The 138,223-nt window shown below is 39.6% G+C and overlaps 2 protein-coding genes and 1 long non-coding RNA gene across 6 annotated transcripts; 1 reads left to right on the forward strand and 2 right to left on the reverse strand.

Annotated features, from left to right (window-relative positions):
• Positions 1-6,026: 6,026 nt before the first annotated feature.
• On the reverse strand, positions 6,027-19,584 carry LOC113887745. The gene is made up of 2 exons (XR_003509813.1): positions 17,477-19,584; positions 6,027-6,582 (listed from the first exon to the last, which is right to left on the reverse strand). It is a non-coding gene; the product is annotated as an uncharacterized LOC113887745 (long non-coding RNA).
• A 2,360-nt stretch (positions 19,585-21,944) lies between these two features.
• On the reverse strand, positions 21,945-75,551 carry APOO (apolipoprotein O). The gene is made up of 9 exons (XM_027533997.1): positions 75,362-75,551; positions 51,039-51,146; positions 49,750-49,869; positions 47,195-47,249; positions 44,419-44,514; positions 39,595-39,686; positions 36,069-36,149; positions 25,716-25,781; positions 21,945-22,204 (listed from the first exon to the last, which is right to left on the reverse strand). The coding sequence occupies exons 1-8, from the start codon at positions 75,368-75,370 to the stop codon at positions 25,746-25,748; spliced, it is 597 nt and encodes a 198-aa protein (XP_027389798.1). The 5' UTR covers positions 75,371-75,551; the 3' UTR covers positions 21,945-22,204; positions 25,716-25,745.
• A 120-nt stretch (positions 75,552-75,671) lies between these two features.
• Positions 75,672-98,340, forward strand: CXHXorf58 (chromosome X CXorf58 homolog). 4 transcript variants are annotated; one of them, XM_027533992.1, is made up of 9 exons: positions 75,672-75,889; positions 78,378-78,513; positions 79,709-79,805; positions 81,686-81,780; positions 82,200-82,311; positions 88,724-88,855; positions 94,368-94,597; positions 96,993-97,154; positions 98,125-98,235. In XM_027533992.1, exons 2-9 carry the CDS (start codon positions 78,398-78,400, stop codon positions 98,198-98,200), a joined length of 1,020 nt encoding a protein of 339 aa, XP_027389793.1. In that variant the 5' UTR covers positions 75,672-75,889; positions 78,378-78,397; the 3' UTR covers positions 98,201-98,235. The 4 variants fall into 4 exon arrangements, with proteins under 4 accessions (XP_027389793.1, XP_027389797.1, XP_027389795.1 ...); XM_027533996.1 differs by lacking the exons at positions 94,368-94,597; positions 96,993-97,154 and having other exon boundaries at positions 98,125-98,340; XM_027533994.1 differs by lacking the exons at positions 81,686-81,780; positions 82,200-82,311.
• Positions 98,341-138,223: the final 39,883 nt, after the last annotated feature.

The following is a 138,223-nucleotide window of genomic DNA, read 5'->3' on the forward strand; positions in this document are numbered from 1 at the left end:
GTGAGATGAGTGCAGTTGTGCGGTAGTTTGAGCATTCTTTGGCATTGCCTTTCTTTGGGATTGGAATGAAAGCTGACCTTTTCCAGTCCTCTGGAAAAGTTGAGGACTGTTGAGTTTTCCAAATTTGCTGACATATTGGGTGCAGCCCTTTCACAGCATCATCTTTCAGGATTTGAAATAGCTCAACTGGAATTCCATCACTTCCACTAGCTTTGTTCATAGTGATGCTTTCTAAGGCCCACTTGACTTCACATTCCAGGATGTCTGGCTCTAGGTGAGTGATCACACCATTGTGATTATCTTGGTCGTGAAGATCTTTTTTGTACAGTTCTTCTGTGTATTCTTGCCACCTCTTCTTAATATCTTCTGCTTCTGTTAGGTCCATACCATTTCTGTCCTTTATCGAGCTACTCAGCCATAAAAGAGAAGGAGATAATGCCATTTGCAGCAACATAGATGCAACTAGAGATTATCATATTAATTGAAGTTAGAAAGAGAAAGACAAATACCAAACTACTTATATGTGGAATCTAAAATATGGCACAAATGAATCTATCTCCAAACAGACTCACAGACATAGAGAATAGACTGGTATTTGCCAAGGGGGAAGGTAGAAGGAATGACTGGGAGTTTGGTATTAGCATATGTAAGCTATTATATTTAGGATACATAGACAACAAAATCCTACTGTATACCACAGGGAACTATAGCCAATATTCTGTGATAAACCATAATGGAATATAAGCATATAACTGAGTCACTTTGCTGTACAGCAGAGATTGGCACAACATTGTAAATCAACTATACTCCAATAAAGAAAGAAATTTGGGGGAAAAAAACATGTTTTAGGGAATCCCCTGGGGGTTCAGTAGTTAGGACTGCACATTTTCACTGCCAAGGGCATGGGTTCAATTCCTAGTCAGGGAACTAAGATCCCACAAGACACACAACATGGCCAAATTTAAAAAAAACAAAACAAAAAACCCATCTTTTAATTTTCCCATTCTTTCAAATGTTTGGAAGGAAAAGATGGAAACCTTCCAATGCTGGCATCTGTACCACTTAGGCTGAGTTTAAACCTCCAAAAAGTTCAGTTAGACTGCTTAAGAGATGGGACCCTGCGTGTGCATATGTTTTAACAACAATCAGAGGAATCTAGTGTAAAGGTGCTTGACATCAAACTTACTGATACCTCCACCTGACCAGAAACTTTAGCCATAGAGATATTTATGTAATGACGCACATGTAGGGGCTTTGGTTTCTGTCTACTTTTATTTCACCTGTCTAACAATTAAAGAGAGCCAGGTGGGAAAAAAGTGACCTCTGACTTCTCTGTATCTCGGAGAACTGATTCTACTAAAGGAAAATGGGGTTTAATGAGAGGAAGTAAAAAAAATAATATAAAGAAGTGAATATCAGATTGAAAATGAAGATACGTTTTCAAGTCTGCCCTCAAAATGAAAGGCTCACTGCTGTGACTTCATTATAACTTCACTTTGATCATTTCAATTGATATAAACTCTGCTCCACCCTTTTTTTCTGTATCTGCCAAAAACATTGGTAATTCTTTGGTATACACTTCTGAATTTGCAAAAAGATTAAGATTTACATATCTCTGGGTTACAACTGAAAGAGGAAAAAACAGTAAGGAAGTTCCACAAGAAGTTAGAAATAGAACTATCACATGACCCAGCAATCCCACTTCTGGATATTTATCCAAAAGGGTTGAAAGCTGGGTTTCAAAGAGATACCTATATACCTGCATTCATCACAATATTATGCACGATAGCCCAGAGGCGGAAGCAACACAAATGTCCGTTGATGTATGAAAGGATTCATAAAATGTGGTCTCTACATACAGTGAAATATTATTCAGGCTTAGAAAGGAAGGGAATCCTGTCACATGCTACAACATGGATGAACCTCGAGGATATTATGTTAAGTGAAATAAGCCAGTCACGAAAGACAAATATAATGTGATTTCATTTATGAGATATTTGTCTAGTCAAATTCATAGAAACAAAAAGTAGAATGTGGTTTCCAGGAACTGAAGGGAGGGAAAAATAGGGAACTGTGAGTTGGGGGTTGCTTTTCTGTTTAGATATTTATGTGGCTGTGCCAGGTCTCATTGTGGCACGCAGGATCTTAGATGCAGCACGTGGGATCTAGTTCCCTGGTCAGGGATCGAAACCCAGTCCCCCTGCATTGGGAGCTCGGAGTCTTAGCCACTGGACCACCAGGGAGGTCCTGGGAGTTGTTATTTAATGAGCAAAATTTGCTATCCTAAAACGTGTCTCTTCAATTATTTTGAGCTGAAAACAACCAAGGCCCAAGACTCAGGAAGAACCTCTGACTTGCCTAAAAGAACTTAGATAGAGGGCCTGTTCCCCAAATACAGAGATCACCCGAGAACTTGGCAAAGAACTTGCATGGGATGTGATGAAGGAGACTTAGCAGGGCCTAGAGATACCCATCTACTGTGTATCCCATCGTCTCTGCCTGGCCCAGCAAACACTGTTTATTAAGCATTTGCTGATGGTTCCATCTTCAGTATGAATTGCCTCCCTCCCCTTTGAAATCCCAAACCACTACACCCAACATGCTCTTTTGTCATTAGCTGAAGATGGCATTCAAGGTGAGGGCAGAGACCATTTTGGTGGTGACTTAGTTTCTCTGGGTCTCTCCTATATATCCATGTTATCAAAACTTTGTTTGATTTTCTCCAATTAATCTGTCTCATGTCAATTTTATTCTTAGGCCAGCCAGAAGAACCTACAAAGGCAGAGGAAAATTTCTTGCTCCCTGATGGAATAGAGTTTTAGTTTTCGAAGATGGAAAAGCTCTGGAGATCTGTTTCCCATCAATGTGACTATACCTACTACTCAGTTCAGTTCAGTTCAGTCACTCAGGTGTGTCCGACTCTTTGCGACCCCATGAATAGCAGCACGCCAGGTCTCCCTGTCCATCACCAACTCCCGGAGTTCACTCAAACTCACATCCGTCAAGTCGGTGATGCCATCCAGCCATCTCATCCTCTGTTGTCCCCTTCTCCTCCTGCCCCCAATCCCTCCCAGCATTAGTCTTTTCCAATGAGTCAACTCTTCACATGAGGTGGCCAAAGTATTAGAGTTTCAGCTTTAACATCATTCCTTCCAAAAAACACCCAGGACTGATCTCCTTTAGAATGGACTGGTTGGATCTCCTTGCAGTCCAAGGGACTCTCAAGAGTCTTCTCCAACATCGCAGTTCAAAAGCATCAGTTCTTCGGTGCTCAGCTTTCTTCACAGTCCAACTCTCACATCCATACATGACCACAGGAAAAACCATAGCCTTGACTAGGTGGACCTTTGTTGGCAAAGTAATGTCTCTGCTTTTTAATATGCTCTCTAGGTTGGTCATAACTTTCCTTCCAAGGAGTAAGCGTCTTTTAATTTGTACTACACTGTAAATTTTTAAATGGTTAAGATGGTAAGTTTTATGTCATGTGGTTTTTACAATTTTTTTTTAAACCTTGGTTTCAAACATCAGGACTTGAAGGAAGAAAATTTGGAAGATAATGTGATCATTCATGGATCGAATCTGAGAAGGCTGAAGATCCAAACTTTGCCTGAAAGAACAGGGAAAGACCGGGAAGCAAGAAATTGGGTGTTACCTTGCAGTTGGAGACTTTTGTATGTTCTTCTGACTGGGAGGCATCCAGTAAAAAAAAAAAAAATCGCAGGTTTGTAAATATCATGGGGGAAAAAATACTAAAAGAGGAAGGCTGAGTTAAAGGAAGTCAAATGTTGGAGGCAGCAGGTGCACTGTGTTCTAAATTAGGACAGGAACTGTCGTGGGGACACTGAAACAATAAAAGGCAGAGGACTCAACAGTGCTCTGAAAAGGTATTCCATTGTGACATAAGTATTTTGATCTAAGGCTGAATCTGTTCTCATTGTATTAAAAAAAAGTCTCTTTGGTGGGAACTAAAAACAAAATCTGATTCATATTGAATTTTTTCCTGAAAGTTACACAAAGGGAAATAATAATGCCAACTGTGAGAACTGAAGTGGAAATTAGGTCTCAGCTCAACTAGAACAACCAATCAGGACAATAGACGCTAACTGTGACTCTAATGAAATTCATTTCTCAGATGAAGGCACTTGGCCGACATTGCTCTTCCTCTATTCTTGGTACTAAATCTAACTTTTTCCCATTCAGGGAAAAAGCTCTCTTCAGCTTGAAACAATAGATATTCACACTGCATTCCATATTTTCTGGGTTCTCAGTGTTGCCTAAAATGCCATGACTCTTTTCTTCCCCCACAGTAAGTGTTTCCCCTTCTGCAGTGGTCACAGCCATGTTAGCACTTGAGAGTGGAGAGTCCGTAGGTGGCATGAGTCTACAGAGCAAGAGCAGTGGTGATGAAGTGAGGGGAGGCTCAAAAGCTGGATCTTTCTCATCTTTTCCTCTCCAGCACTACGCTGCCAGTTGCTGGAATTCAGGAAATTTTGTTGAATGAATAGGACAGACACATTTGGTATCTTTCTACACATGAAAAGGAGCTAAAAGTTTTAAAGTAAAAGTAGCTGTCGCATTACGACAGCTCAATGATGCTAAGGGAATGTGTGGCTGAATGAACTGGATTTCCTAGTGACCATGCCCACTGTTGTCTCTTAGGCTGTTGTGGTGCAGGGTCTAGCTGCCTACCAAGTATCTACTCTCCAAATATCTCACAAATTAAGAGAACCCCAGTTGTTCACTTGCCATATTGCTTCTCAGCTAAAAGACATTTGTCAGGAATCTCCCTGGTGGTCCAGTGGTTGGGAATCTGCCTGCCAATGCAGGGGACCTGGGTTCAATCTCTGGTCTGGGAATATCCCACATGCCATGGGGCAGCTAAACCCACGAGCCACAACTATTGAGCCAGCACTCTAGAGTCTGTGAGCTGCAATTACTGAGCCCACACACCACAACTACTGAGCTCGGGCTCCAGAACAAGAGAAGCCACTGCAATAAGAAGCCCGCACACGGCAACTAGAGTAGCCCCACTTGCCACAACTAGAGGAAGACTGCTGGCAGCAACAAAGACCCAGCACAGTCAAAAATAAATAAATAAAAAAATTTTTAAGGTATTTGACAGATTCCATTGTAGCTAGGTTAAGTCAGAGTCAACAAGTAAGCTGAAGTTATAGGTAGATGTTCCGGGAAGTCTTGGAAATGATGTGGCATGTGTACCGTATTCTTTTCTATTCTGCTGCTTGGAACTACAATGTTATGGCTGGACCTCCAGCACCACTTTAGACCATAAGGATGAAGACTCTGATGCTGGGAGGGATTGGGGGCAAGAGGAGAAGGGGATGACAGAGGATGAGATGGCTGGATGGCATCACTGACTCAATGGACGTGAGTCTGAGTGAACTCCGGGAGTTGGTGACGGACAGGGAGGCCTGGCGTGCTGCGATTCATGGGGTCGCAAAGAGTCCGACACGACTGAGCGACTGATCTGATCTGATCTGATGAAGACTCTATCCTAAGAATAGCAGAGCGGAAAGTTGAAGGGAGCTTGAGTCCCTATGACCATGGAGCTGTCACACCAGCCTTGGACTTTCTTTTAAAGTTCTTTTGAGAAATAAACTTCTGTGTTTTTAACCACTTTAGGCTGAACACAATCCAAGGAGATACATCTGTGATCTCAGAAAATAAAGAACTAGAGGAGGGTCTGAGACCTCTTCCCTTTCTCTCCTTAATACATCAAACTCAGTTTAGGGAGGGTAACAGTCCTCTACCTCACAAAAGTACCTCTTTGTTTTCATGATAAATTCCTGTGTTTTTGCAAAGGTAGTTTTTTTTGACCAGTGATCTCCCGGCTCCTGACTCCTCTTTCCTGTTGCTAGAAGCCAGTGCAGTCCTGTGGTACTTATCAAAGACTCCCCTTGGCCTCTTTGCTTCCTTTCCTCCTAGGCCTCTTCTAGGCCTGCCTTCTCCATTTGGCAATGCTGTCCAACACCCACTTACAATCTGATTAAACTGATTCACAGTGAGAATGAATGACTAATAGTCTTTATCTAGGGAGAAGGGTAGGTGAGCACACATTCTATGGGTGTATAATTCAGAATGCATTTATCACTCAGGGAGAGAGAGAGTAGAACATGGTTGTAAAACAACCTGTTAGGTCACCAGGTGGTGTGGCACAGGCCTGGGACACGAATCCAGGCTTTCTAGCTTCTGATTCAGTGTTCTTTCCTTCAAGCCAAGGAATCAGGCGTGTTGGGCACTCCACTTCAGAATTGGTGTAACCAAGACCAGGGGTACCACAAAGCATGTGGAGGGTGACATGTGCACTTTATGAGTTCTGACAAGTTGGAATCTGTTGACGGAGAAGAAGCCACAGGAGTGGGAAGCACACAGGAAGGATCATAGGCTGAACGTTCAACGCAAAGGCTCTGAGCAGCACGTGATGGGAAACGGAAGAGACTCCCACTATGTGCGCGTGACTTCTCTCACGAGGCTCCTTCATAGCAGGCTTGCAAGGAAGAGATGAAACTGTCCAGAAGGCATCTCTACTGCTTCTTCCAGGGCTGAATTTGCAGTATGGGTCTCCTGGGTGATATTCAGAAATAACAGGTTATATAGAACTCTTTCTTTCCATGTTATAAAATATATCATTTTAACCATTTTTAAGCATACAGTTCAGTGTCATTAAATACATTCACATTGTTGCACAACCATCAGAACCGTCCATCCACTGAACTTTTGCATCTTCCCAAACTGAAATTGTGTCCTCATTAAACACTAAGCCCCTGTTCAGCTCTCAACAGTCACCATCCAACTGTCTGCCTCTATGAATTTGACTACTCTAGATGCCTCATACAAGTAGACTCACACAACATTTGTCCTTTTATGTCTGGCTTATTTCACTGAACATAATGTCTTCGAGGTTCATCCATGGGGTAGCATGTGTCAGAATTCTATTCCTTCTAAGGCTGAATTATGTTTCATGGTATGGATAGATATAGAGATTGTTTATATTTTTATTTTTAAATTATTTATTTATTTATTTGGCTGCACTAGGTCTTAGCTGTGACATGCAGGATCTTTGACCTTCATTTTGGCATGCGGGACCTTTTTAGTTGTGGCATGCAAACTCTTAGTTGTAGCACCTGGAATCTAGTTCCCTGACCAGGGATGGAACCCAGGCCCTGCGAAGTCTTACCCACTAGACCACCAGGGAAGTCCCAGGAATTGTTTTTAAAGAAAACACACAGATATATGTACATAAACAAAGCCACTGACGATACCTGACACTGTACCAAAGTGTTGATTTTTGAGTCTATGCTTCATGTGGTGAGTACAGAAGGAGTTGTTGGCCTTGCTACATATTAGGTGCCAGTGGAGAGAGTACAACATGGGTCTGCCCTGTCCTGCAAGACAGCTCAAAGTCAACCTGGGAGGCAGACACAAGTAGCTTTAATACAATATGACAAACATTATGTCAAATACTGGCAAAACTACAGGCAAAAAAAAAAAGTACAAGGAGATGAATTCTCCCTAAGAGGCATCAGAATGATTACAGGTTGATCCTTGACTAGACCTTTGAAAACAATGAAGACAAGAGTATCTGGAATGGTGACCTCAAAGGCAGGGTCGAAACTCTCACCAGTGATATGTGGGTTTCCGGTTGCAATGGTGGCAAAAGAAATTATCCCTCAACTTGGAAGCAGATAAACAACCATTTAATTATATTCATGGATTCTGCAAGTCAGCAATTCCATCACGGCTCAGCAGGGACAGGGGCAGCTGCCCCACTGTGTCTCGCCCAGAAGACCTGAGGCTCACCTGCATGTCTGACAGTCACTGTTGGCTATATGCCAGGATCATAGCTGGAGCTGTCAGTGGAACATCTACATGTGGATTCTCGGTGTGACCTGGGCTTCCTCAGAGCATGGTGTCCAGGTTCTGAGGGTGAGCAACCATATGGAAGCCACACTGCCTTTTCAGACCTAACCTTAAAAGTCATGGAGCTCACTTCTGCAGCATCCAATCTGATATGAGGAAATCATATTTAAAGGGACGAGACTTAGATTCCTCCTCTTGCTGGAAGGCCTGGTCAGGTTCCTCAAGAACATGTGGAAACAGAAATACTGCTGTGGCCATATTTGATCACAGCAGGTTTGAGGGTACATGCCTGAGGCTGTGGCTCTCTTGGCATGGGGACTCCTTGTGGAACAAAGGCCAAGTTCATGAGTACAAATCAGCTGCAGGAATATAAAGAGTGGTAATCTTAGGCCAGTATTTCAGCCCTTGCAATGACTTAATTTCAGTAGTGACCAGGTGGTAATGGCCATCCAAAGGTAGGATGGCCAGATGGTAAAGTCCATCTTACCTTTCATTTAGGATTCACGGATTCAAACCTAGTAAACACCTGGGGTTCTGGAATACAATTTGGTGGGGGGATGGGCCAAAAGCGAGAGCACAATACTGGATTGGCTACTAATTTGGGTATGTGGGTATTTGAGCAATTAACTTGATTACAAGGAAGTGTAATTACAAGGAAGTGCTGGAGAAGGCTCTTGAGAGTCCCTTGGACTGCAAAGAGATCAAACCAGTCAATCCTAAAGGAAATCAACCCTGAATATTCATTGGAAGGACAGATGCTGAAGCTGAAGCTCCAATACTTTGGCCACCTGATGCAAAGGGTCGACTCATTGGAAAAGACTCTGATGCTGGGAAAGACTGAAGGCAGGAGAAGCTGGCAGCAGAGGATGACATGGTTAGATAGCATTACTGACTCAATGGACACGAGTCTGAGCAAGCTCTGGGAAACAGTGAAGGACCAGGAAGCCTGGCATGCTGCAGTCTATGGAGTCACAGAGAGTCAGACACGTCTGACAGACTGAACAACAACAAGGAAGTGACACTTGTAACTCCAAGCTGGTGAAGAGGTCATATCTACAACATTCATATGCTAATTTGTGGGCCTACCTGCCCCCTCTTCCGCAAGATTAGAAGCTCTTTTAAGGACAGGACCCATTTTATCTGGTCTCCCCAAAGGACTGAACCTTTGGGATCACAGAATTCTTGTTTTAAATCTCAATTCTGCCACTTGCTAGTTATGTGGACTTGATTATGCTGAACTTGAGCGCCCTCATCTCAGAATTATTAAAAGGACTGAGTGAGATTATTTTGCCCTGCACCAAAAAGGCACTCAATAAATATTAGTTCCTTTCTTTCCCACCCAAAATGGCAGCCAGGCAGACTCAGATTCCCCCATCCTACCCTTTGCCATTTAGCTTGTCTCCCATGAGTCCTTCTTCTCCCTGATGGTGCATGCTCCAGAGACTTCCCCTGAGCCCTGCAGGTCTGCCTCCCCCAGGAATTTTGCTCCTCCCCAAATCCAACCATGGTAGGAGGAGGAATTGGGGTGGCAAGAAGGGACCAGGGGCTTTAGGATTAAGAAAGAGCAGTTAGCATGCCTTGGGGAGCAAGGAGGAGGCCAAGTGACTAAAGCAAGTTAAATCCATTTCATTCATTGATGAAACAAATATTGATTCCATCTCACTATGTCCCAAAGACTATGCAAGAAGCTGGGGATATAGCAGTGAGGAGGAACCAGGTCTCTAATCTCTGGAGACTTTTGGAATTTATATTATTCAGTATGTTGTATGTGGGGAAGAGATGGTGTAGATAAAAGACAGATAGTGCAGATGGAAAATAAAGCTACCTTACATTGGTTGACTGAAACCCACCAAACCAAAGATTGATTTAGGTCAAGACCTAGATGTCAAGGAGCTAGTCTTGGAAAGGTCCAGGGCAGGGTTGCTCACTGCCAGCACTACTGACATTTGGGGATAGATCATTCTTTGCTGTGAGGCTGTCCTGTGTGTTGCTGGAAGATCAATAGCGTCCCTGGCCTCTGCCCACAATATCTAGCAGCAGCCACTCTAATTTGAGAAATCAGAAATGTCTCCTGAGAACCACTGGGCCTGGCCTGCTTGGCCTCACCAGCTCCAGCCACCACTCCCTTTAGGTCATTCTGTCAACTATGACAACTGGCAATAGATTTTAAAAATGAAAGAGGCAAATCAGGAAGTGGTTCAACCCTTCATTGTGGATTGCTCTTCTTCCCCACTCATAGCCTGAAATTGCAGCTAGACAGTATCAGAAAACCACAGGGTACAGTCAGGTGGCTACCACGGGTCTGGGTTCTGCATCACTTCCCTGAAGAGGACCCTGCAGCAGTCCACCAAACTCAGAGAAGGGCCAAGCAGTCACATTTCTATCATTTAACACCAGATTTTTAGTTGCTTTTTAGCAGTTGTCTCAGTTAACTGGAAAAATAAACAACTCTACGTCAAATTTTATCATGTGAACTCACCATCTCTAAATATCTGAATATCTCTAAATATCTCTAAATATCTGTTACCCATTAAATAAGAACTCATTTCCCCGTCACCCTAGGTCCTGGCAACTATCGTTCTTTCTTTTCTATGATTTGACTATAGTCGTGCCCCCTTAACCTTGGGGGATACATTGTTCCAAGACCCCTAATGGACGCCTGAAACCACAGATAGCATGGAACCTATATACATAAAGGCATATCTCATTCTATTGCACCTTGTAGATGCTGCATTTTTTACAAATTGAAGGTTTCTGGCAACACTGTGTCAGGCAAGTCTTTTGGTGCAATTTTTCTAAACATTTGTTGATTTTGTTTATCTGTGTCACATTTTGGTAATTCTTGCAGTATTTCAAGCTTTTTCATTATCATTTGTTATGGTGACCTGTGATGTTACTATTACAAAAAGATTATGATTTTTTTGAAGGCTGACAGTAGTCAGCATGTTTGTTTCTTTATCTGTTTATGTGGCTGCACCTTATCTTAGTTGTGGCATGCAGGATCTTTGAATTTCATTGTGGCATGCACGATGTGAACTCTTAGTTGCGGCATGTGGGATCTAGTTCTTTGACCAGGGATCAAACCTGGGCCCTCTATACTGGGACTGCAATCGTAGCCACTGGACCACCAGGGAAGTCTCAGTCAGCATTTCTTATTAATCAAGTATTGGAATTATGATATATATATTGCTTTTTTAGACAGAACGCCATTGCATACTTATAGACTACAGTACAGTATAAACACACTTTTGTATGTACTGGGTAATCAAAAAATTCGTGTGACTTGACTTATTGTGATATTCACTTTACTGCAGTAGTCTGGAACTGAATCTGCTATATCTGTGTATGCCTGTACTGTACCTGAATATAAGCACTGCAATCCTGCGACAGTCAATCTGGTAACTGAGACACCCACTAAGGTATTAATGGACAGTTAGTATACACACCATAGATACTTGGGGTAAAGAGATGATTTATGTCCCAGATGGGACCAGATAAGATTTCATCACACTACTCATAAAAGGGATTTAAAACTTATGAATTGTTTATTTCTGGAATTCTGCTTTTAATATATTTGGAACTTGATTGACTGTGGGTAACTGCAACTGCAGAAAGTGAAACTGTGGATAAGGGGGGACTACTGTACTTTAGATACTTCTCAGTGGAATTGCACAGTGTTGTCCTTTGGTGACTTAGCATAATGTCCTCAAGGTTCATCCACATTGTAGCATGTTGACAGGATTTCCTTCCTTTTTAAAAATACTTCTCATTTAGATTTTCTCTCTCTTTTTTTTTTTTAATAAAGAAGGAACGCTATATTTTTTAACATTTATTTTTATCTATCTGGCTGCACCAGGTTTTAGTTGCAGCATACAGGAGCTTCAGTTGTGACATCTGAACTCTTAGTTGCCGCATATGGGATCTAGTTCTCCGACCAGGGATCAAACCTGAGCCTTGGCATTAGGAGTGCAAAGTCTTATCCACTGAACCACTAGGGAAGTCCCTAGATTTTCTTCGTTTTTAAGGCTGAGTAATATTCCATTTATCAGTATCTTAACAGACATTTTACTTATCTGTTGATGGGCATGTGGGTTGCTTCCACCTCCTGGCTATTGTGAATAGTGTTGCTATAAACACAAGTATGCATATACATACACAGTCTTTTTAAAAATATCTTTACTGAAATATAATTCACATACCATACAATTTGCCTATTTAAACTGTACAATTCAAAAGTTTTCTATGTATTTAGAGTTGTGTAACCATCACCACAATTTTAGATTTTCATGATCTCAAAAAAAAACATTTGCAGTCACTTTCCCTCCATGTCCCACATGTTCTAGCCAACAGTGGTCAGGTTTATGTATCAACTTGGCTATCCTTAAGTACCCAAACACTAATCTGGGAACTGCTGTGAAAGTTATTTTATAGGTGTGATTACAGTCCATAATCAGCTGGCTTTAATCTAAGTGGCCTGGTTCAATCAGTCAAAAGGCCTAAGAGAAGAACTGAGGTTTCCCTGAAGAAGCAATTTCACTTATGAACGATAGCTTCAGTTCACACCTGAGAGTTCCAGTCTGCCTTTCCTGATGCTCAGCCCTATTGATTTTAGACTTGTCTAGCTAACCCCACAGTCACCTAAGCCTTGCAGTAAACCTCTCTATATATATCTCCTAGCTGTTCTGTTTCTCTAGTTGAACCCTGATTGATAACAGTCAACTCTACTCCCACCCTCCACAGTCCTAAGCAAGCACTAATTTACTTTCTTTCTATGGATTTGCCAATTCTAGACATTTCAAATAAATGGAATCATACAATATATGGTTTACAATATGTGACTCATTGCTTTCATTTAGCATAAGGTTTCAAAGTGCCATCAATGTAGCCTTCATCAGTACGTTATTCCTTTCCATGGCTGAATAATATTCCACTGTGTGAAAATACATTTAGTTTATCCATTCATCTGCTGATGGACATTCGGTTGTTTCCACTGTTTGGCTGTTATGAATAATGATGCTGTGGACATCTGTATTCAAGTTTTCACAAAGACCATGTTTTCATTTCTCTTGGGTATATAGCTGGAATTTCTGGGTCATATGAAAACTCTAGGCTCAATATTTTGAGGAACTGCTGGACTGTCTTCTCCACATTCTCCCCACTTATTACAGCCATCCTAGTAGATGTGATGTGGTATCTCTCTGTGGTCTTCATTTGTATTCCTCTAATGACTAAAGATGTTGAACATCTTTTTTTTTTTTTGTCTGTGCTGTGCAGCTTGTGGGATCTTAGTTCCCAGATCAGTAAATGAACCTGGGCTCTTGGCAGCAAAAGCAAGGAGTTGTAACCACTGGACCACCAGGGAATTCTCATGAACATCTTTTTCATGTATTTATTGGCCATTTGTAAATCTTCTTTGGAAAAATGTCTGTTCAAATCCCTTAACTAGTTTTAATGAAGTTATTTGTCTTTCTATTGCTGAGTTGTAAATGTTCTTCACATATCTGGACACAGCCCCTTATCAGATATACGTCTTACAAATATTTTCCACACTCAATGGGCTGTCTTCTTTTTTCCAATTTTTATTGGAGTATAGTTGATTTATAATGTTGTGTTAGGTTCAAGTATATAGCAAAATGAATCTGTTATACATACATATATATATATAATGGGTTGTCTTCTAATTTTCTTGAGAGTATTGTTTATAAGCACTAGAGTTTTTCAATTTTGAGGTAGCCCAATTTATCTGTTCTTTCACTTGTGCTTTTGTCATTGTATCAAAGGAACCATTGCCCAATCCAAGGTCAAGATTTACTCCTTTACCAAGAGTCAATCTACTCTTACGTTGTTTTCTGAGAGTTCTGATTCTAGCTCTTACATTTAGGTCTATGATCCCACAGTCTAAAAGTCTTACCTATTTGGTAGTGCTTTTCCAGGGAAATGGTTATGGCACCATCAAAAAACAAACAATTAAACTATTGTGTTTAAAACAAAATGTGCAATGTGTGCTCTTTAGCATTCTGATCTAGGCTGAGAACAATATTTTTGAAATGAGCTAGTGCTCTCTCTGTAGGACAAATAAATGCTTTCAGAAGTACGTCACTTTTGAATGGAGTACAGTTTATGACCTATTTACTTATGAACTAGCCCAAACAGTTTGCCTCCATAGCGTGAGGAAGAAGAAAGACTCTATTGTAAGAATCAGGAAAAAAAAACCCAATCACTAATTTGGTCTAAACAAGGGAGCTTAGAGTTTTCAGTGGCTTCCAAAAACTACTTTCTCTTTGCTTGAAGAAGATGAATAAAAACTGTTTTAATGTCTTCAAGTAGTGCTAGGAAAACTAGTCAACCACCTGTAAAAGAATGAAACTAGAACACTTTCTAACACCATACACAAAAATAAACTCAAAATGGATTAAAGATCTAAATGTAAGACCAGAAACTATAAAACTCTTAGAGGAAAACATAGTTAGAACACTCTCTGATATAAACCACAGCAAGATCCTCTATGACCCACCTCCCAGAGTAATGGAAATAAAACAAAAACAAATGGGACCTAATTAAACTTAAAAACTTTTGCATAACGAAGGAAACTATAAGCAAGGTGAAAAGGCAGCCATCAGAATGGGAGAAAATAATAGCAAACTAAACAACTGACAAAGAATTAATCTCAAAAATATACAAGCAGCTCATGCAGCTCCATTCCAGAAAAATAAACACCAATCAAAAAATGGGCCAAAGAACTAAACAGACATTTCTCCAAAGAAGACATACAGATGGCGAACAAACACATGAAAAGATGCTCAACATCACTCATTATCAGAGAAATGGTAATCCAAGCCACAATGAGGTACTATCTCACGCTGGTCAGAATGGCTGTGATCCAAAAGTCTACAAGCAATAAATGCTGGAGAGGGTGTGGAGAAAGGGGAACCCTCTTACACTGTTGGGGTGAAGTCGCTCAGTCCTGTCCGATTCTTTGTGACCCCATGGACTGTAGCCTACCAGGCTCTTTCATCCATGGGATTTTCCAGGCAAGAGCACTGGAGTGGATTGCCATTTCCTTCTCCAGAGGCTCTTCCTGACCCAGGTATCGAACCCAGGTCTCCTGCATTGTAGGCAGACACTTTACCGTCTGAGCCACCAGGGAAGTCACTGTTGGTGGGAATGCAAACTAGTACAGCCACTATGGAGAACAGTGTGGAGACTCATTAAAAAACTGGAAATAGAACTGCCATACGACCCAGCAATCCCACTGCTGGGCATACACACTGAGGAAACCAGAATTGAAAGAGACACGTGTACCCCAATGTTCATTGCAACACTATTTAAAATAGCTAGGACATGGAAGAAACCTAGATGTCCATTGGCAGATGAATGGATAAGTAAGTTGTGGTACATATACACAATGAGGTATTACTCAGCTATAAAAAGAGAGTGCATTTGAGTCAGTTCTAATGAGGTGGATGAAACTGGAGCCTATTATACAGAGTGAAGTAAGTCAGAAAGAGAAACACCAACACAGTATATTAACGCATATATATGGAATTTAGATGGAGAAGGCAATGGCACCCCACTCCAGTACTCTTGCCTGGAAAATCCCATGGATGGAGGAGCCTAGTAGGCTGCAGTCCATGGGGTCGCTAAGAGTCAGACACGACTGAGTGACTTCACTTTCACTTTTCACTTTCATGCATTGGAGAAGGAAATGGCAACCCACTCCAGTGTTCTTGCTTGGAGAATCCCAGGGACGGGGGAGCCTGGTGGGCTGCCATCTATGGGGTCGCACAGAGTTGGACACGACTGAAGTGACTTAGCAGCATGGAATTTAGAAAGATGGTAACAACGACCCTTTATGCAAGACATCAAAAGACACAGATATAAAAAACAGACTTTTGGACTATGTGGGAGAAGGCAAGGGTGGGATGTGAGATAATAGCATTCAAACATGTATATTACCATATGTAAAATAGATGACCAGTGCAAATTCGATGCATGAAACAGGGCACTCAAAGCTGGTGCTCTGGGATGACACAGAGGGATGGAGAGGAGAGAGAGTTGGGAGGGGGGCTCAGGATGGGGGGACACATGTACACCCGTGGCTGATTCATGTCAATGTATGGCAAAAACCACCACAATATTGTAATTAGCCTCCAATTAAAGAAATTTTTTAAAAAATTTTAAAAACTGCTTTAATGTCTTGTGACCTGGAAATATTTAATGTAAATATAATAGTTTTTATTTATGTTTTTCCTCTAAAGCAGAGGGAGATGGCACAACATAAATAAAACAAATACCATTTTGATATGCTGTTTTGGAGGGTCCCCAAGGTTACGCACACATTCAACAATTCGCTGAGATGACTCACAGGACAGCATACAGTTGTCCTTGTCGTGTAGGTTTATCACAGCAAAGGGTACACAAGGCCAGCAAGGAAAAAAGACAAGGGCAGAATCTGGAGAAATGCATGAACAAGCTTCAGAGGCTTTCGCCCGCCCAGCCTGGGAGGAATACATGAGCATTTTCCTTTCTCCAGTACAAAAACTGCAGCTTAACATGTGCAATGCTTCTGCTGTAGAGAAGCTGATTACAGAGACTTAGCAGCCACGGTTCTTACTGGAGGCTGGTCACAGAGGCAGCCTCTGCCCAGCAACTACCAAAATTCATGATCCCCAGAAGGAAATCAAATGTTTATCATAAATCACAGCATTTGCACAAACAATCTATGTGACCTGACAGAGCAGAATCTGGTGTCCCAGTCTTTATCAGATTGGGGACTTCTGAGAAGCTGTTTCCTAAGGGCCAACCCTGAGGTCTCTCTGGAGACCGCAGTCTCAGAATTGCGAGGTTAATTCTCTTACTGCACAGAAGCCATGACATTCACTCGAGCTCTAATTTGAAATTTACTTAAGAAAACATTCAAACTTAGGGTCTGGTAATAGTCTGATTTTTTCATCAGTTTAGTTAGATGAAGTTTATACTATCAATGAATTTTTAAAGTATATTACAACAGTAGATATTGCATGGTACATGTTTAAGCTAAGAGATTTTTCTTTTTGGGTGTGCAAAAGAATGTTTAATGCAGACTGTATTTAACAATTAAAAAAATCTAAATGTCTACCAATAGGGGGAACAGACAAGTAAAATGTGGAATATTCATACAATGGGATGCTATTAAAAAAAAGCAAAAAGATTTTTAAAGGACAGTGGTATACTTTATTACGCAAATGGGTATTAATTTTAATATTTTTCCTATTTTTTTTGGCCACATGCAGCATGCAGGATCTTCGCTTCCTCACTAGGGATTGAACTCATTCATGCTCCCTGCAGAGGAAGCATGGTGTCTTAATCACTGGACTGTCAGGAAAGTTTTTAATTTCAAATTAAGTATATCTATTCATTAAAGCACAACCTGCAGGATCTCAACTGGTATAACTCTTAGCCAGACATTTCAATTCTTATTCATACTGAAAGTATTAAGACATTAAATCTTGTCTATATGCAATAACAACACATGTGCAGTAACATTAAGGAATAAGCTAGAAGAATACAACAAGGGTGCCCAAAAGCCCAACCCCAGGCTAACTCCTGTTGAACTTACTGTAGAAAGTGTTCCAAGGAGCAACAGCGATCACACAAAGACAGCACAAGTTAGGTCCTAATGCAGTAAAAGTAACATCACTCATTCAGTGTCTTGTTTTACCAGGCTTGTTTCCTCTGATTACTCGACTTCCTTCTCTAAAAAACAAATATCCTTGGGTGCTTCTTTGCATGAGACCAATATGCAGAATCACTGTCTATAAGACAGTTAATCTGTGTGGTATAACGCTGCTTCCCTGTAATTATTCTGATTGTTTTGTATACTTGCTTTGTCTTTGCATCTGAACTGTAAACTGCATTTCTCCTATCAAAACAAAATATCTAGACCACGCACTCAACTGCTTCTTAATAAATCTAAAGAGGAAGTTACAGGGATTGAAGGTCTTTAGAGAGTACTCAGTCCAATCTTCTCTGTTTTGGAAGTCCGAAACATAGGGAAACACAGGGACACACACTCTCAGATAGGTGACAATGAAACAAATCCAATGCCTATGGGTATCCTTAAAGGTTAAGGAAAGGAAACAATGGACTTCCTATTCTGGAAAACCTGCCCCCCAGTGCATCCCAGCCCCTCTTGAGCAATGCTGCAATAGAGGGTTGCATTCCTGATGAAGGACTCAGAAAATGAATCACAGATATCAACCACAAAATGCCATAAAGACAAGGACACACCATAACCTTCTCAAACTTTAAAAAATGGGGAAAAATGTATCACAATGCATTCATTACAGGAGGGGCCCCACTGGACACGTGAAACCAAAATGTACAAAGTAAACATGAGACTTTTAATATTAACTTCCTTCCTTTTCTTAGAATTTAAGTGTTTTCATTTTTTTTCTTTATGTCAATGTCATGTGGGTACAGGGTCTCAAGGGCTGAACAGTTCCACTAAGTCTGCTGTAAAAAACAGAATCGTTATCGTCTGCCTCTCCCTAGCCTTTCCTAGGGCACCAGTGCCATCGTAACAACCCCTTTCTTCTCATCTTCCTGGGGTTTCCAGAGAAAGTAATGCATGTGTTCAGACTCTATCATTACCTGAAAGCTGTTTTCTCATAATTCAGAAGAGTTATGGAAGATAAATGAGATGGTTGATCTTTAAAAGCTGCTATTTTCCCTGTAGTGAACAAAAGCATATAAAATCTTTCCTCCAGCCACACTCAAATTTGGAGTCACTAACAAAATCTCAGTACTGCGCCAGATGAGCATATGACTTTACTTCCGAGTGTCAGAGCAGCCTTTGCATCCTACATTTTTCTCCATCTTTGCCTTTTGCTTTTTCTTCCATCTGTCTTGTACACTCCCAAGACAGGCCAGCACTGAAAGAACCCTTGAGTGTACCTTCAGCGTGTATCTGAGAGGAAAGAGTTTATGGACTGACTCTGCCAATGCTGAGTGTGAAGACTACTTCACAGGTGGGAGGGTTGGCAGGAAACAGAGTCACTTCCTTCGCTTTTCTTTTGCCTTCAAGTGCCATAGCTAAAGACGAACAACGAAGCTCTAGAGCTGATTAAGAAGATAAATGCCCTTAAATGTGAAATACAGGTGACTCAGCACTGAACAAAATGTGAAAATGTGAAACAGTGAAACACTGTTTATGAAAACAAACTTTTCTCCCCCTTAGACATTTGCTTGGCTATCATTTCATAAACTAAATAAGCCTGAACTTCCGTTATATTTGGAGTTTGACCTAACTGTACCCTTAGAACTATGTGCTGGCTATTTATTGACTTGAAATCTGAACCTATCAGAAGGGAAACAAAACATCAGACAGGAGGTGGACAAGGTGAATACCAAAATCTCAAGCGTTTCTTTCAGTAGTAAACAAAACCATGATTGCAAATACTGACTTTTAATTAAAATTAAACCTCAGATGAGGGTTCATTGCACAATATACTGCTGGTCCCTCTGACAGTGGTTTCTCCATTAACTTTAAAATTCCATTAACGAATTAAAAAGTGAAAACTTACACTCACAGTAAATCTCTAAGCTCATATAAATTATCATGAATAATGCTGGTCACAAAGAAAAATGTCCCTCTAAACACCCAGCCTTTTTCAAAATGAAAGTGCAAAGTGTGTTCACAGATAGAAAAATGAGGAAAAATCTTTTTGTTGTTGTTGAACTCAAACCTTCTTTTAATTTTAAATTATTTTTATTTATTTATTTGGCTGCACTGGGTCTTAGTTGTGGCATGTGGGGTCTAGTTCCCTGACCAGGGATCGAACCCAGGCCCCCTGCACTGGGAGTGCAGAGTCTTAGCCACTGGATTACCACGAAAGTCCCAGAATTTTTTTTTCAAACTAATGAAAATAATTACTACTCATTACTTGGCCTAATTTTAACTGTCACTTTTTGTTGTTGTTGTATAGCTACCAAGTCGTGTCTGACTCTTTGCAACCCCATAGACTGCAGCATGCCAGGCTACTCTGTCCTCCACTGTCTCCTAGAGTTTGCTCAAATCCATGTCCATTGAGTAGGTAATGCTATCTAACCATCTCATCCTCTGCCACCCCCTTCTCCTTTTGCCTTCCATCTTGCCAAGTATCAGGGTCTTTTTCAATGAGTCGACTCTTCGCATCAGGTGGCCAAAGTACTGGAGCTTCAGCTTCAGTCCTTCCAGTTAATATTCAGGGTTGATTTCCTTTAGGATTGACTGGTTTGATCTTGCTGTCCAAGGGACTCTCAAGAGTCTTCTCCAGCATCACAATTCAAAAGCAGCAATGTTCAGTGCTCAGCCTTCTTTATGGATCAACTCTCACATCCATACTTGACTACTAGAAACACCATAGCTTTGACTATACAGACCTTTGTTGGCAAAGTGATGTGATGTCACAGATTTGCCATTTAACCACAAGTAAGTTGCATTTTTCTATCTTTATATGTGAACACAAGTATTATACATACATTTTGAATTTTCTTTGGGCCATTTAGATATAATGCCACTGATCCATCTGCATCACATGGGCCACCACTGGGCTGGAATCCAGCCCTGCATTTAGCACAAAAGCTGCTGACCCAGCGGCCCCGGCACCTGCTACTCCACAGCCTCGGTGGGTGGTCTCTCAGCTGGCCTCGATTCTTCTACTACTATTACTGTAACTTTGTCCCAAGGTGTGACACAGGTGATAAGATTGTGAAGGCATTCTCTAGTATCACTGGTCTTTTTTCCCCCCACTGAAACAACTGCTTTAAATCTTGATTTTGACACAGCAATTTTTCTTAGGAGATATGATCACAGAATAGAGCATGCCACATTTGTCTCTTCAGAGAAGCTTAGATCACACTGTACGGTAGAGAAGCTTCCTCCAAAGCATTAAAGTTATCCAAACAGAACTACTCTGATTAAGTAACAGATAAATTGCATTGAGAGTCAGCCTTGTTTTGTTGTTTTTTGGCCATGCTGTGCAGCATGTGGGATCTTGGTACCTTGATTAGGGATGGAACCTGTGCCCGTTACAGTAGAGGCATGGAATCTTAACCACTGGTCTGCCAGGGAAGTCCCCAAGAGTCAGTCTTATTATAAGAAAAAAAAAAGGTTATAAGAAACAGAATAAAAAGTGTAACTGTAAATAGAGAATATTAACTCAGGATTAAAAAAAAACAGAGTACAAATGCACTGAGGTAAGGAAACAAGCCAAAAAGGAAAGATACAAAATTGTACTCTGAAAAGTATAAAGTGAAGTTAAAGTGTTAGTCGCTCAGTCATGTCCAACTCTTTGTGACCCCATGGACTTTAGCCTACCAGGCTCCTCTGTCCATGGGATTTTCCAGGCGAGAATACTGGAGTGGGTTGCTCCACATGCTGTGGAGCAACTTTCCATGCCTCCCACTGGCAGTCAAGAACTGGAAGATCTATACAAGCTGGGAGGCAATGGCATAAAACAAGGAGTCATGGTCATTGTTTTCTTTTGTATGTCTTCTCATTATGGTCAGGCAACTATTACTTACAAGTTTTGTTCCTTGGGCTGGCGATGGAAGCATGATCTCTCAGCTCCAGAGCCACTCTTCTTTTTTTATTTAAAAAAAATGTTATTTACCTATTTTTGACTGCATTGGGTATTAGCTGTGGCGTGCAGGCTCTTCATGGTGCTCAGGCTTCTCTCTAGTTGTGTTGGGCAGGCTCCAGAGCACATGGACTCTATAGCTGTGGCTCACAGGCTTAGTTGCTCCACAGCATGTGGGATCTTAGTTCCCTGAACAGGGATCGAACCTATGTCCCCTAGAGTCATTCTTCTTAATGAAACCTTTGGAGACTGCCAGCTGATGCTAAGACGAGTGGGTGGTTTTCCTACACACACACACACACACACACACACACACACACACACACACACACACACACACACACACACACACACCATGCACATACATACATGTACACTCAGACACATACCACATATACACACAGGGAAAGGACATCAGGTACACTTAAACTGTCACTCAAACAATATCAGGGGAAAAAAGGACAATTTTTTTTAACTTAGATCTTTAATTATGTACATAAATAGCAACATGAGAACGAGGAGTTCTAAGGCCTATACATTCTCTCTAGGTGGAAGCATTTCAGATTAGTCCACTTGGAGTATGGCATCACCCAAGATAACGGAGAGGCCTAGGACAGTTTTGCCAGAAGAAGAATGCCAATTTACTACATTCAGTACTGACTTCTCTGCCATTTTTCTGTAGAAATACTGGTTTACCATATGGAGTTTCCAATGTTTACCTATAACTAAAAGAAAAAGAAAAACATAAATGTAGTGTCCTCCCAGAAAAACAGCTCTAAGAGTTTGCATTTTTAAAATTTCTTAGGTTTAAATAGAGAAAGTCACATCAAATACATATATTACCATTATATGACATCACAATGAGCTGGTGAAAACTGTAATTATTCCCATTTTATAAATGAGTACACTAAAACCAGAAAGGATTTTGGTTTATCTTTTATTTCCAACACTATATGCAGATTCTCAACTGGCTGTATATCTGAGATAAATTAACCAGATGGATGGGTGAATAAATGAAAAGTAACTGCTTAAATGGCACAGCACACACTACATTCCTCCCCTTCTGAAAATCAAACAACTATATTTCCATCCATCTGCTGGGGGAGACCATGATGATATCACAGCAAGTCCAACACATACCTTTCCTCACATCACCACCCCATCATTCTTTTCTGGAATGAAACACACATCAAATCCAAAGATACATCAAATCCAAAGATACAGCAAAGACAAGCCACCTCTTCTTCAGATTGCCTTTCTCCTAATATGTAATGAATCTACTTATAAAAATTTTAGAGGCCAGTGACTATTTCCTTGATCTTTTAAAATAAAACAAAACATTTTTAAACATGTAAACTACTAGCTTACCTTTTCTATCTCAGTTTATTAATCTGTTTTGAACTTCTCTAAGAATTCAATAGATTTACTGCATTGTTAAAAAAAAAAACTTCAAACTGCCAACAATCTATATTAATAATGTTTTAATAGATTATGGCAGTCCATACTAGGAAATTATTAAGCAGCTAAAGGAGGAATAAGTGCCAACAGGGAAAGATGTACACAATATATTAAGTGACCAAAAAAAGGCAAGTTAATGTATAAAATAGATAACTAATGAGAACCTACTGTATAGCACAGAGAACTCTACTCAATGCTCTGTGGTGACCTCCAGGCAAGAATACTGGAGTGGGTTGCCATTCCCTTCTCCAGATCTTCCTGACCCAGGGATCAAACCTGGGTCTCCTGCACTGCAGGCAGATTTTTACCATCTGAGCTACCAGGGAAGTCCTGTCCTGATTCACTATGTTGTATAGCAGAAACTAAGGCAACACTGTAGAGCAACTATATTCCAATAAAAATTAATTTCAAAAAAGCATGTTAATTCATTCAGCATAGCTAAACATAGCAGTGTCTGCAAAGTATTCTTATCAAAAAATTGGACCTAAATCTGATTAAGCCTTCAAATCCAACAGCCAGTTTATGAGAAATGCAGAGAGGAGAGGAACCAAGAGATAAAACAGAATGACACTAAATGGATACACTCAGCCACAGGCAGAACATGGGAAATTTCTAAAAGACAAATACGCCTAGTTTTTCAACAAATAAATGGTAATAGAAAAATGAGGGAGAAGGAACTATTACAGCTTAAGAGGGACTTAAAATATCTGAAAACATAGTTTATATCTTTGTAAAAAAAAAAATGAAAGACACTTAAGAGACTCATCAGTCAAATGCAATGGGCAGATCTTGTTATGATCCTGACTCAACCAAAACAACTGTAAAAAGTTATTAATGAGACAATCAGGGAAATCTGCATACTCTGAATATTAAATGGTATTAAGGAATTAGTGTTAATTTCTCTAGATGTGATAATAAAATTGCAGTATGTGCCTGCATGGAACTTTTGGTGTACTTGCAAAACAGTACAAGGAATATGATCTCATTCTATCAAAAACCCAAAAGCATATTTGGATGTGTGTGTGTGAGAAAAAAGTTTGGAATGATATACAAACTATTAACAGAAATTACCTCTGGGAAAGGATTGGAAGACAAAACAAGCTTTCAAAACATTTATCTAAAAACAATTCTTTACAGCAAATATGCATCATTTTATAATTAAAAACTACATTTCCAATAAACAACTTAAAAAAACGAAATCAAGGTTGTATATACAATAAGCTGAACTCTGGCATGGAACATTTTTGAAAAAATGAAATGAATATGTACACAGTTTCCCTATATTCTGTGACTCATTGTCCCTAGAGAGAAATATAATACTATCCAGTGTCAAATCTCTGACGAACATGTGCGACTTCCTGGCAGCTTACCCCCTAGTCACCCAGATGCACATCTGGCCCCACTCCCCAGAGATGCCAATTGTGGGGTGGGGCTTAAGCCTCTGCTTTTCAACAATCTCCCAGGTAATCTGTATCACAAAATGTGAGAAATGCTGATTTAGGGTTTCTATGTGAAGGGCTGGGATGTGAAAGAGGATCTGAATTTATTTTCTGTGACCGCTAAAGCAAGATCAGACCACTGTGTAGGAGTTATAAGGAGACATATTTTTGCTTAGTATAAGAAACAGCTTCCTAAAAATTAGAACTGTCCAAAGATGGTTGCCCCATAGGGTGCTTTTCCTATCAGTGGAGGTAAAAACTAGGAACACACAGGGCTACAGAGAATTTCTCTTGAGGCTGGGGGTTATACCAAATACTTCTTTAAAATTCTAAGATTATATGACTCTCTGGGTCTCCAAAAATACTGGGACAACGTGAGAAAGAAAAACCTCAAACCCAGAGCTTTCATGAATTTTAAAACAGTAGCCATGACTTGCGATAAATGTAACACTGACTTTTTTAAAATAAATTTCTATTATAAAAGAAAATTCATATTCATTGCAAAAATTTAAAAATACATAGTTATATAGAAGAAAAAGTATAAAAATCATCATAATCTTACTATCTTAAGATACATACTTAAATTTTTTTTATTTTCTGGTAATTATCCTCTCTAAAAATGTATTAGACTAGCTTCTTTTTTTCATTTGATAATTGTGCATATGTGTGTGTGCTAAGTCAATTCAGTCATGTTCAGCTCTTTGCAACCCTATGGACTGTAGCCCCATAGGCTCCTCTGTCCATGGGATTTCCAGGGAAGAATACTGGAGTGGGTTGCCATTTCCTCCTCCAGGGGATCTTCCCAACCCAGGGTCTGAACCCACGTCTCCTGCATCTTCTGCATTGGCAGGTGTATTCTTTACCACCGAGCCACCTGGGAAGCCCAGCCTCAAGTTACTCAATCTTTAAGGAAAGAAAATTACACCTGTGAATTCCCTATGTCACTTATTCTATATAATCTCGAGCGTCTCTACCAAAGTCATGCATTCAGCAAATGTTTATTGAATGATTATTAGGTGAATACAAGTGTGCTGACTATAGTGAAATGCTGTCTGAAAAAAATAAGCTTAAGAAATGATTGTCTGAAATAGGTTTGTAGACAAATCACAACTGTCGAGTTCTAGCTTGTCTAAAAAACCCAGGTACTTCTCAGAACAAACACAATTAAAGAAGTCATAGCACTTAGGCCCAAAAATTAAAGATGAAATAAAATATCATCCTGGCCCTTACGCTTCCGCCACACAAAGTTTAAATGCCTATAATTAATTAATTAAAGACAAGTCATTTCAATTGGTGCTAATAATGCTAAAAATAACCATAAAGTTTTTTTGTTCTTTACCTGTTTAAAATGGGAAGAGCATGGAGTATTCTACTTATTTCCAGGTGAGTTCTTCACATTTCCTGACTTGTAAGACAGAAAGTAAGAATATTAATGCGGTTTGAAAAGAAATAGTAAAACTTCTAAAGAAATAGTGCACTGTTTCAAAGTGCACATCTTCCTAATTGAATATTATCTGATGCAAAGTGACCCATGTCTCCATAAGCTACAGGTATTACTAGGGCTCCCTGAGGGCCCTGTTGTAGAAACTGACTCGGGCCCAGAGGACAGGAGGAAATAAAACTCCATTAATCCTCACTACACAGACTTGGCCAACAGCTGATTCAATAAAACATCCAATCAACAGTGAAAAGATTTCTTCACTACTTTATGTTATCGTCCTTGTTAAGGAAGGTTACTGAATCACTTTGCTATATACCTGAAACTAAAACAATATTGTAAATCAACTAAACTGCGGTAAAATTTAGAGGAAAAAAAAGAATAGTCACTATGATTGGAACATTAAAAAAAAAAAAAAGGTTTTACACATATGGTAATACTTCCTGTAGGTCCTCTACTCTGTATATCATTCACTGTAGGGGTCAAATCACAAAACATGTTTATTCTGAAAGAGGTTATAATCAGACCACACCCATCCTGCCTAGCTGTCATCTGAGAACATATAATTAGGTCATGTCATCCATGAGAAGTGATGAAGGAAAGGTTCTAGAGGGAAAAATTCATGGGCTACATGTTTAAGACCTTACTTTCTTTCTCGTATGTTCTTAAGACTGTAATTCTGAAAACACATTAATAAGACCTGATGTACGTCAAGGAACTGAGCTCCCATGAGTGGCAATCTGAAAAACACTAGGCTGCATTTGGGTGAAAATGGGGCTGTGATTCTGTGGGCGACTTGGTGCAGGTTCTCCTAGGGGCCTTCTCTCAGAGTTACCCATGAGTGAAGGAGGGGGAAAGTGAAAAAGCAGGAACAAACGCCTAACCCTATAATTTCAGAGCATAGTTTCTAGGCAACGTCAGGCTTACTGTAGGGGCTAAGAACCTGTCTCTAAGCACAGTGATCATACATTCCGGTTTGCTCAAGTTATCCATACTGGTTTATACCCGCTGTTTCAGTATAATTAATAAGTGTCCCCTTTCACTCTCAAGGGTATCCTGTCTTGGATGACAAATTATATGACCACTGTATCTACAGACCACAACCACTTGATGATGGAGTTCTGGGGAATAAAGCAAGATGTATTGCTTGGTGGATCATCATACAATATCCAGGTCCACTTGCTGCTCTGAATCTACAGGACTCAGTACCTCTGTGTCTTACTCTATTCCTCCAGAGCCTCTTTCTCACACAGTCACGCACACACCAGAGGCCTTCTTGCTGTTGCTCTTCCAACTTGCCAAGCTCCTTCCTGGGATAAGACCTTTACAAAACAAATCCTTTGACCTAGACTGGTCACTCCCAATTTTTACCTGGCTAAATGCTATTGGTCCTTCAGATCAAGGCTTTCTTCTGCCCTCTGCCCTTCTATTCAGATGAGAATCTTTATTCACATTCATAGCACCCATGCACTTCCTGATTTGTGGAATTCTTTCATTCATGTTTGAATCCTTCACTAATGTATGTTTCACAAGTGCACAATATCCCTTGGACCTCTTAGCACAGAGCATTCAAACATTTGTTGAATAAACAAATGGAATGAGGTAGAACCTAGAAATCTGATGAGTGTTTAAAAAAAGTTGGGGCATGTAATTAATGAAGAGATAAAAACAAGCTTCTGAAGATAAGTGAGATAAGCATGTCCAACAATTGGGTGTGTCATAAAAATCATGTGGTTCTCTACCTAGTTAAATGTATTTCAGGTCTGAATTATCTTAACATAATGCTTGCCAAGTACTTTCAGTGACATCTTATATATTCTACTATGGGTATTTGCCAGCAACTCGATCTCAAAAATATAAACTGCTAAGTTCATAAGCTTTTTAATCTTTTGGACATTAAGAAAATGAGCACATAAAAACATTATTCTGGTTGAAGAAAACTACTCTGTTGCTAAGAAATTTTTCTTGTTTGATTACATACTACTTATAGTATAATAAAACATGACAGTCAAATATCTCACTAATGAAATAGTGAGCCCATCCACGCTATTACAAATCAGATCTCTCTTGGCAGAAATCATCATGATTTCAGCAAAAACAATATTCTGACTTCAAAAGACAGTTTGTGACTTAGCACAAGCCAGAAATCAATTTTTTTGCATCTCCAGACAGTTTTATTTAAAATATTTTACAATGTAACCATTTTCCTTATAATCTAATTTTAATACATATTGGGTTTCACTGTTCTTTTTAAGTGATTAATGCATTTTAACCCAACACATCTAAAAAATATTATACTATTATTGCAACATGTAATCAATATAACATCAATCAATATTAAAATCCTGAGATAGTTTACAATCTTTTTAATTTGGACCATGTCTTCTAAATTTGGTGTGAATTTGCCCTTATAGCACACCTCAGTGCGGATCAGCTACACTTCATGTAGTCCATAGCTGGTGTCTGCCATATTAACTGCTATGGGCTACAGGAATTAATCAAAATATTTATTTCTAATTAATATGTACTGCCATATGAAGGGGTATTTGTAGCTAAACCTTTAAGGTATAGTAACCCACTGAAATGTCTGAGCCCTTCACTAGCTGAATCATTTTGATCAATTACTTCTCCAAAATGCAGTTTCCTCAGTTATAACATGGGGATAATAATAGCTGGCTTAAAATTCAATGTTCAAAAAACTAAGATCATGGCATCTGGTCACATCACTTCATGGCGAATAGATGGAGGAAAAATGGAAACAGTGGCAGACTTTATTTTCTTGGGCTCCAAAATCACTGCAGAGAGTGACTGCAGCCATAAAATTAAAAGATGCTTGCTTCTTGGAAGAAAAGCTATGACAAACCTAGAGAGCATATTAAAAGCAGAGACATGACTTTGCTAACAAAGGTCCATAGAATCAAAGTTATGGTTTTTCCAGAAATAATGTATGGATATGAGAGTTGGACCATTAAGAATGCTGAGTGCCAAAGAATTGATGGTTTTGAACTGTGGTGTTGGAGAAGACTCTTGAGAGTCCCTTGGCCAGCAAGGTGATCAAACCAGTCAATCCTAAGGGAAATCAATCCTGAATACTCATTGCAAGGATGGATGCTGAAGCCGAAGCTCCAATACGTTGGCCACCTGATGCAGAGCTGACTCAATGGAAAAGACCCTGATGCTGGGAAAGATTGAAGGCAAAAGGAGGAGGAGATGACACAGGATGAGATGGTTGGATGGCATCACCATTTCATTGGACATGAGTTTGAGGAAACTCTGGAAGATGGTGAAGGACAGGGAAGCCTGGCGTGCTGCAGTCCATGGGGTCACAAAGAGTCGAACATGACTGAGTGACTGAACAAATAATAGAACCTGCTTCACAGACTCTTCCTGAGCAAAGAGTTTAGCACCCAGGGCCAAGCTCCCAGCAAGTACTCCATAAATGTCCCATATCCTATGTGGTAGGTCACTTAACTTTTTCAATGAGGAAATAAAAGGTAAGGAAAAATGACCTGTCAAAACCCCAATGAAATTCCAGTTCACTGGGTGTGGTAGGCAGAATAATGGCCCCCCAGAGGTGTTTGCATCCTAATGCTGGAACCTGTGACTGTGCTACTGTACATGGCAAAGGAGAATTACAGTGGCACTGGAGTTAAGGTTGCAAACCAGCTGACCTTACGATAGGGAGATTATCTTGGATTATCTAGGTTGGCCCAATTGAATCACATGGGTTCCTACAGCGTAAGAGAACAGAAGACAGGGTCAAAGAAATAGGACATGAACAGGGCTCAACTGCAGAGGCTGGCTTTGAAGACGGAGGATGAGGGCTGGGAGACGAGGAATGCTGCAGCCTCTAGAGGCTGAGAACTGCCCTTAGCTGACAGCCAGCAAAGCAGACCTTGACCCTATAACCGCCAAGAAACTGAATTCTGTCAACAACCTGAATGAGCAGGAAGTGGATTCTCCCCTGGAACCTCCAGAAAGGACTCAAGGACAACTTAATTTAGCACCGGACGTCTAACCTACAGAGTCTAAGAAAATAGATTTGCATTCATCTCAGTCAGTAACGTTGTGGTCATTTGTTACGGCAGCAAATAGCAAACTAAAACAGATACAAGGACTTTTGACTAATGAGTATAAGCTCTATGGCTCCATTTTCCATCAGGAGATGTTGCCTTCTCCCGTGCAGATGTCACATGACATCTATCATGGCTACCATGTCTAAAGTTGGTCCATTTTCTCTGCTTCTGACATGGATAAACCCACTGAATCATCGAAACAACCCCCATTTACCAGAGCACCAGAACAATTTCCCAAGGTTCCCTGGTGGCTCAGCTGGTAAAGAGTCCACCTGCAATGCAGGAGACCTGGGTTTGATGCCTCAGTTGGGACAATCCCCTGGAGAAGGGAAAGGCTACCCACTCTGGTCTTCTGGCCTGGAGAATTCCATGGACTGTATAGTCCACAGGGTCGCAAAGAGTCGGACTCAACTGAGCCACTTTCACTCACTCAAGGATTCTAAGAGGTGGGGGTGCGGGGGGAACTGGAGAAGAGCCTGGCGTGTCCACTATGGAGTCTACTCTCTTGGCTACCAGGTCACGCGGCATCGTGCCTTGTCTACGTTTTCTGATACCAAAAGTGTATGTCTTTCAAAAAAAGGAGAGACCTTTTCTTTCAGGATTTCTTATTTTTTATTTTGCTAAGTAATATTGTTTTTAAAGAACAAAAGAAAACTCATTACCTAGTACCTTTATTTCTTAGCATTTTAATAACAAAAACTAGAATGGGCAGAAATTCAGAATAAATTTAGCTTTACGGAAAACCCACTATATTGTCCTTATTTTTATTTTATTGTGGTAAGAACACTTAATATGAGATCTGCTCTCCTGACAAATTTTAAAGTGTACAATATTGTAATGCTAACTATAGGCACTATGCTGTACAGCAGATCTCTAGAATTATCCATCTTGTATAACTGAAATTTTATACCCATTAAATAGCAACTCCCCATTTTCCCCTCACCCCCTGCTTCTATAAATCTGACTGTTTTAGATACTTCATGTAAGTGAACTCAAACAGTATTTCTCCTGTGACTGCCTTATTTCAGAGATGATCATTTTAAAATCATATCACTTACAGCTAAACTTGAGTGTGTTTAGAAAGCTGAGGAATTTTGAATGGAGGAAGAGAAAACAGGATTTACTCAGGATGGTGGCCACTGTTTCCCTTTTATTTTCCTGCTGAGCTAGCAAAGGCTTGAATACAACTATTAAAAGCTCAGCATTAGAAATTCTGCTCAGTTTTCACATTAGTAACAGGTTTATATTTCTTTATATTTTCCTGCCCTTCAAAGAAGTATTAAGTTCTTGGCTTTTAGTTATTGTTGGTCTTTAGCAGTCATTTTAAAATTCTTTGATAGTAAATTGTCACAAGTTTTTAAAACCTACTGAAAATTAAACATGACTTTTACTGAAACACATTGCTGTGTTTGGTTAATTTAGAAGACAATTCCAAAAGGGCCATCTGTGACCCTGGGGCCTGCCACCCACCACGGGCCTCCATCTCTGAAACTCAGACTTTGGGCTGGGACTATTCTGAAGGGGTTTCAGATTAGCAATGAACAATCAATGAATAGTTTCCTGCTTTTATTAAGTGCCTAGAGTCAAAGAGTGAAAACTGTAATGGAAACGATCTATGAATCAACTATATTAAGAACTCCTGATCATTATCAAAAGGCATCAAAACTGAAAAGACTAGCCTCAAACCGGGAGAAGACATCTGCAAACACGTGACCACAATATTAATATCTAGGATAAAACGAAGCCTTTTACATCAATCATTAAGAAAGGAACTAATGACCCACATAAAAAATGCCAAAAGACATGAACAGGCATTTCAAGAAGAAACCAATAAACATGTGAAAAGATGTTCAACCTCATTCGTAATCAAAGGAATGTACACCAAAACAACAAAGAGAAATTCTGAGACCACTGTGACATGGCAGCCAGAAAACTATTGCAGAGTTCTTGCATCACATCAGAAGGACACAGAGCCAGCTTCTACCAGCCAAAATGAGCAACCTGAACTCCAACAAGGATAAGAATTACAAAGCATTCAAACCCAAATATGTTTAAATTGACAAATTCAAAATGATTGTTAAAAAAAAAAAAAAAAAACTAGTTGGAGACATTCTGAGGATGTGAGGGAACAAATTTATTATTCTGAAAGCCAGACAAATCCAAGAGAAAAAGCTCAGCATTTATCTTGTCTTTCCTATAACTAACTAACTAGTTTATGAGCGGAAAGAGTTCTTTATTCACGTGCTCTAGCTATCACGTGAAAATGAAATGACAGAAATAGAATATCACCATTTTCCAACTCCCAGTAAATCAGTGAGTCTAGGCATTGATCCTCAACAGCCACTAACACCAAACTGGTAAAGTGAAGCAAAAACATAGGTGCCTGCACAGACCTATGGCCTTGCCAACTGGACCAGCACAAACTTGATTAGGCAGCCTGTGGACCCAGCAGCCAATCTTCAGGAAATGTAGAGAAGAGAGGAACACTTTCAACTGCACCTAGGTGTGTAATCAGTAAAACCCAAACTGTTGGAAACTACAGGTCCAACGTGCCAGGTTCTTTTAACAGATACAGTGTAAGGAAAATAAGAGGATGGAAGGAGAAACTGTAGATTAAAAGTGACTTAGAAGGGGAAAAAAGCCTTAAAAGAAATATCAAGTCAGAAATAATAGTGGGCAAGACTAAAGAGACAGGGATAGATACTTAGGTGACAAAGCTATTAATAGTTGAAAGAAAGTACATTATTGGGGCAACTAAGGAAATCTGACTGTGGACTGCATATTAGATAATGTCTATGTAAACAAAGAAATGTCAACTTTCCTGAGCATGATAATGGTATTGTGATTCTATCAGTAAATGACCATATTCTTTGGAAATACACACTGAATTAGATATGGGTAGAAAGCGCCATATCTATAAGTTTCAAATGGTTCAGAAAAATAAAATACACATGTGTGAGTGCCCAAGCATGTGTAAAACAACAGACAAAGCAAATGTAGCAAAATGGTAACTGGTGAATCTAAGTGAAGGGTATATTCATTATACTATTCCTGCAACTGTTTTGCAGTTCTGAATTTTTTTTTTTCAAAACAAAAACTGGGGAACAAAACAAAGCCACACATACACACACACCACAGTGAAAAACTACTTCAAAAGCACCAGACTGGCAAAAATAGAAAACTTGTCATCTAGTAAAATTGATGTGCAGACCCTATGAACTAGGAATCTCAGCCTAGAAAGACTCTTAATTAAAAAAAAAAAAAAAAGACTCTTAATAAACCATGACACATGTACAAAAATATGCTCACAGCTGTGTGTGCAACAATATACTGAAAACCATCCAACTAGCCATCATCATGGGATTTCCCCATAAAGAAATATTCTATAGCAGTATAAATTAATAAACTACGGCCATACACAGCCCATAAACATAATGCTTAGGGAACAAAACAACTTGCAAAATAATACACAGAGTAAGACTCCATCTAGACAAACTATATATTTATTTACAAGTATATCTGATATAGTTACGTTAAAAGGCAAAAAACAGGCAAGCTGAACCACAGTGTTTAGGTTAAACTACAAGAAAAGTTTAAAGAAGAACAAAGGAATAAAAACTTCAAAATTCTGGATAGTGGTTCTCTCTGGGTAGACAGAGGGGCACAGGAAGAAGTTGAAAGACACTGGTAATTTCCTATTTTTAAAGATGGATGGTTGGTTGGTATATGAATGGTCATTGTATTGTTGGATTTTAAACTGTAAATAAACATATACACAGTTATTGTACATATATTTTATATATTCTTTTATCTCAAAAAAGGAAAAAACCCTGACCCACTATGATGACAATATTTCTGGACACACCCATCTTTGCTTCACAGTTCTGCCAAAGCAAAGAATTCATTTTAGCTGAAGCAGATTAATTCCTCTTCACCAACCAATCACAGAACTGAAAGATCACCTCATTCAAATTTCAGTGGTAGAAGACTCACTGCAAATATTTAGAATTAACTCCTAAAAGGGAAAAGGGATGTGGTGGACCAAAAAATGCCACAGACTTCCTTAGGGTTTTTGAGAGCAATACAGCTCCATGGGAAATAATTAAGAACTGAACCACCATTCATACCACTTAAAATTTCAGGGCTCCGTTTTAAACACAATGGCCACAAATTTCTTTTGACTATTTACAACCAAAAGTATGTATATCTGTTACATGATTGTAGTACAAACAATTATGAATCAGACTGCACTGAATTTGAGACTGGTAATTAAAGCCTGACTTGAAAACCAATTTCTAAACATGCTAAGAAACAAACAAAAATCTCCTCCACAAAGTGTTCCCCAATTCCTTTCAAAGAGTTCCTGAGCTCCAAAAGATTCCTGTTTCAGGGTAGCTTAAATCTTTACTCTCAGTAGTAAAGAAAAAACAAACAAAAAATACTGAAACCCACAAAGTCCAACAAGGCAGGGGGCAGGGAAATCAATAAAAAACAAAAGCATTTCACTATCAAAAATAATTCCCCAAATCTAAGTACATCAAATCTTGAATTAATAGGGCCTTCTGATATTTTTCACTTAGAACTTGTGCTAAATGTTTAAGTTGTCAATATCCATTTTATTAGCTTCTAGTCACGACAGATAGCTGTCAGGAGAACTGTGCTTGAGAGTAAATGAGTGGAACTCTCAGTGATGCTCAAGAGGGCAAGGGCACAGACAGGAGACCAGAGAAGATATATAGACCAACCTCAGACTAATTAGGCATCTTTACTACCTCACTCCCCATATCCAGCGTTTTCAAACAGCCATAAAGTGCTGGCCTGTTCAGCTTGCATTCCAACCACAGTCCAGTTGGTGAGCACGTGTCTGCCTGACACCACAGTGAACGCTCAGACTCCCAGGGGACAACCCCCCCTCACCATGGCTTTTGTGTGCATTAGTTCTGTACTGACACCACAGCGAGCACGCAGAACTGAGGTGGAGTTTCATTTTCCACATTTCTTTCTAAGGCTGTGTGTGTATAGCTTTCCTGACAGTCTACTTCCTTTCTCATATTAAACTCAGTGTGGACTTAAGGAATTTTTTTAACAGGAAAGAGAGCTTCCAAAGAAAATGTCAGAGAAATGAAAATAAAACTATGAGTGTTTAGTCTTTAAGATGGATTGCCAAAGGGCACTTGATATTAATATACAACTTCCTACTCAAGAGCTAGCTGGTTTTAAACAGGCTCAATAGAGGTTAATTCCTTTAGAAATCACCAGTACAAAACCTAGTCTTAAGATTTCACTGGAAGAGTATTTATGTAACTAATGAGAAGGGCTTATAATTTATTCTACAATGTTACTTTCAAGTTCCAGTTCAAATTCCTGGACTTTGAGAAAGGTATTTATATTTTTTTAAAAGAGTACTTTGATTTGAGATGACCAGAATCAAGTGTTCTATGATAAGGTATGTTAATAATAAGAACCCTAATTCTTCCTCATTGAGCTGTGCCTCTGAGTGCTCAGAGAAGACATGATGCCTTGTTCTACACTTACTCTTCCTTATCAGAGCAGAGAGAACGTTCCAGCAAACATGGGCAACATTTATCAGCTAAGTGGCTGTGAGAAGAGACAAAAAAATAGCATGTCCTTATAATTCCACAACCTCTTCCCCTCTGATGCTCGCCTACGACTCAGTAGAGTGGCCTGTAACTGGTGGCTGGGCCCCCATATGCCCCTAACTGGGCCCAGAGGCTAGGGGATGAACAGATACAGTACTGATAAAGCAAAGAATGGAGCCTATGATGAGTGAAACAGCAAGAGGAGAAGTCTCGGCTATTCATCTTCTGCTGGGAACATACCCTGTTTCCATCTATTCTAGTTTTGATAAAACTTTCAGATAATATGCAACACTCTGAACAAATTGTAAATCCACAGAGCGGAAATTATGGTCTAAGACTGAAGTGGAATGCATTCTATGATCCCTTCTTATATTCAGCCCGGCTAAAAACAATCAAATGCATAGAAGTTCTATTGCTCCTCCAATAAAGGCCACCCGAGAAGAATCTGAGCCACAGGCATAAGGAAATACAAACACAAAAAGCAGGAGCAAGCAACAGGGTTATTAAGAATTTTATAAAACCTGAGAGAAACCACACATTTAAACTGAAAGGAAGATAATGAAAAAGATCTTTCTCACCTTTTGAAAGTTCTCCTTCCACAAATCTTCTACGACAATGTATCCTCGTAAACCCCAGTCATACAATTTCTCTCCACTGACCTTGAAATAAAATATAAAAGATCCATTGCTATTTCATATCTGAAGTGGTAAGGAAGAGAATTTATTGCTTTCTTTTGTCCCATTTCCAAAACAAGTGTATTTAAGCAGACAACTACCACAGGAATCTTGATTGAACATACCCATTAAAACTATATAATGTAAGCAAATAAAAGATAGCAAGAATGATGGGGTAAGAAGAAAAAATAGTTTGCCCATGTATAGCTACTGTTTAAAATAATGTGCCATAAATTATAGGTGTATATTTCAACCTTTCACAATTTCAAGGGAAAAAATGCTGATATGAGAAATTCCTAAAAAATCAGATAAGAAAGAAGGCTTCTACCTATCACATCTAGCATGTAACAGCCAACCAAGTCTGAAACTCAAGATGAAAATCATTCATTCATTTTAGGGGCTAGGTAAAAAAACAAGTGAGCCCAGTAAAGACGGTCAGTCTTCCTAGATCCCTCAAAACATAAAAGTCTTTGAGTTTCTATAGGACTTTTGCTGTCTGCTCCAAAATCCTTTCTACAACATGCAGAAAGGTAGGGTCCAGGGTCAGAGAACATTTTGGGGTAAGTGAGCTCCCTACCTTAAAAGGTGCTGATCCACCTTTGGCCTGCTGACTTCAATTACTGGAAACTTTTTAAAAAAATATTGAGCTTTCTTAAAAAGAAACTTCCAATAATTTGCATTCATTGGTCCTATTTATGACAATATTGATTAGTCTTCTACATGAAACTACTTTGATTTTTTGAAAGCAGTTATTATTCTCTTCCGAATTTTTATAATCTCTATATACCATTTGTCTCTATATACCATTTTACTTTACCAAGCACATTCACATGATTTATCTCTATTCTATATAACAATCCTATATGGTAAGTAGGCAAAGATTATTAGGATATATTCAGAGGCCAAATGACTCATCCAAGGTCACAATGCTAGTAAATCCAGCCTTTGGCTGCAACATACTGGTTTCTTACAAGTTATATTCTTCCAGTTGTGCCAACTGTTCTTAAAATATGATATGATGTGATTCTCAGACTCATTGGTAGATGTAACAAGCATTTACTATCAGTATGGCACTGTTCTCAGTGTTTTAAATTTCTGAGAGAAAAATAATATTCACCCATCACTTTCAGAGTTTTCTGACAATATTTCAAACACTACTGAACAGAAAACAAAACTTTAAAAGTGATTATTCACCCATCACTTTCAGAGTTTTCTGACAATATTTCAAACACTACTGAACAGAAAACAAAACTTTAAAAGTGATTAAGTGGCTTGTCCAAGGTCATGGCATTCATTAGGAGGGAAAAAAAGAGGAAGTAGAAAAGAAACTGTGAAATAGGAACTAATTCTCTTTTGATCACTGATGTTTGTTTTGTTTTATTGTGCAAAATACACATAATATAAAATTTACCATTTTAACCACTTCTAGGTGTACAATTCGGTGGTAATTACATTCACAATGTTATGTGACCATCACCACCACTATTTTCAGAACTTTTTCATCATTCCAAACAGATCACTAATGTTTTATATCTAGTGAAAACAGTTAATTGCTTTGTTCTGGCTTACTCTAGGTACAAAAAAAAAGACAAAACTCTTTCCCACTGACTTTAAAAATAAATTAGAATACAACTCAGATTTGTAGGCTACTATCTTGGTTGTGAATACAAAAAATTCTTTTGCAATGCATGCTGTGGCATGGAAGATTAAAAAAAAGACCTCTACTCAGAGGGCTACTACATATGCTTCTCAACCACCAGCCAATTTACTATTTAAACCATAACAGACTGAGATGATGTTTGATTATTTTTGTGATCTAGGGCAGGCAGACATGATTCACTGTTCCAGAGCTGGGACTGAAGCAGACAGAGGATCAGTAACTGCCTCCAGGACTGCTATAAACAACGCCAAACCCATGTTATAAAGATTGTACTGGTATTTGCCACCAAAGCCAACAATTTCCCACAGCTGGATCCACTGGGCTCCCACCTACAACTGGAGCACCATCCAGGAATCTAGACTTGATGATATTGTAAGGACTCCAGGGGGCACAGTGTCTGGATGGACTGGCTCAGAGCTTCAGGAACTAGTTCTGGTGATGGCACTGCTCTTCTTCCTAGAAACCAGTCTCAGTGTGATATGGCAGTTCTAGCAAATGAATCCCCATCTCCAAAAGCTACCTAGGATCTCAAAACTTTAAGTCGGCCTCGTTCTTGCCAGTTTTCCAAGGGATTTCATGTGTACAGTCCCTCCGAGTCCAGACACCACTGCCCTGAGGGAGTCTAGTCTTTATCAGTGGTTCTCAAATATTATGGGCTTGCAAAAACCCTACAGAGGGCCTGCTAAAACACAGACTGCTGGCCCTAACTCTCAGTGTCTAAGTCAACAGGTCTGGGTTGGGGCCTGAAAACCTGCATTTCTAATAAGTTCCCAGGTGATCCTGATCCCACTGATCCAGGGACTACAGTCTGAGAACTGCTGGTCTAGCTGTTATGGACTGAACTGTGTCCCCCAAAACTCATGTGTTGAAGCCCTAACCCACAATGTGACTGTTTGGAGAAAGGGCCTTTAAAGAGGTAATTAAGGTCAAGTGAAGTCATAAGGGTGGAGCTCTAATCCACTGGTGTCATTATAAGACAAGGATGACACATCAGGAAAGTGTGTATACAGTGACAAGGCTACACGAGGACACGGAGAAGGTGGCCATCTGCAAGTCAAGGAGAGAGGCCTCAGGAGAAACCAACCCTGCTCACACCTTGCTCTTGGGCTTCCAGCCTTCAGAACTGTGAGAAAATAAATTTCCATTATTTAAGCCTCACAGGCTTGGTATTTTGTCATGGCAGCTTGAGCTGATGAAGGCATCAGCTGTACTCGTGTCTCGGCCACTATGTTCTACCTGCCAGGATGCCATCAAGCTGAGGCCTCAAGGGTAAGAAAGGATCAGCCAACTGACAGCCCTAAAAAGGGCATTCCCAACAGAGCGAACTGCACTCCCTGAAGTCCCCAGCAAGGAAAGTGAGGCTGGCACCAGACGAGGGGGAAGGCGCAGAGGGCCAGAGCACAAGGCCCATGCCTACAATGCCAGGGAAGGCAGGCTATGACCAGGTACGCCCAACCTGAGAATGATCTGTAAACACCATCTCTGGAATTTGAGTCTCTAGGCTTCCATGTAATTATGCAAAAAAGGTATATTAAATTTTCTTTGATTAATACTCAAATTAGCTTGTCTTCTCTGAATACTGACATTGAAAGGAGGGCCAGAACTGAGGAGAAAACCATTTAAATTTGCTGCAAAACCATTTAAATCTATATGTGCAAAGAAATTTTACTCTGGTATTATAAAGTCTGCAAAATAAAATTAAATGAAGCAGTAAACCCATACATACACGAGCAAGAACAAGGGACATGCAAGCTTACTGATATAACTTACCTGGACAAATACAATGGCTTGTTGTGGATAATAAAGAGAGGCAGCAAATCCCATGAAACCAGGTGGATATACCAGCTTCTTTATCTTTGAACCTATTAAATAAAAGGTTGTGGACACCATCAGAAGATTTATTATCTCTATCATCACAGTTTGCCTTATACATCTAACACTGTGTAAGACTCCTTCACACCATGCCAGTGCCAAATTGCTGTGGTTAGGGCATCTCTCCAGACAAAATCTTAAAAGGGGCACAAGGTACCTCTACAGAAATGCCATGGATTTGCTGCTGAGAGCCAAGACAGCTGGTGTAACAGCATGTGTGTGTTAGTGGAGAGAGTCCAGCCTCGCTCAGGTGGGCATTGTCACCACTCTCCTTTAAGGTCAGTTCCCTTTCAGCTCACCCAGAGAGAGAACCTGCTTCTCAACAAGTCCCATCTATATGTAAAAAGTTCTTATTAGAGTTTCAATCGCCTTGCTCTTAAATATGACTGTACAACAGAGGAAAGGTGAAGAAAGCTCACAACATAAAAGAGGACATCAAGACAAGAAAGACAGAAAAATGACCAAAGGAAAAATAAAACCAAATCAAACTTGTTGTTAGGTATCATCAATAAATTTAAGGAGCTACTGCATTAAAAGAAAAATGAGCTTTGTGAAACACAGCAGAAAAGAGCTCTTGGAAATGACCAAAGTAAAATAATTCAAAAGAAGAAAATAATCAAGAATACATAAGAGGAATCTGATAGGGGCTCCCCAGAGGGCTGAGTGGTAAAGAATCTGCCTGCCAGTGCAGGAGACGCAAGTTCGATCCCTGGGTTGGGAAGATCCCCTGGAGAAGGAAATGGCAATCCACTCCAATATTCTTTCCTGGGAAATCCCATGGACAGAGGAGCCTGGTGGGATACAGTCCATGGGATTGCGAAGAGTTGGACACAGCTGAGCAACTGAGCGCTGTGCACAGAGAAAGCTGATAGGCAGCTGCTCTTGAGTTTCTAGCTCCAACTGGTGCACACAATGACCTGGGGGTCCTAGAAGTTCTGGAAGGAAGTACAATCCCCTGCTTCCCTGCCTGTTTCCACCCCCACACTTCCCAAGAAGCCAGTGATGTAGACTGCAACTGTCAGCATGGCCAGAGGGAGCCTCCAGAAGGCAACAACAAAGGGCAACAACCACCTGCCCTCCTTGAGTGGCCTGGCTGGGCCTACTTCCTCTGAATAATCATCCATTCATCTCTCTTCCAGAGAGATACCTCTTGTCCTCACCACAGTCCTGGCCACCCTCATCACCATTATCTGCCAAATGCCCAAGAAACCTATCCGTATGATCCAGCAATCCCTCTTCCGGGTGTATATCCAAAGGAAACAAAGTCAGTAACCTGAAATACCTCATGTTCATTGCAGCATTATTCACAATAGTGAATGAAAACAAACTAAATGTCTGGAGTGGAGGAATGGATAAAGAAACTATGGTATACATTTGCAATGGAATATTATTAAGCCTTTAAAAATAAGGACATTCTACCATGTGCAAAAATATGGATGAACCTAGAGGACATTATGCTAAGTGAAATAATTCAGACAGAGAAAGAAAAAAACAGCACATGATTTCACTGATATGTAGAAGCTAAAAAAGTCAAATATACAGAAGCAAAGAGTAGAAGGGTGGCTATCAAGAGTAGGGAGGTGGGAGAAATGTGGAGATATTGATCAAAGGATACAAAGATGCAGTTATGTAGGATGAGTAAGTCTAGAGATCTAATGTGCAGTATGAGAACTACAGTTAATAATACTGAACCCTGGACATTTACTGAGAGGAGATTTCAGATGCTCTCATCACAAAAAAGGTAACTATGTGAGAAGATATATTAATTAGCTCCACTTCAGTAATCATTTCACTATTTATACACATATGTTGTTGCTGCTGCTGTTCAGTCGCCCAGCTGTGTCAGACTCTTTGCTACCCCATGGACTGCAACACACCAGGCCACTCTGTCCCTCACCATCTTCTGAAATTTGCCCAAGTTCATGTCCATTGCATTGGTGATGCCATGCAGCCATCTCATCCTCTGACACCCTCTTCTCCTTCTGCCCTCAATCTTTTCCAGCATCAGGTACTTTTCCAATGAGTCAGCTGTTCTCATCAGATGACCAAAATACTGGAGTTTCAACTTTAGCATCAGTCCTTCCAGCAAGTATTCAGGGTTGATTTCCCTTAAGATTGACTGGTTTGATCTCCTTGCTGTCCAAGGGACTCTCAGGAATCTTCTCCAGCATCACAGTTCGAAGGTGTCAATTCTTCAGTGCTCTGTCTTCTTTACAGTCCAGCTCTCACAACCGTACATGACCACTGGGAAGACCATAGCCTCCACTATACGGACTTTGTCAGTAATGTCTCTGCTTTTCAGCACACTGTCTAGGTATGTCATAGCTTTCCTGCCAAGAAGCAACCGTCTTCTGATTTCATGGCTGCAGTCACCATCCATAGTGATTTTGGAGCCCAGGAGGAAATCTGTCACTACTTCCACCTTTCCCCCCTCTATCTGCCATGAAGTAATGGGGCCAGATGCCATGATCTTAGTTTTTTTAAATACTTAGTTTTAAGCTGGCTCTTTCACTCTCCTCCTTCACCCTTATCAAGAGGTTCTTTAGTTCCTCTTTGCTTTCTGCCATTAGAGTGGGATCATCCACATATCTGAGGCTGTTGATGTTTCTCCCACCTATCTTGATTCCAGGCTGTAACTCATCCAGCCTGGCATTTCTCATAATGTGCTCAGTGTATAAACAAATAGGGTGACAGCAGACAGCCCTGTCATATACATATACACATATCAAAACATCACTTTGTATACCTTAAATACATATATATTTTTATTATAATTTTTCTACTTTAAGTACAACATACTCTATAATAATTAATATTACTTTACAAAATGGGGAGGGGGGAAATTATGCTTGAAAGGATAAACAATTGCCTAGCATTTTAGAGATATTTACTATCAAAATAAAAGTCCTAATTATAAATGAAACCTGTCTATTGAGTTGTCAAGCCTTGGTTAATTTGTATACAAGCAATTCATACAACTGTGTGTACTTAAGAAAAAAAACTGAATTTCTTTATTAAAAAATAAAATAAAATTATATTAAGATAAATACAATGTTTGAAAAAAGAAAGAAAAGAAATCCTACCAGGACAGACTTAGCCCATCATACTGCTGCCAGCATCTACCTAAAGGGGCCTGCAAATCACTCTGACCACCCTCCCACTCATTTTGCTTAGGAACCCCCACCCAGGCTCCTATATCCCAGCACCCATGGGAAAAGATCTATTGTACAGTATGTGTGTATGTGTACTTTTCTGGAAAAGAATTAAGGTTTTAAAGTATTTTAATACAACTAGAGCTCTCTCAGGAAAAGGGAGAGGGGAACATCTAAACAAACAAGCAAATAAAGACAAAGGCAAAGGCCCCACAGCAGCAGATGTCCTTCTGTTGCTGATCTGCTCAGGGGAGCACAGTTCCTGGTCATCCTCAGGACGGTCAGCCCAGTGGATGTGCAGAGGAAGAACACAGTGCAGAGCGCATGCATGGCACAGGGAGCTGTAAAACTGTTCCATGTGCTCTCCCCACGGAGAGGGAAGGAGGAAGCTAATCTCACTTGATTCCACATTCCTGGCTCCCTAACAGCCAGTCAACATTCCAACACCCTGGCCTTGGGATCTCCATAAATTCTAAACACTATCTAAATAAGATAGGAATGCTTTTTTGGACAGCTTTACAGAAGGAGGGGAAAGAAGTTTGGGACAAAAAGCTGATTCAACTATTGCCCAAGTCGATTAGCAAAAATAAACTCTGCTTTTAATTCTTATATATTCTGCACCAAATGGGAGGAGGACACAGGAACTACAACAGGACCGCACTCTTCTGTATTGTAAAACAACAGTTAAGGCAGGTATAGAAAGGTTCTTAATACTGAGAAACAGTTATCAAACTAGTCTCTATAGTCATCTCTTATTGGAACCTGATTACAGGCTTCATAATCTTTCTAATTTAGAAAATTTTGTAATCTGAATTTTATAACCAGTGAAACTTCCAAGTAGTTCATAACAAATTCATCTCATTACGGTAAAGTATTTTATCATCCTGTATTTCCTATAAATACTTTGTAATCCAGTAGTAAGATGTAGTAATATCTCTAAGTTGATATTTGTTAGCTTCTAACTTTAAGTATTTTAAAAGATTTTTTTTATCATCACTGACTGAAGCTATAAGACATCAAGAAATTATAAGCTCTCTATGAAATCACTGTACTGTGATTAATAGCCTGATGTGTTTTACTTTCTAATCTTTTATATTACAAAAAAATACTACAGTGCACAACCTTGAACATATGCCATTCTACATGTGTACAATAACATTTAAGAGGTAAACTGCCAGAATTCCAACCAATTAGCCTGATCTTAATAGTGAAATATTTAGAAACAGTTTCTCAGGTGTGACAGGTCTTAGTTAACAAAAGTTCACTTTCTGTACTGAAGAGCAACAGGAATTTGACCAAGTAAATGAAGTAAATGTGCCTATGAAGGATAACTAACTTATTTAAATCAAAAGTACATAATTTTTTTCATTTTTTTTTTTACAATTTCTATATATGTTTAAAATCAAATATACTGGAGAAAATAATGATATCAATTATACACCAAGAAGGCTATATGCAGAAGCCAATTCATTATTCCAAAAACTGATAAATGAAAACAAAGAACCAAACATATATCTTATCTCTGATTTATAAATTTTTTTCTTAAAAAAAACTACAAAATTGTACCTACCTCTAGCCAAAACGAGTCCAACAACTCCAGCAAAACCAATAACACCAAGTCTTGGAAAAAATCCAGGAGGTGCATTTTGGAGATATTCATAGCTGTCTACAATAGAATCAGACCAGAAAATAGTACCATAAATTGCTCATTAATAAATAAAACACACACACCAAGTGTATTTCAATTAAAAATAAATAAAAATAAACAAAAAGAACAAAACAGTAAGTCATATATAAAAGTATATGTAGTATCAAATACTTTTCAAATAATGTAGTCTGCTGTTAATATGCTTCAACAAGTTCTTTTTATGTGAGAGATAAACATGATTTACTAGTCACATAGTAAGTATCCAATTCTCAAACACTTTTTAGTCTGATGATAATCTGGCAGTAACATTAGATTATCTTCATAATTCTTGAAGGCAACAGATCTGAATCAATTATTTGTAAAGGGAGAAATACAACTACAGGAATCTCTCGCTATTCAAACACAGGATCAGAATAAACTTGGATAAATCTTTGGACAGATGTGTCACTGTCTGAAGCTTTGTTGATTGCTCTCTAAAACTCAGAAGCCAAATATATCAGACTCAGGGGGAAAAAAAACATATCTTTTGCCATCTGAATTCATTATTCAGACTCAAGAAATGAAAAATCTAAACACTGAAGGAAACTTGTAGCGCAAGTACATGCGGGAAATAGTCACTGTTGATAGATAAATACAAACAAATGCAACATGTGAGCCTACTTGCCACGCCTGAACATGCCTGATGACCTCATTTGCACGATGCCTCCTCAGAACTCCTTCCCTGACTGCTTCCATCTCCCCAATCTCTGTTAAACTAGTCTCCTTCCTCTGTACCTTCGATGGTGGTCTACGAATGCCTCTGTATTTGAGATAGTATTGGACACTTTATTATATGCACCTCAGTGGTTGTGACCACTGTCTTCCTCAGCCTCTCTCTTCAATGCCTGCCATGGTGGTGACTTAACAAATGAAAGTGGAACCAAACTAACTGGAATACTCTGTAATTCTCTCCTCCAGATAAGACTAGACACATGCCAGTTTTCCTTTCCTTGGGTTCTTTGGGAACTGTGGTGATCATTTTAAATACTGCTATAGGGTTTGTGCTGCTGCTAAGTCACTTCAGTCGTGTCTGACTCTGTGTGACCCCATAGACGGCAGCCCACCAGGCTCCCCTGTCCCTGGGATTCTCCAGGCAAGAACACTGGAGTGGGTTGCCGTTTCCTTCTCCAATGCATGAAAATGCAAAGTAAAAGTGAAGTCGCTCAGTCATGTCTGACTCTTCGTGACCCCATGGACTGTAGCCTACCAGGCTCCTCCGTCCATGGAATTTTCCAGGCAAGAGTACTGGAGTGGGGTGCCACTGCCTTCTCCAATAGGGTTTGTGCTGTTTGCACCAATTCCTGTCTTGCCTTTAACCTGATTTTAACTTGCCTGGGTCATTTGAGGCAATTTTCTACTTCTCTTTATTTTTGCCTACCAGCATGTTATTTTCAACTGTAGCCATGAACACAGAGCAGGTGATAGGACACCGAGATCCCTTGGTGAGCTGAGCCAAAGCGGGAAAATCACAAAGAAATGGGACTCTAAGACTGCACTGAAGCTGAAGTCCAGCTTCTAGTTAGCACATCTTGGCTGTGACTGCTGGGAAATGGAGTGGTTGCCTTGGCAGACAACAACGCAACTCATAATGGAATGTTTCTTCTTAAGAGCCTTTGCGGTAACTGAGTCCAAGAGAAGAAAAAAAAGACTCATATTGCAAATACTGCTTACTTCTATGGGAAATGACAGGTGACAACAAAGAGATCACCTCAGTCACACAGAGATAAAAGATCAGGACATCTTTAGCTTCCTGAGGGAAAAAAAGAAGGTAACAAAGTACCTAATTGCCAGAGTTGTTATGAGGATTCTATATCAATTAATACTTGCAAGTCACATAGATTAGCCCCTGATACTTAACAAGCACTGAATAACTGTTTTTAAAATTAAGATATTAATCCACATGAATAATTTAAAGAACTGGTAAGCCACTAATATGTCTATCTTCAAAGGAAGACTTTATTTATATGGTAGGTAGTCTCAGGGGTATTAGCACATCAATGCTCTGATGATCTTCACAGAGAAATAAATTGTACTCATGTTTATTCTGTCATGGAAACAAACACTTGTAAAAGAAGAGGATGATTGGTTTAGATGCCCAATAAAGGGAATGAAATATGATCAATGTCTATTAATTTCCTAATATTAGTTGAACACAAGACTGTGAAATCAGTTTATGGGTGTACGTGTTAAGTGAATGTGAAAAACAATTAAAGATGATAAAAAACAAATGAAAACATGTAAGAACACATGAATCATGCAATAAAGCCTTTCCTAGGCACACTAGCCTAGTTCCTTCCTGCATCTAGACTTCTATAACATGTGTTAATAGCCATGCCAATGAGCGATCCTGATTCCGAAAACCTATAGATGAGCTAGGACACTGCATCTAGAAACAGATTAAAAAAGAAAATCCAGTGTATCTGCACCTGCTAGGTCAACAATCCTAATGATCCTGAAGAGACTTACCTGAATGAGAACACTAGTTTCCTGAAATCTGATGGAAAAAAACAGATCCTCTTTCCAGAAATTTCCAAATAGCTCTAAAATTCTACATATAATTTTAAGGAATTCACAGATCCCCTGAAGTCCATCCACGGAATACCAGTTAAAACATCCAATGTCAAACAAACTGACTGTGCCTAATTAAAAATCAACTTACCTAAGCCCCACTGAACCAAACTTTGAATCTTGGGCTTATTTTGGGAGTACTTTTCCTAAAAAGATAAAAAAAAGAATGAATAGACTTTTTTGATTAGAAAGTAACAATAAATATGTATTTGTCTTTACTGAATAAATTATCATGTTATTAGCACTTCTTGAACAAAGGGATTTACTGTCTATCTGAGGGGTTTTGTGTTGTTTTTTTTGTTTTGTAATTTCCCGTTCACCACAAATTGCTTAGCAGAATGGCTTATTATTGCCACAGGAAGCAAAGATTTCAAATAGAGTGGTTTCAACAACCCAGCCTTTTTATTCTTCTACTGAAACTGAAGAGGATGAAAAACACTCAATCCCCTCGATAATTAAAGTGGAAATCCTTTCCCTGTGAGATTAAATCTTTAATATTAAGTCTATTTCCTGATTTGCCATGATTTTAGAGCCTGTATCTGAAAACTGCCCATTTGAAGCAGAAATGACCCAATTTAATGTGACAAAGGAGTCTATATCCAGATTTGGAGACACGTACCCCAATCTTGAGCAAATGAAGTATTAACATTCTCTTAATAATAAAAAGACTTTTTACATGAACATCAGATGATCCTAAAGAAAACTAGGAACTAGGCTAGAAAGTATCCACCTTCAAGAAGTCTACAGTAAAAAATGGAAAAAGAGATATGTGGGTATTAGAAGACACCAGAACCAGCTGCCACTTGGAAAATGATTTGTTTATTTTAATTCAATTCAAGTCAGAGCAAGTTATACTAATACTGTTAAATGGCCTTAAATAATAAATGCTGAATTTAGGGAGGACATAAAGGACATTTTAAAAAAAAATCGAGTACTGCTTCATTAAAATCCATTATTAGTTTTTTCTGCACATAAAAAAAGAAAAGCTACAGATCAATGTTTAGACTGACTGCCCACTTCTTCTGCTGCATAATCTGTTAACTATGAGGAAAAACTAAATCAGTTCTTAAGAATGAGAATCAGTTCTAATTTAAGAAAATTAAATTAGTTCTTAAAGAAAGGGACTAGAACTTGTAGGTCTGAAAATGGAATCAGGAATGAAAAGTACTTTCATTCACGAAGAGTTCAATCTACAGGAAAATAAAAACTAGTATAATCACAAAAAAGCTTTTTTACTTATAAGCAGTACAAATAAACATGTTGATTACTATTCTGTCAGGTTCAGAGGCATTTTGCTGCACTAAGCATCAAGCACAGACAAGAAAGTAAAAAACAAAAAGCAACCTTAGGTTGAAAGGTAAAGAGACAAAGTACTTTTAACCACAAAAAAAAAAAAAAAAGAGCAAGAGAGAAATAATAGTAGTCATGCAGTCATGCCTACATGGTACAAAAATATTTGCAAATGTGCTGACCTTATCTTAACCACCAGCAGATGGTTTAAAAATCTTCTAGAACAAGAGAATAAAGTCTAAATGTGTTACAGCACATTATGTGTAAAATCTTTAGGTATTTCATAACTCTATAATATGGTTATGATACTCTAGTATAATGACCTAATTTATGTTGCTGACAGGGTCTATGTTTACCATTTTCTTTCTAAATTGGTGAACAAAAGTTCAGCACTGGCACAGACAGTGGAATTTTAAAATTTTAAAAGATCTGGATGAAAACTGAGTTTATAAATCTCAATCAAAGTAAATCTAGACCACAGCATACACATCTACATTCTGTTACTTTGTCATCAATTTTCAAAATCAAGTATGGCAAATATATAGATCAAAGTCCACAAAAACATTCTGTAGACTGTAAGCTTCAGTTTCCAATGTTAAAAGCTGCAGATGTGCTTTCATGAACATAATGACATATGTCTGATCTAAAACCTGAGCAGCACAAGTCAATCTGTAGATGCAGATCTTTGATCACTAGAGGAATCATTTCAGTACTCAAACATGTAATTCCACCCTCTTTTAGTTACCTACTCTCTTATTATTGCATTTGAAATGCTCTGTACCCATCATGCTTAAAGTGGTACTGACTTATAGAATCTGTGAGGAGAGAAACTTCCTAACTTTAATATATATAAATGTTTGCAGTGTACCCTTTTCCTCCTACTAAAGTTCCAGTCCCAGTATCCTCCCTGGTGGACGATAATGTTTTCATAGCCATGACCAACAAGATAGGTACCATGGGGGAATTCCCTGCTGGTCCAGTGGTTAGGACTCAGACCTTTCACGGCTGTGGCTGGGGTTTAAGCTCTGGTTGGGGAACTAAAACATCCCGTAAGCCAAGCAGGCCTGGCCAAAAAAAAAAAAGATAAGTACCATGGGCCTCTGCTCTCTAGGCAATGTGACACTCTCTGCCCAGTGGGAAGGAAATTCTCTCCGCAGCTATGGCAACAGCTGCCACCAGGAAGTTAGGGCTCTCTGCTCTCTTCCAGAGATGGCACTGATGAACATTTTTAAGGTGGGCACTCTTTAATGTGGGGCCCTTTGTTGTGCCTTTTTCTGAAAACTTAGAGCCAATATAGACTTTTCACTACTGACTCTAAACAGAAATGCATTCATTCTATTTTCAGAATAGCTGTACCTGACACCAACTTGTATATGGTTCGCAATAATGTCGGAGATGAGAGATGCTTTCTTCAAGTTGGGTCCTTGGTTCTTCCACATATTTAGACTGATGCTCAGGAACAGAGTAGAGTGAAAGCTGTAAAGATTGAAAAACAAAACAAAAAAATGAAGAAGGGTAGACAGCAATGAAATAATAATCGTCAAATTTATAAGCACCGTATTTCTAGTAATTCATGAACGACAGTGACTAAGCATTACATGCACCCTGAACCTTGCTTTAGACCATCTTTGTACCATACTTACTCTTAATAAGGCCTAGGCCAAGAGAGCAGGGCTCTTCTGAGGTGTCGCAGCCTCCTCCGACCCTGCTTGTAGCAGACAAAGCAGCCCTCTTCACCCATTTTATATACTGGTATTTGTTATTTCACCTTAGATTTAGTTTGAAAAAAGGATTCTATTACTCTAAAGGGTGGGTGGTGGGGTAGGAAAAAAAGCTTGAGAGTAACTGAAGAGTCAGTCTAGACTTAGTTCTAGTCTAGTCTATTCTAGTCATCTTCTAACGATCAGTCTAACGCTAACGAAAGCAGGAGAGCAGGTTTGTTCCCCAGGCAGAGAGGAAATGTTTCAGAGCCACCACGGGCTGCCTGCTTCACCCTCAAAGATGCCACTGCCCCAAGGCCTGAAAAGAAGAGAGGAAAGGGCAAAAAAATAAGCTATTTAGCTTTATGTAAACACCATTCAAGTAACCCTGATCATGACTGAAGGTAGATCTTTATGATACTCTACTCAGAGTATTTTACTTTCAAAAGAAACCAAATAGCCAAAATAATCAGTGGGAAGTAGAGACAAAAAGGAATGTAAACAATGGAGAGATGATTTCCTATTTTATATATTCATATTTATTAAGCATCTACTTATAAGCCTCTAATCCAGCCAAGAAGCAGGATGAGCCCTGGTCTTTAATTGCTTAGGAGAGGAAAAAATGTGAATGTTTTCCTGGCTTAATAAGCAGTCTAGAAGCAGGAAGATCACTTAGAAGTGACTTGTGCTTACAATCTACTGGGATAGAGCAGTTTCCCCAGTAAAAATCTAAGAAATATTCCTTAATTATGCCCTTAGCTAAGTACCATTAATTAAAGTTGAAAAAGCCATAGTGTAGCAGCATCCCACATATAATAACAACTATAAGGAAATATATTTCCTCCTTTTAAATATCTTCCGAATTGTTATATCTTCCTGATAGTCAATTTGTATCCTTCCCAAAGTAACTCTATCAGATATTCAAAATAGATTACAACATATTACCTCATTAACCTTCACAGTATCTTTGTGAGGTGAGTCCTTTTTTGATGATGCATAGACCTTGAAGGTGAGCAGGCTCAGGCTGGCCGGCCCCACGTACCTGTGAATTACCTGAAACACAGAAGCAATTTAAGCTTTCTCCCAATTCTCCAAACTGAAGGTGTGTAAGGTGGGCACACTTGCAACCTCAGCCACTTCTGCTCCAAAGGGCTTATTGTGCATTATGGGAAATAAATGTATTCTTGAAGTTTTATGGAAGTCAGAACCTAAAAAACATGTTCTCATGGACTCAAAATTCCAAGTCACCTTTACCTTCATTTCCAAAAGACAGTAGTTCCTGAGTTTTCTACTTAGCCTTTTAAGTAAAATAAAAGATACACTACACACACACACACACACCAATAACAGGGGAAGGAGTTTTTAATGATCTCACCAATTGATTCATTGAACAGAGTGAAGATCCTTTCTGTAATTCTAAGAATGAAATGTTCAGCAGCCCTTGCTTTCCATTCCTACCCAGAGCTGCTCTCCCCTAATCTCAGTTTCTGAACTCACACTCTTTCTGTGCCTTGCTCTCCCTGACCGGGTCACTCATGCCCATGGCTTCAACACAAAGCCAGTGACTCCCAGATATGCAACTCCAGGCCAGAGCTTTCTTCTGAGCTCCCAACTCACTTATCCTATTACTTCTGGACATTTCCACTTGCATGGGACACAAGCTCCCAACACCAAACACACCCAAAACCAGCTCATCAGGATCTTGACTGTGCCTCCAAGTCTATACGAGGCCTGATAGGTGAATGTGTGCTGTAGAATCAAGAAAAGTTTTTAAAAATAATACATTAAAAAAATTAATACAAAGCACTTGACCATCTTGAATTTTTCCACCAGAAATGCCCACTCTTCATCTACTTTTTCTCTCAGGAATGGTGCCACCCTCCAACTAGACAACACAATCAGAAACTCTAAGGTCATCTCCACACCCCCCATTCTATTGGTTATTAAGTCCTGTTAATTCTACCTGTTAAAAAGAACTTAATTTACTCTCTCCTCTTTTCTTCTCCCCTTGGGCCCTTGTTTCTTTTCTGGATTGTTTCAACAGCTTAATTCTAACTGTTCACCTGGCCCTCTGATGACTCAAACCACCGCACTGCAAAAGAATTATCTTTCTAAACTGCAAACCTGAGTTATCTTCTACCTGTATTTGAGATCCTTTGGTATTTATTACCTAGGACTTCTATGTGAGCCTAAGAGGCCTAAGAGGCCCTATGATCTGACCCCAACCACCTTCTTAACTTCATCAGTCACTCTGCCTTTTCCCATAAAACTTGGACTCCTGCATTCTTCCCATGCTGTTTTCCAGCTTTATGGGTTCATTCATGCTGGTTCCTCCACCTAGAATGTTCTACACTTGCTTTGCTTTCTGTACAATTGCCCAGGAGCACAGAGGTTTATTGCTTTTCTTGTCTTATTTATCCATTTATTTATGTCTATGAAGTTTTGCCTCCCAAACTAGAAGCCCTTTCAGGATGGGGCTGTGTCTCACCCTGTATTCCTCATGCCTACAACCGTGCTTAACACATTAAAAATGCTCAAGAATAGTTTCTGCCTGCATGAAGGGACAGAACACAGGCAAAAAGTAAATGAGTGGTTGACCTGTTCTAACTACTCAGGCATGATTTTGCATCATGGAAATCCTATTCCTGAGACCTGCAATGCCTGTAATATGAAAGACTAGGCTACTCAGAAATACTCACAAAGCATATAGTGCTAGTTAAAACCTCAAAAGGTCTGTTGAAATTTACTTCTGGAGTCACACACACACACAAAAGGAAATTCCCATATTTCAGAAGCAAACAAAGAGCTGGAAGCTATTTTTTAAAAAAAGAAATGGTTATTACTTAAACTGGTTTAAAAATAATGACCACACCCCGAATCATCAAGTGGAATACTTGAAAGGTATTAATTTCCAGGCAATACTGCCACTAATTTCTTTTGCTTTCAGGATAAAGGTTAGTGAGCCACTGCTGACAGTATGCCCCTCCCCACTCCCCAGGAGATGGCCTATCAGGCTGCTGGTATCTAGAGGTGCCAACTCAGCACTCTCTGCCCTCTGGGTCTGTTCAGACTACTGACAACCCTGCTGATACTGGGGACTTTCCACTGAGCCAGCTGGCCGGCCCCACCCCGACTTTGTTCAATTCCCCTTCTTACCAGCCACAGTTGGTGCCTCATCCCTTTCCCACTTCCCCATCCAAGCATTCTGGGTTCATGCTGACCCCTATTTCCTCCTCATTTGATACAATGCCTTGTGTTGACCTTTTAAATTCTTGATTCCTGCTTTCAATCTTTAATCCACCCTACTTTTCACATATTTCTTCTCATGGCCTTCTACTGTTTTAATTCAGATTTCTACTTTTATGTTCTTAATGATTAATCTCACTCACTTTCATCTTTTATTTTCAATCTCAACTCATTTACTTTTTAAATTTAACATTTTGCTGGAATTTATATGCATTTTTCCAGTTCTACTGAGAAGTAACTGGCACACATCGCTGCCTAAGTTTGTGTACAGCATGGTTAATTTACATATATTGCAAAACAATTACAAGTTCAGCTAATGTCTATCTTCTAATAAATGACAAAAAGAAAAAAATTTTCTCCTTGTGGTGAGAACTCTTAGGATTAACACTCTTAACAACTCTCGTATATATTGTACACCACTATAATCCCTAGCCACTATGTTGTGCCTCACATGCCTAGTACTTATTTACCTTATAGCCAAAGGTTTGTACCTTTTGACCACCTTCCTTCGATTCCCCCTCCTCCCATCCTCCACCTATCATAACCAGAATTCTGATCTCTTCTTCTATGAGTTAGGGTTTTTTAGATTCCATTTATAAGTGAGATCACATGATATTTGTCTTTCTGTCTTATATCACTTAGGATAACACCTTTAAGGTCCATCCGTGTTGTCACAAATGGTAGGATTTCATTTTTATGGCTGAACAATATTTCATTATATATATGTATGTGTGTGTGTACAATATACATACATTTCTTTATTTACTCATCTATCAATAGACGCCAGGACAAGGAAACAATCTTAAGTGTCTATTGACAGATGAGTAAATAAAGAAATGTATATATACTGTGTACACACACACATACATATATATAATGAAACCTTGTCCTGGCTATTATAAATAACTCTATGAACATGGGGGTGCAGATGCCTTTTTGAGTTTGTGTTTTTGTGTCTCTTGGATGTAGTCCTAGAAGTGGAATTGCTGGAGCACAATAGTTCTGCTGCTAGTCTTTTTTGAAGACTCTCTACACTGTTTTCCATAGTAGCCCTATCAATTTACAGTCCCACCAACAGTGCACAAGGGCTCCCTTTTCTCCACATCTATGCCAGCATTCATCTCGTCTTTTTCATGATGGCCATTGTAACAGGAGTGAGGTGATAGCTCATTGTGGTTTTAATTTGCATTTTCCTAATGACATGTGATGTTGAACATCCTTTTATGTATCTTCTGGCCTTTTGCATATCATATTTGGAGAAATGTCTATTCAGGTCTTTTGCCCATTTTTTAACTGGGTTATTTGGTTTTTTGTTACGAGTTGTATGTGTTCTTTCTATGTATTAGATATCAATCCTTTATCAGATGCATGGTATGCAAACATTTTTTTCCATTCCATAGGCTGTCTTTTCACTTTGTTGATGGTGTTTTTTTTTTTTTTTTTTGCTGTGCAGCAGTTTTTGAGTTTGATGTAGTCTCACTTGTTTATTTTTTATTCTGCTTCGTGTACTTTAGGTGTCATTAACTTTTTTTTAAGTTTACTTATTTATTTTGGCTGTGCTGGGTCTTCATTGCTTTGTGTGGGGTTTCTCTAGCTGCAGTGAAGCAGGAACGTCTCATTGCAGTGGCTTTTCTTGTTGTGGAGCACAGGCACTAAGTGAGCAGGCTTCAGAAGTTGCAGCACACAGGCTCAGAAGTTGCAGTTCCAGGGCTCTAAAGCATAGGCTTAGCTGCTCCGCAGTATGTGGGATTTTCCCAGACGAGGGATTGAACCTGAGTCTCCTGCACTGGCAGGCAGATTCTTATCTGCTGTGCCTAGGAGTCATTAATCTCTACTTTTCCCCACTCTTGCCCATTTTTCTAGTTTTAATATTATGCTAAGCCTGCCCTTTTATTGCCCAAGTTGTTTTCTTCATCTCCTTCTTCTCCTGTCAGCCTCTCCTGACCCAAGCCTCCCTTCCCTCCCATTCCACAGCAGGAACTGTGGCTCCAAGGGTGGTAGCACTTAAGAAAGCTCTCTCCTGCAGTTGCCCTTTCAGTTTACTGCAGGCTCTCAACAAATTAAAACAACAACAAAACCTCATCCCCAGAGACCTGGGCCATCCAGAAATTAACACCCCCCGGGGCCACAATTCTCTCTGCAGAGGTTTACTTCCGGGTTTCTCAGGCTCAGCAATGCTAACATTTTGAGTTGGATCATTCTCTGTCGGGAGGCTGTCCTGTGCACTGCAGGGGGCACAGCAGCATCCTGGCCGGTACCCACTAGATACTAGTGCAACCTCTCCCAGCTATAAGTCAAAAATGTGTCCAGATACTCACAAAAGTCTCCTTGGAGGCCTCCTCCCGCCTTGAGAAGTGCCAATTTACTTGATTAAATATTATTTCCTGATATCTCTCACCATTTAGATTTTAAGGAAATCTTTATGCTTTAAAATCTGTGGTCTTAGTCCTAATATGCAGTGATAGAAATTAGCATAGTCAATAATTGTCTCCTGAGAAACCTGTATGCAGGTCAAGAAGCAACGGTTAGAACCAGACATGGAACAACAGACTGACTCAAATTTGAGAAAGGAGTACTACAAGGCTTTACACCGTCACCCTGTTTGCTTAACTTCTATGCAGAGTATATCATGTGAAATTCCAGGCTAGATGAATCCCAGGCTAGAATCAAGATTGCTGGAAGAAATATCAACAACCGCAGATATGTAGATGATAACACTCTAATGGCAGAAAGTGAAGAGGAACTAAAGAGCCTCTTGATGAGGGTGAAAGAGGAGAGTGAAAGAGCTGGGTTACAACTCAACATTCAAAAAACTAAGATGATGGCATCTGGTCCCATCGCTTCATGGAAAATAGAAGGGAAAAAGTAGAAACATTGACAGATTTTATTTTCCTGGGCTCCAAAATCACTGTGGACGGTGACAGCAGCCACAAAATTAAAAGACACTTGCTCCTTGGAAGAAAAGCTGTGACAAACTTAGACAGCATATTAAAATACAGAGACATCACTTTGCCGACAAAGGTCCTTATAGTCAGAGCTATGGTTTTTCCAGTTGTCATGTACAGATGTGAGAGTTGGACCATAAAGAAGGCTGAGCGCCAAAGAACTGATGCTTCTGAACTGAAGTGCTGGAGAAGACTCTTGAGAATCCCTTGGACTGCAAGGAAATGAAACCACTCAATCCTAAAGAAAACCAACCCTGAATATTCACTGGAAGGACTGATGCTGAAGCTGAAGTTTCAATACTTTGGCCATGTGATGTGAAGAGCTGACTCTTTGGAAAAGACCCTGATGCTGGGTAAGACTGAGGGCAGTAGGAGGAGGAGACAGTGGATGAGATGGTTGGATGGCATCATCAATTCAATGGAATGAGTTTGAGCAGACTCCGGGAGATAGTGGAGGACAGAGGAGCTTGGCGTCCCACAGTCCATGGAGTCACAAAGAGTCAGACACGACTTAAGAACTGAACAACAACAATGCTTGGGAGGTGAAGTGTGTGTGGGGTAGACTTGTGGAGAAGGGGCACAATGGGACTTTCTGCAGTGACAGAAATGATCAATATCTCGATTGGGTGAGAGTTACAGAAGGTGTGTACATTTGTCAAAGCTCTCATTACAATCCGTATAACTTACAACCTGTGCATCTCAGTGTGTATAAATTGTCAAAAAAAATTCATACACACATAAATCATGTCGTTTATGCCAAAATATGGGTGGAAACTGCAGGTCAAGGGTCATTCTCAGGAATGAGTCAGCCATACACCTGACCATGGTAAGGATCTGGTGGTATTGACCTGTGCAGTGGAAACTCACAGAAGAGCCTGGGTAAAGGATCAACAGGCAGAGAAGTCTGATGCTGATTCACTACCCAGCATCTTGGGTGGTTTATTTTCTTTTTTGGTATCAAAGAGGGCTCCTCTTGGTGAGAGACTACTCCATCTGGCTTGACCAGACGTTATCAAAATGGAGATTCTCAATGGTGGGCCCCTACTGGGTGGCTATCATAATTTATCAGAGCTCATATTGACTGTTTGGGTTAAGCTACTCAATATCAGAATTTAAGAAGGAAAGTCTGTTAAAATGGGCAGAGATCACCCCAGGAAAGTGTGAGGGCAATAAAAGCAGCACAGAAGAATCTTCTTCAATCTTTTATCTCCCCAATGAAGAAAAAGAATATGAATCTGCAAGTTTGATGTCCTCAAGAAAGATTTAACCAATGGGTCATAATCACTAAAGTGCTGGCTTTCTGACCTTTTCTTCATGGGCACTCCTGTTATGCTGCCCTGTGAGACATGAACACAAAGGTGTTCTCTCTCCATGAGGGATCCTAACCCATCATGGTACAACCAGACTGAAAATACCTCCTGAGAAGTGAGATCGCCCCTGGACCTCTTCTGGTGAGGGGCTAGGATCTCTAGACTATGTGTACCCATGGCCTGAGCACTCACTGTCCCAAGTGACAGTCTTTGAGGATCTTTCCTTGTTGCCAGGCTCACTCTCCACCTAGGTAGATGGTTTGGCTCAGAAACTGGGTATATATGCACCTTCTAAGAGCCGATTAAACATTCTCTACCTTGAATTAGAAGAGTCTGGTTTGCTAGATCAAAGTCAAGTCCACTCTGTATCTTCAGTGAGTGCTAAGCTACAGCCACGGGACTAACTAGATCCAAAGGCTGCACTGCTTTTGGTCCAGCCTATCCTCTGTAGTGTGCCCTTCAGTCACTAGACGCCCCTCCTGGAACTCAGCTAGTTGAAGGTCTCAAATTAAGGAGACCAATGTATTGGCTTCCTTGAGATTTTAAAGGGGTAGCTGTAAGAGACCCATAGTCATAGGGGAAACAGGTCAGCTGGTGACCCTGAGTTTGCAAACTTCAGAGGGAGTGTCATGGAGTTCTCTGGCTCATGTGGTTAAACCCTCTTTCTTTCTGTCTGACTATATTCCCTAAGAATACATCTTATATGTTGTGCTTATCAAGGTATATTCTCCATCTTAGACCTGTGGACTCTGTCTCTCAACTTTTGTTTTACATAGTCCACAGAGCGCTTGATTGTCAATGCAAACTGAGCACCAGGATGGGCAGTTGGTTGGATGGAGCCCTAACAGGAAATATTGTAAAAGAGCAGGCCACCACTGTTCAAAAGGCTTCCACTTCTTGCTCTCTCCACTGGAGCTCATCAAGGACTGACAAGAACAAAAACAAATCTGGCTAGGGAAGTAGTGTTATATAAGATATAACAATTGGAAGAGGTCAACTAGAATTTCATTTTAAAACAAATATTTTTTACATATCTTTTCCACATCAGGTAACATGGGTTTCCCAGGTAGCACCAGTGGTAAGGAACCCACCTGCTAGTGCAGGAGACGTAAGAGACACAGGTTGTATCCCTGGGTCAAGAAGATCTCCTGGGGGAGGGCACAGCAACCTACTCCAGTATTCCTGCCTGTAGAATCACATGGACAGAAGAGCCTGGCACGCTATGGTCCACAGAGTCGCAAAGAGTCAGACAACTGAAGTGAACACACGCATGCACACCATGATACGACACTTAAGCAGACATGGTCCCTGAGAGTTTACAGGAAGCTTATGAGTTAACTCAAAAAAACTCAGGTTATAACTTAAAAAAAATTTTTTTTAAGATTCAGACATAAGATTGAGTTTAGCCTTCAGCACTAGCAGCAAGGGCAGATTCCTGTACATATTTAACTAAGATATGAATCAGGTGAGTTCACACTCAGATCACAATGGGTACCCAGAGGCTAAACTGTCCTTGTTTTGCAAATAAAAGTGTACTGTCCAGAACTCTAGCTCCAGGACAACTTTCTGATTGTGTCCCAGGAAAACTGCTATGCTGTTGCTGTTCAGTCGCTAAGTTGTGTCCGGCTCCTTGCGACCCCATGGACTGCAGCACCCCAGGCTTCCCTGTCCTTCACTATCTCCCAGAATTTGCTCAGATTCATGTCCATTGAATGGGTGATGCTATCTAACCATCTCATCCTCTGCCACCCCCTTCTCCTTTTGCCATCAATCTTTCCCAGCATCGGGGTCTTTTCTAATGAGTCGGCTCTTTGCATCAGGTGGCCAAAGTATTGGAGCTTAAGGTTCAGCAACAGTCCTTCCAATGAATATTCAGGGTTGATTTTCTTTAGTATTGACTGGTTTCATCTCCTTGCAGTCCAAGGGACTCTCAAGAGTCCCTCAGCTGTGGTCCTTCAGCACCACAGTTCGAAAGCATCAATTCTTTGGCGCTCAGCCTTCTTTATGATCCAACTCTCACATTTGTACACGACTACTGGAAAAACCATAGCTCTGACTAACAGACTGCTTTAGGGACACATAAAAATCTCAAACTGAATCAGTCATCCTCAGAATTATTCAAGGATGCTCAGGAACGGTGGGGCTCAAAACCCTGATAATTTGCTTTATCAATTTTATGGAAAACATAGCATATAGTCTCTCTTATTATTAAGAAGAGTATACTTTTATTCTCCCACCATTACAGATATATTATTTTACTAGAATTTCCACTAAAAATATATGCCAATTTCCTAACATGACACTGTAAATCAACTATAGGTCAATAAAATAAATTTAAATATCTATACATATATATAAATTTAAATATATATAGACATATATGAGTGTACATTTCTGTATGTATACATACACACACCAGTTTCCTTTTCAATAAAATGTACTGTGTACCAGGACTGTGTAATGTAAAAGGTTTCAGAATCACCTGGAAATTTTTTTTAGACTCACAGATTCCAATGCCTTCCCCCAGAGTGTCTGATTCAGTAAACCTAAGAGAGTCCCAAGAATCTATTCCCATGATCAGCCAAGTTTAGAAAACCACTATTCCAAAAGCAGATGCTTGAGGAACAATTATTCAACTTAAGTTTGTAAAAACACTGAATTGTACTTACTTTTAAAAACACTTGAAAGGATGAAATGAAAATTGTCCTAAACATAAAAAGAAACAGTGACTGGCCAACTACTAGAGAAGTTATGGGATTTATTTACATTCAAGAAAATCTTTCCCATCTTAAACACAACACAATTCCCTCTACCCCTAGTCCCCTAACTACTGTCCTATCCTTCTATCTCCTTCCACTGACATTAAAAAAAAAAAAAGACTGGTTAGAAGACAGAACAGTGGATATCCTTAGTGAGCTGGGGAGTAAGCAGAAGGGCCCTGAAGGTTTCTCGAGTACAAGATATACCAGTACAGTCTGTTTGCAAAAATTTCTTGTGATCTGTGCACTTTCCTGTATGTATAGGTCAACACAAAGTTAGAAAGACAGATTCTGCCTCCTTTCTCTATTTCATTCCCTCCTCCCCTCACTACTCAAGATATCTGAAAGTGGCCTTTCCCAGGCCACCAATGACCGTCCAGTAAGTAAACTGCAAAGGACATCTGGCATCTCAGTTGTGCCCTGAAACTGGTGACCCCTCCACCAAACTCTCTCTTCCTTTAGTTTCTAAGATTCTGCTCTAGCTCCATTCTCTAAGCTTTGTAGGGCACTCCACCGATCTCTATATGGGCCTTCTCTTTCTCTGTCTGCCCATCTCTTCAAGGTTGATGAGTCAGAGTAGTACTTAATCCTCTCTTCTTCTCACTCCAGCACAACTTCATTAAATCTAAGTCTTCAACTCCCATTCTCTGCTACTGATACCCAAATCAGTAGGCCAATTCCGAGGCCTGGTCACTCCCTAAGCCTCAGCTTGGTTGTCTAGTTCCCCATGGACATCCCCATCAGGTTTTTCAATTGCTACTTCATAATGAGTTCTCTTTTTCCAAAAAGCTCTTTTTCTCTGAGTTTCCCTACGTCCTTTAATAGCCTTACCAAGCCACACACAAGACAACATCAAAGCAATTCTTTAATGAAACAGTGAAAACAGACTTCAAAGACAATAAGATGCGGTCACTGCTCCCACAATCTAATAAAGTTTGGATAAACAAATAATTACGCCACTTGTGATAAGTGCATTACCAGACAAAGGACAGGAGTAACACAGAAAAAGGAATCATGTACCACAACTGGAAATTCTGGGGAACAACTGTAGAGAGAAAGGAAATCAACAATCAGAAAGTTTCTGCCTGCCTTCCTGTCTTCCTTTTTTTTAAAGCAAAGTCACCCAACTGATGTTAAGACTCAATGTCACTAGGAACAGTCTCTGTAAAGAGTAACAAAAGAAACAAAGGTTTGGATCATAAGGATGATTTCTCATACCACACTACAATCTTTTCGGTTATACTCATAATTAGCTACAATCTATGGGCTTCCCAGGTGGCTCAGTGGTAAAGAATCGGCCTGCCAAGCAGGAGGCCTGGGTTGGATCCCTGGGTCAGGAAGATCCCCTGGAGAAGGAAATGGCCACCCAGTCCAGTGCTCTTGCCTGGGAAATCCCATAGACAGAGGAATCTACAATCCATGGGGTCACAGAGTCAGACAAAACTGAGTGTCTAAACAACAACAGCTACAATCTCTAGATGGAACCAATACAAGCAACCATAAATCATGACTTTTACATATCAACATTCTCAATCCAGAAGCTCTCTTTTAATTTCAAGATCAGATGGGGTTTCAACGATAATCTATTCAAAATAAATAACTTGGTATCAAAACTGTATAAATAAATCTAATGCTTTAATTGCTGCCCATTTTAGCTATTATATAACTAGCTGTCATATAACCTGTACACTAAAATGTGTAGCTATCTCCAAGGTTATTGGATAACATCACTTTTGTATCTATCACTATGGGTAGAAAATAAATGGCATTTGGGAACATTTTAAAAGTAAATGCCATTTAAAATTAGATATTCCTATATTTACAGGAAATGAGGCACAATTATGCATTTTCTCCCTAAATGTTACACTACTTCTTTGATCCTCAATCAACCTTTTCTGCAAAAATTTCCATTTGAAAGCATTTTTCACTTAAAAACAAAATGCTTTTAATCTGATTTTTTCCAGTTGCTTAAGAGGGAAAAATCTGATAGGGATTTTTTTTTTACGTCTATGAAAACTGACAATACTTTTGAGGTTATTCATGTTCTAAAAAAAAGAACATAAAACAAAAAATAGATTATGTAAAAGAATTTAGGGTAAAACAAAATGATGAAAACAATAAACAATTTTGCCCAAATCAGGCTGCATTGCTGTCCTTAGTAATGTGCCATAAACTGAATAAAAAATAAAGAGAAACTAAATGAGTCTGCATTCTCCAAACATTAAAAGAATATGCCTCCCCCCATAATAAGCATTCAGTACAGTACTTACATTTGATACAGCAATCCTTTCTAATCTGGAGGGTCACACACCAAACTGGTAACAGAGGCTTTCTCTTAGAAGAGGATTAGAGGGACGCAGATGATGGAAAACAGATAATTATCATAACTGTACTATTTGACTTTTTACAAGGAAAAGTTATTTTAGCATGATTTACACTATTTTTCAAATAGGTATTTTCTCATCTCATACCCCTCAGGGTGACTACTATGAAAAAAAAAAACAGAAAATAAAAGTGCTGGAGAAGATAAGAGAGAAACTAGAGCCCTTGTGCATTCACTATTGGTGAGATTATAAAATGGTACAATCACTAAGGAAAACAACATGGAAACTCTTCAAAAAATTAAAAGCAGAATTACTGTGTGATCCATCAATTCCCCTCCCGGATATAAATGCAAAAGAATTGAAATCAGGGCCTCAAAGATGTATTTGCACACCCACGTTCATTATTTACAACAAATAAAAGGTGAAAAGTCACCCAACTGTCCATGGACAGATAAATGGCTAAGCAAATGCCATATATATATACAATGGAATGTTAGAACCTTAAGTGAAATAAGTCAGTCACAAAGACAAATACTGTATGATTTCATCTATATGAAGCATCTAAAGAGTCAAATTCATAGAAACAGAAAGCAAAATGGTGGTTACCAGGGGCTGTAGGGAAGGAGAAAATGTGGAGTTGTTGTTAAATGGGTATAGAGCTTTGGTTTGGTAACATGAAAATCTTTTCTACAACAATGTGAGTATATGTAACACACTTGAACAATACACTTAAAAATGGTTAAAATGGTAAATTTTATGTTATATGAGTTTTATCACCATAATTAAAAAGTATGGAACTTAAGAACAATGGTTAAGGTGGTAAACATAAAAAAAAGCAACCAGAAAAAAATACAGTATACCTTTTCCTCCTCAAAAATAAGTTTTTTTCTCTCCAAAGTAGTAACCTTGATAGATCATATCAGAACTTACTGTAACTATTTATATAACAAATAAAGGAAATTCACTTTCATTATGTGATCATACAGCTTTCATTTCTAAATGCCTTCACATGAAATTTTAAGACTGTAAGAAAATGTCTCAATATATCTGAAATAAAAGCAAATTAGAAAATGAAATAAATTAGATTTTTTTAAAGGGGTGGGGGATTTGTGAGGTTTTTGAAAATATCAAACTAAGGATGTCTATATAAGTATGCCCAGAAATGAGTCTGAAAAAGATATGACAATGGTTATATACAGGTGGTGGGATTAAGGATGATTCTTTAGAATTAACTGAATATCCTGAAGTTTTTGCAATGAATATTAATTTTATAACATGCAAGAAACAAAAATGGCTGGCTCCTGAGGATATTCTAAACAACCTGCCAGAGAATGTGATGGTAATTCCAAATGAAAAAGGATAAAATGTTTTGATCAGATGACATTTCTGGAATAAATATACTGATCAGTGACAGCATGTTTGGAAGAAATGTATTGACAAGGTAATTAAATCTGTCCTCTTAATAATGACTATATTGACAGGCCCTCATCTGCATGTAGAAATCTGGAAGCCCTTACACTTCAACAAGACAAACCACAATCATTTCGATCTGTTTCACAGTGAAGGGACTATAAAGTTAGTATTTTAAGAGTTCAGACTTTAACCAACGAAAAGAAAAACTGTCTTCCAAGTATGACAAACAGAACTTATCTTACGAGAAACTCTGAATTCTGTTAATTCGGTGATGGGGTAACTGATATTTCCTAGTTCCTCCTCATCCACTATAAACACACTGTGATCTAAAGAGATAAGGGAAGAAAAAAACCAAGGCTATTTTCAAGATTAACATTTTTTTTTCCAGAAAACCACCTTCTGTTTTATCATTGGAGGGCAGAATTCACCACAAAATTAGGTCAGCAAAGCAAAGCAAATATGTTTCATCTGCAATTGTTTCATCTTTTAAAATAGTTACAGAATTTTGTTGAATTCACACACAAAAAATAAATAAATAAACTTGTCTGATAAACAGGAAGGAAACCTCAGAGCCAAAGAGTGAGATAATTGTTCATTCGGGCCGGTTTTGAGTCATCTGGTTGGGCTGTACTGGTTTCACAGACTTGGAACAAAGATGACATATAATTTACCATGTAGCAAATTTATTCTGAACTTCCTCATTCAGACAGAAATTTAACAGTGCTTACCTAAACCCAAATGGCATCCCAAGATCCATTCAATCTTTTCTAAGTTAAGGAAATATAGGTAGCAAAAAAAAAACACACAAGGGAATATTTACTTCAAGACTTCCCTTTCAAATGCTTCTACATTTTCTAACAACTAAAACGATTTCCATCTTCTAAGAGGAAGAGGTATTCTGTCAAAGTAAAGTCTATCTAGACCCAGACTTCTTTTTGTAACAGACCACCATGTGCACAGAGAACGGTGAACTCACTGACAACTGCCCTCAACCTCATCTCAGTTATTCACAGGCTTCTTATCCTTCAAAGAAAAGGAAACTGCAAAATTCTTTTGTAAAAAAAAAAAATCGTGTGCAAGGCTCAAATCAGCTGATGGCAGTCTAGACTCATAATGAAAATCTCTGCGAAAATAAGGAACAAAAACAGGAAAAGTCAATATTTGGACTAAACACAGCAACTTTTAACAGTACTCCCGAACCATGTGACTCTACCAACAGGCTCAGTGTCAATATTTGCCAAGTGAGGTAAGCCATTAGCAAACGATTTAGGAAACTTGTTGGAGTCCCATCACTTGGTGTTCACCTACTCACTCACCAGTTTAACCCATGTCATCAAATGACACATGAAGCAGCACCTTTAATGGGAAAGGAGATTCATTTCAGCAAGCACAAGAAAAGCAAGCTGTTACTTCACAAGACTGACATCTACAGAGTGGGAGGGAAAGAAAAATGAAACTTTACTGTTTTCATATATCCTATTTTAAAAGACTGTTCAAAGGAATGAATAGGAACATCTGGAAAAAAGAAACCACTGTGTCTGTGTCCCAGCTAAAGCAGTGAACATGCACTTGTAAACCTGTCTCTAGCTCCCACAGAGGGTTCCTCATCCTCACCCAACCAAACAAAGACGTCCTTAAGTTGGAGCCAGTGAGGGCTTGGAATAAAACAAACTGCTTGCTTCAAAGAGTGAGAAAGAAGGAGGAAGACAAAGGGTGGCTGTATTCAAAGTGCCTTTAAAACAATATTCATTCAAAATACAACTTACTGTCTATAGTGCTATTATCATGAAAACACAGCTTAATATTCAAAGTTATAGGCTGTCAGCATAATGAAAACTAGACAACCCTTGCTCTAAATTTCTCCTTCTACAAGTTTTAGTGTACAATGAACCAAGTTTTGAAATCCACCACACTAAGTAATTGGCAGTTCAAGGTTTCTAATAAAACTGGCATGAGGCCATGCAGCAAGAGTGAAAAACAAGTAGTTTCCAAATTCTAAAATATATCTCGAGACTGAGTTTTTTTCCTCCCTGAAAATAGCCATATGAAGTTTCATGTTGTATGCACTAACCATAAATTTCCACTTTAGCATTACTGGGGAAAATCAACTGATACAAACTCTTCTAATTCCTTCATTAAAAAAAATCTTTTGGTACTTTCCTGTCATATTATAAGTCAATTCTCAAGTTTTTGAAATAGGTATGTATCAATGCTACAGAGATTTCTTGTGCATCTAACTACTTGCAGTAATTTTAAATGTACTGTACAAACAAGTATCAAAGTTCATTTCTCAGGCTCTAAGAAGTCCCAGCTAGCCTAGAAAGGACATGGGTGTGGAGTACATATACATGTAATTAAAACATTAAACCTTTAAATCATAAAAAGTCAGTAAATATGCATAGGTCTCATGGGGCAATAAATTTACCATAAATGTCAAGTGCATTATCTACTGTTCCCCATTTTGTCTCTGCTCCCCGTTCTTTTACGGTAGAATTCATCTACTTCCTCCTTCTCTTCTTCCATTGTTAGCTGCACGTGAGAAGCTATTTGTATTTTCAAAGTCGTTGGGAAGAGTGGTACAGTGTCCTGAGCAGAATTCAGTTCCAAATGAGAAGTGAATTTACTCAAGTTTGAGTTACTTTTTATAGCCCTAGGTCGATAGTGCTAACCTGAAACTCTAGATCATTTTGGTGGACAGGTATGATGCAAAAGGGGTCAAAAGTACCTTACATCGGTTTAGTGCTTGGCGGTTTACCACTCTTCCTACATGTTATTCCATCTAAACCTTCCAACAACCCTGTGCCATGTGTGGGGCCACAGCACCCTGATAAGGGGACTTGGGGAGATAAAGAAACCTCATTAAAGTTGCTCAGCCAGAAAGCAGAAACACAACCAGAACCTGAGCCTGTGCTTTCTGACTGCAGCCTGAGGTACAGAGCAGTTTTTCCTTCTCCTTTGTGACGTACCACCCAACATCTTTGAAGGGTAAGAAAAGAAGAACATTCAGTTAGTTCTGCATGTAAATATGTTTTTATGTGAGCAAAATGTATTCACTATAATTCCTCAAGGAGAATTCCCTCAGAGATACTTAAACTGTAAGGGCAAAAAAATCTTTATTTCAAAATATGTGACATGTAATATTCAAGTCAAATAAAGTTACAGTACTTCTTTTCCAATTTACAGATGATTTTCCTTTTCCATTTATCAGTGTAATTCTCCCCTCAGTTTATACTAGTAACATACTATTCATAATAAGAAAATGTATTTCAGAAAGACAAGCAATAAAGGCACTACATCAAGACCAAACAGTCACAAAGCACATGCGAGGTAATAACACCTTATAGCCAAGGATACGGCCACCTCAGGCCCTTCTGAGGAGTGAGCTCTGAGTACAGGTCACATCTCTGTTCTACAGGAAGGAAGTAACATAGACCAGCTCTCACTAGGCTATCTTCTGGCCCTTGAGGCATTTGATGATTCCTTTACCTTCAGCCCACACCTCCTCAGGAAAACTCCACCCTCCTGGGTTCCATGTTAACTGATTACTTCCCTGTTAACTGATTACCACCTCTAATGTCCACAGAAACTTCTACAAGTCCAACCTATTCAAAAGCAAGTTATCATCTCTTTCAAGCCAAACTCAGCCTTCTTCCACTTTCCCATCTCATTCAATAGTTCTAACAGCCACTCAATTTTCCAAGCCAAAAGCCTGGGCAGCATCCTGAAATTCTCCTTCTCCCAACTCTGCCACATCCAATCAAATACCAAGTTTTGACATTAAAAAATAATTTTGGAAAGTCCCAAGACTGTGCACCACCATAACACTACCATAGCAGCCTCCTATACAAGACACCAACTAAAAGATATTAACAGCTCATGTCTACAGAGCACTTACTTTGTACCAAACGCTGTGCTAAACTCTGGGTCTGAGTTAATATAAATCCACACAACAATTTAAGGTTGGTACTAGTCTTTTGCAGGGGGTGGAGGGGGGGCGAGGGTGCGGCACCAACTGGCGTGTGGAATCTTAGTTCCCTGACCAGGGATTGAACTTGAGCCCCCTGCAATTGGAAGCACAGAGTCTTAACCACTGGACTACCAGGGAAGTCCCAGGTTGCAACTAGTCCCATCCTTCTTTTACAGATGAGGACAAAGCTACAGATCACTTTAGTATCTCACCCCAGGTTACACAGTGAAGCCCAGGTTTTATCCTAGCACTGAACTCTCACCTGTGTCCTTGCATGAGCTTTTTCTCTCTGCTTAAGAAGGCTCTTTCAACCTTGTGTGCACCATTTCAAAGACCAGGACCAGAGCATGTTCTCTACCAAGTCTCCTGATGCCCCCTGCTGGTGCTTGTTCCTCTAAGTCAGTACTTCTCAAGTTTGGCTACATGCCCTACAAACTAGATGCCTAGAGCTCAACCCAAGATTCTGATGGCACTGGTCTGGTGCAGTCTGGGCACAGGGACTTATAGAAAACTACCCAGTGAGGGCTTCCCTGGTTGTCCAATGGTTAAGAATCCGCCTGCCAATGCCGGGGACACAGATCCAATCCCTGGTCTGGGAAGATCCCACATGCTTGGGGCAACTAAGCCCATGAGCCACAAATACCGAAGCCTGCACTACCGAAACCTGTGCTCCACAAGGAGCCTCGGATCTCCGCAAATGGAGAAAGCCCTTGCACAGCAGCAAAGACCCAAGGCAGCCAAAAATAAAAATAGACAACATTTTTATAAAACTACCCAGGTGAGTCTAACATGCAATCAAGGTTGAGAACTACTGCTCTACATTTCCCTGACTCTTACATCAGAGCACTTGTCCCAGTGCATCCAAATGAACTATCCCTATCTGTGCCCCTGATCGCATCATGAGCTCCTAAAACCTAGGTTTCACAGTCACCTGAGGGGCTTTTTCAAAACTAGAGGTTCCTAGACCTCACTTAAAAACTCAATCAGATCCATGAGCAGCACCTTGGAGACTGTCTCACAAATAATTCTGCTATGTGGCCAAATTTGGGGATTCTCTCCCAGGTTAAAAAAAAAAATGGGTCGTTTCATTTACACCTGGCAAGGTACAGTAGAGCGCCCAACTCATAGATGAACTAACTGTGATAGACATATGTGCAATGAATGAAATCTAGTAACATGAATCTGGAGACTGGGTGTATGAAGTCAATATTCAAGCTTCTGGCAGCAGCACTTGGAAAATCTGCTTCCTGCAACAGAATGTAAATACTGGAAAAAAGTGAAAGTGTTAGTCACTTAAGTCGTGTCTGATTCTTTGCAACCCCATGGACTGTAGCCCACCAGGCCCCTCTGTCCATGGGATTTCCTAGGCAAAAATACTGGAGTGGGTTGCCATTTTCTTCTCCAGGGGATTTTCCTGACCCAGGGATCCAACCTGTGTCTCCGGCATTGCAGGCAGATTCTTTACCATCTGAGCTACCAGGGAAGCCAAAGCACTAAACCCTGGGCAGCTTTTCAAACGTGTTTTGTAATCCACCAGCGCCCCCTACTGACTTGAAGATGGATAGCTAAACCAAAATAGTGGTTAAGAGTTTCAATATTTTAATTGTATATGCATATAACATACAGCATCACCGATTCGAAGGACGTGAGTCTGAGCAAACTCCGGGAGTTGGTGGACAGGGAAGCCTGGTGTGCTGCAGTCCCTGGGGTTGCAAAGAGTCGGACACGACTGAGAGACTGAACTGAACTGATACACATAACCAGTCACGCAAACTTTACTTTTTCCATCAACACCTATATCATCAACTCTTCTGTCCTCCAGTCCTAGCTGACACAAGCTGATAAACCCGATCAGTCCCTACCATTTGCTCACCCCCACTCCCAGGCTGCAATCATAAGACAGGGATAGTAGCAAGCTCTCAGAAGAGCCCTCAAAGCCTCTCACTTATCTTTTTTGCTCTTTGGTCAATGCCTCTTCCAAATCTCACCATGCTCATAAAATCACTCACCTGGAAAACAACAACAACAACAAAAACCCATTCACTTCCCAATTTGCCTCAGTTCTTGCTATTCAAATTATGAAAGGAGACAAGCAGTATCTAAACCACCCAGGAGCCTGTCAAAAAAAAATGGAGACTCTGAGGCCCCCACCCAGACCTCCTGGATCAGAATCTGCATTTTAACAAGAGTCACATGCACATTAAAGTTTGAGGAGCACTGGTCCTCACCTACTAGATTTGACACCTCCATTTTAAAAAATATTTGTTTATATATTTATTAGTCTACATGAGGTCTTAGTTGCAGCACTCAGGATCTTTGTTTTGGCCCACAGACTCTCTAGTTGCAGTGTGCGGGCTTAATTCCTCTGAGGCATGTGGGATCTTAGTTCTCCAACCAGAGATTGAACCCACGTCCTCTGCATTGCAAGGCAGATTCTTAGCCACTGGACCACCAGGGAAGTCCCAACACTGACATTTATGACAAATAATTTTCTAAGTAACTTCTGCTATTGAGTTGGCCAAAAAGTTCATTCAGGGTTTTCCCATATCAGCTTGCAGAAAAACTCAAACTTGTTGGCCAACCCAGTATCTTGAAGTAAAATTCATCACCTAGCTACACATATGTGTTTTCTGTATTAAGTTGCTTCAGTATGTCCAACTCTTTGCAATCCTGTGGACTGTAGCCCATCAGGCTCCTCTGTCCATGGGATTCTCCAGGCAAGAATACTGGAGTGGGTTGCCATTTCCTCCTTCAGGGAATCTTCCGGACCCAGGGATCGAACCCACATCTCTTATGTCTCCTGCATTGACAGGTGAGTTCTTTACCACTAAAGCAATGGCACCCCACTCCAGTACTCTTGCCTGGAAACTTCCATGGATGGAGGAGCCTGGCGCGCTGCAGTCCATGGGGTCGCTAAGAGTCGGACACAACTGAGCGACTTCACTTTCACTTTTCACTTTCCTGCACTGGAGAAGGAAATGGCAACCCACTCCAGTGTTCTTGCCTGGAGAATCCCAGGGACGGGGGAGCCTGGTGGGCTGCCGTCTATGGGGTCACACAGAGTCGGACACGACTGAAGTGTCTTAGCAGTAGCAGTAGCAGCAGTGCCACCTGGGAAGCCCTACACATATAAGTCCAAAAAAAGAGACCAATATATTGATTTGATGGTAACACAATGGAGAATGAAAAGGAAAGATTTATAAGCATTATATTTCAGCATGTTCAACACAACTAAAAGATGTGAAGAACAGGGACTTCCCTGGCAGTCCAGTGGTTAGGACTCTATGCTTCCACTGCAGGGGGCACAGGTTCAATCCCTATTTGGGGAACTAAGATCCCGCATGTCACATGGCATGCCCCCCCAAAATTTTTTAATAAAAAAGATGTGACAAACCAACCAAGTTTCTAAAACATACCCAAGGCAGGTGATACCATCTAGTTGAGAAGCAGTGGTCTATCATCACTGCCATCCTTCTTTCCCTACCATCTCACAAGTGGAAGGGACTATCTCTCCTCCTTTGCAAAGCTGAGGGATTCTCTCTTGTAAAAGTTTCTCCCCTACGTTCTTCCCAGGGCCATGGGGTGTGTGTGTTTGCGTGCATGCACACTCAGCCGTGTCCAACTCTCTGCGACATCATGGACTGTAGCCCGCCAGGTTTCTCTGTCTATGGAATTTTCCCGAGGCCATAAACATTGCCAAATCTTGAATACTGCAACAACCACAAACAACTCTAAAATCTTGACCAAACACGTCCCTCTAATTACTATATTCTCCCTACTTCCCTTGACAGTCAATCTTCTAAATTGCATTAACTCATCTTTCAGTCACCAACCCATACTAATCTAGTTTTCACTTCCACCAGTAAACCTACATGTATAAAGATCATGAAAGTCTTCCAACCAAATCGCCCAAATCAGTGAACACTTCTCCAAACCCATCTAACTCATCTTTCTGTAACAGACATTGCTGTTGCACATCCAGTTTCCAGTGTCCCATTGTGTTCATGGATTCACTTCTCTCCCAAGTGATTAAGGTAGAGTGACCCCATCCTGAGCTGATTCTGTTTTGTCTAAGCCCATCAGGTCATGCCATTCCCTAGGCACTGGCTATTGGGTAAGGTGCAGACACCTGACATAAGCTGATCCAATCAGATTGAAGGAAGAGTGTAATCCAAGCCTGAAGTTTTGTCCTCTCTTGCTCTAGTGGAGTCATCTTGCAAACTTAAGGGGAACCAATCTTACTGCGGAAAGCCAAGAAAAGAGATGGGGACCTTGAAGACATTGTTGACCCACTGGAATCCACCCTTCCCCTGGATTTCGTGAGATAATTTTCCTTACTGTTTATGCCATTGGGTTTTCCCAAATTGAAAGCATCTACTCCTTGGAAGGAAAGTTATGACCAACCTAGACAGCATATTAAAAAGCAGAGACATTACTTTGTCAACAAAGGTCTGTCTAGTCAACGCTATGGTTTTTCCAGTGGTCACGTGTGGATGTGAGAGTTGGACTATAAAGAAGGCTGAGTGCCGAAGAATCGATGCTTTTGAACTGTGGTGTTGGAGAAGACTCTTGAGAGTTCCTTGGACTGCAAGGAGATCCAACCAGTCCATCCTAAAGGAAATCAGTCCTGGGTGTTCATTGGAAGGACTGATGTTGAAGCTGAAACTCCAATACTTTGGCCACCTGATACAAAGAGCTGACTCATTTGAAAAGACCCTGATGCTGGAAAGATTGAGGGCAGGAGAAGGGGACGACAGAGGATGAGATGGTTGGACGGCAGCACCGACTCAATGGACATGGGTTTGGGTGGACTCTGGGAGTTGATGATGGACAGGGAGGCCTGGCGTGCTGCAGTTCATGGGGTGGCAAAGAGTCAGACACGACTGAGCGACTGAACTGAACTGAACTAACAAACCTGAACTTCCCTCCTCATTTTCTAAATATCACTCTTATGCCCCTACTTCTACTTATCAAAAGTTGCTTTTCAAAAATTTCTGGCCTCCCCTCTTCCTCCTCCTTACATTTTGGTATCCACCAAGGTTTGTTGTGAGCTTTTCTACTCAAAAAAAAAGTTTCAACAATTTCAGCTCCCTTTATCCTTCCCTTGATACAGCAGAACTAAGTCAGTGGCACTTTCCCAATGGAGTACCACTGCTGCTGTTCTTCAACTCAATCAGTTGAGGAACTCCTGTCTCTCAAAACTTGCCTCGTCTGAAGTCCCCAGGGCTTCCTTGCTTTTTTGCGCCATACACCTCTTCAGCAGTCTGATGAGCACTTTGGACCCCTTCTCCAAAAAATGCTTCTAATTGTATAAAATCCCAATTACAGTGCAGTATAATTGTTTTTAAGACCAAAAATCTGATACAGTAATGTGTTTATTAGCTCATTAAATAAAATAGTGAGTCTTATAACTACTATACTTTTGATGTAATGATGAATATAAATGATATTTGGAGATCTGCAACAACTATAATGTGATATGACAATGTTTGTGACATGCACTGGTCCTACTGACTTCAACTGGTAACAGGTACTGCTAATACTACTGTAGCTTGTTGCTGTAGTAGCTATTAAATGAATTGCTCCCAATGAACCCTATTGTCCTCACATCTATGCTCTGTGTAGTCCCCCACCATACTGACTCTGGGCTTGGCCATGTCACTTATCTTGACATCAGCAAATGTGATGCAAGCAGGTGTTCATGCCTCAGGACAAGCCTTCTTGGAAACCAGTAACCATGTGAGGAAGCCCAAGATAGCCATACTGACGGGCCCCAGGCCCACTGATATGGGAGAAAGGCCACCTTGTAGTCTAGCCACCAGCCGAATTTAGAACTGCCCAGCCAACCTATAGATGGTGAGAAATAACAAATCATTGTGGTTTTATCCAAAAATGGATAACTGAAACAGTTACCTACATTCATAACTGAAAGAAATGATAAACTTCACCAGAAGATTAGTGAAAAAGATTATATTTTCCCATCAAAGTTCAGGGACCCCCGAATTCTACCCACAGACCCTCTGAGGGAATGAGATCCACAGGTTGAGAACTCCTAGTAAGACAGACAGATCCTACTCTCCTTTTTACTACCACAGTACATTAATGACAATATAAACTGATCATAGCATATCCTTAGCTGTTGCAACCCTAAAACTGAGCCAAACTCCCTAGCACGTAAGTGTTTCAACACAAATTTATGAAATGAACACAAGATACTTTTGTGATCTGTTGTTCTAACTAAACTGTGAGCTGCCTGAAAACAAAATAAAAGCAAATATTTAGATGTCGCTCCTATGTGCCAGGGCCTCTTGCAAGTGCTTCACACCTAATGTATTTATTCCTTATATAACCCTAGGAGGTAGAAGCTAGTTCCCCAATTTCACCAATAGGAAATCAGGCCCAGAAAGGCCAAGTGACTTGCCCAAGGTCACACAGCTGCAAAGTGGCAACGCCACAAGTGGAAGGCCAAATCCATGGTCTGATTTTATACTGTCCTAATGCCCTCAAAGCACATCGCAGCTCATTAAAACATTTAAATAGTACAATTCTGACATTTCATTAGCACTATTTTACAGGTGCACTGCTTCAAGACTCGATTTTGTAGACTCCTTTCTAATAGCCTGTGATTTGTTTTTCGTGATATACAAATACCATTTACTCTTTTTAAAGGAGAACAATGCCTTCGTATTAAAATGCAGATTTTCGAGACAGTCTTCACTGTAAAAGTCAACTTCTTTCAAAAGGACACGAGTTCATAAAATGGAAAGAAATAAATCAATCGGTTCATACTATATAACGTTTGCTGGGAGGGGGAGAGAAGTTCCAGTTGCTCCTTCTCACCCAGCCCTTCCCAGGCCAGCCTCTCCAACTTCCTGCTGCACCTTCTCCAAAGGTGACCCTCCCCCATTCATACAGCAGGTTCTGAAACCTGACCTTGCCAGGCAACCAAAGCCAAACCCCGCAGTGCCCTGATGTGGCCTAACGTTCCTAACGAACCCAAGAGGGGACCAGCCAGAGGGTGGATACTTTTAGGGGTACTTTAAATGTTTAAGTGTTTTATTCACAAGAGCACAACCCAAAAGGCCTCACCCAGCCACCCCAGGTCTCACGCCTCCGCCCGGCAGCCGCTAGCTCCACGCGGATCTCTGAATGAACAGCGAGGCCGGGACGCAGCCGGCCCGGAGGCGGGAAAAACCTCGGGACGAGCCGGGCCTGGTCCCCGGAGAGGCCCACGAGAGCGCGGGGAGGGCTCCGGGCGGCCGGGAGGGGGCGGTGACAGCTGTGACCCGGCTCCACTCTCTCACCTTGAACATGTCGCTGGCAGCGGCAACTCCGGCGGGGTCACCCCAGCCTTGGCCCCGCCCACTATAGAGAGAGGCGGCTACGGCGGCCGGCTAAGGCCCGATTCTTCCGACCGCAAATGGGCCGCGGTGCGGGTGACGGCCGTACAGCCAATTAGGTGCGGCCAAGGCTTAGCTCGGAAGCCTAGGTCTGAAAACCGCGTTGTTGAACTGCAGAGCGTGGCGCCTCAGGCGGCGAGCGAACGCAAGCCCCGCCTTCCGGAGGCTCCGCCCCTGCGCCGGCGGTTGCTAGGCGGCGGGAAAGCGCCAGCTCTGCGTGGGCCGCGCGCGGGGGCGCGAGGAGGGAGGCGCCGCAGCCCGCGCCGCGCTGGGAATCGGCCTTCGCCGCGGTGATTGGACGCCCAGCGGCGTAGGCTGAGAACCCTGTGTGCGGAGGCCGCCAGGTGGGGGCGCTCGTCAGGCCTCGGGCGGCATCGAAAGCCTCGCAGACGCAAACCGCCGACCTCTGGGCCTGGATTTACCTCACAAAAGGTTTTTACTTGTGTGGTGTTTGTTGTTTTTTTTTTTCCACTCTGGGCGGGACAGTTTTAAGATTTTAAATTTAAACTGATTTGCTACATCCTTTCATCTCGAAAGACCCTGACATTTTTTTTCTTCTTTAAAATACTTAAGCTTCTGTCTCTTACTGGGGATCAACTGTTGTTCCCTTAATACTAATAGAAATAAGTAATAATGGTAATAATTATCTTATTGACAAGAATAGCAACAAGCAACAGCGTTTACCCTATGCCTGGCTCTTACCTAACCTCCATACACATATTGTCTTCTCTTTCCAACAACCCAAGTAGGTGGACACGGTTACTATTCCACATCTAGTAGATGAGGAACCTGAAGCACAGAATAGGTGCAAGGCCACAGAGAAGGAAAGTGGGAAGTCAGGATCCAAATCTACCTAGTCGAGCTTTAAAGCCTGTGGTCTCACCTCAACAACTGTCACAGTGGCTCATAATGGGGTTGTGTTTCCTGTAATATTTCGTTCTGTATTTCACATCTAACCCCATAGCAAGTGTAAGCCCATCCAGGCAGGCATCTAGAAGATTTGGGGGATTTGTGTGGTGCTGTGTCCCTGCCCTCCAGCCAAAGACCACTAGGAACACATCTGTAGTTGAACAAGTTGGGTTTGTTTCTTGCAGCTGCTAGGAAAACGCACACCTTGGGAAACAGTGGGGCATCTCAGTGAGAGAGTGTTAGAAAGATTTATTCTAGGGTTTGGGCTTTGGTTGGGTGATTTGGGGGCGGGTTCAAGGAAGCAGGGCTTTGCTCTGGGTTGGGTGGTGGTAGGAAGCCAGGGTTAACACCTAAGCCCAGCTGTGAATGCCAGGCCAGCTCCTGGATGTTAAGGACTGCTTTTCTCTTTCTCAAGAGATCAGTGTATTCCAAGCCATCCCCATCCCCATTTCTAAAGAGAAATATTGAGACTCTGAAGGCTCTGCCTCAGTAATGGAATGTCATATGTATATAAAAGTGTGACTTATAAGTGATCAGTTAGGGCAGGAAGTCTTAATTCAGGGAGTATGTGAACTTGGGAAAAAATTGCAACTTTATTTTCCCAAACCTCTACCTGAACTTTAGCATTTCTTTCAATTATATGTAGGTAACAAACCACAGTAGTATCAGCAGTACCTGTGACTTTGTCATCAATAGAAAACACAGTATTTTCATATCACATTACAGTAACAGCAAATTTCTTGAAATACTGTTTCTACTTATTACCACTTCACAAGTACAGAGCTCTCATATTATTTAATGCATAAAGAAGACCCATTTCTAGAATTTTGTCTTTGAAAATATTTTGACAATAATTTCAAGATAATTGGAGTCTTTTCATAATCCCATATATTTTATATTATGTATTTAATATAAATACATAATATAAAAACATAGTTCTTAGAAGGAGTTTGTCCATAGGGGTCCATGGCACCAAAAGAAAAGATTAACAGACCCTGGTTTAGTACAAGACACTCAGCAGTGACTAAGAATTTGGGAGCTGCTTCCAAATTGGAGTAATGTGTAAGGGATAGAAAATCAGAGGTGGAATCAAATCACTTATTACACATCCTCTCACTTTACCAGAAAGGGAACTGAGTTACTGAGAGGTTAAAGGACTTGCCCAAAGTCTCACAGTTATTCCATGATAAAACCAGGATGAAAAGTTTTTAGAAAGCATGTAAAAACCATCCACTCTGATGTGCATTGGGGATTCCATGGATAGCAAGATGCCTCCTGCCTTCAACCAACTTGTTGGAATGACAGCCAAGAAATCAAATTATGGTGCATATGAGAAGTACTATGAAAGAAAAACATATACAGTATTATGGAACCTTGAAGACAGTAGTGAGTAGTTCTGTAAAAAGGAGACGATGGAAAACTTACGAGAAGAGGCATCACTTAGGTGGGATCTTGAAGGGTGAATTGATGTTTGCTGGCGGTAGGAAAGTTGTTTCAGGTAGAGGAAATGGCATGATCATCAGCACAGAGTTGTAAAACACTGACTTTGGCAAGAAATTCTTATTCTCTTAGAGTATAGAGAGGAATGCTAATGGAAAGTTGGTATTTTGAGATTAGAGAGAGAATGGAGCTAGATTGTGAAAAGACTTGCACATGATTCTAAGGAGTCTGCACTTTAGCTTGGAGGAAATGAGGTGTCCCTGAAAGATTTTAAGTTGAAGAGTGATACAGGTGGATTATTACTCTCAGAAGTCAACTCCAGCTGCAGTGTGGAGGATGAAGAGACTGGAGACCAGGAGACCAATTAAAAGGCTATGGGTAGATACAGTCTTTCCTATATACCTCATAATTCTTGTAGCACACAAAGGAGGTAAGTGACATTGAGATCTATGAAACCTTCCTTTTTCAGGGGCTCTGAAATTAGCCTAACAATTATATGGAACTTGAGTCTCATCCAAACAGTGTAATAACATAGATTATGACCTCAAATGTTTAATTTATATACTTTCAGAGTATTTCATTGGGAGGAAAATGAGTCATTCCCTGAAGGTACCAGTCACTGGTGTCCCAAAATCAGATAATCCACACTTGGGAAAAGGTCACAAAGTACACTTGTCAAATACTGTAAAGACAAAGGAAAAACAACAGTAAGTAGCCATCTTTTGCCTTGTATCATCTTCTACAACTGGACAGTTTCCATATCGTGTTTACCCAGCTAACATCCAACATTTCTTGTTTCATAAATTAGAGGGTTTTTTTGTGTGTTTTAAAATTACTTTTGAATTGAATAATAATTATAATTATACTATTTCATAATTGACAAAGCATGTTAACACACATCTCTTTGATCTTAACACAACCTTGTGATGCAGTCTTGTTACCACATTTTGTAAGTGAGGAAGTAGCAACTGGAAGAAGGTAAGCAATTTGCAGAAAGTTAATAGATGGCATCAGCTACTATTCAAGAGTTTGTTTCCATACTTGAGGACTTTTCTGCTCTACATCTTGTAGTCTGCACTTTGCCAGCCGGCAGTGACACTATACAGGAGTACCTCTCTTTGCATGTAACCCTGTGAGGGGTAATGATAGGGTTGTAGGGGACAGTTCTTGGAGAGTGAGATTCCTACAATCTGCCAGTGCTGGGACATGATCAAAGTAGAATGATGCTCTGACCTCCTGACTGGGATGAGACTGGCTCAGACAAAGATCAGAGAAGGGAATTTCTTTTTCTAGGGCATGGTCATCCGCTCCCAGAAGAACACTGGGCCTCCTGTAACTTCACATATTCTATACACTATTTTCTTAGCATTTGAACTAGTTGGACAGTGTTTTTAAGAACTAACTCTAATGGAATAATTTTAGGTCATAGATGTTTTTAGACAGCACATTTTTTTTATTTTTTTTAATTAATTAATTAATTTTTTTTTTTTACTTTACAATATTGTATTGGTTTTGCCATACATCAACATGCATCCGCCATGGGTGTACATGTGTTCCCCATCCTGAACCCCCCTCCCACCTCCCTCCCCATACCATCCCTCTGGGTCATCCCAGTGCACCAGCCCCAAGCTTCCTGTATCCAACATTTTTTTGATGATAAAGTTTTACCAGGATTTTTTTTTAATCTCAAGGGAAATATTCTCAAGTATTTCATATCCTCATTCTGACTAGATTCTACAGATGACCAGTTCTAATTACCACATCCAAATGTTCCTCATTAAGTCAGACTTAGGGTGGGAGATGGGGAGGTGCAAGAGGAGGAAGCGTAAATTCAGAGTTCCCCAAGATTTTAGGAAAATGAAAACTACTTCACAAATCTTAAGCTCTTTTGTTTCCTCTCAGAAATAAAGATGTTTCGGCTCACATCATACAGAAAGCTTGGTTATCTCATCTCGACAAAACTGTGTTTCAACTCCTTAAGCATACAATTTGTGCAGCGGTATGTATTTTGCTTTTTGTTTGCTCTGACAGATATAATTACTTATCAAGGTAAAAGGTGTGTTAAATAAAGATAGAATATATAGCCTTTTAAAATCTCTTCTCTTTGAATCTAATCATATTGCAGGGGGTTGTGGGATTTCTTCTTTGGTTAACCCTGAATGGATATTTCTGGATTTACTTTTTAAAATTAATTATTTTAATTGGAGGATAATTACTTTATAATATTGTGATGGTTTTTGCCATACATCAGCATGAACCACCCATGGGTATACATGGATTTACTTTTAACCTGAGTAACTATTGTTTCTTTTCTGAAACCGATGTGATTTTTTAAAATTCCATTCCTTATTTGAAGATGTGAGACAGTGATCTTACAATGCTAAAAATCTCTGAATTAAAAGTGCCTTTACTGTCCACCCAGCAGTTTTACTTCTAGGAATCCATTCTACAATATATATATAATTTCATTGCAGTATTGTTATAACAGCAAAGAAAATAAACCCTATAATGTCCATCGATAGGATACTGGTTAAATAAATGTTGATAACTTTCATACTGTTAAGCCTTGCAGCCTTGCATATGATTCTGCAATAGAAGGTAGCTAAAATATCTCATTAGTAAACAAGGCAAGTGCAGCACATTATGAATAATATAGTCCTATTTGAATAAAAACAAACCAACAAACAAAAAGGTGCACATCCCCCCACTCCCCAAAGAAACAACTCTGGCAACCCTGGCAGAATATTAAGCCTTCTTTCATATAGTACCTAATATTGTCCTAATAAAATCACCTGTGATTACAGTAGTCTATAATTAGTAATAGTCACATTAAGGGAATTTTAGCAGTTCTGAAAAAAATGATAAACGCTGAGAAATGTGTACACTTTCTCACCATCTGACCTACAGACCCATTTCTGATGTCAGCAAAAGCAGAATACCTCAGAGAAAACCCACTCAGGTGAACCTGTGACATTTCAGGTCCATTGTCTATTGTCTTCACATGTGGAACGTGTATTTAATTATTGTAATGCTGGTTTGTCATAATTTTAGATTCTTTTAGTAACAGAAAAAAAGAAAGAAACTCTTTTTTTAATCTGTTAACCTAACACTTCAAGTTACTGCAATACCTTACATTAATAATGCTTTGTCATTTGAAAAGCCCTGTAGTGCACATTTTTATGTGATTGTCATAGGCATAAAGGTTGGGCAGGATCATAGCGGGGGAAAATGGGAGCTTTAGAATTAAACAGATCTTAAGTTTGAGTCCTGGTTTCTCTGCTTACTACTTTTATGCCTTTGAATGGGTTACAGACACTCCCAGAGCCTCAGCATGCTCATCTGTAAAATGGGAATGATAATATTCAAATATTTATGTGTATAAGGTACCTAATATAGTGTGGTATATAAAAGGTGCTTAAAATCTAGTACCATTTCTATTATTATCCTCATTTTACAGTGATTCACTCAGCATCAGATACTTATTTAGTACCTGCTGTGTTCCAGGCACTGTACTAGATACTAGGAATACAATGGTAAAAAAGAAATACATGGCCCCTGCCTTCATGAAGCTTACAATCTAGTAGGAAACACAGACACATTTATAGTTAGTTATAGCACATTGTGAAAAGTGCTGTCTTAGGGAAAGAACAGTGCCTGGAATCTCAAGGAGGGATACATACCCAAACTTGGAGGCCAAAGGAATAAAGTAGTGACTCAAGGTGACACAGATGATAAGTGAGGGAGCCAAGACTAGAACTCAGATCTTTAGAATACCAAGTCTGGTGTACTTTCACTTTACCATGCCTCCTGTGTTGTTTTCAATAAATTGTGCCTGGGCAGGGTACTGTGTTCCATTGATAGCACCATCATCTATTTCAGGAACATCACGTGACACATGAAATTTTGAAGAAAGTGAGCCCCTTAGAGGCTGAGCTTGCTAAAGATCCTTGCATGAAGTGTAAAGTTAGATTCAGGTAATGTTTTTATGCAGATTCGTTTCAAGAAGTACTTAGTATGAAGAAACCTTAGAAATTTATTAAGTCCTCATAACTTCTCATGTTATAATTACAAATTAAGTATCTTGTTCTTATTTACATTTATCATGTGAAGAAGCCAAGGCATGACTCTCTCAGACCACAAGTTGCCTTGAGAGTAGCTCTCATCTCCTATGATGTGTTCAGTCTGACACACGTATGAGAATAGTTGTGAGCACACATGCCAAAGTGGGGCTCTTTCATCCTTTGTGATCCGTGTCATTGCTAGTTCTTTTCATGCCCTGGTATAGCCTTTAACCTGCATGTAAGAAACTATGTGAATGAGCCTAAGTACAAGAGGGAGAAATAACCGAGTCCCAAGTCTGATACCAAATGACTAATTTTGGTCTTTATTTCAGATTTAGTGGCGAAATATTTCCACCTTTCATCGTATTTAAAATTTTTCTTCACACTGAAGGCCATGGTTATAAGTATTTCAGCGGAAAAAAATTTTTAAAGCCGTCAAGTGAGGTGATGTTTCATGATGTAGAGTTTGTGTTAATTTAGCTTCTTAACATTTCTGTGATATCTAAATTGCATTCAAAATATACAGATTACATTATTTCACCATTAAACAGCCCAGCAGGCAGGTAGTATTTTTTAAGCATCATGTTTCAAAGTGTCTTTACTTATTAGCTAAAAAGAAAATATTTGGAATGAAGTACTTGTATAAGGACCTAGAAAATACCCATCAGTTTTCTTTGTACAAAAATTTTGATTTGTTAATAATGAATTACAGTGACTTATTGGTCAGGAGTTTTATTATTAATTATATTAATATTTATTGTGATAATTATATTGTTAAATATTTTTATTTTTAATTATGTAGAACATTTGGTGCAATTTTGTTTTAATGGTATTTTATCACTGTCTCTTTGATTCTGGTAGCCTGTTTAGAAAAAGTATGCTAGAGTATTGAAAAGGAACTTTTAAAATATTTATCCTTTTTTACATGAGTTCTTATACTTCTTACTTTCATGAATATTCATCACAATTGTGTCTATGCATAGGACTCACCTGATCTTGTTAAAATACAGTTTCTGATTCAGTCAATCTGGGATGAAGCCTGAGATTCTGAATTTCTACCCAGTTCCCAGGTGCTGCAACTGCTGCTGATCCATGGACCACATTTTTAAAAAAATATTTATTTCTTTGGCTGCACTGGGTCTTAGTTACAGCACTCGGGATCTTGTTGCACCACGGAATCTCTAGTTGTGGCACTCAGGCTTAGTTGCTCCAAGGCATGTGGGATTTTAGTTCTACCCGGGATCAAACCTGTGTCCCCAGCATTGCAAGGTGGATTCTTAACCGCTGGACCACCAGGGAAGTCTCTAGACCATATTTTTAATAGCAAGGATCTACAACAAAAGTTTTATTCCTTTGACCCTTTTACATGAGTATAATTGATTTTTTTTTAAAAAGGTACATTCTCATTTTATAAACCATATATCAAAGGTTATTTTCTTGTAGACTTCTGGAAATATTTTACATGAAAGTTATGACCCACCTGAAATTATCAGTACTGGCATGTATTCAGAATAAAAGACCACACACCCTGGCAGTTTCTGACCACATCCAGCATGTGCAACATTTATTCTCTACAGATTATCAGAAAAGGAAAAGAGACTGCTTTTCTATGCCTTCTCAGGCAATATCAGAGAAAATTTAGCTTGGCTTCAGAAATATAGCATAAGGACTAGTGGTTTCATGTGGAATATGGTGTTTCAGAAACATTAATATTTGTTCATTTATATATCAATAGAATGATTTCAATTGCAAAAGTATATATTTATTCTCCATTCCAGAGATAAATTCATATCATATATATCTACAGAATAAGCTTATAGTTGTCCCTATAAAATGTCATCAGTTGTTGCTTTTCTGAGGTTATATAATGGGGCTTTTTTAGGAACTTACGTTTTCCCAAGACAGTTCCTAGCAGACCCTGCTATGCCCAGGCTGCTGCAAATGAGAAGCTTGGAGTCCATGACTGGAAAGCACTGTGCATATATTACAAGGCATTAAAAATGCTGTATAGTAACTTAAATTTATCTTAATTACAAAGTAACTGTTGAAAAAAAGGAAATAGCACAGAGATTTCTTTAAAAAGGAAAGTATACCTTTCTTCTTTGTGCTGTAGCTTTAATTTACCTGAGATGATCACTGTTAATTGTTGTATATCCTTCATTTTTTCCATAAAAATATGAATATATTGCTAAAAATTTTGTTATTTTTTAAATGAGATTATACTATTCAGCTTTTTTCACTAAATATTGTAAAGGCTTGTAAATGGTCAGAACATACCTAACTTGAACAGTTTAGGGTTCCTTTTACCCTTTAGTTCAGCTTCAAAAGAAACTCTGGCACTATTTGGATTCATAGTTAGTAGAAAACCTGTAGAAATGGACATTTCAGTGACTCTAAGGTCACTAAATTATTTTGCTCTTTGAATGTATAATAGACACTATGTCTTGAGCAAATTGCTGCAACTTTATTAAGTTTATTTCTTAATGTAAAAGAAGTAAGTCAGTTTTAGTCCATTCAGATGTTTAATCTAAGTTCATTTATGAAGGAAGGGAGTTTCACCAATTCTTTTTTGTTGTTCCATCTTTCCCCTCGTTCTTATATCCATTTCCAGTTTCATTTCCTTATAATTTTCCAACAGCCTTTCTCATGTATTTACAAACACACTGTCACACACAAAAGCAAAAACGAGTGAAAGGATATAGAATTTCCAGTAGTCATGTATGGATGTGAGAGTTGGACTGTGAAGAAGGCTGAGTGCCGAAGAATTGATGCTTCTGAACTGTGGTGCTGGAGAAGACTCTTGAGAGTCCCTTGGACTGCAAGGAGATCCAACCAGTCCATTCTAAAGGAGATCAGTCCTGGATGTTCTTTGGAAGGAATGATGCTAAAGCTGAAACTCCAGTACTTTGGCCACCTTATGAGAAGAGTTGACTCATTGGAAAAGACTCTGATGTTGGGAGGGATTGGGGGCAGGAGGAGAAGGGGACGACAGAGGATGAGATGGCTGGATGGCATCACTGACTTGATGGACATGAGTTTGGGTAAACTCTGGGAGTTGGTGATGGACAGGGAGGCCTGGCGTGCTGCAATTCATGGGGTCGCAAAGAGTTGGACATGACTGAGCGACTGAACTGAACTGAACTGAAACTACTCTAGAGAAGAAAAACAAAATTAAACAATTTACCCTGCCTGATTCCAAGACTTAAAACACTACAGTAATCCTGACGCTATAATGATGGCAAAAAGACAGACATGTAGATCAATGAAACAGAAAAGATAATTCAAAAATAGACCCATACATATATAATCAGTTGATTTTTATCAAAGGTTTGAAGGCAGTTTAAATGGTGCCAGAACAATTGAATAGTCATGTGTATAAAAAAGATCTAATTTCATTTACCTACTTCAGTTATCTATTTCCAGAGCAATGCTTATCTACACAGGGTTGTCATATAGTAGTCCACCAACTATATTTAGAATATTCTAAAGCCTTGCTACTCAAAATGTGGTCTGTGAACAAAGGAAACTATACAAGAACCAAAAACAGTTTTTAAAACTAAATATAAAATTAAGTGTGATCTGCAGACCTGCAGCAATGGCATTCCCTGGAGTTTATTAGAAACGCAGGCTCTTAGGCCCCACCTCACACCCACTGAATCAACAGGTGCATTTTAACAGGACCCCCAGGTGATTCTAGGCACAGTATAGTTTGACAAGCACTGTCATAAAGGTGCCTAGACGTCTTTATGAGTGTCATGACCTAGACACCTCTGGGTAGTTGACAATTTCTTAACATCCAGCAATTGTTAAATTGAAAATCCCTGTTCTTTTTGAGGATTGAATGTTTATGTAAAAGGAAAAAACATGGTTAATAATAGCTGCCCTTAGTGAACACCATTAAATATGATGTTAAACATTTTAAACACATTATTATCATTTAATTCTCATATATTCTAGAATGTAGATTCTGTTACTGTCTTCATGTTTTAAAAGATTAAGTAACTTGCCTAAGGTCTCACAACTACAAAGTGAAGGAACTGACATCAAGACCAAGTGAGCCTGACTCCAGAACCGTGTTCTTAACCACTTCTGAGTCAGGAACCCTACTAAATAAGTTTTCTTATGTGGCCCCCTGATAACTCTGATGAGGTACGTGTCATTCCCATTTTTCCTGTGTGGAAGCTGGAACTTGGAGAGGCTTGTCAGAGCCAGAACTGAGACTTGAACACTTCATATTTCCACCATACTGTGCACACTTCAGGGTGGAAACAATGTTCCACCATACTGTGCACACTTCAGGGTTGAACAATGTTAGTAGTGATGGTGGTTTTATTAATTCTGAGCTTATATATAATTGAACTTTCCTAAACCAAGATACCCTGTTCCTGAGCATTTATTACTACCTTCATGAGTGAGAATTTCCAGCCAGGGAGGGAAGTGACTTGAGATATGAGAATAACTTAACAAGCCCAACTGTAGATCTTGGCCAGCAAGTAGCCACAAGGCTGTGGGGGCTTCTGGGCCACAGCTATGCTATTCCAGGAGAGGTATCAAATTTAGAGATGCCCCCCTCTGACCTGGGCTTCCCTGGTGGCTTAGTGGTAAAGAATCTGCCTGCCAATGCAGGAGACTCGAGTTCAATTCCTGGGTCGGAAAGATCCCCTGGAGAAGGAAATGGCAACCCACTGTAGTATTCTTGCCTGGAAAATCCCTTGGACAAAGAAGCCTGGCAGGGTACAGTCCATGGGGTCGCAAAAGAGTCAGACACAACTTAGGGACTAAAAAACAACAAAAACAACAGCCCTCTGACCCTTTGAGTCACCCACTAAGAATGGAACCTGCCTCTAGAATTCTAGTCTTGATTGGCTGCTCTCATGGAATCCTTGCCTAATTTTACCCCTTTCTTTTCTCCTTTCTTCCTTTTTTCTTCATTCCCATCCCTTCCTACCCAGAAGGACTTTCTGAACCTGGCCATAGACAGCCAATGTCTGAGAAAGAACATCTTGGCCACTGGAGGGCAAACTTTTTTCAAACCCCTGACACAGTTGGGCAACAAGTCTGCCCTGTGCTGCCAGGCGCCGGGGTTTTTTGGCTGAGAGACTGGAATGGGCTTGATACACCTGAGCCACACAGCTGAGCTGCTGTACGAATAAGGAAACTAGGGCTTGGAGAGATTGGTAGTGGTGGCTGAGTGGAGTAGAGTAGGGAGGAACTGACAAGAAATACTTTTTCTCTCTTTTTAAAATATGTGTTTACATATTTGGCTGCACTGGGTCTTAGTTGCGACACGTGGGATCTAGTTCCCTGACCAGGGATCAAACCTGAGCCCCCTGCCTTGGGAGCACAGAATCTTAGCCAGGGAAGTCCCAGAAATACCTTTTCTAAGTAACCTGAACTAAAGTAAAATACATTTATATCTACTAAAGAAATTCTCAAGGCAGAAATTATCTGGTTTTCAGACCTTTTCAGTGTACAACTATTTGCTTTTAGCTTTAGTGTCATTGTGGGAATGAGAATTAGAACCCACAGGAAACTGCAAGAAAGCATAATGGAGACACGTGCCAATATACTGCCTTTTCTTTAGATGCATAGTGTTTAAGGAAACTAATGAAAGGGAAAACAAAAATGATCTGCCTAAAGGAAGGTTCCATCACATTTTTAGAAAACTGTTTCTATGCCTTTGATTTAGTGCATTTGGAATCAAACTACAACCATTTGAATATTTTCTTTCATTTTCCCCATGTGTCTGTGTTCTTCACTTTGCAATTTAAATAAAGAAATACATAGGAAATATTCTGGATAACAAAAATGAGAATGGAAATAAATACATTAAGACTTCCTGTTATTTTGTGTAAGTAAAAAGAACAGAGATTCTGAGTTTCAGTCCTGTCTCTATTCTATAGCCGAATATCAGCATGAAAACAGAGTTCCCACACTTTCACAGTATCACATTCTGAAATACAAAGGAAAAAAGAAACTGATCTGGAATCTAACGATGCTTGAATTTTCATCTATGCCACTCTCCCTTCACATAAGCATAATCTCTGTGGCCAGAAGCATGGATATGTAATATAAATATGTATTAGAAGAGTCAGCACATACTTATGGCGGAGGAGGGAGGAGGGTGGAGAGCGCTGAAGTCTTTATTCACAGTCTATGTATAGCTCTTAGCATAGGGACAGGTATACATGAAAAGGTATGAAGCAAATATGGCTAGACAGGATTTGAGCCTCCATGTTTTCTGTGATTCTTCTGTCTCTGCACTCTCAGGTCTTTCCTTGAGTACAAAATGTTGACATTTGGGAGAGGAAAAAACCCTTTGTTTGCTGCTCTTTTGCTACAGAGAAGAGTCTGAAGGAGAGGGAGGTCTGAGCACTCTGAAACGTACATGTTTCCATTTGGGGGCGACGTATTAACTACCACATAAAAGAGAGCTGGCCCCGGTACCTTTCATTGCGGTTCCTAGGGCAACCTGTTTAATAACCAGATAGGCTTTCTCTGCATTGACAGCATGAATGACGTTAGAGGTTTGTTTTGCTTTTTAAAGGAAAATAATGTTTTTTTAAGGGGGAAAAACAGATTAAAAAAAAAATGACTGGTCCTCTGGGGATTGTAGACTCTGCTACTCTTCTCGCTGCATTTGAAAACTATGTAGATATGGTTATGGAAACAGATTTTAAGTGGTTTAAAAATCTACATAATCTTTTCTTTGTAAATATAGTCTTTTTATTGAACAGCAAGTTACTAGAAAAAAGGAACAATATTTGATGGATTTGTCTCAAAAATATGTAAAATGTGTGCTGATAGTTATTGCTATTATATTAGTATTTTAAAAGTAAATTTTTTCTCTTTATAGGCTGAGGCTGATGCTTACAAAATAATGGGGAGAAAGAAATTTTATCATCAAATTAAGGAAGATGAACGTCTTTTCCAGAAGTTCAAAATAACTGATGACATAGATGTTGTCACCCTGAAAGATTATATGCAAGTAAGAAATTTAGATTTGGATATTGAAAACAAACAACAGCAAAATAAGCCTTGTGACCCTATCTTTCAGGAAGTAAGAATCATACATTAGTTTATTGTGGTAAAATACACACAATATAAAATGTGCTATTTTATTTTTTTCAGATTTGTTATTATTTTATTTTTATATAAGAAAGGATAATAACAAAAAAGAAATAGTTGCATAATCTCACCAGGCAGATAACCCAATAGATACTTTTTTAAAAATAGTAATGTCATGTGTAGAAGTTACAGCTTCACTTACCACCCTAGACTTTTCTCCAAATGCAAAATGTGCTATTTTAAAGTGTACTATTCAATGGCATTAAGTACAATCATCAGTTCAGTTCAGTCGTTCAGTCGTCTCCGACTCTTTGCGACCCCATGGACTGCAGCACGCCAGGCCTCCCTGTCCATCACCAACTCCCGGAGTTCACTCAAACTCACGTCCATCGAGTCAGTGATGCCATCTGGCCATCTCATCCTCTGTCGTCCCCTTCTCCTCCTGCCCCCAATCCCTCCCAGCATCAGAGTCTTTTCCAATGAGTCAACTCTTCTCATAAGGTGGCCAAAGTACTGGAGTTGCAGCTTTAGCATCATTCCTTCCAAAGAACACCCAGGACTGATCTCCTTTAGAATGGACTGGTTGGACCTCCTTGCAGTCCAAGGGACTCTCAAGAATCTTCTCCAGCACCACAGTTCAAAAGCATCAATTCTTCGGTGCTCAGCTTTCTGCACAGTCCAACTCTCACATCCATACATGACCACAGGAAAAACCATAGCCTTGACTAGACGGACCTTTGTTGGCAAAGTAATGTCTCTGCTTTTCAATATGCCATCTAGGTTGGTCATAACTTTCCTTCCAAGGAGTAAGCGTCTTTTAATTTCATGGCTGCAATCACCATCTACAGTGATTTTGGAGCCCAAAAAAATAAAGTCTGATGCTGTTTCCACTGTTTCCCCATCTATTTCCCATGAAGTGATGGGACCAGATGCCATGATCTTCATTTTCTGAATGTTGAGCTTTAAGCCAACTTTTTCACTCTCCTCTTTTACTTTCATCAAGAGGCTTTTTAGTTCCTCTTCACTTTCTGCCATAAGGGTGGTGTCATCTGCATATCTGAGGTTATTGATATTTCTCCCGCCAATCTTGATTCCAGCAAACATCACTACCATCTAGTTTAAGAACCTTTTTGTCACCCCAAAGGAAACCTGACATGCATTAAGTGGATTCCCCCATTCCCCCTTCACTCCAGCCCCTACCAACCACTAATCTGCTTTCCATCTCTCTGAATTTGCCTATTCTGAATGTTTCATATTAATGGAATCATATAATATGTGGCTTATTGTGTCTGGGGAGTAATAGCTTAGGAATGTGGGGTTTCTTTTGGGAGTGATGAAAATATTTTGGAATTAGTAGTGATATATATCATAAATTTACTTCACACTCTGAATTTTACACTTTAAAATGGTAAATTTCATGTAAATTTTTATCTCAATACAAAAAATTGAAAAATAAAAAGTAAATGCATGGTGCTATAAAGAGTACATGATGGAGATTTGACCTAGTAAGGAAGGGATCTATTATTGTTTGGGTGCTTTCTGCTACAAGTAACAGAATATCTGCAACCACAAGAGGGTTAAACAATGAAGGACATTTATTTTCCCACATTAGAATGTCCCTGGACAGGAGCATCATGGAATAGCTAGTGCCACAACTCCAGGGTAACAGGGTTCTTAGCCAGCTTTTCTACAGTCCTTTCAGCTTCCTTCACACAGTGACAAGATGACTAGCACATTCTCAACTATACTCAAAGGCAGGAAGAAGACTCAGCATCTTTTCCTCTTTATCTCAAGAAGAAAAATCTTTCCCAGAATCCCCCAGCAGACTTCTTCTCAGATCTTCTTAGAACTGGATCACATGCTCCCCCTAAACCAATCACTGTAAAGGGAAATGGGATCATTTTCCCATAATTGATGTAGGACAATCACGGTTCATATGCTGGGGCCTTCCTTCCCAGAGCTTATGTCTGTTCTGTACGTGAAGAATAAATAAAACCAGGGCTCCATAAGCAAGGGAGTTGGAGAATGGTTGATAGGCAGGCAATCAACAATGTGTCACAGCCTCAAGGTGGTGCACCCCAGGCAAGGCTCTATGGTAGGATGAACTGGAGGGCCTGAAAAAGAGTTTGTGGGCCTGGAGAAGGGAGTGCGCAGAAGGTGTGGAGGGCTGTCAGCCTGGAGGGCTGGCAAAAGATCATCATACAGGGCTTTTGACCATAGTAAGGTGTTTATTTTTTTTCCTTGATTCTGTATGCAGTGAGAAGCTGGTACAGTATCTTAGGAAATGAGGTGATCTAAGATAATACTTTGGAGAAGGCAATGGCACCCCACTCCAGTACTCTTGCCTGGAAAATCCCATGGACGGAGGAGCCTGGAAGGCTGTAGTCCATGGGGTCGCTGAGGGTTGGACGCGACAGCGACTTCACTTTCACTTTTCACTTTCATGCATTGGAGAAGGAAATGGCAACCCACTCCAGTGTTCTTGCCTGGAGAATCCCAGGGACGGGGGAGCCTGGTGGGCTGCTGTCTATGGGGTCACACAGTCAGACACGGCTGAAGCGACTTGGCAGCAGCAGCAGCAAGCTAATACTTGAAGAGATCTGTCTGGCTGCAATGTAGATAAGGGATTAGAGGACAGCAAGAACTGTCTCCTTGTTTGGAGGTTCCTGCAGTATTTTTGGAGAGATGGTGGTATCTTGGTTTAGGGCAGTGAAGCTGGAGATGCAGAAGATAATTAGCGAATAAAAGCAGTGGGCCTTGGGAACAGAGAAGTAAGATAAAAGAAGGTGTCCAACATGGCTCCTAGGTTTGGGTTTGCATAACTGGTCTGACAGCAGTACTGAATCAGGGAACTTAAACTGGAAACCTGAGTAGTAATGATAGCAAATGCTGATGTAATACTAACTCCTATTCTCATAAGAACCCTAAGAAGTAGACACTATTATAACCCGTGTTTTATAGTTCTAAAGAAACAAGGGATCCCAAATTCTAGCTAGTAATAATAATAGTAGTAATATATGGCCTTAACTATTCACTCAGTTGCTTCCATGTGAAACATGAAATTAATGCAGTGCTTTAGAGATTCCCAGTTGTGTTTTCTTTCTTTTAAAGCCCTAACCTAGAAGATTAGAGAACTGAACCAGGGAAGAAGTAGAGCTTGGGGATGTCAACCATCTTTGTGAATGATGTGGGTCACATCCTTGCAGATTGTGACTATGCCAAGGACTGGTGTCACAGAAAGAAGTTCCCAGATAAACATTGAAAGAGATATGATGATTGCTGGCACTTATTGAGCCCTTTATGGACACAGCCTTATTTCTAGCTCTTTAAATACATACTATCTCCTTTAACCTTCAAGTTTGTAAAGTTTGTGACCCTTTAAAAGATGAGAAAAATGGAGCTTAAAGAGATTTTCTAAAACTTGCCCAAGGTCGTATAGTTAATAAGTGCAGAGCAAATCATTGACAGGTCTGAGATGTTTACCCGTTTTGCCATTCTACTCTCAGGAAATAAAATGCACAGGCAGTCCTCACTTTGCATGGTAGTACAGGGTCATAGAAATGACCATGAAAGCTGAAACCATGCAGACCAAACTTAATCATCAATGGGAAAAATCGTGATTGTTCTGTGCCTTTAAAAAACCTTATCAAAACATTAAAAACTCCCTTACTCTATGTTATATAGGAAAATGAAAAAAGCAAAACATTTATTTAGTACACTGTAATTTAAAACATTCAGAATTTAAAATGTTTTACTTCTTTGTAAAAAGCTTATCATTTAAAATATACTAAAAACCATTGAATTACACACTTTAAACTGGTGAATTATAAGAGATGTGACTCTCAAAAAAACCTGTAAAAAAGCTAGTTTATCAAGAGTTATTTAAACAGTGCTTGCCGCTTTAGTCTCATATAATTTACAATAAGGAGTGAGTATCTTCTCTATGCCCTGGAAAATTTTCATACTCCTGAGTTTGCATCACCCGCCAATATTTTACCCCTTGTACTTTTTTTCTCCACCTGGCTTGCAGGGTCTTAGTTCCCTGACGAGGGATCAAAACTGGATTCCTGGTAGTGAGAGCACTGTCTTAACTAGTGGACCACCAGGGAATTCCCTACACTATGTACTTGAAGTGTTCTGAACACTTTGTACTTGAAGTGTTCTGAAGTTTCTTTTTTGCCAACATTACTTCCTCTAAGAAAACTTTACCCTTTCCATCATTGCCATTTTCCCCATCTATGTTGATAAGTTCACTTTCACTAACTCCCTCTAGCAGCCTAGCTGCAATCTCCTGCATGATGAAAGTATCAACATCTCCATGGTCACCTGTTTCTTCTAGAACTCTGTTTATATTTAATTTGAATTTCACTTCCAGCTTTACCACTTTTTGTTTCTTTGTTGGACTTTTCCCTCTTTTGATTATCTTTATTGGTAAAATGTCACATGGGTTTATCACTGCGAGACAAAGAGACAACACAGTTACATACTTTGCTGTCTGTGTGTGAACTAAAAAGCAGATCTACAGTGTCCAATCACTGTCATACTTTGAAAGAAGTGACATGATTTGTCGTCCACCACCACGCACACCTGTTATTTCTGTAGTAATCTATGCATTGAAGAGCTAGCAACAGAGTTTGTACTTTATGCATTTAATTCAGCTATACTGTGGTAGGTGAAATTTGAACTGTGTTGTTGAAGGACTAAGCTTATTTTGCTGAATAGTGGTAATTGGAATTTGTACAAGCCTAAATGATGCAAAGGGAGGACTGCTTGTATGTGTGTGAGTTAGAGAATGCAAGAGAGAGAGGGGATGTGTGTGTGTATGAGAGAGATACCCTAAATGCCTAGCATAGTAGTTTCTCCTGCTCTATTCCTGTCTCTTAAATGAACATTTATAAGGATGAATCGATTATATATACATTTTAAATTCCTAATTGGATATTTTAAATGTAGAAAAAGAAAAGTGGGATTTCTACAAATACTCCACATGAAAATGGTGAAATTCACCACTTAGCACCAGAGGTGAACTAATTATTTCTCAAAAGGTTTGTGCTTTCAGTGCAAGCATGTCGTGAACAAGCATTGCCAGGTATGTAGATCATACCAGTATTTTCAATTTTATCTGAGTTATATTTATCTTAAAGATTTAGTGTTTATGCATTAAATAAATATTCAGTGAGTGTGGTACTGTGTACACAATACCATGTGACAGGGATCCTGCCTTGTCACAGCAGGAGAGCTAAAACATACACAGGTAGCTAGAACATCAAGTAGTCAGTAATAAGAGCATAGAAGAGTGATCTCAATACAGTCCAGAGATGGGGTCAGGGAATGCTTTTTGGATGAAGTAGCATTTGACTGGATTCTTGGGAAATGTGCCTAAAAACTTCTGGAGTACCACAGCCAATCATGCTTGGTTGTTTTTCATATAGTATTCCAGTCATCTGGATGAGATCCCTGCATCTTCTGGTGGCAGAAATAACTGTTGGCGAAGATTAAGCCTCGAAAACATTCCCAGGACAATGATAATGTATGACATAGTTGATTATGCCGAGTCTGGAATAATCTCAAAACGCCTAAAAAAAGAAATGAAGTATCTATTACAAAGACCAAAAACAGAAGAGATGCGTCAGCACCAGCTACGGATTGTTTCTGAAGTTAGGTAAAAGTGGTACTTCACTGTACTTACAATACTAGGGGCATTTCTGGAAATGTTCACATTCTGCTAAATAGCTCAGGAAAGATAATAACAGAGCATGTGAGAAAAAAATGGGTTGGAGCAGATTGCTCAAATTTTATGCAACTTTGTAAACAGAGCACTAGCAGAAAGAACATTTGGTACCTGGGGAGATAACTTGTATCACCAGACAGGCCACCAGAGCAAATATGAAAAATGTAGAGTGAAAATACTGGTGACCCTTTAATTAGAGGAAGTAGTGGGCACTGAGACAGTACAGATGGAAGTGAAGCGCTGGACCAGTGTGGTGACCTTTTAAGTAGAGATGAGAAGCAGTGCGAACTGCCACAAACCAGGAACCACGCAAGGCAGAAAGTAGGGTGGAGGGCAGTAAGGGTAGATTGTGTGTGTTTGGAGGGCTCTATGGGGAGAGAGCGCTAGGTGCCAGTGTTATTTTCATAAATGCAACCAAAAGGGCTCTCATTGCCCATGCTGCACAGAGGAAAACATTTTCCTTTTCTGCTGAAGGTTATAATTCTAGTCTTGCTATTCTGGCTCCCTTTGCAGAGGATAAATTGCATATAAATTGCAGTGACATTATTCCCTTCTTTACCAATAACATGTGAGCCAGTTCACATTATAGAAAAACATGTCATAGCAAAATAGACTGTATTATGATCTGAAACAACATGGACAGACTATGGCTATACCAATTCTTTTTTTCTTTCCATTACCAAACCTCACCTAACCCATCTTGTTTACAAATTAAGCTTTTTTCCTAAGAAAAAGAAAATAATAAGATTGAAGAGGACCTGTTGGTAGTCCTTTTCACACAGCTATATTTGAAATGAAAAAATACTGCTTTAGTACATGAAAAGACACTGGTGACCCACTGACAGGCAAACACATTGGGTTTTTTCCCAGGAGTAGAGATGAGTGGTTGCTGACCCAATAACATGATTTATCCCATTTATTTTATGATCAAGGCTGTACATTTGCCAGACAGATGGCCTAGTGTAGGGCGCAGTCTGTCATCATGAAATAGATTTCTCTAACTTATCCATATAAGCATTGAATAGAGAACTTAACCCTATTACCACCAAGGTCAAATAAATGATGCAGTTTTCTCTGCCACCATATATAACTGTAGGCTCCCTGCTATTTAGACTCATGCTACTGATGATCCAAGAATGAGTCACTTAAAAAGCCAAGTAAGTAACCATATTCTAAATCAACTGAAGAGGGGAAAGTACTTTCATAAAGACTCCTTTGAATGCAGTCTTAGTTTGGGATCTCCCAGAAGCAAACCCTGAGGTAAGGATTTGAGTATGAGTAGTTTATTTCAGGGGTGGATCCCAGGAACCATTGATGAGAGCGGGTGTTGTGCTCAGTCATTTCAAGGGATAGAAAAGTGAAACAGGGAAGGCCCAGCAGCCAAAACAGTGTGTGTTAGCAAGCAAGTTGTTACTGTGGGTAATGAGTTTAATCCTTCCTGGGAATGACCTAGCCAGTGTAGAACATGCAACTCAAGTTATCCCACTGAGGGAAAGGGAGTTGGGATATTTATACACCAACACCCATCATTCAGTGGTGAAGGGTAACTTAGGAGGGGAGGTATTAATTCTGGGACACTTCCCTGCACGTGGGCTCTTGTTTCCATAAGAAAGCTCTCAGAGTAAATGAAGCCAATGCTGACAGTTGGAAGTTGGGTATATGTGCCCTATGGCCAAGGGAACTAAGAGCGTGGCACCAACCATGTCTGGTTCCAACACTGATATAAACAACTTGTTTGAGCCATTATGAAATTTAATATTTGTTGGTATTCATATATAGTATATATTTCTGAAAGAGTCAAATGGCTATTACATGGTGTTTTCCAGGAAAACTGATTTTAAATTGATACCACATTTTGTAATTTTCATTATCATCATCATAAACATCGTCTATACACCTTCATGGGCTTCTCTGGTGGCTCAGCAGTAAAGAATCTGCCTGTAATGCAGGAGACTCGGATTTGCTCCCTGGGTCGGGAAGATCCCCTGGAGGGGGGCATGTCAACCCATTCTAGAACTCTTGCCTAGAGAATCCCATAGACAGAGGAGCCTGGCAGGCTGCTATCCATAGGGTTGCACAGAGTCAGACATGACTGAAGCAACTAAGCAGGAACATAAGCATACACCTTCATAAGTGGGAAAGAACTATGCTGTGTAACTCAAGCAAAAATGATAACTTTGGCCTAAATACTTACATGCAATATTGCTCCAAGCACTGAGGTTTACAATATAGTTGCTAAAGGGTGCTTTAATAAAAGTTGGAACTTGTTTTACATGTAAATTTTATTTTGTGCAATTTTTCTGTCTATACTACAAATATTTTCTAGGTCCCCTTTATCCTTATCAAGTCTTCAACCTTTATATCGGCCCTACCAACAGCAAAGTCAAATTAGACATCTGGGTCGTCGATCTAAACAAGCTCTAATGAAAGTTGAAAAAATGAAAAGAGCTTATAAGATGGCTAAAGAAAAAATGCTTCTGTGGGGTCTGTAAGTTTAACTTGTATTGAATTCATTGTTTTGGACAATATTCAAACTGTAGGTAATTCTACTTCCTTAGGTAGAATTTTCCTAATCTACAAATTCACAAATGAAACATACATTTGGTATATACTTTAGGCTTAGGGCTTCCCTGGTGGCTCAGAGGTTAAAGCATCTGCCTGCAATGCGGGAGACCAGGGTTTGATCCCTGGGTCAGGAAGATTCCCCTGGAGAAGGAAATGGCAACCCACTCCAGTATTGTTGCCTGGAGAATCCCATGGACGGAGGAGCCTGGTGGGCTACAGTCCACGGGGTCGCAAAGAGTCGGACATGACTGAGTGACTTCACTTTCACTTTCACTTTAGGCTCAGAGGGTAAAGCGTCTGCCTACAATGCAGGAGACCCAGGTTCGATCCCTGGGTCAGGAAGATCCCCTGGAGAAGGAAATGGCAACCCACTCCAGTACTCTTGCCTGGAAAATCCCATGGACTGAGAAGCCTGGTAGGCTATACAGTCCATAGGATCACAAAGAGTCAGACACGACTGAACGACTTCATTTCACTTTAGATGGTATAAAGCTACATTCCTCTTGGTAACACATGTTTTAAAAATTCTTAAATAGCTATTCTGATAAATACCAGCCATCTTGGCTCCACATCAGCGTGAGTTGGCAAAAAGCCCAATTGTTTCTGTATATTGATACTGTTGATTCAGCACATCTCTAATGGTGCGTTTCTCAAAATGGAAGTCATTTCTATCTACACTTATTAAGAGCTATAGTGTGGAAAGTCAGCTTCAGTATACTACGTTGCAAGAATATTTTCAATGAACATGTATTCATGTTTCCTTTGTAGTTTTTTAAAAATCTGCTATAAATTTTTTTCAGATGAGGTTAAGTATGAACAGTAAAATATGAAAACATAAAATAGTAGAAACCAACTATAAAACACTTTCCATTTTTATTTATAATTCTACCTAGGAACCAAAAATGGACATACCAGGTGCAAAGCAGAAAGAGACAGTTGTCTTCTCCGCCCCATCTTTTGACATTGTGAAAGTTAAAGAACTGTCAGATGACGAATTGGAAAAAGAGGAAAAGGAATTATTTGCCTGGTGTCAAGACTTGTTTATTAATAACTCTCCATAATTTTAATGCACAGCTAATTGACAGAAAATAAACTTATTCAACAATCTGCTTGTCTGTCTATAAATGAGTATGTGCATTAAAGGAAAACAAAATATATACAAGTGCTCAGTATGCTCTCTTAAGCAAACGTGTGACAGATTTTAAAGCCCTTTCTGTATTACCATAGGTACAGGTATTTTTTACTGACAGAATTTTAATCTAAATTATTTCAAATAGGTGCCCTCAAACTAGCTGTATAAGATTTTCTTCAAGAAATGGTGAGTATTTCATCTCTGGAACTTTAATTCAATTTTTATTTTCCTTCATTTAAAAAAATCTAAACAGGACATGCTTAGCATAAATATTAGAATTCACAGAATAAAAGGCTGCTCTTGAGTCAGCCTCCAGTGTCTTTTTTTTCTTATTAATAGCATGTTGTTTTTACAGAACAGCTTGTGATTGACCCATTCTGAATTATAATAAAATAATAATGAATTTGTTGCTATAGAAGGCATGACATAGCATACATAATTATTATTGAGCATTGAAAACACCTGGGGCAGAATGCTGCATGTGCTTCACTGTTGTACTTTGTATTTGTTTTTAAGTATAAAGACTATTTTGAGTAATATCTATCAATTTCCTTTTGAATTGATAAATTCTCATTCCTGATATAGTGCCAATTAATGAATTTTTGTGGTGGTCCAATCTATTAGATTACATCAAACCTTACCTAAGTCTATGACATTAAACAAAGTGCATTATTTATTGTACTTTAAAAATATAATTTTTGATTTTGCTTAATATTTAAAATGTGAAGGTTGATTTCCTGATTTAACTCAGGCAAAGCAGCCTATAAATGGATCTTATTCTCTATTAAAACATTCTCTTAAATGATAAAGAATATTGGAGTAAATGTATATAATTCCCACTAGAATATATTTAACATGTGTATACACTTCAATATTAATATATCCTCATTTGATTTCTAAAAATAGGATGGATAATCTTGTTGTTTTCAGAGCTTGTACTGGACACTGGTTGAATAGAAGACATAATTTGTCCTCATGAGTCACACATATTCTCATTCATTAAGTTGGGAAGCAGTCTCTCATCTAATCAAATGCATATCAGATCCAGTCCACCCACACAGTATGTGCAGTAGCAAAACCAGCAACATTTCAGATAACAAGATGAAGGAAAAAGTCAAAGGACAGATTCTTTATGTTTAACAGCACCCATTTCTCATATTTAATTAGCTGTGATATGACTTTGTCCCATCATAATGCCTAGCTACAAGGGAGGCTGTGTGGAGCAGTTATGTACCCACCTAAGATTCTATTGTTATAAAAGAAAGGGATAATGGATATTAAGGCATAACTAGCATCAGCTGCCAGACTGAGATGTGTCTTCTGTCGATTCTTTTAACTTACATTAAAGAATGTAATCAGGCTTCCCTGGTGGCTTAGATGGTAAAGCATCTGCCTGCAAGGCAGGAGACCTGGGTTCTATCCCTGCGTTGGGAAGATCCACTGGAGAAGGGAATGGCAACCCACTCCAGTATTCTTGCCTGGAGAATTCCATGTACAGAGAAGAGCCTGGCTGGCTACGGTGCATGGTGTTGCAAAGATTCGCACATGACTGAGCGACTAACACACAATGTAATCACATCACAAAAAATTATTTTAAAAGTAGAATTACAGGGCTTCCCTGGTGGCTTAGTGGGAAAGAATCCACCTGCCAATGCAGGGGACACAAGTTCAATCCCTGGTCCGGGAAGATTCCACATGCCACGGAGCAACTAAGCCCTTGTGCCCTAACTACTGAGGCTGTACTCTAGAGCCCAGAAGCCCCAACTGCTGAGCTTACGTGCTCTAGAGCCTGTGCTCGGTAACAGGAGAAGCCACCACAATGAGAAACACATGCACCACAACTAGAGAGTAGCCGCTACTCACAGGAACCAGAGAAAAGCCCAGGCAGCAAGAGACTCAACACAGCCAAAAATAAAATTATTTTTAAGAAGCAGAATTACATAAAATCTCATCTCTATAATATAGTGACTGTTTTCATTTACTCATACCTTCCTGATCTATCTAAATACACACGTATTTTCACATAGTTGTAATCATGAGTAACATATAAAGTGAAAATTTAGAACCTATTTTAAGTGTGCTGCTGCTGCTGCTGCTTCGTCACTTCAGTCGTGCCCGACTCTGTGCGACCCCATAGATGGCAGCCCACCAGGCTCCTCCGTCCATGGGATTCTCCAGGCAAGAGTACTGGAGTGGGATGCCAAAATGTGGTCTATTTTAAAATAAATTAGGAGTTTTGGATGAACATATACACACTACTATATATAAAATAGGTAAACAACAAGGACCTACTGTATAACACAAGGAACTATATTCAGTATCTTATAACAACCTATAATGGATAATGTGAAAGTCAGTCATGTCCGACCCCTTGCCACCCCATGGACTGTAGCCTGCCAGACAACTCCATCCATGGGATTTTCCAAGCAAGAATACTGGAATGGGTTGCCATTTCCTTCTCCATAATGGATAACTAAATCACTTTATTGTACACTTGAAACTAACACACACACACTCGAAAAAAAGAAACTAACACAAAAAATAAAAGATAAAAAAAATTTGGAAATTCCCTTGTAGTCCAGTGGTTAGGACTCAGCACTTTCACTGCCAAAGGCCTGGGGTTCAATACGTGGTCGGGGAACTAAAATCTCACAAGTTGCACAGCCAATAATAAAAATAATAATAAAATAATTTTTAAAGTAACATTACATATAATCTCATCACTATAACAACTGTTTTCACTTGCTCATATCGTTCCAATCTGTCTAAATGCACACATTTTCACATGGTTGTAATCATAAGCAACATACAGATTCTAAAATATTCACTTAATATTGTATCTTAAGCATGGTCTATTTTTAAAAATAATTTTTAATGGCCCATGATACCCCATTGGATTGATAAGGCATAATTTACTTAATCGTACTCATATCACTGCATATTTCAGTGATTCTAATTTTCACTATTGTAGGCAATTTACACTAGAGTGAACATCTTCATACATGGTATTCTTCCATTTGGTTATCTTTCTGCTATTTTTAACTCAATTGCACTGTAATCAGAAAACATGATTTGTATGATACTGATTCTGGTAAACCTGTTGAGACTGCCTTTATAACCGAGTATATGGTCAGTTTTTATAGGTCTTATTTGTATTCTGAAGAAAAATGTACACTCTCTATAGATAGGTAAAACATTCTATACATGTCCTTTTGATCAAGCTTGTTAATTTACTTATATTCTCTATACTATGCTACTAATTTCTGTTCTGTATGACGTCAGTTACTGAGAAACAAGGGTTATAGCCTATGATGGTGGTAGACTTGCTGGTTTTTCCTCATAAGTCTCTGAACTTTATTTGCATGTGTGCATGCTCAGTTGCTCTGTTGTGTCCGACTCTTTGTGACCCCATGGACTGTAGCCCTCCAGGCTCCTTTGTCCACAGAATTTTCCCTGACAAGAATACTGAACTGGGTTGCAATTTCCTTCTCCAGGGATCTTCCTGACCCAGGGATCAAACCTGCATCTCCTGTGTCTCCTGCATTGGCAGCTGGATTCTTTACCAGCAAGCCACCTAGGACTCTCCAGAAGATATCATTAGGTATATATATAATTTCAGAAACTGTGTCACTTCCTGATGAATTGAATCTATTATCATCATGTAGTTACTATCTTTATTCCTAATAATACATTTTTCTTTGAAGACTTGTCCATTATGAACAGAGCTACTCTAGTGTTCTTCTGGTTAGTGTCTGCCTGGCATATCCTTTTGCATCTGTTCTTATTTTCAACATTTTTATGTGTCAGAGACTGGCTGGATGTTTACTGATTCCACTTCCTCTTCCTGTGAACACAAGATACATTTCCCAAATCTTTTTACAGTTATTTTGGGACCACCAGAGGAATGTGAGCAGAAGTGATGTATACCCCTTCTAGGACTGGTCCCCAAAATGTTATGCATGGTCTTTGATGCTCTCTTTCCCCTGCTCATATGGCTCAGTTCAGTTTGGTTCAGTCGCTCAGTCATGTCCGACTTTTTGCAACCCCATGGACTGCAGCACGCCAGGCCTCCCTGTCCATCGCCAACTCCCGGAGTTTACTCAAACTCATGTCCATTGAGTTGGTGATGCCATCCAACCGTCTCATCCTCTTGTGTCCCCTTCTCCTCCTGCCTTCAATCTTTCCCAGCATCAGGGTCTTTTCAAATGAGTCAGTTATTTGCATCAGGTGGCCAAAGTATTGGAGTTTCAGCTTCAACATCAGTCCTTCCAATGAATATTCAGGACTGATTTCCTCCAGTATGCTGGCCTGGAGAGTTCCATGGACTAAGTCCATGGAGTCCCAAAGAGTCAGACACAACTGAGCTCATATGGCTCAGAGCAAAAAATAAACTCCAAAATGGTAGAACTAGGATTGAAAGATCTTAGATTCCTATGTCACTGATTGAAGAAGCAACAAAGCAGCACCCTGACCTGATGAACTGTGATGTGAGCAAGAAATAAACTTTGTTGCATTAAGCCCCAGGGATCCTAGGAGTGATTTGTTACAGCAGCTAGCATTAATTATTCTGATATACCAGGTCTTTGTGTTTTAGATTTACTCTTGTGGTTTAGTTGTACAGTCGGGTCTGACTCTTTTGTGACCCTTAGGACTGCAGCTTGCCAGGGTCCTCTGTCCAGGGTATTTCCCCGGCAAGAATCCTGGAGTAGGTTACCATTTCCTTCTTCAGGGGATCCTCCCAAGGGTTTGCACTCACATTTCCTGCGTTGGAAGGGGGATTCTTTACCACTGAAACCCAGGTTTACTCTAGGATAACAGCAAATATATGGATTGTTTTGTTTTAATCCAATCTAAAGATTTTAACTGGTGGTTTTAAACAAGTTAAACAGTTTAAGGCTTTTAACTGGTGGTTTTAAAGTTATACTTTATTGGTATTTTAATTGTTGATATGTGGAATTATGTTTACCATTTTATTTTGTGCTATCTGGCCTGATTTTTCTGTCTTTTCTCCCTTTTCCTGTTTTCTTTCAGATTGTTCTTTTGATTCCACATTTCCCCCCTCTATTATTTTGGAATTTGTAACTTATTTTTATTCTTAGTGATTACTCTTAAAGTTTATCATGTGTGCTTGAAACCTAAATCTCCACTCCCTTTACCAAAGTATCCAAAGGTCTTAGAATGCTAATCAGCATCCCCTTGTCTTAAAAGTTATTGTTCTCCAATATTGTAGCACCACCTTGTTTTTAACCTCCAAATTAGACATCATTGTTGTTTTATAAATCTGACTTTTTTCTGAGATCATATTTCTTTGTCCCGATGAATACTCTTGAAAGTTCCTTTAATGCACATCTTTTATTGATAACTCAGTTTTTTGTTTTCTGAAAATGTCCTCATTTCACTCTTATTCTTAAATATTATTAAATGCTTAATTTCTGTAGTTATCAAAGGCTACAGTGACAATGGTTTTCTCTCAGCAGTCTGAAGTTGTTGTTCCCCTGTTGCTGCCAATCTAGTAGTTGTGACTTTTAGACGCTCTCTCTTTTCTCTCTTGAAACTTGAAAGATTTTCTCTTTGTATTTTGTGCTCTTCAATTATACTGAAGAAGATGGTCCCACATTCTGTCTTTTCTCTCCCCATTTTATTTCACCTCATTGTCCTTTGAGAGGCTGGCTTTATGCGAAGGTCTCAGTCCCAACCTGTCTGAGCCCAGGATCTTGTCTCCCACATACATGAGGTCATTAATACATGAGACTTTAGGTTCCTGAGAGTGACAGACGTGCTCAGGGCCATCAGTCACTTACCATGCTAGTTTGTAGCTCCCTCTTTATTTTTCACTCCTGAGGATTTTCCTCACAAGTTCAACTATCCTTTAAAAGATTTTTTATTTTATTTTATTAGGGTTTCTGTGGTTTTTGCAGTGGGATGGTTTTTCAGAATGTTTAGAAGGCAATGGCACCCCACTCCAGTACTCTTGCCTGGAAAATCCCATGGATGGAGGAGCCTAGTAGGCTGCAGTCCATGGGGTCGCTAAGAGTTGGACACGACTGAGAGACTTCACTTTCATTTTTCACTTTCATGCATTGGAGAAGGAAATGGCAACCCACTCCAGTGTTCTTGCCTGGAGAATCCCAGGGACGGGGGAGCCTGGTGGGCTGCCGTCTATGGGGTCGCACAGAGTCGGACACGACTGAAGTGACTTAGCAGTGTATCATTTTCTCATAAGTAAAAGTCCACACATTGTCATTTAATTCTGTTGAATTATCTCCTTAGGATAAAATGCCGAGAATAGCACTACCTACTGCATCAGAAGTTTTAAACGTTTTTATAGCTATTCATATGCATTGTCAGATTGCTTTCCAGCCATTCTCTTTTTGAGTGGTGAGTACTATATTTATTCTTGTTTATCCACTTTATGGAGGCTGAGTGGTATCATAGAGTATGAGTTTAAATCAGCCAAATCTGGTTCTCACTCTCTACCCCATCTCTCTCTATCCTGCCAGTATTCACATATATAGAGGTTAGAGAAACTCTTTCCCTAAAAAGCTTTGTTGTGGTTTGAGATGTGAAAGAATTAAGAAAGAAGGCACCCTTTGAGGAGAGAATTAAGATACACATAGAAGGACTTCTGACTAAAAATTCTGGCTTGAATATCTATCTTAGTTTCTTCTCCCCCCACAAACCCCACTAAAATAACAGTAAAAAGATTTTTTAAAGCATAAACTTTCAGTGATAAAGAGAAAGCAGTGAAAAAATTTTGTTAGTTATGAAACATGAGTTTTTGACATAGTTGACATGACATATCTAAGAAAACTGTATCTTAAACAGACTAAGGAAAGCTAAGAAGCAAACTTGTTTACACCATGCAACCCCTAAAAGACTTGGTAAATGGCAACAGCTAACAGGTTATTTTTGGAAGTGGGGGTGAAGTGAAGGAGAAAGAATTGGGTGAAAATCTGTTCAAGACACAATTAAAACATCAAATCCCTTTCCCACTGTTACAGGTTGAATTGTGTCCCATCTTCCTCCCCAGAATATATATGCTGAAGTCCCAGTACCTCAGAATGTGACCTTATTTGGAAACAGAGTTGTTGCAGATGTAATTACCTAAGATGAGGTCATCCTAGTATAGGGTGGGCCCCTAAAGCAATAGGACTGGCGTCTGTATAAGAAGACAGCCATGTGAAGACAGAATCCAATAAAGGAATTGACATGGTTGCCTCTATGAATCAGAAAATGGAAAAAAGAGAAGTGGTCTAGTGGATTTTACAGCAATCATTGTAGAACTCTTTGACTTCTAAAACTCTGTGCAAGTATACATTTGATTTTAAAAACTAAAGTTGTTTTTTTTTTTTTTTAAATACAAGAAAGCAAGAGAATTGTTTGGATGCAGACAGAAGTATAATTTCCAGGAAGTTCATAAACCAGTTGTTAAATATAGCCATTATTAAAAATTAAATGTATAGGCTTACAATTAAGTAAACTATGATATTAAAACACAGTTAATTACTCAAAACTCATCACTTCCTCTTTATTTTACTGTGATCTGTGACCTTGCTGTTATTTATATCTATTTTATCTGTCTAATGGAAATACTATACAATGTTGTGCTACTGGACGTATCTTCTCAACTCTGTGTTATGAAATCAGGTTGGAAATTAACTTGAAAATATATGTCTTTCTTGTTTATTTCTTAAACTTTTTTATTGTTAAATATAACACATCAATAGAAAGCTATATGACTGATAGACAGTTTAATGAATTATTGGAAGCCAAGACACTTTTGTAACCATAATCCATGTCAGAAAAAGAACCATGGCTAACCACTTCAGAGGCTCTCTAACTGCTCCCCTTCTCCTGAGAGTAACCATACCTCTGACTTTTATGGTAACCATTTCATCACTTTATAGTTTCACCACCTAAGCATGCATCCATAAACACTATGGTTTAGTTTTGCTTATTATTTTTATATACCTATTACCTCTTTTTAATCTGTAGGTTCCCCATTCACCTTTTTTTCCTCCTTCTTAAAATTTGTTGTCAAAACTGGATCATTTATCTCTAGCATATCCCATGATCTGGATTTTGCTGATTGAATTCCCATGGCATAGCTTAACATGTTCTTCTACCCTGTGTATTCCCTGTAAATTGGTAGGAAGCTCTAGAGACTCATTCTTTATTATCAACAACAATGACAATAACGAAAATACTAATTCAGCAGATATATATATTGAATATTTATTATATGCCTAAATCAGTTCAGTTCAGTTGCTCACTCATGTCCGACTCTTTGCTGCCCCATGGACTTCAGCACGCCAGGCCTCCCTGTTCATCACCAACTCCCAGAGTTTATTCAAACTCATGTCCAGTAAGTCAGTGATGCCATCCAAACATCTCACCCTCTGTCATCCCTTTCTCCTCCCGCCTTCAATCTTTCCCAGCATCAGGGTCTTTTCAAATGAGTCAGTTCTTCCCATCAGGTGGCCAAAGTATTAAAGTTTCAGCTTCAACATCAGTCCTTCCAATGAACACTCAGGACTGATCTCCTTTAGGATGGACTGGTTGGATCTCCTTGCAGTCCAAGGGACTCTCAAGAGTCTTCTCCAATACCACAGTTCAAAAGCATCAATTCTTTGGCGCTCAGCTTTCTTTATAGTCCAACTCTCACATCCATACATGACTACTGGAAAAACCATAGCCTTGACTAGATGGACCCCTTGGCAAAATCATGTCTCTGCTTTTTAATATGCTGTCTAGGTTGGTCATAACTTTGCTTCCAAGGAGTAAGCGTCTTTTAATTTCATGGCTGCAGTCACCATCTGCAGTGATTTTGGAGCCCAAGAAAATAAAGTCTGTCACTGTTTCCACTGTTTACCCATCTATTTGCCATGAAGTGATGGGACCGGATGCCATGATCTTAGTTGTCTGAATGTTGAGTTTTAAGCCAACTTTTTCATTCTCCTCTTTCACTTTCATCAAGAGGCTCTTTAGTTCCTCTTCACTTTCTGCCATAAGGGTGGTGTCATCTGCATATCTGAGGTTATTGATATTTCTCCCAGCAATCTTCATTCCAGCTTGTGCTTCATCCAGCCCAGCGTTTCTCATATAAGTTAAATAAGCAGGGTGACAGTATACAGCCTTGACATACTCCTTTCCCGGTTTGAAACCAGTCTCTTGTTCCATGTCCAGTTCTAACTGTTGCTTCCTGACCTGCATACAGATTTCTCAAGAGGCAGGTCAGGTGGTCTGGTATTCCCATTTCTTTCAGAATTTTCCATAGTTTTTTGTGATCCACACAGTCAAAGACTTTGGCATAGTCAATAAAGCAGAAATAGATGTTTTTCTGGAACTCTCTTGCTTTTTTGATGATCCAATGGATGTTGGCAATTTGATCTCTGGTTCCTCTGCCTTTTCTAAAACCATCTTGAACATCTGGAAGTTCATGGTTCACATATTGTTGAAGCCTGGCTTGGAGAATTTTGAGGATTACTTTACTAGTGTATGAGATGAGTGCAATTGTGCGGTAGTTTGAGCATTCTTTGGCATTGCTTTTCTTTGGGATTGGAATGAAAACTGACCTTTTCCAGTCCTGTGGCCACTGCTGAGTTTTCCAAATTTGCTGACATATTGTGTGCAGCACTTTCACAGCATCATCTTTCAGGATCTGAAATAGCTCAACTGGAATTCCATCACCTCCACTAGCTTTGTTCATAGTGATGCTTCCTAAGCCCCACTTGACTTCAGATTCCAGAATGTCTGGCTCTAGGCTGGTGATCACATGATCGTGATTATCTAGGTCGTGAAGATCTTTTTTGTATAGTTCTTCTGTGTATTCTTGCCACCTCTTCTTAATATCTTCTGCTTCTGTTAGGTCCATACCATTTCTATCCTTTATTGTGCCCATCTTTGCCTGAAAAGTTCCCTTGGTATCTCTAATTTTCTTGAAGAGATCTCTGGACTTTCCCATTCTATTGTTTTCCTCTGTTTCTTGCACTGATCGCTGAGGAAGACTGCCTCATCTCTCCTTGCTATTCTTTGGAACTCTGCATTCAAATGGTATATCTTTCCTTTTCTCTTTGCCTTTCACTTCCCTGTGGCTCAGACGGTAAAGTGTATATCTACAATGTGGGAGACCCGAGTTCAAGCCCTGGGTCAGGAAGATCTCCTGGAGAAGGAAATGACAACCCATTCCAGTATTCTTGCCTGGAAAATCCCACGGACGGAAGAGCCTGAGCCTGGTATGCTCCTCCGTCCATGGGGTCGCAAAGAGTTGGACACAACTGAGTGACTTCACTTTTTCTCTTCTATTCACAGCTATTTGTAAGGCCTCCTCAGACAATCATTTTGCCTTTTTGCATTTATTTTTCTTGGGGATGGTCTTGATCCTTTCCTCCTGTACAGTGTCACGAACCTCTGTCCATATTTCTTCAGGCACTCTGTCTATCAGATCTAATCCCTTGAATCTATTTGTCACTTCACTATATAATCATAAGGGATTTGACTTAGGTCATACCTGAATGGTCTAGTGGTTTTCTTCAATTTAAGGTTCAAGTTAATGTTCTTTTATTTTTGCTTATGGATGTCCAATTGTTCAAGCACAATTTGTTGAGAAGACTGTTCTTCCTTCATTGAATTGCTTTTGCATATTTCTAAAAACAAATCAGTTTGGTGTATTTGTTTTGATTTATTTCTGGGTTCTATCTTGTTCTGTCGATCTGTATGTCTATTCCTCCACCAATATCACACTGTCTTTATTACTGTGGCTATATAGTATGTTAACATCAGGTAGAGGTATAATTCCCACTTTATTCCTGTTTTTCAAAATGTAGCTATTCTAGTTCCTTTGCCTTTCCATATAACTTTTAGAATAAACTTGTTCATATCTACACAAAAATCTTTCTGGGATTTTGATGGGAATTGTGTTAAGCCTGTATATCAACTTAGAAATAATTGATACTTTTACTATATTGTCTGCCCATTCATGAACACAGCATGTCTCTCCATTTATTTAAATCCTTGATTTATTTCATCCATATTAAAAAAAATTTTTAGCATATAGATTATTTACATGATTTTTTTTAGATTTGTACCTGGGTGGGGCTATTTTTGGTATTGATTTTAGGTGGTATTCTTTTTCAGTTTCCATATGCTTATTGCTAGTATACAGAAATAGATTGATTTCGGGGTATTCATCTTGTACTCTGCAAACTTGTTGAACTCAAAAAGTTCTTTTTTTTTTGGTAGATTCCTTGGGATTTTCTATGTAGACAATGATTCCATCTGCAAATAGGAATGGTTTCCATTCTTTCTGATATATAAACATCTTACTTCTTTTTATCATTTTTGTTGCACTGGCTAGGACTCACAGTGCTATGTTGAATAAGAGTGGTGAAAGTGGTGAAATCCTTGCCTCGTTCCTGACCCTAGGGAAAAAGCATTCAGTTTTTTACTCTTAAGTATGATGTTAGCTGGGGGCTTCCCTAGTGTCTCAGACAGTAAAGAATTTGCCTGCAATGTAGGAGACCCAGGTTCAGTCCCTGGGTGGGGAAGATTCCCTGGAGAAGGGAATGGCTACCCACTCCAGTATTATTGCCTGGAGAACTTCATGGACAGAGGAGCCTAGTGGACTACAGTCCATGGGCTTGCAAAGAGTCAGACACGACTGAGCAACTAACACTTTTCACTTATAATGTTAGCTATAGGGGTTTTTTAAATCATTTTTTTCAATGCTCTTTATCAAGGTAAGGAAGTTCCCCTACATTGCTAGTTTGCTGAGAGTGTTTATTATGAATGAGTGTTTAATTTTGTTAAATGCTTTTTCCGCATCCATTATATTATCAGGTGATTATTCTACTTTAGCCTGTTGATATGATTTTAAATATTTTACCTTTACATCCTGGAATATACCCCACTTGGTTATGATGTATATACTTCTTTTTATAAATTGCAGGATTTGATTTGCTAAAATTTTTTGAAGATTTTTGTGTCTAAGTTTATGAGTGATGCTATTCTATAGTTTTCTTTTTACACTGCTTTTGTCTGGTTTGGGTATTATTATATTGTCCTCAAAATGAGTTAGAAAGTATTTCGTCCTCTTTAACTTTCTGGAAGAGTTTCTGTACATTAGTGCTAAAACTCAAAGAATTTTTTTTTAATTTTATTTTATTTTTAAACTTTACATAATTGTATTAGTTTTGCCAAATATCAAAATTAATCCATCACAGGTATACATGTGCTCCCCATCCTGAACCCTCCTCCCTCCTCCCTCCCCATACCATCCCTCTGGGTCGTCCCAGTGCACTAGCCCCAAGCATCCAGTATTGTGCATTGAACCTGGACTGGCATCTCGTTTCATACATGATATTTTACATGTTTCAATGCCATTCTCCCAAATCTTCCCACCCTCTCCCTCTCCCACAGAGTCCATAAGTTCCATACATCAGTGTCTCTTTTGCTGTCTCGTACACAGGGTTATTGTTATCATCTTTAAAGCTGGAAGGCACCGTTGAAATCACTGATTACTGACTGGGACCTTGATTTGACCACAGGGACACCAGTGTGTGTGTGTGTGTGTGTGTGTGTTAGTTGCTTAGTCGTGTCCAAATCTTTGCAACCCCATAGACTGTAGCCCACCAGCCCCTCTGTCCATGGGATTCTCCAGGCAAGAATACTGGAGTGGGCTGCCGTTTTCTTCTCCAAAAGGAACTATAGAAAGAAAGAAAGTGAAGTCACTCAGTCGTGTCTGACTCTTTGCGACCCCATGGACTGTAGCCTACCAGGCTCTTCCATCCATGGAATTTTCCAGGCAAGAGTACTGGAATGGGTTGCCGTTTCCCTCTCCAACAGGGACACCAGAGACCTCATTTTTTTCTCTCCAGGTAACCAAATTCAATTGCAGATTTCTATACCTTGGAGGATTACAAAGGAATTAAAGTGACTATTCTTGACACAGAATAGAAAGAAGATAGTATGTTCAGAAGGAGCTGAACAATCATTTCTTAACTAAGTTGCTATTTGTTCTCTTTATTGTACTATAAAACTAGGAAATTACAAATAAATTCAAATGTTGAGTAAAGAACTAACCAAAGCAGTAAGAGCTGGTCCTTGGTTGGTTTTCCCCAGAAGCTGACTCTGAGGCAAGGACTTAAGTGCAAGTAGCTTATTTAGAAGATATAAAAATAAACAAATCCCTCAGTAGGAGAATGAGGAAGTTATTGGGAAGGTAAGACATGGAAGGCAGGGCAGCCAACAGAGTGAATTATTAAGTCTGTTGCCACTATGGGTGACTGGAACTTAATCATGCTGTAGAAAATGTGAGAACCAGTTTAAGGCATACACACCTCAGTGACCCCACCAAAGACAGAAGGAGCTGGGATATTTATATACCAAGTTCCTTCAGGCATTGAATTAGTCTCACTCTTGAGACTCTCAGGCATTAATTGCCTGGCACTTCTCCCCTGCTATGTAAAAATCAGCAGCAGAATGCCCTAAACAAAGGTCAGCCTGCTTACCAAACAAAAACCAAACACATAAACACACAAAACAAAAACAACAGTTTTACCTGTTGGTCCCAATATTTATATTTTTTTAATCCACTCTTTTCTTCTTTTTCTGGTTCTTCATCTCTCTATAATGACAATTCTCAAAATTATATTCTCTCCGGTTTACATTTAAAAAGTTGTTTACCATTAGTACCCTGCAGTGGTCTTCCTAATGATGCTCTTAAATATTAATACACAATTTGATGAATAAGAAGAAAAAAGGTGGTTAGGGCTTGGTAAATTGGAAGTTAGGCTGTGTTCATGAAAGTGGTAAAGGCAAGGGGATACATGGAGGACATCTACAGCATTTGCCATAGCTGGGAAGGGGGAATCACATTTTGGAGACAGTGAAATTACCTTACAGAGAAAGATTTATGTGATTTTATTAGGAAAATATGAATATCATGGGACTTCCCTGGTGGTCCAGTGGTTAAGACTCCATGCTTCCAATGCAGGAGGTGTGGGTTCCATCCCTGGTTGGGGAATTAAGATCTTGATGTGGCCAAAAGAAAGAAAATGAATATCATGATTTAATTTATTCCAAAATTACTCAAACTACAGAAACATATTTCTGGGAGTGACCTGTAAAATTTTTGTCAAAAGTAATATCCCTTTGATGCTATGCCTTCAGAAATAATCTGTGAAGGCAATAAGGGACTGGCAATGCATAGTCTTTGCACAGAGAATTTTTATTCACTTTAAATTAATACAAACCTGAATACCATCATCTGATCCTATGTAGCATGTTAAAAGAATCACATCAATTTACATGCACCCCACGAGAAAGTACTCTGAATAAGGAAAAAGCAATGGATTGTATGCTGAGAATAACCTATGGATTAATATTTAAAGTTTCTCAAGATGATATCATAATAAAACTCCCTGAGATAGACAGTATAATGGCATTAGTCATAGATTTCCGGAAATGCTGATCCAACATCTTTTAACACCAGAGGATTTTTTTTTATTTATAGAAAGTTGTAGTAATTATTGATCTAATATATGCTCAGGCTGTGTTTGGTTCTTTCTTAATACTCCGTGACAGAATGGTATAATTTTTGATATTTATTTTTTTAGTCTGGTCCCTAACCATCATTGATATTTTCACGTTTAGAAGTTTCTCATATCTCTGCAAATGTTGGAGAATATAATTTGACAGGTTAATTTTAATGCCAAAGATTGTCAAAATTTAATATTACCAGGGAGAAATGAATATTCACTTTTCCAAAAATACAGAAGGAAATGACTTACTCTTGGAGAACTTTAAAAAATGATACATATGAATATTTTAAACTTAATGTCATTCCTATGAATCATAGCTGAATATAATACCGTAAATTTATAGAGAAGGGTTGAAACTTTTTGGTATTTGGGCAATCTTCATTCTTTCTTATCTTTCTGGTCCACAAATCTGAGCATCTTACCTTACTTCCAAACAAAGATTGAATAGTGGAGGTGAAGTAAATTCTTGTTACTAGAACCTCATTAATTTTATAAACATAATATATATATGTAAAACAATCACTATACACTATGAAAATAAGCCACAAAACTATTCTAAATTAAATCACACTTTAAATAATTTAGCCTAGTACTATTTATGAATGGGAAGCCTTGATGTTTGATTTAAAGCAAATCAACAGTTCTTTGAGTTGTTAGTATTATTCTGGAAATAATTAGTATTGGTGGTTCAGATGGTAAAGAATCCACCCGCAATTTAGGAGACATGGGTTTGATTCCAGGGTCAGGAAGAGCCCCTGGAGAAGGGAGCAGCTACCCATTCCAGTATTCTTGCCTGGAAAATTCCATGGACAGAGGAGCCTGGCAGGCTACAGACCATGGGATCACAAAGAGTCGGACATGACTGAGAGACTAACACTTTCAAGGAGACTGTATTATTGCTTCATCATGGGAAAAAGTTACATAGAGCATCAAGTACTAAAATCTTATTATTCTGTGTCCTTTTTTAAACTTAAGATTTTAATTTTTTTTTTTTTTTGGCCATACCACCTGGTTGGCAGGACCTTAGTTCCTCAACCAGTGATCAAACCCCAGCCTCAGCAATGAAAGCACTGAGTTCTAACCACTGAACTGCCAGGGAATTCCCAGATTTTGAACATTTAGAATCATGTAATCAATTTCCTTCCTTTTCTTTCTAAAAAATCCTTTACTGTTGAGTTCCTATAAACTGTTCCTATAAAATTTGCAATCACTGTCAGTGGTGTTTGTTAATGTATTAGCTTTGAAAAGCAAACAGAGTTTCTACATGAGTGGTTATGCAGTTAATAATTTCTTCAGGAAGGCATTGCTGCACTACTTCTATGCTATTATAAAGAGTCTGTCTGTCAGTTAATATATATTTCACATATAAGACCTAACACTTTTGCAGATGCCTCCTGAGTTGGTGGCCAAGCTAATGCTATAGAGGGAAGTATAACAATTTGTCCCTCAAGAAGTTTCCATCAGTTACCTGAAAATAATGTAAGTCCTTAAAAATTACTTCATATTTTTATAACATCCTATTCAGGAGCTGACTGTGGCTCAGATCATGAACTCCTTATTGCCAAATTCAGACTTAAATTGAAGAAAGTAGGGAAAACCACTAGACCATTCAGGTATGACCTAAATCAAATCCCTTACGATTATACAGTAGAAGTGACAAATAGATTTAAGGGACTAGATCTGATAGACAGATTGCCTGATGAACTATGGATGGAAGTTTGTGACACTGCACAGGAGACAGGGATCAAGACCATCCCCAAGAAAAAGAAATGCAAAAAAGCAAAATGGCTGTCTGAGGAGGCCTTACAAGTAGCTGTGAAAAGAAGAGAAGTGAAAAGCAAAGGAGAAAAGGAAAGATATAAGCATCTGAATGCAGAGTTCCAAAGAATAGCAAGGAGAGATAAGAAAGCCTTCCTCAGTGATCAGTGCAAAGAAACAGAGGAAAACAATAGAATAGGAAAGTATGGACCACAAGAAACTGTGGAAAATTCTGAAAGAGATGGGAATACCAGACCACCTGATCTGCCTCTTGAGAAATCTGTATGCAGGTCAGGAAGCAACAGTTAGAACTGGACACGGAACAACAGACTGGTTCCAAATCGGGAAAGGAGTATGTCAAGGCTGTATATTGTCACCCTGCTTATTTAACTTACATGCAGAGTACATCATGAGATACACTGGGCTGGATGAAGCACAAGCTGGAATGAAGAATTCTGGGAGAAATATCAATAACCTCAGATATGCAGATGACACCACCCTTATGGCAGAAAGTAAAGAGGAACTAAAGAGCCTCTTGATAAAAGTGAAAGAGGAGAATGAAAAAGTTGGCTTAAAACTCAACATTCAGAAAACTATGATCATAGCATCTGGTCCCATCACTTCATGGCAAATAGATGGGGAAACAATGGAAACAGTGACAGACTATTTTCTTGGGCTCCAAAATCACTGCAGATGGTGACTGCAGCCATGAAATTAAAAGACGTTTGCTCCTTGGAAGAGCAAGCATCTTTTATGTATAACAGCATATTAAAAAGCAGAGACATTACTTTCCCAAGGAAGGTTCATCTAGTCAAAGCTATGGTTTTTCCAGTAGTCATGTATGGATGTGAGAGTTGGACTATAAAGAAAGCTGAGCACTGAAGAATTGATGCTTTTGAACTGTGGTGTTGGAGAAGACTGTTGAGAGTCCCTTGGACTGCAAGGAGAGCCAACCAGTTCATTCTAAAGGAAATCAGTCCTGAATATTCATTGGAAGGACTGATGCTGAAGCTGAAACTCCAATACTTTGGCCACCTGATGGGAAGAACTGACTCATTTGAAAAGACCCTGATGCTGGGAAAGATTGAAGGCAGAAGAAGGGGACAACAGAGGATTAGATGGTTGATTGATATCAATGACTCAATGGACATGAGTTTGAGTAAACTCCAGGAGGTGGCAATGGACAGGGAGGCCTGGCGTGCTGCAGTCCATGGCGTCCCAAAGAGTCAGACCCGACTGAGCGACTGAACTAAACTAACTGAACTTGAACCTCACACCAGTGTTTCCCATATTTGGAGCTTCACTCTGATTAATTTTTCATATGCCATTATTGTTGCTACTATTTGTCTTTTCAGAAAGGGACATGACTCCTTAAATGTCTTAAATGTTTGCCTTTGCTCATGAAGAATAGCTGGAACAGGGAATTGTAGCTGGAATGTGAATTATAGAGTGACATTCCTTTCTGACAAAACTCCATTTTCTTCTTTCATTCCATTCTAGACTTGAAGCTCCATGCTAGTGAAATTAATAAGATTTTAATTGTATTTTGGCCAGACTGAGATGAGAGACCAACAATGATAATGGACAAAGCAGTATGATAAAATTTTTCAAATTTAAGTTTTATGTTTTTTCTTTCATTTATTTCCTTCCTGATTTACTAAAATGTAAAACATTGTAGCTGAATTTTGAAGTACATTGAAGAAGTTTAATTCTGCAAGTCAAAAGATAAATTATTTTCAAAGAGGAGAAAAATAACTGAGCCTTTTAATCCCTGCTCTTCTGCCTCTGATAACTAATAAATGATGAGTTCCTAGTCAAGCATGACTATGGTTATAATCCTCAGATAGAAAATTGGGTCAGGGAACAATATTCTCAGTACACAATACACAAATCTTAATTTTTTAAATTTCAACTGCTTTGTTGAGGTATAATAGACATATGATAAATTGTACATATTGAAAGGACAATTTGAGAAGTTTTGATGTACATATACACCCATAAAACCATCACCACAAAGTAGTGAATACGTACTCCGCCATCCCCATAAGTTTCTTCATGCCACCGTAGTCCCTGCCTTATGCCTTTCCCAGCCCCATCTGTAAGCAACTGCTGATCTGCTTTCTGTCAGTATAAATTAGTTTGCGTTTTTTTGAGTTCTGTGTAAGTGAAATCAAATAGCATGTGCTGTTTTGTTGTCTAGCTTCTTTCATTCAACATAATTATTTGGAGATTCGTTTGTATTGTTGCACGTACTCATCTGAATAGTATATTTCATTGTTTGGATACACCACAATTTGTTTATCCATGTTGGGTAAGTCACCTGTAATGAACATTTGAGTTGTATCCAGCTTGAAGCTATTACAAATGAAACTACTATTTTGAACATTTATGTACAGTCTTTGTGTGGATATAGGCTTTCATTTCCTTGACATCATCAATTTCTTTAATTTTAGCCATTCTGATAAGTGTCAAGTGATATCTCACTGTAGTTTAATATGCATTTTCTCAAGGACTAATGATGTTGAACATCTTTTCATGTGCTTATTTGCCATTCATATATCTTCTTTGGTGAAGTGTCCTGCCAAATCTTTTGGCCATATTTTTATTGGGTCAGTAGTTTTCTTATTTTGGGGTATTGAGTGTTTTTATATACTCTGAATATAAATCCTTTATCAGATATATTCTCTGCAGAGATTTTCTCCCAGTCCGTGGCTTGTCTTTTCATCACAAACCTCTTTGGAAGAGCAGTTCTTAATTTTGATGAAGTCTATCAGTTTGGGCTTCTCTGGTGGCTCAGTTGGTAAAGAATCTACCTGCAATGCAGGAGACCTGGGTTTGATCCCTGGGTTGGGAAGATCCCCTGGAGTAGGAAATGACACTCTACTCCAGTATTATTGCCTGGAGAATTCCATGGACAGAGGAGCCTAGCAGGCTACAGTCCATGGGGTCACAAAGAGTTGGACACAACTGAGTGACTTAGCACAGCACACAGTTTATCAGTTTGGTTTTTGATGGATTATGCTTTTGTTGTCCTATCTAAGAAATCTTTGCCTAACTTAGTCACAAAGCTTTTTCCATGTTTTCTTCTAGTTTTTTAAAAATAATTTTATTTATGTATCTACTTTTGGCTGTGCTGGGTCTTCCTTGCTGCCTGGGCTTTTCTCTAGTTGTAGCAAGTGGGGGCTACTCTCCAGTTGTGGTGTGTGGGCTTCTCATGGCGGTGGCTTCTCTTGTTGGAGAGCACAGGCTGTAGGGGTCAAGGGCTTTAGTAGTTGCAGCTCCCAGGCTCTAGACCACAGGCTGAGTAGTTGTGGCTCGCAGGCTTAGCTGCTCTGTGGCATGTGGGATCTTCCCAGATCAGAAATCGAACCACGTCTCTTGTATTGGCAGGCGGATTCTTGACCACTGAGCCACCAGGAAGCCCTTCTTCTAGTTTTATAATTATAGGTTTTACATTTATTTTATGATCCATTTTGTATTAGTTTTGGTATATGGTCTTCACCATATGGTGTGAGGCTTGGATCCAAGTTCCTTTTGTTTTTTTTTGCATGTGCATAACAAATTATTACGTACCAGTTATTGAAAAGGCTATTCTTTGTCTACCACATTGCCTTTGCACCCTTGTTTTAAAAAAGTAGAGTTGTTCATGGACTTCCTTGATGGTACAGTGGATAAGAATCCACCTTGCAATGCAAGGAACACTGGTTCAATTCCTGGTCTGGGAAGATTCCACATGCTGCACACAACTAAAGCCTGTGCACCAGGACTACTGAGCCCTCGAGTTGCAACTACTGAATCCACGTGCTGCAACTACAGAAGCTCTCGAGCCCTAGAGCCCTGCTCAAGAGAAGCCACCACAAGAGAAGCCACCACAATGAGAAAAGTCTATGCACTGCAACTAGACAGTAGCCGCTGCTCGCCACAACTAGAGAAAAGACCCAGCAAAGCAAAATAAATAGTTTTTAAAAATAATAATAAGTTGTTCATATATGTGAAGATTTATTCCTGAACTCTCTATTTGATTAATCTATTTGTCAGCGTTTTACCCAAAAGAAATTGTGCTAAGACTTTGGGGTTGCATTGAATTTTTGATCAATGTGGGAGAGAATTAATATCTTTGTGGCCACTTGTATTCCTTCTTCAGGTGGAATATAGAAGGATGGATGAAGGTCTCTTTTTCCATCTTCAATACTCATCACTCCAGTTATCTGCTTCCATTATCACATTACCTTCTCCTCTTACTCTGACTTCTCTTGTGTTGCCCTTATAAAATACCATTGAAATTACATGAGGCCCATCCAGACAATCCAGACTTATTTCCTCATCCCAATAGCCTTAATTTAATCACATCTGCAACTTGTTCCCTTTACTATGTAAAGTAACTTTCACAAATTCCAGGGGTTAGGATGTGGGCACATTTGGAAAGCAATTATTCAGCCTATGTATGTTTAACTTTGTAAGTGTATATTCAACTTTATAAGAAACTTCCAACTCTTTCCCAAAGTGACTGTAACATTTTGCATTCCCACTAGCAAAGTATAGGAAAAAAAATAAAAATTAAATTTAAAAATACAATTTAATATGTAAAAAAAAAAAGAATTCGAGTTGCCCCACATCCTTGCTTTGCGCTTGATGTTATTAGTCATCTTAATCTTAGCCATTCTAGAGGGAATGGAGTAATATTTCATTATGGTTTTAATTTGCGTTTTCCTAATAACTAATGATGTTAAGAAGATTTTCATGTGCTTTTTATCATCCATATATCTTCTTTAGTGAAGTATCTGTTTAAATATTTTGACCATTTTTAGTTGGGTTGTTTGTGTTCTTACTGAGTTTTGAGAGTACATTATGTATTCTGCTACAATTTCTTTATCAGATATGTATTTTGCAAATATTTTTCTCAGACTGTGGTTTGTCTGTTTCCTTTTCTTAAAAGTGCTTTTAAAGAGCAGAATTTTAGTGAGTCCAGCTTATCAGTTTTTTATAGATTGTCCTTTTAGTGTTGGAGATAAGAATTCTTTGTCTAATGAAAGTCACGAAGATTTCATTCTAAAAGTTTTATTGCCTTAGATTTTACATCTAGGTCTGTAATTTATGCTTAATTCATTTGTGTATATGATGTGAGGTATACAATGAGGTTCTCTTGCTTGTTTGGCATGTGAATGTTCAGTGGTTCAAACAACATTTGTTGAAGAAATTATCTATGTAAAACTTGCTTTTGTGCCTAGGTCAAAAATCAATTGACAATATATGTGTGGGTTTATTTCTGGATTCTCTGTTCTATTTCATGGATCTAGGGGTCTATCTTTTTGCCAATACCACACTTAATTACTCTGGCTTTATATCACATCTTGAAATCAGGCATTGTGAGTCCTTTAGCTTTGTTTTTTTTTTTTTTTTTTTTCAATACTGTCGACTATTCTAGTTCCTTTGCTTTACCATATCAGTTTAGAGTCAGCTTGACAACTTCTAACAAAATCTTTCTGAGATTTTGATTGGGATTGCATGGAATCTATCCATCAATTTGGGGAAAATTGACATTGTCTTATCTATTACTACATAACTAACTCACCTAAAATTAAGCAGTCTACATCATCAAGTATTTATTACCTTACAGGTTCTGTGGATCAGGTGTCTCAGTTTAGCCAGGTACATATGTGGTGGTGGTTTAGTTGCTCAGTTGTGTCCGACTTTTGGGACCACATGGACTGTAGCCCAACCAGGCTCCTTTGTCCATGGGATTTCCCAGGCAAGAATACTGGAGTGGATTGCAATTTCCTCCTCCAGGGGATCTTTCTAACCCAGGGATTGAACCTGTGTCTCCTGCATTGCAAACAGTCTCTTGCATTGCAGGCAGATTCTTTACCGCTGAGCCACCTGGGATTCCCAGAGTGCCTCTGGCTCAAGTCTTTGCATCAGGTTACAATAAGCTGTCAGCCAGGGCTTAGTTGAAGGCTCAACTGGTGGAAGTTCTCCTTCTAAACTCGCCCATGTGGTTGTTGGCAAGATTCAGTTCCTTTTGGGGTGTTGACTAGAATCCTCCCTCAATTCCTTTACCCATGGGCCTTTCTTTACCCATGGGACTTCCCTGGTGGCTCAGATGGTAGTGTCTGCCTACAATGTGGGAGGCCCGGGTTCGATTGCTGGGCCGGGAAGATCTTCTGGAGAAAGAAATGGCAACCCACTCCAGTACTCTTGCCTGGAAAATCCCATGGACGGAGGAGCCTGGTAGTCTACAATCCATGGGGTCACAAAGAGTCGGACACGACTGAGCGACTAAACTTTCACTTTTCTTTCATGGGCCTTTCTTTAGAGTAGCTCACAATGTGGCAGTTAGCTTTCTTCTAAGCAAGAAGATGAGAGAGTACTCAAGACAAAAAGAATCTTTGCCACTTAACCTAGAAAGCAACATCATGTTTGCCCTGTTCTCTTCATTAGATGTGCATGATCTGGTGTAGCCCACCTTCAAGGGGAGGGGTTTGTGCAAGGGCATGATTACCAGAAGGCAGGGATCATTAAGGGTCATCTTAGAGGCTGCCTACCACAGATGTCTTATGTATGCTGTTTATTTCTTTTTTCTTGCCTTTTTTCATTACCAATGTTCCAGATGTTCCTCTTAGAATCATTTTTATCCTTCTGGGATATGTTCTTTAAAAGTTCTTTTAATGATGTCTGTTTATGTCTGAAAATATCTCAGACCATAATTCATAAATTTTCCAATTTCATCTTTAGTTCTATCTGCTCTTTTTATAAGATCCTTTGAGTTTCTAATTTAAATTATTACTTTTTATTGCATAAGCTCCTATTTGATTTTCTTTCCAATATACCCTAGTCAGTTTTGATAGTCTCTTTGCCCTTAATTGGCAACTCTATTTTTAGTTCTTTGTATACAACAAACATTAGTATTTTGTAATCAGTACCTGAATATCACATATCTATTGTTTTGTGTGTTTATGTACCTGATTCTGAATTTTGATGTTTATGCTAATGCTTACAGATTTCGTGATTTACATATTATTCTAAATTAGTAACTTTTTGGTAATTCTTAAAGCTGGTAAATGTGTTTTTTCAAAGAAAAGTTTTTGTTTTCTTCTGGTAGTTTTCTCAAGGCACTTCCCAGGACCACTTTGAACTCTGTTTTGGGCATGGGGTTTATTTTGGCCACAGCGATTGAGGCTTAGATCTGGCCCACACCCATGCAAGTTTGCTTGTGCTTGACTGTTCCTATGAAGTTGACTTTCCCGAGCTCCATTGACAAGGTGGGTTTTTCCCAACTGATCTTCTGGAGGCTGTTGCTCTTTGGCTCTCCAGCCTTGATACAATCATCTCCATCCTGACCTATCACACTGCTTGGGCTCTAAGCTTTGTCTCCTGTCCCCCACAGCAATGGCTCATTAAAACCTGGCTCTAGGCCATCAGAAATCAGCAGATACCTCCAGAGTAACATGATCTCTAACTCTTGTGAATTTGTGCTTTCTTATCATTCCTGCCCCCACCGCAGGAATTCCCATATTTTCCTACCACTGCCTTGTGTATTAAAACATTAAAACTTCTCTCTTTTTTGTCATTTAATGTGTTCTGAAGTAGGAGTTTCTCTAAATATCTAGTTCAGCATATTGTTGGAAACACAAGTTCCACTATTAAATTATTAGTATTTTCCTTTACGGAAAGTTTTTCTATATGAGACATGTAATCTGTATAATAAGAAAACACCAGGCGTCCTGCTTTATAACTTGTTGTGTCATTTAGCAATATATTTTGAATATCTTTTTTATATGAATAACTGTGTCAGCAGTACTGTGGGTGGGGTTCCCAGGAAACAGACTCTGGAGAGATTTGAGTGCAGGAAGTTTATTAGGAACTACTCTTAAGATCAACACCACCGGGAAAGGGAATAAAGTAGAATTAGGCAGAAGGGGAAGTTAGGCAATGGTGCAGTCGTCACTGGGGCTCCAGCTCTGGAGCTGGGGGGCCCTCCAAGTTGAAGAAATAAGGCTGGACCTGTACCCTTCTGTGGAGATGTTGATGTGGGCTGCCTTGCAGGGCTGGTGTGGGGGGTGATGTGACATTGGGCAAGGCAGCTAACTTCAACTGAGTGCAATACCTGGAGAGGGCTGGCAGCTGAAGACTGGCAGCCTGGAGCACTCTTAGCCCTGAAGAGACATCTGAGGAAGCACATCACAGCATCCACCAAGTTAGAGACACTTTGGGCTCCAAATAACAGAAAACCAAGCAACTCTTGCATAACAAATAGTTAAAATTTTCTCCCTTAATATAAGGTCTGCAGTAGATGATTACTGGCTGAATCAACAGACTCTTTCTCTCCGACTGGTGGTGGTGGTTTAGTTGCTCAGTCGTGTCAGACTCTTTGCGACCCTATGGACTATAGCCTGCCAGGCTCCTCTGTCCATGGGATTCTCCAGGCAAGAATATTGGAGTGGGTTGCCATGCCTTCAGGGGGTCTTCCTGACTCAGGGATGGAACCTGCTCTCTTGCATCTCCTGCATTGCAGCCAGATTCTTTAGCACTCAGTCACCTGGGAAGCCCTTCCCTTTGATTAGGAAAACAACAAACTTTCTCAAAGCCCCAGTAGATTTCTCCTTATATTTCATTGACCAGAACTGGATCACATGGCCACTCCTAGGTACAAGGGAAGCTGAGAAACTGGGAACAGGATTGTCATGATTTTCTGCCTGGAAAGTGAGCACTGTCGCCCTGAACAATAGTTGGGTTCTGTAACTACAGAGGAAGAGGAGAAAGGATTGTAGATATGCAACTAACACAGCCTGCCACAACAGACCTCCACAAAACTATTTGGAATAATTAGACATGGATATAACTTAGTGAAGTGGTCCCCATGTTACTGGACATTACATTTCCAATATTTTGCTATTATACACTCCACTGCAATAAACATCCTTGCCTGCCCATATCCTCAAGTATACTTGAAATGCCAAATATGTAACTTCTGGACCAAGAGAATGTACATTTTTAAGGATCTTGATATAGATACCAAGATGTACCTGAGAAAAAGTCTATAGATTTATATTTCCAGGAGCAGTAAATGTGGAGACCCAGTTACCCTGGATCCTTACTGATGCTAGATATTAACATTCTTGTGAATTTTCATCAGACTTATGTTCTCAAAAACGTACCTTGTTATAATTTGCATTTTTTATTACTTTGTACTCATCATATTTATCCCTTTTTTTTGGAATTATGGTCCAAAAATAGAGTTTGTATGTTTTCAGCATTTTGGAAATTACTGAGTTATGCTTTGTGTTTTGCTATTGAACTGGAAAGGTGAATCACAGCAGACCTGCAATTAACCTGAGCTGTTTGGTAAAATTAAAGCTCCTGCTTAACAGTGACTCTTGGTCATAGCACAAAGCATTGATGTGTAGTGTGTCTACATATCCAGGAGTCCAAAGACTTTCAGGGTGGTTTGACCCAGCTTGTCAGCCTTGTTTATTAATAACGATGAGCTTGAAGAGTTGCACCTGGTTTGGTGTGACACTCCCCAACGCCCGCCCCAGGGTTCTGCTGGTTCTACAGCAGGGCTAGGCCTAGGTGGTGAGCAAAATATAAATAAACTCAGCAAAGACTTCATTTTAGTATCTCTGGTTCCGAAGTGTTCTGTGCATACGTCAGTGGTTCCTGATCCACAAGACATCTGGCCTGGCCCTTCCAGTGAGAGGACAATAGGAGCCTGCACCTGGCTTCTCCCCAGCCCCTGCCGTGAGTCATATGCTCTGATGTATGTTCTGACTTTCACGCTCTTGCGGTAGTATGTCCTTTCCCTGTAATAAACTGTTCGTTTGTAAGCTTTGCCATTTGGGGTCCTGTCAGTCTTCTTCAGCAGTTGAGTCCTGGTTAAGCACCACTGTTACTACAGCTATATATTTAGTTTTTTTTACTCCTCCATGGGCACTAGGAAAAAAGATATATTGTCTGACATACATGTCCCTTTCCAGGAATCTGTAAGACTTACTGTTATTATTTTTTAGACCTTTTTAAAAAAATAATTGTATTTATTTGTTTTTGCCTGTACTGGGTCTTCATTGATGTGCGGGCTTTTGTCTAGTTGCGGTGAGTGGGGGCTACTGTTTAGTTGCAGTACACAGGCTTCTCATTGCAGTGGCTTCTCTTGTTGTGGAGCACAGGCTCTAGGCACGTGGGCTTCAGTAGTTGTGGCTCCCAGGCTCTAGAGCACAGACTCAGTAGTTGTGATGCATGGGCTTGGTTGCTCTGTGGCATGTGGAATCCTCCTGGACCAGAGATTGAACTCGTGTCTCCTGCATTGGCAGGCAGATTCTTTTCCACTGAGTCACCATGGAAGCCCAAGACTTACTGTTATTGAGGATCTATCCTTCATATTTTAGTTTTATACATTTCCATGCCATTTCATTCGGTTTTGGGTCTCAAATTCTACTAATTTAAGTATTTTGATCTTGATGTCCCTTCATTTATGTCTGTTTTGCATATATTTTCCTATTCCCTTTTTGTGCCATTGTATGACACTTTTAAATACCATAGAATTGATTTTTTAAAATCCAGTCTGCAAAATTTTATTTTTAAATATGGGAGCAGATACCATTTATATTTTTCATTATAGCTAATACATCCAGTTTATTATGTTTCATTTTTTTCTATGCTATTTAAATTTTTTTTTGCCATTTCCTTTAGTTTATGATTTGTTTTTCTCTTACGAGTATTTCCTTTGCTTTTATCTTCTTCTTGCTTTGGAGAGCACATATACTTCTTTTAGGACTAGTAAAGTATGACCTTTAAGCATTCTGTGAATTTGTGGAAGGACACATACAAGATGTTCTGATAGCAGTAAAGCTATCAGAGACTGCTAGATCATGGCAAAAGGATTCAGGCGCCTACATTGTTCCCACTAGCCATAGTGGTGATCATTTGAGTATCAATAAAGCTAATTGCAGTGGTGTGAAACATATCAAATATGTTTGAATCCATGACTTCATATTATCAAAAAACCCTTACTGCTTACCTTTTAAAAAAAAATTACAGTTTTTCATTTAGAGATCTTTACAGTCCCAGCTATATTTGGAAAACTGCTAAATACTGATAAAATACTCAAGCAGAACAACAATTTTTTAAAAAAGCATTCTGTGGCCTCTATTTCTTAAATTATCAGAATTTTTTAAAATAAAATGGTAATGTTTTAGTTCTTCCTGACTCAGCCAGGTTGAGCTCACTTTTACTTTCCTCCCTCTTTGTTACTAAAATCTTACATTTATGATAGATACAGATTAATCATTTAGACTTTCAAAAACTCTGTTTTTACATGATTTTGACCTCTGTTTATTTACTCTCTTGTTTCATCATACATTTTTATTACATTTTTTCCAAGAAGTGTGTCTTGATGATATGCTTTTGAACCATGACCTTGTGGGAGGGTAGTTGCCTGCATGGGTTTAGGAGATCAGATTGCCTAGGCGCCACCCTGGCTGTTAGATAAGATCCTCAACCTCTCTGGCCTTCTATTTCCTCATCTGTAAAATGAGGATAATAAGAATTTCTGTCTTACAGTGTAGTTCATGGAGTGGTGAGTCAATACAAATAAAGCCCTTAGAACAGTGCCTGTCACACAATGTGTGTTTTGTGTTTGTTCCTTATTGTTGTGAAAGACAATTTGTCAGAGCACACAAATCTTCGGTTACAGTCTCTTCCCCCTAAAAGTCGAGCTGTTGCTAGACTTTTTCTTCTGAAAACTGATGTTGCAGAGAAGTCTGTAACCAAACTGGCTTTGTTGCTTTCGAGCACAGTGGTTAAGAGCTCTGGTCAGACTGCCTCGCTTTGTGTCCTGGCTCTTTGACTTGCCTGTGATGTGCGACCTTGGGCAAAGTGACTTGACCTCTCTGATCCTCTCTGATCCTTACTGTTGTCCTTTGTAAAGTGGGGCAGCTCCTAGACCTCCCTGTCATGGCCCCTTTGGATCTGTTAGCCAGACCAGCCTTCCTCTCTTTTCTTTGTCTGTTTCTTCTCGCTCTAACCTTTTAGTTCTGGTGGGACTTCTAGTCATAGTACCCTCAGCCCCTGCTTGAATATCTCACTCCATCCTCTTGCCCACCGTCATGGATCCAAGGGCGAGCACAGAACATAAACAACCGGTGTCCTTCTGTGGGGAAACCAGAAGAGGGACTCTGTCTTCTTCTGGGGCAGCTGAGTTGGGACACTGTGAGCCCAGAGCTGCCTGTGCATCTGGGGGAAGCCTGCCTGCTCCCACGCGCAATGAGAGAGCTGAGGCAGCTGGAGGGCAGAGGGATCCTGACAAGATGGTCCGAGTCACTGAATCCAGTCCACTTAACAGCCAGCACCACCATTTTATTGGAAGGCTATGAGGGTTAAATGAGAGAATTCATGGAAAGTACCATGTGGCGTGTGGAACTCAAGCCCTCCATTAATGATGACTTGTTTTCTCCTCCCTGAATGATGGCAGGGCTTTTCCTCCTCCTTAAGCATCATTGCCAAGTGTCTCTGTGGGCAGGTAGTTAATTTCCCATGAACCGTGGCGCGTTCTTTCAGTCCACAGATACAGATCTTCCTCCAGCTTAGGAAGACCTTCTTCTCAAAGAGCTCTCTTCGCATGCCTTGGTGGGAACAGCAAGTCCCTGGGTGCGGATGCTCCCTCTCTGTTCTCTGTATCTACCATCTCTCTTTTCATTCCTCCCTCAACTCTGATGAGTTCTTGGGGGCACTGTTGTGGGTAACTCCTTCCTTGTTCTACCCCCAACCTCCTGGGCCACAGAAGGCCCAGATTTGTGCCATTTGTGTGTCCGTTAATGTTTGAAAAGCTCAGCTGCAGAGCACAGGCATTTTCAACCCTTTATTCATAATCCTTTTTTTGTGTGGGGACGTCTACTGACAGAGTCATTCTTTACAGCAAAAAGCTTCCCAAACTTCTCACCAGACCACATCATGTCATGTTCTGTTTACTTCTTGCTTCATCTTCATGTGAATTTTCCCTTCATGTAATGCCACTACCATAAGTTGGGGGCTCTATTGTCAGGGACTAGGAATCTTATATGCACAATTCACACTTTCTTGAGCCTTTAATTTTACCAGGTCAGACTCCTGATCTGTCCCTGGCTTGCCTCACCTTTTCAAGAATTCCAAAACTTGCCATGGTTGTGTCAGTAGCTTCTGTTTGGTTCTTCCCTCCCTAAGAATTCAGTGATTTGAATACTTTCTCCTGGAGTTTAGAAACTTAAGTAATTTGTTTCCACTCACTAACCTGGATATATTTTTTCCCTCCAATATTGGATCAATATTGCCCACCCAACAATACCAAAATAATAATGGCTAACATTGGTTAACCACACACTGTTGACATGGTGAATCTCATTTTATTCTCATCATAACTCCATGGAGTAGGTTCAGACATTCCCATTTTTTTTGGATGAGTTGGAGTTGGGAATCTTTCTCTCTTTAGGATACTTACCATTCTCATGACAAAATATTATACATACTATGATGGGTACATAGAAATTCAGTATATAATTCTACTTTCGTGTATCTTGGAATACTTCCATCAGGAAAAGGTATGTAAAAGCAAAATAAATAAGTACTGTAGGTAATGGTGAATGACTGGCCATTGTATCTCTGCAGCTCTGACCTCTCTTCTGAACTTCATCTAGATGTCTGTCTAGGGACTTTTTGGACCTCTTCACTGGTGAACACCTCACAAGCATTTGAGACCTGATGTGTCCGAACCTGCATTCCTCCTGTTCCCTCCCCAAATTGCTCTTCTGTCTTTCCCATTGTAATTTATGGCATCATCATATGTACTGTCCTCAAGATGGTCCCCTGTCGAACACTTCTTGTACCCAACCTATCACCAGGTTCTGCCAGTTGTAATCTCCCAAGCATGTCCTAACCATTCGCTCCTCTGTCATCATCACCCTTCACACTTCACTGACCCCTCAGTGAGATTTCCAACTCCATCCTTACCACCATTTGGAAACCAGATGACCCTTTAAAATGTAAATCCCATCAGCCACCTACTAGAATGCTTCAGTGACTTCCCATTTCCCTTAGAATAAAATACAAACACCTCACCCAGCCGTCAGTGGTGTCGTATGATATGGCCCTAGTAGCTCTCCCATCATAACATGCACCACATTCTTACCTTCCTCTCCTCAGCCCTCTTTCAATCTCTCTGCTGTTCCACAAGCATTTTTTGCTGCACAGTTACACACCCTGCCCCACTCTCTATTTTTTTATCTTGTTTTACTCACACTTTATATCTCTTGCTATATATACCTTCTTTAAAGAGACCTTTCCTAACCATCGAAGCAGAACTGGCTTCTTCTGAGCAGTCTTTATAGTGCCAGTTGTGACAGCCATCACAATTATATTTATGTTCAGTTCACAGGCTCAGTCCTGTCCGACTCTTTGTGACCACATGGACTGCAGCACACCAGGCCTCACTGTCCATCACCAACTCCAGGAGCTTGCTCAAACTCATATCCATCGAGTCGGTGATGCCATCCAACCATCTCATCCTCTCTCATCCCCTTCTCCTCCCGCCTTCAATCTTTCCTAGCATCAGTCTTTTCAAATGAGTCAATTCTTCGCATCAGGTGGCCAAAGTATTGGAGTTTCAGCTTCAGCATCATTCCTTCCAATGAATATTCAGGACTGATTTCCTTTAGGATGGACTGGTTTGATCTCCTTGTAGTCCAAGGGACTCTGAAGAGTCTTCTCCAACATCACAGTTCAAAAGCATCAATTCTTTGGCACTCAGCTTTCCTTATAGTCCAACTCTTAAACCAATATATGACTACTGTAAAAACCATAGCCCTGACTATACAGACCTTTGTCGGCAAAGTAATGTCTCTGCTTTTTAATATGCTGTCTAGGTTGGTCATAGCTTTTCTTCCAAGGATCAATCGTCTTTTAATTTCATGGCTGAAGTCACCATCTGCAGTGATTTTGGAGCCCAAGAAAATAAAGTCTGACACTGTTTCCACTGTTTCCCCATCTATTTACCATGAAGTGATTAGACTAGATGCCATGATCTTAGTTTTCTGAATGTGGAGCTTTAAGCCAACTTTTTCACTCTCCTCATTCACTTTCATCAAGAGGCTTTCTAGTTCCTCTTTACTTTCTGCCATAAGGGTGGTGTCATCTGCCTATCTGAGGTTATTGGTATTTCTTCTGGCAATCTTGATTCCAGCTTGTGCTTCATCCAGCCTGGCATTTGGCATGATGTACTCTGCATGTAAGTTAAATAAGCAGGGTGATAATATACAGCCTTCAGGTACCCCTTTCCCAATTTGGAACCAGTCTGTTGTTCCATGTCCAGTTCTAACTGTTGCTTCTTGACCTGCATACAGATTTCTCAGGAGGCAGGTCAGGTGATCTGGTATTCCCATTTCTTGAAGAATTTTCCACAGTGTGTTGTGATCCACACAGTCAAAGGCTTTGGTGTAATCAATAAAGCAAAAGTAGATGTTTTTCTGGAATTCTATTGCTTTTTCTATGATCTAATGGATGTTGGCAATTTGATCTCTGGTTCCTCTGCCTTTGCTAAAACTAGCTTGAACATCTGGAAGTTCATAGTTCACCTACTGTTGAAGCCTCATTTGGAGAATTTTGAGGATTACTTTGCTAGCATGTGAGATGATTGCAATTGTGTGATAGCTTGAAAATTCTTTGGCATTGCCCTTCTTTGGAATTGGAATGAAAACTGATCTTTTCCAGTCCTGTGGCCACTGCTGAGTTTTCCAAATTTGCTGGCATATTGCATGCAGCACTTTCACAGCATCATCTTTCAGGATTTGAAATAGCTCAACTGGAATTCCATCACCTCCACTAGCTTTGTTCATAGTGATGCTTCATAAGGCCAACTTAATCTCACATTCCAGGATGTCTGGCTCTAGGTTAACCATCGTGGTTATCTGGGTCATGAAGATCTTTTTTGTATAGTTCTTCTGTGTATTCTTGCCAACTCTTCTTAATATCTTCTGCTTCTGTTAGGTCCATACCATTTCTATCCTTTATTGTGCCCATCTTTGCATGACCTGCCTTTGCACCTGACCTGCCTCTTGAGAAATCTGTATGCACGTCAGGCAGCAACAGTTAGAACTGGACATGGAAAAACAGACTGGTTCCAAATCGGGAAAAGAATACATCAAGGCTGTATATTGTCACCCTGCTTATTTAACTTATATGCAGAGTACATCATGAGAAATGCTGGGCTGGATGAAGCACAAGCTGGAATGAAGATTGCTGGGAGAAATATTAATAACCTCAGATATGCAGATGACACCACCCTTATGGCAGAAAGTGAAGAACTAAAGAGCCTCTTGATGAAAGTGAATGAGGAGAGTGAAAAAGTTGGCTTAAAGCTCCACATTCAGAAAACTAAGATCATGGCATCCGGTCCCATCACTTCATGGCAAATAGATGGGGAAACAGTGGAGACAGTGTCAGACTTTATTTTCTTGGGCTCCAAAATCACTGCAGATGGTGACTGCAGCCATGAAATTAAAAGACACTTACTCCTTGAAAGTTATGACCAACCTAGCCAGCGTGTTAAAAAGCATAGACATTACTCTCCCAACAAGGGTCCATCTAGTCAAGGCTATGGTTTTTCCAGTAGTCATGTATGGATGTGAGAGTTGGACCATAAAGAAAGCTGAGCACCTAAGAATTGACGCTTTTGAACTGTGGTATTGGAGAATATTCTTGAGAGTCCCTTGGACTGCAAGGAGATCCAACCAGTTCATTCTAAAGGAAGTCAGTCCTGAATATTCATTGGAAGGACTGATGCTGAAGCTGAATACTTTGGCCACCTGATGGGAAGAACGGACACATTTGAAAAGACTCTGATGCTGGGAAAGATTGAAGGCAGGAGAAGGGGACGACAGAGGATGAGATGGTTGGATGGCATCACCAACTCAATGGACATGAGTTTTAATAAACTCCGGGAGTTGGTGATGGACAGGGAGGCCTGGCGTGCTGCAGTCCATGGGGTTGCAAAGAGTTGGACACGACTGAGTGACTGAACTGAACTGAACTTGCATCAAATGTTCCCTAGGTATCATTAATTTTCTTGAAGAGTTCTCTACTCTTTCCCATTCTATTGTTTTCCTCTATTTCTTTGCATTGATCACTGAGGAAGGCTTTCTTATCTCTCCTTGTTAATTTGTGTTTAAGGATTTAATGAAAGCCTCTCATACTCTCAGGATTGAGAATATGAAAGCCTTTAGATCCTGGCACTTTGCACAGTGACTGGCTCCGTAGTAGGTATTCATGAAGCATGTAGTGAGAACTAAATCTCCTTGTCATTTTCTCTTGCACTCTGGGAAAGCATCTCAAAGATGACTCACATCAGCAGGTGAATTTTCTACAACATCCTTTCTATTCTTTACTGACTTCATATGGATTTTAATTCTCTTGTTGCCTTTTCTTACAGTCTTTGAGTCAATGACCTTTTCAACTTTTGCTCATTTACCTGTGACCTTTTGTTCCTCACACACAGAGGTTATGATTATTTGCAATCTTTTGAAAATGCCAAGCAGTGTTACTTATTTCTTCTGGATCTGAAAGCAAATTATTTTTCACAAATATTTCCTTTCTCTGAATCTCCCAACTACTTCTTTTATCCCATAGTCTTTGTAAACCCCAACTTGTTTTTTCTCTTAATTCATACACAAACAAGGGAAGACCTTTCCAGTCTCAGTGTGTGGGTTGCCTTTACTCTTAACTTCTATCCATTGGGTAATGGTTCCATTCTTTTGATGCATTTGCAGTTGGAAAGTGGGTAAGGTGATGAGCATAGCTTCCAGTCCACATTTCAGCTTCTAACAGGCTTTTCCCTCATTGTGCCTCTTTCAACTCTGATGCTTATTGCCCTCCTCTCGTCTCCTTCTCTGGTACTGGAAGCCAGCGGCAGTAAGTGCAACTGTCCTTCCTGTCTGTGGTCACCTACACTGATTAATGGGGGAGGATATGCTTTGTACCACAGCCCCTCAGCTCTTACTTCCTACCTAGTTGATTACTGGGCTTGTTCTGTCTCAACGTGAAAATACAAAAAGACAGTGGGTAGACTGAGGAGTGGAGATGGGGGCCAAAGGGGTCAGAGGGTGCTGGTGCGGGTGAGGGGTTTCAAGGCAAGAGGCAAAACTCAGCAACAAAACTGCTTCCCTTACAGTGTAGCTCCTTGGAATCGAGAGAATTGAAGGGCCAGTTCTCTAGCTAGTAAAGGCACAAATCTCTGAGTCAGGATGCAGTTGGTGGAGCAAGAACAATATACCTTAAAAAAAAAATCTTTCTCTGATTTGCTGTCTATCAGGAAGGGAAGCCTGAGTATTCCATAATGTGAAGTATAGATCTGTTTTTCTCAGTCTAACTCCATTTGCCTTAAAGTTTTCAAGGCTGCTCACAATTTTGTATTATGTTGTCTGTCAATCTTTCATTATTTTATTGGGTTTTTATTCATTTCTGTAAGGTCATGGGATATTAGTGAAAAGTCGTGAGGCGTTTCACTGGAGGGCTGTAATATCCAATTTTTCTCTTATCCTCTTTCAACAAAGAACTCTGCAGATCCACAGAATATTCATGAATATGATTTTTTTTTTTTTTTTTGCTTAACATCTGCTCCCATAGCTCTGTCAGTGAGGAATTCATCATTCCCAAAGCATTCCATATGCTTTTCCACTCTGCATTTACCCATGCAATTTCCCCTGGCACAAATCCTCTTCATTTTTTGGCCTCTAGCAGTTCAGGAACAGGATGTTTCTACCCTCCTCTTGTTTTGAGCCTGAGGACACTGTGACTCCATGTTTGTGAGTACAAACGTTCTAATCAAAATCATGCCAACATTGATGAAATTTAACGAAGAACATATTTTCCTGAGCAAACTCAAAATCAATTTAATTTCTTGATATCCTTTTTCTGTATAATGCAGGTAAAATGTTTTTAAATTTTTTACTTGCTTTCATTTTGCTGAAATTATTTTCATCTGGAAAATTCTTGTTCATAAAAATGTTACCATGGAAACATGTTTTAAAATTTGTCCCAATAAAAAAATCTTAGCTTTAACCTCTTACAAGGTGAGTTTACTTTTATGGCAATAATGTCAACCAATTTCTTGACATGTAAATTTTGTGGCCCTAAATTTTGTCAGTAGGTGATTCTTCTAATAGTTTTGAGTCAATAACAAATGTAGCTGATAGTAATTGTGGCCCTCCCCATCCTCCCTTGGCACTCACCCTTCTGAATACATACGTGCAACTCCCCACCTGAGGGCTCTCAGCCAGACACCCCAGGCCAGAAGTGCTGGGGACTTAATGTGCCTGCAAGTAACCCTAAGCCAGTGACAGATGGCAATCAGTACCCCAGGTTCCTAGTCCTCTGGTGGGGATGATTCAGGTATGTTCTACACGGTTTTTCCCAGTACCCTGGGGAGGATGGTGGAATTGAACCCAGTCACCCCCAGTAAAAAACTGCTTGATGATACACCCTTTACCCTTTACTGGTTCATCCCTATCTTTGTCTTTTTTTTTTTTTTTCCCTTGTTCTCTCGAGCTGAGTTGCTCTGCGGCAAGTGGGATCTTCCTGGATCAGGGATTAAACTCGTGTCTCCTGCATTGGCAGGCAGATTCTTCACCACTGAGCCATCAGGAAAGAACCCCCATCCCTGTCTTATTTCCCACCTCCCTAGTGATGCTTTCTGGAATGACCTCTTAGATAACTTGTATTCACATTCTAGTCTCAGATGGAGTCAGCTACCAGGGAGCCCAACCTACGATTACAAATGTAATTGTATAAAGTTTTTGCCATTCTCAGTTTTATTGTGTTGATTATTTCTACAGAGCCTAAATTTTCTATGGTAGTTATTTTTTTAATTCTCAGAGATAAATAATTTTAATGAGTTAAATGAGCCCTTAGATAAAAATAAGCCATTTTTTTCATCTTCACAAATTTTACTAGGTGCTCTTCTATGTTGATTATTTCTACCAGTACTAGAATCCACTTGAATAGAAAACCGGGTGCATGATGGATTGGATCTGTGTGCATGCCTGGATCAGAACCTCCCACCTTGTGTGACCTCCTCAGATTTTTTGCATAATCTTTCTTTAAAATTCTTTTTCGTATTCTCCACCTAGAGAAATCCAAGTCAATCTTCATGACCAACTAGAGATGCCAATTTCTCCATAAACCTGATTCTCATCAATAGTAACTAACTTCCTGACTCATTGGAAAAGACTCTGATGCTGGGAGGGATTGGGGGCAGGAGAAGGGAACGACAGAGGATGAGATGGCTGGATGGCATCACCGACTCGATGGACGTGAGTCTGAGTGAACTCCGGGAGTTGGTGACCGACAGGGAGGCCTGGCGTGCTGCAATTCATGGGGTCGCAAAGAGTCGGACTCAACTGAGCGACTGAACTGAACTGAGCTCCCACAGCATCCTGTTTTTCCCTCTACTTGGCACCTTTTCTTGCCTTAAGTGACTTATGGGTGTCTGTTTCCTCATTAGATTGAAAGCAAAGGAGATCTTTTCTTTCATTCCTACTAGCACCCACCTAGCAGGTATTCAATACAAGTATGAATATATGTTTCCATTAGAGAAGATGGCACCCTACGAAGAAAATTCTCATACCCCAGATCTAAGGGGTATGTTTGTTAACTTTTGAATAAGGTTTCTTTTGAATCTGTAATGTATACCATGCTTTTCTCAATGTTTTTATTAGCTTCTCCTATCTCTCAAATATATTTGATTCTTAATCATTTTGTTCCATCAGTATACTCTCCATCCCTTTGTTTTCTCTAAATTGTTTTGTTTTCCACATTTAATGAGATTTGATTATATGATTTTTAATAATCGCCAGTAATTAAAGATACCTAGTCATCATTTGAAATACTATACTCAAGTGTAACAAAGCATTGTTGATGAAGAATCCTTCAAAATCCATAATAAGACACCAAAATACCAGTGAAAAATGCATAAAAGACATGAACAGGAATTCATAGAACATTATGGCAAATAGACATGGGAAATATCACTCAACATTTACTGTAATCAAAGAAATAGTAATTAAAATACAGTTTTCACCTATTAAATTGCTAATTTATTTATAAGTACAAGATGTGGTAATAGAGAAATTCATATTCACTGCTGATGTGAGTTTAATATTGTACAACTTTCCTGGTGCTTAACCTGGCAATATTTGTCAAGGATTTTAGTTCATTTTTTAATTCCATCTTACAAAACTACATAAAGGAAACAATCAAAAGCATGGAATATATCAAATGAAAGAAATTTTTTAAATGTAGTATAGTGTCACAATAGGGGCATAGTTAGATAAATTATGTATAGCCATATTACGGCACACTAAGCAATTGCTACAAATATTTTCAAAGAAATTTTAATGACGTGCAATTGTTTTCAATAAAATTTTATGTGGAATACAGGATATAAAACTAATCTCACTCATCTCCATAATACTCTGATCCCTGAGACAGCTTTCTAATGACTCCTTATTTTCCTGGGTATGGTCACTTTGCTGTTTCTTTGCATGTCTCGTAATTTTTCATTAGAAACATTATAGATAATATATTTTAGCAACCCTGGATTCTGTGTGGTTGTTTTGCTCATTTTTGTTTTTTTGTGGTTTTTTTGGTTTGTTGTGTGTTTAGCGACTCGCCAGGAGGAATTCTATGGAAGCCATTCCCCACTCGCCTCCCCCACCCATGTACAGCCACTGATGGCTCAGCTCAGTTTCTCCCTTTTTAATTCGTTTTTATTTTTAAGCTTGGATTCCCAGGGATCTCCCGAGTCGACACAGCTTTGTGGTCAACCAATGACTGCTCAGAAGTTACACTTAAACACCTTAAGCCAGTAAGGCTTCTGCTCTTTGCTGAGCAATGTGTGTGTGGCCTGGGGAACGCATTCAAAGTTCAGTTTCCAAGTCTGCTGCAGTTTTTATTTTCTGCATTTACAAGACCTCACATCCAGCCAGGGACAAGTAGCTTCATAGGGCCTTCTTAGGACTCCCCTTAGATACACATGGCCCTGTCCATGAGCACAGCTTCCTGGAGCACCAGGAGCTATCTAATTCCCAAGATCTCCTGGCCTGTCCACTGTCTATTGCTAAACCAGATCACTACTGAGACCTCAGGCGAGCTGCAGTGTTAGCCACAATGACACGTGGGATTCTCCACGCTCCATTCCAAAGGAAGGCAGGCCCCCTCTGATGACCCTGGTAGAATTTCCATGCCACAGAGTTCCAGGACATGGAGATGGAATGGAAACAGCCTCAGGCTAAAACATTAGATTCCCATCGTTCTTACTCAAGTTCAGTACATTTTCTCAAATAAATACTTCTCAAGTTGTTGTATGCCTTTGGTCAGTTTCCAGAGTCTTTACATTTTTTTTTTTTTTGGGACGTTTGTTCGTTTTAAAATTTATTCATTTATTTATTTAGGCCACAGCACACGGCTTGAGGGATCTTAATTCCCCAACCAGGGATAGAACCCATGCCTCTGCATTGGAAGTGCAGAGTCCTAACCACTGGACCTTCATGGAAGTCTCAAGTTTGTTCACTTTTATCATTGCTTTTTAGGGAGAGGATTTGCTGAGCTCCTTACTTGGCCATTCTGGAAGTCCTGCTCCTTAAATCATACAAGTTGTACAAATTAATTATACAAACTTATCTTACTACTTGGGGGAGAAGGTGGGACCTTCCTTGGGATGTGAAATCTCCAGGGTAACGTCATCTTGGCAAGATGTTGACTTCAAGCCTGGAATCTAACTGGAGCTGCAGGAGTAAGTCCTACTTTGTAGATGAGAGTGCCTGAATCAGTGGTCCTTTTTGTTTTCTTTCAGTTACTCATTAGCCAGGCTTTTGCAAGAGCAATCATGGATCATATATATTCCATGAAAAAAAAAGAGCTCAGTGGTCAAATGTTTGATTTACACCTAGCTAAACCAAATAAAAATGAATTAACATCAGGACTTCTCAGAGGAGATGTTTGTATTTGCTGTTTGAGATTCTCAAGAGATGAAATGTAGAATGAAATAAGATTATTGTGACCACTGAACACTTGCCCCATCCTCCACCCAGAGCATTTCAGGAGATTAATGATCTACAAAACACCCCTTGGTCTTGTTTTATTTAAAGTTTTCAACCTGGGTCAGAAATATTGGATATTAAGGGAAGAACTATCTGTTAACAACTGTATAGCTGTATGCATCAACCTTTTAGACATAGGAGCAGTGGTAGTGGAAACTGAATGGAGGGAAATTCCTCAGGGAGGTCAGTTTTGGCAGACAATCAAGCTCTCTAATAAAACTGCCCCTCCTCACCAGGAGTATTTCAGTGGTGACCTTCCAAGTTTCTGGGTTCTATTTTTATTAAGGAAGACTTACCCTGTCCCAGACATTATCAGATTCTTGGAAAATAAAAAGACAGAATCTTTCCTCAATGCATACAGTTAAAGAAGACAGTCATAATCAAGTGTCAAGAGGAGGTGATCTAGGTATCCATAGGGGACAGTTCAAAAAGATAGAAAAAGGCCATG

Source organism: Bos indicus x Bos taurus, chromosome X (assembly GCF_003369695.1).
Source record: "Bos indicus x Bos taurus breed Angus x Brahman F1 hybrid chromosome X, Bos_hybrid_MaternalHap_v2.0, whole genome shotgun sequence".
NCBI classification, from domain to species: domain Eukaryota; kingdom Metazoa; phylum Chordata; class Mammalia; order Artiodactyla; family Bovidae; genus Bos; species Bos indicus x Bos taurus.

What these genes read in the sequence shown, in the direction of transcription:
- CXHXorf58 (XM_027533992.1), top strand. Translation starts at nt 78,398, where the DNA reads ATGAGTCATTCCCTGAAGGTACCAGTCACTGGTGTCCCAAAATCAGAT. An exon ending in CCCTGAAAGATTATATGCAA is followed by an intron (nt 88,856 to 94,367) that starts GTAAGAAATTTA and finishes TTTTTCATATAG; the next exon opens with TATTCCAGTCATCTGGATGA. An exon ending in CGGATTGTTTCTGAAGTTAG is followed by an intron (nt 94,598 to 96,992) that starts GTAAAAGTGGTA and finishes AATATTTTCTAG; the next exon opens with GTCCCCTTTATCCTTATCAA.
- APOO (XM_027533997.1), bottom strand. An exon ending in ATACTGTGAAGGTTAATGAG is followed by an intron (nt 49,870 to 51,038) that starts GTAATATGTTGT and finishes CAATCTTTACAG; the next exon opens with CTTTCACTCTACTCTGTTCC. An exon ending in GGAAGGAGAACTTTCAAAAG is followed by an intron (nt 25,782 to 36,068) that starts GTGAGAAAGATC and finishes CTGTCTTACAAG; the next exon opens with TCAGGAAATGTGAAGAACTC.